General features: G+C 37.6%; 3 protein-coding genes, 1 non-coding gene and 1 pseudogene across 5 annotated transcripts; 3 read left to right on the forward strand and 2 right to left on the reverse strand.

Moving 5' to 3' along the window:
• The first annotated feature begins 52,068 nt into the window (after positions 1-52,068).
• On the forward strand, positions 52,069-52,527 carry LOC148791720 (uncharacterized). Its single transcript, XM_088888303.1, has one exon. The coding sequence runs from the start codon at positions 52,069-52,071 to the stop codon at positions 52,525-52,527; it is 459 nt and encodes a 152-aa protein (XP_088744429.1).
• Positions 52,528-53,236: 709 nt separating this feature from the next.
• Positions 53,237-54,052, reverse strand: LOC104586494 (uncharacterized). The gene has a single exon (XM_010243754.1). The coding sequence runs from the start codon at positions 54,050-54,052 to the stop codon at positions 53,237-53,239; it is 816 nt and encodes a 271-aa protein (XP_010242056.1).
• Positions 54,053-58,016: 3,964 nt separating this feature from the next.
• LOC104586476 (JmjC domain protein JMJ24) lies at positions 58,017-84,152 on the forward strand. Its single transcript, XM_010243725.3, has 14 exons — positions 58,017-58,373; positions 58,619-59,198; positions 59,990-60,132; positions 60,229-60,328; positions 60,517-60,649; positions 60,745-60,799; positions 61,498-62,185; positions 62,350-62,679; positions 70,355-70,801; positions 70,897-70,969; positions 79,704-79,789; positions 83,434-83,553; positions 83,636-83,706; positions 83,912-84,152. The coding sequence occupies exons 2-14, from the start codon at positions 58,686-58,688 to the stop codon at positions 84,009-84,011; spliced, it is 2,859 nt and encodes a 952-aa protein (XP_010242027.1). The 5' UTR covers positions 58,017-58,373; positions 58,619-58,685; the 3' UTR covers positions 84,012-84,152.
• A 17,152-nt stretch (positions 84,153-101,304) lies between these two features.
• LOC148791721 (small nucleolar RNA R71) lies at positions 101,305-101,411 on the forward strand. Its single transcript, XR_016076863.1, has one exon. It is a non-coding gene; the product is annotated as a small nucleolar RNA R71 (small nucleolar RNA).
• Positions 101,412-111,126: 9,715 nt separating this feature from the next.
• LOC104586475 (putative carboxylesterase 18 pseudogene) lies at positions 111,127-112,399 on the reverse strand (annotated as a pseudogene). The gene has a single exon (XR_016076410.1). The product of XR_016076410.1 is annotated as a putative carboxylesterase 18 pseudogene (transcript).
• Between the last annotated feature and the right edge of the window lie 31,780 nt (positions 112,400-144,179).

The following is a 144,179-nucleotide window of genomic DNA, read 5'->3' on the forward strand; positions in this document are numbered from 1 at the left end:
TTCCGGGATCCATGTGAGTGGAGAGTGCAGCACTGCACCTTGCAGCCGAGGGAGAGGTCCTCTCTTGTTGGGCAGTGTTTGATCATTATGGGCTGAGAGCTTAAGTGTAAGACCATTGAGGGTAATACCAGATGGGCTAATCTTGCATTTTCCCACAATTCTTGTGTTTTTATAAGGTGGCTGGATCCAAGAACCATTTAATGTAAATGTTGGGCCCATTGAGAGCCCATGGAGATGTACTCAGGGGTTCACTGTGTCACACAGTGAATTCGGCCAGGCCTTGTAACAAAGGCTGGGCTGAACCCATGTGGCTGATGTGTAGATCAATGTTAGGGTTCCAAACCATACAAAGAGAGCCAAGTTGGCAGCAAATTAAAGAGTAAGTGAGCACATAAGCTTAATGGGCCTAAGGCCCAATTCGAACTGGGCTTAAATTAGTTAATTATAAGGGGGTGAATTCAATTTTTAAACTGATTAGGATTAGTTGAAGGATATGATAAGGCTTATCCATTTACAAGTCCAGATCCAAATATAAGATTTGGATTAGGAAACTCTCTCCTAATTAGATTAGGAGGCTGATCCAAAGAAGGCTATAAATTAGGGGTGAATTCTTCATATTTAACACACAACAGCAAACTACAGAATTCCTCCCTAGTTCTTGTCGCCCCTACCTAGTTCGATCTCCAATTGGGGATCTGATCAAGAAGAGTTCTTGATATTGTTTCTTGGTAGAAGAAGCAATCTGAAGTGGTGCTCACCAGCCCTTGCTCGATTCTTGTTGAAGAATTCAAGTTCTTGTTGAAGAAACATCTTGCTGATCCTGCTTCACTACACACTGTGTCATATTCAGTGGAAGTAGGTTTTGGTCTTCTCTTTGGGCGTGAACACCTGCGTTGGGAGTTTTTGTTACTTCGCATCAAGTATATCCCTCACTCTCTTTTGGTTTCAGATCGGGTCCGGTTTTGGATTCAAGAACGAACCTTGAAAATGCAATTTTCTAAATCTGGGAATTGGATTCTCGAGAAGGGAGAGAGAAAATTTTTGAAATTTCACCCATCCTTCCTGCATGGTTCATCCATCCATTTGATGGATCTCCCTTCCCTTCAGTGGTATTAGAGCCCGGTTCAATTCTTGAACTAAAAATAAACCAGATCGGATCTGCGCAAATCGGCAGAAATCGTTCTACCTGATTTGCGTAGTTTGCAGTTTCGCTAGGAAATAGGTCCCCAGTTTTGGTTGAATGATCTGAAAATTAAATCTTTATTAATATGCAATATATTTAGAATTGTTCTATTTATATTTCTTGGATTTTGGGTTGTTTGTATGGTGGAGATCAAAATTTTTTATTGGCGCAATGAATCTGCGCAACTGTTGTATTTTATTCATTCTTGGTCTGTAAATAATTTTTTTTTTAGATGGAATGTATAGGATTTGATTCTAATGTAAATTAATAGAAAAATTAGGCTTTTTTCTATTTTATTTCGTTGGAAGAAGAACCTGGTTTGCGTGGAGGAGAAGACCCTTGCGTAGATGAGAAATCTGCAATCTGTGATTTGTAGAAATCAAATCTGCAAGCTGTGACTAATCTTTTTCTTGCAGGTTTGGATCCACACGAAAAGCCCACTGATATGTTTATTTATTGATTATTGATTGTCATTTATCAGCCATGATTAATTTTCAGATCGTCTTCTTGAATTGAATCTTGAATTAAACACCAAACCCTATACCCATTCGACCCAGATGGGAACAAACTGTGGTTCAATATGGGTTGTTCAAGGCCCTAAAATTTCATATATGGGCTGAGGGTTTGATGGCTAATTACAAGATGCAATTCGCCCCACCTCTGTAAAGCCCTGTTTTAATTTGTTAAAACTACTTTAGCCCAATTCAGCATAAATGCTATATGGGCCGACTGCTCTTTACAGTTCAGCCCATATACCTAGATAGTATTATTTGATAATATTATGGACTTTAAATGGGCTAAAAAAGTTTTAAATTTTAATTATGGGTTTTACAGTTATTTAATTGATTGGATTAATTGTGGTTGTTCATACATATGATGTATGTGATATGATGTGCTACGTACATGGGCCATAAGCACTTAGCCCATGTCAACTCGATAGGGGCTCTTTTGAACACCATGGCTGAATGCACATCATTGCCATGCTGCCCTTAAAGATCATTGGATGATCTCCCTCCTCAATGGGTCCTACTTCAGTTTCTCCCTAAGAAGAACACTCTGGAACCCTAGCCGTTTTGGGCCACTTTTGAATCTGACTTTAAGAAAGTCAGTGGGAGCCACTTTGGTTTGACCTAAATCAGATCTAGGAAGTTATCCTTTTCATTCCCTCCAGTAAATATAAGTGCATGTGATAGGATTTATATATAATGAATTCTCTAAAGGCCTTCCATCATTAGTATGAAGGTTGGTTGTATTGGTGGGTGGAGATGCACCATAAAATTGGGCTATCCATCTACTGATGCAGTTGGCTAGATTGTTTCATAAGATGATAGGGGCATCATAGACTGATGTGGGAGGGGCATATCCTAAAATGGAAGACTCTCTCACGATATCATGGCATTCACGAACATGATGGGTGAGCACCTACTGGATAGAAAGGTTTAACCTAAAATGGCTATGAACCTTGTCTGACAAAGGCCAAAGGGAAAGCTCATATGATGAGTGGATGAGATCCTTCATAGAAGGTGGTGGGATTTTGTAGCCGAAACAGTTGGCTCCATGCACCCTATCTGGTTTCCAACATTTACAGAGACACAACTGTCTCCATCATTGAGATTGGAGGGTATCTCAGAGATGCCCAAAATGGAAATCGAACATAGATTAAAAGGTTTTGGATCTAGCATAAGGTTTGAAGATTGGATAGTTTGAAGATTGTATGAAGAGCAGAATCGTTCTACTTGACAAAAGGTCTTAAAATTGTTTATGACCGCACAAATGACCGAGAACCAACAGGTTCATGACCATTGTCTAAAGATGATGGGCTATATCAATAATCTGGAGGCTCTCGGGTCAGGGCTAGATCATGACACCAAAATTGATGTTGTTCTCAATTCCTTACCTCCATCCTTCAATCAGTTTATCATGAACAACAACATGAATAAGCTAAATGTTAGCCTTCAGGAACTCAACAATATGTTGTAGAGGGCTGAAGAACTGATTAAGAAGGATAAATCGATAGCTATGCTTGTTGAAGGTGGCAATTCCGGTAAGAAGAAGAGGAGGGTAAAGAAAAAGCTTTAGAAGAAGACTAGCAAGCCGAAAAAGCAAAAGAAGGAAAAGGCATAAGATCCATGTCACTTTTGCAAACAAACTGGCCACTGGAAAAGGAACTGTCCTCAATATCTAGATACTAAGAAGCAAAGTAATTTCGAATCTTTTATCATAGAGACCAATTTGTTGATCACTTCTGCTTCTTGGTGTATTGACTCTGGGGATTTAACTCAAGCATGTAACACATTGCAAGGGTTCAAGACAAGCAGAAGACTGAGTGACGAAGAAGTAACGCTCTACTTGGGGAGTTCTGCAACAGTTGCAGCAACAGCTATAGGAACTATAGAACTAGTTTTCAAAGAAGGAACAATTGTACTTAAAGATTATCTTTTTGTACCTAATTTAAGAAGAAATTTGATTTCTGTCTCAAAATTGTGTTTGGATGATTATTTTATCTTATTTCGTAATGTGATTACTATTAAATGGAATAACAAATTCCTCACATACGGAGAACTTGAGAACAGTCTCTATGTTCTCCATCCTTCTCTGGAAACCAACATTACCGAAACTATGTCAAAAATAATCCCCAAGAAGAGAACTCGTGATACAATTAATCCCACATGTTTGTGGCATTACCGACTTGGTCACATTAATATAGATCATATCACAAGGTTGGTAAAGGATGGTCCTTTGGATTTTCTAAATGTAGAAGATCTTCCAACCTGTGAACCTTGCCTTTAAGGTAAGATGACAAAGCGGCCATTTATAGGAAAGCCTGAAAGATCTGCAGGCACACTTGACTTTATACATACTGATGTATGTGGTCCCATGAATGTTAAGACACGTAACCAACACATTTATTTTATAACATTTACCAATGATTTTTTACGGTATGGTTACGTGTACCTAATGAGGCACAAGTCTGAATCCTTTGAAAAGTTCAAAGAGTTCAAACAAGAAGTCGAGAAACAATTAGGGAGAGAAATTAAAGCCCTTTGATCAGATCGAGGTGGTGAGTATCTCCCTAATGAATTCAATGACTACTTAAAGGACAATGGGATAGTATCACAATTAGCCCCTCCCGCTACACCATAGTTAAACGATGTGTCAGAGAGGAGGAACCAGACCCTATTGGATATGGTTCGGTAACTTCTCATCCACTCATAATTACCTACATCCTTTTGGGAATACGCATTGGAGACTGCGATTTACGTGCTGAACCAAGTTCCAACTAAATCTGTTTCGAAGACTCCCTATGAGCTTTGGACCGGTAAGAACCAAGTGTGAGACACTTGCAGATTTGGGGTTGTCCTGCACACGTTAAAAGAACAAGTGCAAACAAATTGGAATCTAAGACCAGTCGTTGCCTATTTGTAGGTTACCCAAAAAGCTCTACAGGTTACCTATTCTATGATCCAAAAGAACAAAAAGTGTTTTGCAGTCGAAATGCCTATTTCTTAGAAGAAGATTACATCCTGGAGAATTTTCAGCAAGAAGTTGTTCTTGATGAGGAGAGCCCAGGAGTAGTGGGAGATGTCCCACAAGCTCCAGATACTCAACCTAAAAGGTCTACCCGGGTATCCAGATCTCCAGTTCGTTATGGCTATGACCAAGAAAGTTAATTGGAGGAAGCCATGACAAGTGAGGAGGATCCCACGACTTATGCGGAAGCTATGTTGGACATAGATTCCCTGAAGTTGGTAGATGCCATGAAAGCTGAGATGGACTCAATGGAGACCAAAAAGGTATGGACTCTTGTAAACCCACCCCCTGGGGTGAAAGCAATTGGTTGCAAGTGGAATTACAAGAGGAAGAAGGGCCTAGATGATAACATTGAGACCTATAAAGCTCGTCTTGTGGCAAAAGGTTACACTCAGAGAAAGGGAATCGACTATGAGAAGACCTTTTCGCCGGTGGCTATGCTAAAGTCTATTAGGATCTTGCTATCTATAACAACATACCATAACTACAAGATTTGGAAAATGGATGTCAAAACCACATTCCTGAATGGAGATCTTACTAAAGATATCTATATGTAGCAACTGCAAGGATTCATTGTTGTAGGTCAGGAACACATGGTATGCAAACTTAACTGATCCATATATGGACTGAAGCAAGCTTATAGGAGCTGGAATATCCGGTTTGACTCTACCGTCAAACAGTTTGACTTTGAGCAGAATCCGGATGAAACCTGTGTTTATAGGAAGACAGTGGGAGATAAGGTTACGTTCCTGGTTCTGTATGTAGATGAGATCCTACTCATTGGGAATGATGTAGGGATGTTAGCTATGGTGAAAGTGTGGTTTTTATAGCAACTTTTCATGAAAGATCTTGGAGAAGCCTCCTACATATTAGGACTTCGACTTAATAGAGATAGATCGAAGAGGATAATAGGATTATCCCAATTTGCATACATTGACAAGATTGTCAAAAGATACAGTATGGAGAACTCTAAGAAAGGAAATGTTCCTTTCAGGCACGGAGTCACTCTCTCTAAGGGTATGTCTCCTAAGACTCCCGAAGAAATTGAAGGCAGGAAAAAGATTCCCTATGCCTCAGTCGTAGGGGGCATCATGTATGCCATGCTGTGTACTCGTCCTGACATTGCTCAGGTAGTGAGTGTGGTAAGTAGATACCAATTTATCCTAGGGCGGGAACATTAGATAGTTGTGTGACACATACTAAAATGCCATTGAAGGACAAAAGGAGTTTTGTCTGGTATTCGGTGGTAGTACACTACAGTTAGTCGGGTGTTCTAATAGTGACTTCCAGTTAAACCTAGATGATAGAATGTCTACATCTGGTTACATCTTTACGATGGGGTCTTGTGTAGTAAGAATAGCAGATTCCACAACCCAAGCCGAGCACATTACCGTAAGTGAGGCTCCCTAATGAATGAAGGTGTTCATTTTAGAATTTGGAATTCAGCACATCACCCATTCCACTACTGTATGACAACACTAGATCTACGAGAGATTGATGTTATCAGGTAGCATCAGTGGAGAATGTTGCAAACCCATTGACTAAGACACTAACATAGAAAGTGTTTCAGAAACACGTGGAAAGTATGGGACTCCGACTTGTACCCGATTGGACCTAAGTGCAAGCGGGAGTTGTTAGACAGTGTATACCCTTAGCTCCAATCAAATTGATGTATCTTTTGACATTTATTGTAAATGAATAAAGTACATAATTGATTCATGTCATTGTGGTGTGTTTCTGTGTTTTTACCCATAAACTGGACACTTATGAGACCCGTGTTAGTTTAGAATCTTCACAGCTATTGGATAAATATGGGGAGGTCTATCCTGCAAAGGTTGACATTGATGTGCCACCAAGTTTGTTAGGGTAGCTTGTCTCAGCTGCCACGGTGAGACCTAAGGTACATGCAGTGTAGGTTTTCTTGAAACCCTGAACCGGACCAATTTCCAGTATTGCCCTGGATCTTGGAGACATATGGGAAAAATTGAAAAGTTACACCCGACCCCTAGACTCGATTATGGTACTGCACTAGGTATCAGATTGGGCTGTCTTTGATATGCCAATCAGTGAGATCCTTAGAGGGGGTCAAAACCTTGGTATGTTGGGGCAGTCTGAGAATTCACCTGAGTGGGTGATCATAGTGACAGAATCAGTCCCTTTGTCGAACAAAGTGAATGATTGGGTAATGCACTCTCTCTAATTGAAACCTAAACTACTGGTAGTTGATTTCAAACGTTAAGATTTGTTTTTTCAAAATATATATATTTATATATATATATATATATATATATATATTATGGTTTCAAAATGTTTGAAAAAGGTTTTAATTCCTGGGATACATGTGAGTGGAGAGTGCAGCACTACACCTTGTAGCCGAGGGAGAGGTCCTCTCTTGTCGAGTAGTGTTTGATCATTATAAGCTGAGAGGTTATTGTAAGACCATTGAGGGTAATACCTGATGGGCTAATCTTGCATCTGCCCACAGTTCTTGGTTTTTCATAAGGTGGCTAGATCCAAGAACCATTTAATGTAAATGTTGGGCCCATTGAGAGCCCATGGAGATGGACTCAGGGGTTCACTATGTCATATACTGAATTCGACCAAGCCTTGTAACAAAGGCTGGGCTGAACCCATGTGGCTAATGTGTAGATCAATGTTAGGTCCCACGCCATACAAAGAGAGCCAAGTTGACAACAGATTAAAGAGTAAGTGAGCACATAAGCTTAATGAGCCTAAGGCCCAATTTGAACTGGGCTTAAGTTAGTTAATTAAAAGGGGGTGAATTCAGTTTTTAAACTAATTAGGATTAGCTGAAGGATAAGATAAGTCTTATCCATTGAAGAGTCCAGATCCAAATATAAGATTTGGATTAGGAAACTCTCTCCTAATTAGATTAGGAGGCTGATCCAAAGAAGGCTATAAATAGGGGGCGAATTTTTCAGATTTAACACACAACAACAAATTGCAGAATTCTTCCCCAGTTCTTGCCGCCTCTACCCAGTTCAATCTCCACTTGTGGATCTGATCAAGAAGAGTTCTTGATATTGTTTCTTGGTAGAAGAAGCAATCTGAAGTGGTGCTCACCAACCCTTGCTCGATTCTTGTTGAAGAATTCAGGTTCTTGTTGAAGAACCATCCTACTAATCCTGCTTCACTACACATTGTGTCATCTTCAGTGGAAGCGGATTTTGGTCTTCTCTTTGGGCATGAACACCTGCGTTGAGAGTTACTATTACTTCGTATCAGGTATATCCCTCACTCTCTTTTGGTTTCAGATTTGGTCCGGTTTTGGATTCAAGAATGAACTTTGAAAATGTAGTTTTCTAATCTGGGAATTGGATTCTAGGGAAGGGAGAGAGAAAATTTTTGAAATTTCGCCTAACCTTCCTACATGGTTCGGCCATCCATTCGATGGATCTCCCTTCCCTTCACTAAGGAATTCTTGTTGCATTTCTGCCCAAGTTCTAATAGGTCTCCCTAAAGTTCCCAAGTAGTGTTTGGCCTTGTCTTTCAAGGAGAAGGGGAAAAGAGTTAATCTAAGGGCTTCATCATTGAAGTTTTGGATCCTTATAGTGGAACAAATTTCTAAAATCTCATCTATTTGTTTGTATGGCTCCTCACTCGGGTTCCCATAGAAAGAGGGGAGCATCTGGTTTATGCTTGACTTAATCTCATACTACAAGGCTTGGGTATCTGGCAATTGTATGCAGGATGAAGGGCTATAATGGGTTGGAGTGAAATACTCCTTTAGCTTTCTGGGTTGTGCATCATTGATTCCAGCCATTTGGTTACGTTGCTGGTGATTATCTCTCTATCTCGGGTATGGGTTCTACTGTTTCTCTCCTTAGAGATCTCCTTCCCAACATACAACTCAAAAGTCCCTTTTTCTTCTTGTTGAAATTTGAAATTTAAATTTTGAATTTTAATTTCAAATGTAGATTTTGAAATTTAAACTCAAATTTGATATTTTTCTCTTTTTTTATTTTTTTTTATTTTTTCTTTTTTTTTGAAATTTGAAATTTAAATTCAAATTCAGATTTTGAAATTTAAATTCAAATTTGAATTTTTTAAATTAAAAAAAATGCAAGTAATTCACACACCCGACCTATGGGCTGACCTAGGGTTTCCTAAACTAGTGGTTCAACCAATGTGAATCCTTTTAGGTTCACTTGGAATTACACCACTTCCTTTGTTTAGCCAGGTAAGAGGTGGGGATGTGGGAGGCTCCCATTGCTCTTGCAAGGACCTAATTAAGTAACCACAAAACCCGCTTAGGCATAGCCGTTTAACCTCTTTCCTTAGACACCAACCGCCAGTTGTGGAAAGTAATTACAAGCTTCCCTAAATTCAACACACTTTTGAACCAAATGTGAGGCTCCCTAAAGGATCTTTCTATCCAAATTTTAAATTAGGGTTTAGGGTGAACCACATGTGAAGGATGGTGATTTTTGGGCCAAGGAAGGGTGATGAAATTCCCACCTTATCTTATTTAAGTTGGATTGCCCTTAAATGGATTAACAGAAAGAAACACAATAAACAAAAAAATGCAACTAATAACAATGCATGAACAATTATTTCTACTATGCAATTCAGCAATTTAACATAAAATAATAAAATAAACTAAGCAAAAGAAGCAATTAAAATAATAATTAAAAGAAAACCTAACACATTCACAACTAACAAGATAATTTCAACAATTAAATAATCCTATATGATGGATGCTCTAGCATATCAAACCTTAAATGTTTAAATGCAAATGCAAAAATTTTAAAATATTAATTTTTTTTGAATTATTTTTATTTAATTTATTTAATTTTTCATTTTTTTTTGAAATTCAAAATTTGAAATTTAAATTCAAATTCAAATTCAAATTCAGATTCGAATTAAGATTAAAATTTAAATTCAAATTTTGAAATTTAAACTCAAATTCAAAAATTTGAATAAATTCTTATTAGCAATTAATTATTCAATTAAATAACTAATTAAAGGGTAATTAAATAAAGCAACAAATAATTACAGCAAACAAAAAATAAAAGGATTAATTATGCTAAAAAAATTAACAACTACAAAAATAAATTCTAACAATAAAAATCACTACTCAATGGATTAAACAGAAAATAAAAAAAAAAGAAGATTATGCTGCAAAAAAAATAAAATAAAATAAACGAAGTGAAATTTAAAAAAAAAAATGAACCTACTAAAACAGAAATTCACTCAAGAAATTAAAATAAAGAAAAAATAAAAAAATAAATGAAAGAAAAGTAATACTATAAAAATAATAAAATAAATCAGATCTATATAAAAAAATTAAATAAAAATTCAAAAATCACTATTTTACCAAAAGAAATCGAAAATAAAAACAAAAATAAACAAAAATAAAATGGGACGACTACACCTGAAATGCAATCCAATTTCTCTTCTCTTCTCTTTTTCTTCCGCAGTCCGGTAATGCTTTGGTACCCCACCTTTCGCTATTACGTCTTGCAAAATCAAAGAGAAACAAGAATTAAAATGAGATTACATGTCAAGTAATCAAATGAGAATAAAAAAATAATGAAATAGATCCAGACAAAGCAAATAAAAATTTTTCTCCGTTACTTCCCCAGCAACGGTGCCAAAAAATTGGTGTGTCCGAAAGCGTGTCGTTAACCACTTTGGAATACCAGTTTTAATATTTATAATTTTTTTTTCGATTCTCAAACAATTACAAACGCAGTAAATAGTGAGAACGGGTCGTATCCATAGGGAAGCGAGGGAAAAATCATTATTTACTTAAATCCGGGAAAGAGAACACATTTAAGAGTTGCAGAAACACATAATTTAATTAATTAAACTGAAATTCATTAAAATAAAATTTGAACAGTGCTGGAAGTGAAAAGTACACAAAAATAAATAAATAACAGAAATAAATAAATAAAAGGAACAAAATAAAAAGTTTGTAATCCAATCAGAGGTAGCAGTCTCTGGATCTCTCCTTTGACCCTTGAACTTCTAGAGCTAGGCCTTCCGTTTTACCTGGATGAATTCCAGATCTGCAAAAAAGAAAACAAAAATCAAACTGAATGAAAGTAAATTGCAGAAAGAAAAAACGGAATTGGAAATGAAAGAAAAGAAATTAAATCTAAGACCAATGGTTGGGATCCGAATCCAAAGGTGGCAATAGTGGCATAGGCGAACTGCAAGCAGTAACCCCTCCTCTTGCCTGAGCGTCCTCCTCTTCCTCTACCCTTGAACTTCTCAAGATTAGCCTTTCATCTTACCTGGAGACAAAATCCAACCCTTTCTCAGGAGCCCTTGGGTCCTTTTTATAGAAAAGGGTGGATACAACTAGGATTAGAGAGAAAGAGGGGGCGGCAATTGGGTTTTAGCAAAGATATGGGTGCCCTAGGGTTTCTAATGAAGGGTTAGGATGGTTCTGGGTTGATCCTAAGGCTAAGGCTGAGAATAGAAGGAGAGGGCTGAGATCTAATGACTAGGGGCTGAATGGTGAGGATTAGAAGTTAGGTGGCGCCCTAGGGTTAAAAATCTAAAAAGATAGTGCCCTAAAATGAATGGTGGAGATTGGAAGAGATGGAAGGTGGAGATTGAGCAGCTAGGGGCGGCTAGGGTTTGCTAAGGATGAAAAAAATGAGCTAGAATGCGCCCTAGGGTTTGCTAATGAAAGGGGAGCATGCTAATACAGTGGGAGGGGCGCCATTATGGGTTTAGCAGATAGGAGGCGCCCTCCTGTTCTCAAATATTCACAAAAACACCCCCTCTCTCAGCTAGACTTCACACCAGCTTCCCAAAAACTGAAATTCAGCCATGAAACTTCCCCAATTTTCCACAAAATTTGCACAGAGACCCTCAGAGGTCACAACATTGAATTTAACTGGGAAAATGGCACAATTTGACTATTCTAAGGCCGAAAATACCCTTGAAATGATGCCATTAAGGCATCAAAATAAGGAGTTATCACAACCTCTAAGCCATTATCCACTTCCATGGCACCTACATCTAGATTGTCAAAATTCCAAGGTGAGCCTCTGTCTGATCCAACTCAATATTGCAGTATTGTCGGTGCCTTGCAATATATCACCCTAACCCGACCAATGTGATATTTGTCGTGATGATCATTAGATAACTGTAAAACATATTTTACATTACCTCAAAGGAACCATCAACTTTGGGATTTTCTTTGTTGCTAATCATCCTAAGTCTTTAGTGGTGTACTTGGATGCTAACTAGGCCAATTGTCTTGATGACCACCACTCTACTAGTGGTCATGGTATTTTCCTTGGTTTTCATTTGATTTGTTGGAGTGCTAAGAAACCACACAACATTGCCCGTTCCAACACTAAAGCTAAGTTTCATTCCTTAGCTAATGCTACAACTGAATTGTTATGGCTTCAACCTCTCTTACATGATTTGGAGGTCCACCAGTCCTCTCTGCCTGTCCTCTATTGTGACAACATTAGAGCTACGTATCTTGCTGCACATCCAGTATTTCATGCCGGTACCAAGCACATTGAAGTAGATTTTCATTTTTTGCAAAATCACATTCTTCGCAAAAATATGGTGGTCCAATATATCTCTATTGATGATCAATTTGCTGATGCGTTTACAAAACCTCTCTCCCCCATCTGATTTGACTTCCTAGGGTCCAAGCTTCATATGCTTGCCCAGTTTCGCTTGAGGGAGCGTATTAAGGAAAGCTATGGGCTGGCTAGTTTGAAAGAGGAAATGTCTAAAGGTGGTAACTCTACAAGAGTGGAAGTTTCCAATGGAGATTCTCTCCCAAGTTTGGAGATAGCTCAAATAGGAAATAGATTATTTAAGAAACGATGTATACAGGCAACTACCTATTCTGCTCTTTCTTTCCTTTATTATTTTTATTCTTTTGTATATATATTTTACCCAAGTATCTCTAGTCGATACATACAAAAGTAATACAAATCCTTTGCATTATTTTCTTGCTTTCACAAGAAAGCTATTAGCCTTTTTTTCAACTCTAGTATGTAAATCAATCAGTCATCCTAAGAAGTTAGTACTTATTGTTTTATGGGTTTTATACACTTTCATGCAATGGATATTGTTCTTGTTTATGATGATGAAAATAAATATTAGATTATCTGATATTATTTAAATATTTATAAATTATGATATATGATATTCAAGATATCATTGATTCATGAAATTATGTTTTTTTATACAACTGATAATTTCTCATGAAGGAATGTCTATCAAAAAAACAATACAATGCTTCTTAAGGCTAATAAGACCTAAAAGAAAATAAAACCTTGATTACTTACATCATCATTCTTAAATTCTTCCAATTCTTCTTGAAGTCTTTCAAGTAAGCCTGTAAACGGATCGAATTCAAATCGAATTAGGCTAGATTCGAATTTGAAATCGATTATAAAAAATATTCGAATTTGATTCGATATCCGACGGATATTGAATGTTTCAAATCGAATTCGAATTCGACCGGCATGAGGCCTAGAATCTTAAATGATTGAGTTTGCAAAGAAAAGCAAGTGATTAGCTTGAGAAAAGAGGTAGGGGATTGACGGCGGCAGTCATGGGTTCCCGGCGGTGGGCCAAGTGTGAGTGTGTGACAGAGGCAGTCATGGGTTCCCAACGGTGCAAATGCAATGGTAGTGACTAGTGAGCAGTGTTGGCCGGTGATGTTAGACTATTGCAGCACAATGGCCGGTGATGCTAAACAGTTGAGGACCTTGAGGTGTTGAGTTTGAGCTTGAGCAATGGCGAAGGAGATGGTAGTGGACGGTGACCAGTTCTCAACTGCTATCACTAATGCTGTCGTCGATGCTCACAGCTTGCAAAGAGAGGGAGAGAGAGGAAGAGAAGAGGAGTGCAAATAGAAAAGATGGAGGGAGAGAGAGGAGGAAGAAGAATGAAATTAAAACTTAAAAGAGGGAGAGGAAAGGACAATAGAGAGAGAGAGAGGAGGGGAGGGGAAGGGTTATCGAGAGTGACCACTCGAGTAGGTCAGTAGGTGTAGGTGACATCATTGCAGCTAAGATGTAAGCTTTTTTTATGATGGACATGACCCCTCTTTAAGACTTTAAGTTTAAATTGATATAACTCTTATATTTTATTATATTTATTATTAATATATATTAAATGTATATACTTAATCGAATTTGAATTTTAATCGAATTGGATCAACATGAATTTGAATTCAAATTCGATAAACTAATCGGTAAAATGTATAAATTTGAATTCGACCGATAAATTTATCGAACCATTTGAATTCAATTCAATTACCTCGGATATTGAATTCGAAATCGGAAAACTGGATAAAAACTAAATCTTTTTTATGTATCAATTTTCTTCCATTCACAAAGAAATACTAAATCCTTTTGATAAGTAACTTAAATTTAGTTATAACAAACAAATAACTAAAAAACAATGGGATGCAAATATAAGAATAAGAGAACTCTAGGTTTCGCTGGTAATGCTTGACCGAACCTAGATGGGTTTGTTTAGATGTATTCAACACTTTGAGTTGGAGTACAAGTCTGGAAAGATTACATGATAAACATAAAAAGAAGATAGATACATGATAAACATAAAAAGAAGATAGATACATGATAAACTCAAAGACTTTCCAAGAAAAGTTGAATAGACTAAGAATTCTTTAAAAGTTATCTTGGTCTATCTCGAGTAGTGTTAACTTGTCCCCTCAAGCTGAACGGGGCGACGTGAAGCTTGGACTGAAGAAGTTCAAACCGGGTGGATGACAATGGCTTGGTGAATTAACACATTTTCTATTTTATTGCTAGAGGGAATGCAGCGAATCTGAAGCTTCTTTCTCGTGGACAAATCCTAAAGAAAATGGTAGTTGGCCTTAACATGTTTGGTGTGGGCATGGAAGATGGGATTGGCAACCAAATAAGTGGCACCAATGTTCTTGCACCAAGCAACAAGAGTAGAGATAGAATAGCTCAACTTAGTAAGAAGTGACTAAGTGTAGAGTACCTCAGTTATAAAATTGGCCAAGGCATAGAATTCTCATTCCATACTCGATTGAGAAATGGTTGCTTGTTTCTTCAAACTCCAGGTGACAAGATTAGATCCAAGATAAATAGAATACCCTCCAGTAGGTGAATTCAGCTTGTGCTAACAAGAAATCCTAGTGTCATTCTTGTCTAGCTACAAGGGTTCTTAGGAAGTTTCCTAAACTCTTTGACCACTTATGTTTGACCATTAAGGATGGTATGAGCTATTGAATTGTGATTAGGTACTCATCACCCTCCATAGGCATTTCCAAAAGTGAGATATGAACTTGTATTGTCCCCTTAGATATTTGGCATATGTGATAGTGTTCTATAAACCTTTTGATGTCTCTACATCTTGGGCCAAAAGTAACTTGTTGAGACAAGATGGATCATTTTGTCTCGCCCAAAGTGTCTTTCATTATATATCTCTTGGATAACTTTTGGTTATCTGAGCAATCAGGTACACAAAGGTGAGTTCCCTTGAAGAGAAAGCCATCATGTACTATGAAATCTGTCTTGGTACTAGCTTGTACTAGAGGTGACAATTGGGTCGCTTTGGGTGGGTTGAAGCTCATCCCAAACCATCCAACCCACTAACCCATTAATGACACATTAACATTAAATTAAATGGATTGGGTTCAACCCAAACCCACTTTGATCCAACATAACCCACCCAACTTGTTAATCTTATTACTCATTAAATGTAACATATATAACTTGTAGAAAAACACATAAATTGTACATAGAAAATTCAAAAAATAATATAAATTATAGGAAAACATACAAATTACAAAAAATAATAGAAATTGCACAAAATTATAAAAAAATTTATATAACTAAAAAAATTACAAAAACAAGGAAAACAAAAAAATTACAAAAAAAAAATTGATAAACAATATAACACAAATTACCGAAAAAACATAAAAATGAAAAATATAACAAAAAATGCAAAAAGAAAGAAAAATACAAAAAAAAAAGAAAGTATAGAAGTGCCCTTGTTTAGTGATGCTCTTAACAAAAAAAAAATTAAAACACTATTGGGCCTAATAACAACACTAAACAATAATAAGAGTCATGTGACAATTCCATAGGACCACACTAGTAAAGATCATGTAATATATGAATGAAGTCATGTGATAGTCCCATAGGACTACACATGTAGACATTATTAATGAAGTCATGTGATAATCCCATAGGACCACACATGTAGATCAACCATTATAACACTCCCTCTTAAGCTGAGCATAGATATCAGTCATGCCTAGATTGCCAAGTAGATCGTGAAACTTCACAGATGCAAGTCCTTTGGTGAGAACATCTGCTATTTGCAACTTTGAAGGTGTGAAGGGAATGTACAGTTTTCCTAACACAATTCTCTTCCACGCAAAGTATCTGTCAACCTCTATATGTTTAGTCCTGTCATGTTGCAGTAGTCTGAGAGGACCACCAATCTTTATCCCCATCTTAGTAATAAGAATATTGAGCCACAACAATGCAGAGACACCATGAGCCATAGCTATATACTGAGCCTCCACTCTTGATCTTGCAACTACACCTTGCTTCTTACTCCTCCATGTGACAAGGTTGCCTCCAACAAATGTATAGTACCTTGAAGTTGACTTCCTATCCCCCATGATGCCTACTCAATCGGCATCAATAAAGGTTCCAAGTTCAAGTTTTCCATGCTTGTTGAATAATAAACCCTTTCTAGGACAAGTCTTCAAGTATCTAAAAATCCATTCAGCCCTTACATAGTCTTTCAAACCAGGCACTAGGAGATTCTTTCAATCCATATATACCTTTCTTCATCTTACATACTCTTCCTCTCATGAATACTACTTCCTATAAATCTCCATTTAGTAATGCATTCTTTACATCCAATTGATCTAATCCCCAAGAATAATTCACTGCTAAGGACAATAGCACACAAATAGTACTCAGTTTAGCTACCATAGAAAAAGTTTCCTTGTAAACAATCCCCTCCTTTTGTGTAAACCCTTTTGCCACCAATCTTGCCTTGTACCTCTCCACTAACCCATCAACTTTATATGAATAAACACCCATTTGCACCCACAGTACTCTTTCCCTTAGGTAGATCTACTAACTCCCCAAGCCTTGGCCTTTAAGAAGGCACTCATCTCTTCATTCATTACTTTTCTCCACTTTGGATCAGTTATAGCTTCGGAACATCTAGTAGGAACATGCATAGAGGAAAGATTAGAAGTAAAGGAATAGTAACTAGGTGATAGAGCTGAATAAGAGACATATTTAGTAATAGGATGGTGTGTTGTACAAGAATGGACATGTTTACAAAGAGCAATAGGCAAATCCAAATAAGAAGTAGGAGGAGAAACAAGGTTAAGGTTACCTTGATTAGGTTGCTCAGAGTCTGATTGGTTGCAGTCATCAATTTGAGTCATTTTCCTCTTCCCTTGAAAGATAATCAACTCTCTTTGCCTCTAAGGTTGGTAGGGCCATCATCACCAACACTAAGGTCATCAATGGAGGATGCAGGAGCCTCACTAGAAGTATCTAGACAAGTAGTGCTAAAGCTAGGTGGATCAATAGGAGTAGGTGGAAAATTAAGAGGATGCAAGGGAACAAATGGAGAAGGAAAAGAATTCTCCTCCATCTGACAAGTTTCCCCCTAAAGAGGATCCTTGGGCAACACAAAAAGGATTGAGACTCAAGGAAAACCACATCTTTGGTAAAAAAATTTCTTTTGGACATAGGATCATAACACTTATAGCTTTTTTGAGTAGGAGAGTACCCATGAAAGACGCCACAAAGAGCTTTTGGATCCGACTTCGTTCTTTTTGGATCCTTCACATGAACGAAGTAAATACAACCAAAGACCCTAGGGGGTAAAAGAAACTCTTCTTCATTTGGACATAGTATGGAAAAAGGAGTTTTTGTACCCAACACCCTAGATGACATCCTATTTTATCAAATAGGAAATTGTAAGAACTACTTGTGATCAATAGCTTTTTGGTACCTTATGTTGAAACAAAAGAGCTTGATTTGTCTCAATTAAGTGTATGTTCTTCCTCTTGCAACTCAATTTTGTTGAGGGGTGTGTGCACAAGAGGACTGATGTAGAGCACCCTCATCTTCAAGAAATATATTCAAGGATTTATCAAAGTATTCTGTTGATAGAAAACCATTTTTATAGAAAACCATTGTAATCCGTGGCACCTCATCTCGATTTTTCAATAAGTAAATCCATGTACATCTTGAAAAATGATCAATAAAGCTCATAAAATAGCAATAACAATCTATGAAAACTAGGGGTGAAGGACCCCAAATATCAGAATGAACCAAATCAAAAGGTGCAAAAACTTCTTTATTATAAACTAGATAAATGTTTCTACATTGTTTTGACATTTGGCAAGCCTCACAAAAAGACTCTAAGTAGAAATGGACTGAAATAACTCTGGAAACAACTTCTTCATTAATTGAATAGATAAATGATGTAACCTAGCATGCCATAAATACACCCTAGATACTGACTCCTTTTTATCATTCACACTAAGGTGGCGTTTAATAAATCTGAAATTTGAAGTCTGGAAGTTTAAAAATATGTTAAAAGTGTTTGAAATCTGAAAAGAGGCATAAATGCTTTTCTACTTTTTAGAGGCTCTGAATAGATAAGGTTGCTTGTGTTGGATCAAACCTTTAACATCTCAAATTCCTTGATTTTACTATTTTACCCCTAGAATAGATTATTTGGAAATTTTAAGTTCAATTTGTACTATTTCATATAAAATATTTTATCAAATTCAAAATAATATTTAATAATTAATATAAAACAATCATTAATAATAAATAAATAATTTAATAATTAAAAAATTAAGAATTAATAAATAACACAAATAAGAATTAATAACTAATAAAAAATATTGAACTACTTAACACTAATAAAGATTAAAATAACTAATAACAAAGTAATGAAATTAATAATTAATAAGAAATAATTCATAATTAAAATAATAAAAAATAATAATAATAATATTTAAAAACTAATAAAAATTTAAAATAAATAACATTTATTAATGATTACTAATTAAAAATTAATAATGTCAATCATTAATAATTCAAAACTAATAAACTAATAAACAATAATAAAATAAATAACACTAAACAAAGATTAAAATAATTAATAAAATCAATAATTAATAATTAAAAAATAATATTTAAAAAATAATCAGAAACTAATAGACAAGGTAAAATTAATAGCACTTATTAATAATTACTAATTTAATAATTAATAATGTGAATCATTAATTATTAATAATTAATAACTAATAAATAATATTAAAATAATTAACACTAAATAAAGATTAAAATAATTAATAAAAATTAAAACCAATAATTGATTAATAATTTATAAATTAAAACAAATAAAAATTACTAATACGTAATTAATATCTAATAAAAAACATTAACATAATCATAGTAATAAAAATTAAAATAATAAATACAAAAAATCATAAAAAAATAAAAAAAATAATTTATTAAATTCACAATATTAATTTATTCAATTCAAATAGTTGATTAAAATAAGAATAAAATCGAAAATATGTATGCTTTCTAAGAATTCCACTTGAAAATTTTACAAATTGAAAATAAATTATTAAAAAGTAAAATAATGTTGAACATACAAATAAATTCCAAAAATCCATGATAATAATTAGCAAAATAATATCTTAAAAAGTTTTAGAAAATTATATCGATCCTAAAACAAAGTACTTACACATCCAAGGAATATAATATGGTTGTCCATAACTGTACACATATTATAGCGATTGTCATATTCTACATGTTTATATGTTGTACACATTTATCCTAATTATTTCATAACTACCCTATGCAACAGCCACAACAATAATAAACAAAAAATTAAAACGAAAATAATAACAAACTGGATGATATTGCATATAAAAGATGTATGCAACATCCAAGTGCCATCTTTGGGGTTTCTGCAAGCCATGAAGTGGGTTGATTGAACTCCCTGAGCTCTTTCACTAGGTTGGCAATCAATCCAACAGCCCAATAAAAAAGTGTGTATGCTTTTCTAACAGTGAGCAATGCAAGAAAACTCTTCCCCAATTTTCATTTGTCCCAGCCTTGTAAAGTTCTATATAGCCAGCCTCGCATGCACACATGATTGGAGAATTCCTAACAACCATTTTTCCCTACTTAAAAAAAGTGTGTTAACATACATAACCGTAACAGTACACTACAAACAAACAAGCAGTTCTAGTAATGGTTCAAGTACACAACTAGGGTAAAAAATAAATAGTTCAATGCATGTTCCTATCTCATAATTCTTGTGCAATTTCCTCTCGCAATGAGGCCATAAATTGTGCATCAGCTTGCCCATGAGGTATCTCTCCATTGTCATGCTCTTCTGTCTCTACTTCCTCTACATTTTTATTAGGCACTTGCATATCAGGTTCACCATAGTCATTGAAAAGGGAATCAACTATAAATTCCCTTGTTAGATAGTTGTGGATAGCGAAGCATGCAATGACTATGTCCCGTTACACATGGAGATTGAAAGGTGTCATCCATTTAAGAATTGGAAACTGAGCTTTCACGACACCAAACGATCCCTCAATTACATTTCTCAACTCCGCATGTTCTTGGTTGAATCGTTCTTCTTTAGTCCTAGCACACACACGTCAAAAGTTTGTTGTCCAATATTGTACATTTCAATATGGTGTCATAAAGTGTCTTGTATTAGCATATGGAACATCGCATAGGTAGTACTTGTATGTTTCAATTAAATTTATCTATCAAACAAATGAATTTACCAAAAAAAATAATGAACACCCCTAAAACACCACTCTTACCAGGAGGTGGAAATGGAAAGTTGTTGTTAGGGTTGTGTGCAACCTCATGTAAAACCCTGGTGTCATGTGTTGTTTCTTCCCAACTAGCATAAACATATGTAAACACCATGTTAAAATCACAAACAACTAGCACATTTTGGAAACATTCTTTCCCTCTTCTTCCTCGATATGCTAGTTGTTTCTCCGGTGGTACCACAACATGAACAAGTGTTCCATCTAAAGCACCAACAACACCCTTCGAAAACAAATGAAAGCAAATAAATAAAACCCGTTCTGAACTCAACCCCTATCCTAATTAAAACCTATGTGACATTGTCAATTATTTACCTTGAATACTTGTTGGAGTCGTTTGTGGTGCCCTGGGATGTTTGGGTTTGCGTCAAATGTAGTTGGGCAGATCATCTATCATACAAATTCCATCATAGAAGCTAACACTTGATGAAAGTATCTATACACTATTTGAGTGGAGTGTTGGACCCTCTCTTCAGGATAGAGAACCTTTCATTATGGCTCAAACACAAAAGAAACATAGTCATCTTCCCCTCCACTGATATGCATTAGCTATCATGCAACAATCCGCAATTTCAAAAATAACCACATATGCTTCAACAGGCATCCTCATAACCTCGATAGTTTGTTTATCATTTCCATTTAATAGCTCTTGTATATAGATATAATCGGGTAGTGCAGATTCACAATCCAGCACCCTTGGAATATGGCTCCTTAAAATTCTTTTTTATATACCAATATAGGATGACAATCATACCCAACCTCTTCATCCTAGGTGTCAACATATTTATTGGGTACCTAGTGGTTTACATTCTACATTGAGATTAAACTAAAAGCAAATCTTCAAGCACGTCGAAGAGAAAAATCAAAAGATCAACTATATCCGCACCAATGGATCCACTCCTTCCTAGCTTTCAAGTTTTCCACGAAGATAATTAAAGCCTCAAAGCATAAAGGAGTTCTGGTTGTCCATCCAATTTCATGGAGTTTCTACATGTAGTCTTCTGCACTTGGACCTCAATCCTCAGTAATTAGAATGTCAAGAAACTTCTCCATCTTAATATCAATCTCACTAGTGCCCTTCTTTTGTCTCTTAGAGACTCATCAAGATCATAGGACCACCCTCTAGGGTCTCACCCTCAAACTCAATAGATGGTGAAGCAAATGGTACACTGATAGAGGCTAATGGTCTTGACCTATTTACCAACGGAGTCCAGCCAACTTCTCCAATTGAACAGGCCTCATCAAACAATGCTTTGCACTCATCAGCAAACTGCAACCCTGCATAGCTTGTTACCATATAAAAAAAAACCCATCCCCTTAGATCCTACACACAATGATATTACCTATCAACAACAAAATTTTAGACTATATATATAACAGTTGCTACCTTTGCCGCTTGTTCACCGTTGATAGGCATCTAGAGTGAGGATGCTACTTTCACCCCTAAAAATGAAGAATATGGAAAGTAGCAACGTGAAAGATCAGATGTGTGACAATGAAGAAGCAAAATTGAAAGAAAAGAAAGAGTTACAACCATGAACATGCTTGGAGCAATCTTTAGCCGTAGACGGCGATCAACTTTCTTGTTCAAGAAAGAATACACAAATGAGCTTAGGTTTTTACGTTTGGGGTTAAACAGGGGTAAATCACATCATTTCAAAATTATTAGGGGGTATTTTTTATTTTGTTCTATCTTTGAAAAGCATTTGAGCGAGAGCTAGGCCACAAGCTTATGTTTCAGATCAACACCAAACAAGTCTGACATCTAAAAAGCAAGTTTTTCAACTAGCAAACATCTGAAAAGTGTTATCAAACGCCACCTAAGACTAGACAAGGGCATGGAATTGATATCTTCATTGAAGTAGTGAAACCCCCTCTTTCTAGAAATGGTAGTAAGGGAATATGGAGAACAAATTTGAGGGAGAGATCCTTGTTGAGGTTCACCTCCCCCTTTCTAAAACTGCTAGTAAGGGAACCATTAGCTACTCTCACCCAATATTGTCTAGATAAAAGTTGTTAAGTAGTGAACAATGAGGATTGATGTTTCATGTGATTAGTAGCACCAAAAGCGATGGTCCAGGAGTGAGACTAAAGAGCACTAGAGACACTATGAATATAAGTTGTACTTGACTTGGCAAAAGAAGAGGAAGCAAGAGAGGTGTGGGCTTCTAAACTCCCTCATCAACAATTAAATCTAGGAAATTCACTATACTAGCAGTAGTAGCGGTCTATCCCGTTGGAAAAGTAGTAGCCATAAGTGTGGGCTTCTAAGCTCCCTTGACAATATTGGAAGTAGAAACATTGCCTCCTAAGAGTTGTCCCTTTTGAAGCCTACCCTTTCTCAGTGCAGCTAGTTTTAGATGAAGATAAAGTAACCAACAAGTATCATTAGTGTGCTTCTTTCCCCCATAGTGAGAGCACTTCAAGTGCTTCTTGTCACTATTCTTTCCTCCTTTAGGTGTTGAGGAAACCAAAGCTGAATGCTCAAGGTGCTGAGATTGACTCTTGAACTGCATCTCCCTTCTCCTCATCTCTTCATTAAACCTGTTGCAAATCAGGTAGCTCATCTCATTCCAATATCTTTAATCGAATGTTCTCATATGCATAGGGTCTAAACCTGCCAAGAACTTGAAGGTCCTTCCCTCCTCAACCTGCTTATCATACTTTTCTTTGTCACTAATGTTGTCCCAATTGATAGTAAGGTGATGATCAAGTTCCTCCCATAACCCTTCTAGACTAGTAGAATAAGTTGCAATAGTCATCTCCCTTTGCTTTGATGTTGTAATTTCCTGAGTCAATCTATAGATCCAAGCATTGTTTTTGCATTATCCATAGGTTTTTGAAAATTTTTCCCAAATCTTAAATGCAGTGGGGAAATGTTGGGAAGTCCTAGCTACCCTTATAGTTATAGAGGCAAGTAATCAGGAAATACTATTGCATTTTCTTCACTCCATGTAGAATATTCAGCATCTTCTTCCTTGGGTTGCTTCACTTTTCCATCAATATACCCCATTAAACACTTGGAAAAAATAAATAACTTTGTTGAAATTGACCATTCCCTAAATTTGTATTCATCTAACAACACCTTGGTAACTTGTACACTATGTAGGTTGGGATTCCCAAGGTTGGAACGCTTTCCAGTTGGTCTAGTGTCCTTAGAAGACACTTCTCTTAAAACTGAAGACATCTTTTAATTTCTACCAACAAACAGCTACTGCTAATTCTTTAAAAAATAATGAAATGTTAAGGATGGAAGCACAACATCAAATCCGAACCTAGGGGTGAGCAAGAAAAACTGAAAACTGATGAAACCAAACCAAAAATTTTAGTTAACCGAACCAATTGAATTGGTTCCGATTAACCAATATAAAAAAAACACTTGGAAAAAATAAATAACTTGGTTGAAATTGACCATTCCCTAAATTTGTATTCATCTAACAACACCTTGGTAACTTGTAAGCTATGTAGGTTGGGATTCCCAAGGATGGAACGCTTTCCAGTTGGTCTAGTGTCCTTAGAAGACACTTCTCTTAAAACTGAAGACATCTTTTAATTTCTACCAACAAACAGCTACTGCTAATTCTTTAAAAAATAATGAAATGTTAAGGATGGAAGCACAACATCAAATCTGAACCTAGGGGTGAGCAAGAAAAACTGAAAACTGATGAAACCAAACCAAAAATTTTAGTTAACCGAACCAATTGAATTGGTTCCGATTAACCAATATAAAAAATCGGTAGTTAATCGAACCGACTTGTATACATATATTTATATATATTATTTATATTTTTCATATATATTTTATATTGTCTATATATTATAAATGAATATATATGTATTATATATTACAAATATATATTTATAATATATAATATATTATTTATTTTTTATTATCTAATATTTTATATTTATTGTATATTGTTTATTATATATAATATTATGAAAATCGAAAAAAATGATGAACCGAACCACTAGTTAATGAAACCGATCGACTTCAGTTTGGTTTTGGTTACCGGTTTTCTAAAAATTGGTACCACTTGTTGGTTTGAAATAAAGGCCCATGGTTCAGTTAACTGATACTTGAGTACCCTTATCTGAACCTAAACCTCATCTGGATTGTTCTGCAATTGTCATCACTATCCACACTATCAAATAATCTACTGTTAAACCCTAATACAGCATTCGACTGCTGGCCTGGGAAGAATGTCAACACGAATTGATGATTTTGATGATAAAAATAGTGGAAATTGGTTTTAAATACGATTCTCAACAAATATGTATTCAAATATGAGTGAAAAATGTACCTTCCATATCTCCAATAGGAAACTTGATCTGGACGGAATCCAATTCGCAGACGAGTCTCCACTCGACTCCAAGCTTCCAATATGATGGGAAACATATTGGAAAATGAACACTTGGCTGAGTGGTGACCATCTCTATTTATACATGTTCTTGAGCTAATAAAAAAGTCCTCCTATCAATGACCTTGATGCCTCTAAAAGTTTTATTTTTGTAACAACCCAAAGAATGCAACAATGTGACCAACCTATGTGAGAACGTGGTTAGTCTAACAATCTCCCACTTGGTCCATTGTTACTTTATGAAAAAATTTTCATAGGGACAAAGCAAGGAAGTCAACAATCTTGGTTCTAGTGACTTCAATAAATACTTGAGCATGAAGGGTTCCTTGCTAATTTCATGCAATCAAACCCATTTTAATGTTAAAATATTTACAAAGTCACCATCCCCAAGTTACAAAGTACAAACTAAGTATAATAGAATGAGCTCACAACCCCATAAACGGTCAACAAATCATAATGGTATATGTCATCTAGATATCAGAATGACGAGGGACAACTAGTAGTTATCAGCTACCTAAATCAAATGTGCACATAATAACAAAGAAATTACAATTTGACAAAATAAACTCCCACTAATTAATAAATTTATTTACATCATGGACTCCCATTTCACTAACATGTTTGAATATGCTAATTGAAAGTCCCTTAGCCATAGGATCTGCTAGATTTCTTTTTTGAGGCAATATAAGATATAATTGTTGACCCATCATGGTGATAAGTTCTGATTGGTTATATGAAGTTGGGATGATGGATAGTAAGCTCTAATTAATGAGATTTGTTGGAATTGGATCTAGGCTTGATGGGGATCAAGCAGGGGAATTTTATGCTACAATTTGGTAGGCAGGCATGGATAAGGGTGAGGAATTAAGTGAATGGTTCTGATCTAAGAAAGATATGGTTGATCTTGGTAATCATTCAGGGCCATCAAAATGTAATCTTGATGTTTTTGCGGTTAATCACTATAGATTTGTAGTGGCATTCGATAGTTGATTGCTTCCTAGTGATCTTGTGGAGTTGGAGTTTGAATATCGTATAGATCAGGGCCGTTAGAAAGGAAGTTGGGGTGATGAACGGTGGATCTTTGGAGTTTAGTCAAAAAAATTGATGTGTAACTAAGTTATAGTTTTCCAAGTTTGGGGGTGGTGTTTGATTGGACGTTGATGTTGATCTCAAGGTTCTTATTTGTCCTATGGATTGCGTTAAAGGGGGGCATTTCGAGTTTTAAAGTGTCAAGTCAACCTGGTTGTGTTTCTATGTTTTGGGGTCTAAGAGGAGGGTACAAAAAGGTAGGGTGAAGGGACCGAGCAAAAATTTGGTGCTAACATCTACCCCTCTTTATTAGAGGTAGCAGTCTACTGAACAACAAAGAAAAAGAAGCACACAAAGATTTTTGTGAGGGCCAAGAGTTTGGAGGAGGGGATTTCGCTATTGGAACTTCAGTCAAGGTCGAAATTGATGTAGTGCAAAACCTTTGCTTGGAAGGTGTTGTACCATCCAAAGCCTTGGAAGCCACAACTATCAAATAAACATGAGAAAAACATAGTGGTGTCATATGTTTTGAAGGATTTGATATTTTTTAGTACGGGATGAAGCTTGTTAAGTTTTTTTTTATTATTATTTTTATGGATTTCAAATTTGTTATTTGTTGGATGCCTATAGGTTGAGTTTGTGTGGGTTTGACCTTTTTCTTTTGTGGCATTTGAATTGATGATTGTATGAAAGCCTATAAATTTTTATTTTATTTTTTTTTTTACGAATTGAATTTTCTATTTGATTCAAATATTTGATGGAATTTTACTAAGTTAAATTGGATTTTGGTTTTTGATTTGATTTATTTACAGGTCTTAATTTTCATTTAAATATTTGATGGATTTTGAATTTTAATACATGTTTTGATTTTTGAAATTAGTTATTTGGTTTAATTTTTTGTGGGTTTTAGTTATTTGATTTAAATGGACTTTGGCTTTTGATTTAAATTCTATGCATTTGATTTTCGAAAGTGGTTATATGATTTACATATTTGATGGATTCTGACCTTTGATTTGGATTTTTATGGGTTTTGATTTTTGAAATTTATTTGATTTGAATATTTGATGGACTCTTGATTTGACGTTTTATGGGCGTTGATTAGTCGTTTGATTTATGGATTTTGATTTTTTATGTTTGAGTTTTTACAGGTTTTGACTTTTGAAAATATTTGATGGATTTTGATTTTTGTTTTGTGTTTTTATAGGTTTTGATTTTTAGAAATAGTTATTTGATTTTAATATTTAATGGAATTTTATGGATTTTTATTTTTTTACTGGAGTTTTTACAGGTTTTGATTTTTGGAATTAAATATTTGATTCTGATATTTGATGGAAGTTTATGGATTTTGATTTTTTTTACTGGAGTTTTCATGGGTTTTGATTTTTGGAATTAATTATTTGATTTTAATATTTGATGAAAGTTTACTAACTTAATATGGATTTTGATCAATTATTTAATTTAAATATTTGATGGAAGCTTACTATGGATTTTGATTTTTTTAGTTTAAGTTATTTTTTATGGGTTTTGATCTTTGATGTTTAATGTTGAAATAATTTTAGGAAACCAATTTGAAAACTTGACAGGGGTCCTGTGATTACTATAGCGTGTGTTGTCATTCTGATAGGTAATAAGAGTCCTTCAGATAGGAGCTACTTGCGCATTAAAACTTCGATAACTTAGGCGATGAAAATTGTGTGGTGCAAAGAGTTATAGTAAGTCTAATGCCCCTAGAAATGGTTTGGATTTTGTTAGGGCGGTTTGTGGATAAGGTGGTCTACTCACAACTCATTAAGCTTTCTGTGCTTCTGGACATACTGTCATGCGTTAGGGGCAAAAGATTTTTGAACTCTACAATTGACTTTAGGAGTGATCGAACTGAAAGTTTTTTTTACAAGTGATTTGCCTGAAGGTATCTCACATGGGTGAGGACCCTTTTCTTCTTTTCCTGTGATGATTGGCCATTGTGAGACATTTGGGCTAGAGCAGATGATAATGCCTATGACGCCAACTAGAAAGATGAGGCATAGATCAGAATTATCTAAAGGTGTGGTCGGAATGACAAGAGGTTGATAAGGATTAGGTGGGTGGTCATATCTAACTTCCGACAAAACAATGACACTCAAAAGAGCTTGGCTTACCCTTAATGTGGTGTGAGATTTGATGGTAGCAGCACTATTGGTTTTAGAGATATACGTTTTAGAAAAATCATAGATGCCAATTGGAAATTCACTTCGGGAAAATGTTCGAGCAAGAGGTAGTTGCCCCTTCACATAGAAATTGAATCTTCACCACTTTGTTGAATCAAACTTCTTGTGCTTTGATATGCTTGCCCTGAGTTTAGAATGTATCATTCTCTATTTCTTTTTCTTTTTTTTTTGTTTTTTTCTCACCCTTTTGCCCCTGGTTTAGTATTTCTAGGTCCGACTTCTTTTCTCTTATTCTTCTTTTTTTTCTCATATGAGGTGCCTACACTTGATTCTATCATTGCCAATGAAAAAAGGTGTGCCCAAGGTTAGCTTGCTAACCTCTCAAAGATCGAGGAAGCCTTATTAGATGGGACAAAACGTGGCTTAGGACATGGTTTAGAATCGAAAGATAGAAGGCTCAAATATTCTTTTGACATAGGTTTCAGATGCTTGAATTGACAAATGGGGCCTTTAGCACTTTTTTTGGCTTTTCTTCTTTTCCTTTTATTCTTTTTTTTATTCCCTTTGGATGTGAGATGTTTTTCATGTCTTTCAATGCCATGAGACATACATCTTTCTTGATCCAGGAGGACTTCTCGTCGAAGTGAAGAATGACGTGGGGTTAGGATGACATCGGAAGCAGATGTTTAGCTTAGTTACCCTAGTTTTTTGTTTCTCTCTTTTTCTTTTCCAAATTGCACTTTGCTGACTTAGTTTTTCCCTTTGACTTTATTCCATTTTTTTACTTATTGTAAGGGCACCCGAACATTTGACATTTGTCTCTTAAAACAGGGGGTTTAGTTAAAGAAGAGGTTTAAAGGATTGGTGAGTGGATCAAAGACATGGTGAAATGATTGATAGATGGCCTCCCTTTTTCTCTTGATTGTTGTATGACTTATGAAATGAAACACCTGTTAAGGTCTTCCCCAATTGATCCTTCAAAAGAGAAGTATTACTCTTTAACAATGTAGGGCCCTTTAGTGAACTTGCCCCTTATTTTTTCATGTTTTTTCTTTCCTTTTTTTCCTCTTTTTTTTCTGCCTTTTGATTCAAGCATCTTTGGAAACTTATGGGTTTTGTCAAAGAAAGGTTTAGATGAAAGACTCAAATGGGCTGACTATCGTCTGAATGAATGATAAGGACCGAGGGAAATGACCAACCAAAAATGGCCTCAAGTCCTTTCTTTGATTGATGAGCAATTGACACGATTTTGATGCCTTTATGCTGACTTAGGAGTAGCCATTGCGAAGTTGATTTAATGCCCTATTGCCTTCAGTGCCTGTACTACCCAGGGTTGTCTCCTTCTCTAGACATTTCCTTTTTTGAATTTCCACTCAGCAACCAACTTTTCTCAAGAACATATTGATGAGTCTTGTTGCAAGTTTTTTATCATCAAATCTGGATACAATGGAAGGATAAATTGGGCCCAATTAAAATCGTTATTTTGTTGGGAGTAAGCATTGGGACACAAACATAGACTGATAAAAGACATAACAATATTTCATTAAGTAAAAATTGAATACACTGAGCTTTAAGGTGCAAAGAAAATAAAGTTTAATACAAATGTTCTTTATGTGGCATTATGTCCATAAGTTTGAGCCCCAGGGTTGTATTGGCCATCATCAATGAGGCGTTGGATAGCATACTTCAATTGCCAACATTCATTAGTCTCATGTCCTGGTCCTTGATGGTAAGCACACTAAACCTTCTTGTTGAAATTCTTTGGATCCGTAGGAGGCTTCTAAGGCAATAAATGAAGGTATCCTTTTTCGACCAAGATGGGCAAAAGTTGAAAAGGTTGGCAAAGTAACAGGTTGAACTTCCTCACTTCTTTCTTGGACAGTTGAGGCGGTGGTGTAGGATTCAAAACAAAAACCGGTGGTGTTGCCCCTATGTGAGAGATTAGCCAATCAACTTTGAAGGTTAACAGGTTCACTGTTTTTCAAAGTTCTTCAATCTATTGTTGGATTTTGACTTGATCTTTGGTAGGTGAGGTCATCTTTCTTGCTAAGAGCATTAGACTCTAGATGGAATACAAACATGCATGGAATGAATGCAAAGATGATGCAAGCAATGCCTAGACTATCTGGATTAGTACCTGAGGGTGTCTAGATGGATAACCTAGGGTTTTAGGTGATGATATTAAAAGGTGTTTATTTAAGGTTTTATTTTTATCTAATTATCCAAATCGCACCCAAGCTACCTATGTACCCCTTGTGAGGAATCAGACCAATCATAGTTCTTGAAAAAGTTACAAATTTGATTACATATTTTAGTTATGTTTTAAGGGATATTGTCTGAAGTTGATTAGATCTTAGATGTTGACTTTGAGAACTATGCAATTGTTCGTTGAGTGCCCTGGTACTTGGTGATAAGGGAAATACTTGCCCAACTTCAAGCTCTTTGGTAGGGATTGGGAATTCGTTTAGGTAACCAAGGTGTTAGATATCCACTCTTGATCAGCAACGGAGGTACGGAAGAGAATCATCTCTTGACTTTACTTTTGAAATGATCAATTAAAGTTCAATGTTTTTGTGTTGAATAGGAAGGTTGATGTATGGTGGCAACTACAGTAGGTTTTATGATCTCAACTAGTGAATTTGAGAATGCTAGGTGGATTTTCTCATCCTTAACTCCTCATTCGATGTGTGTACCAACCATTTGCAATTGATGGAAGTTTTGGAAAGTTTGTCCTATGTCTTCCTAAGGTGTTCTAGATCATCAAAACTCTTGATAAAATGTTTACCAATTTGCTCCATGTTATCTGGGTGCCTACGTTGACTTGGGTATATCAATCCAAAAAGCTCCTTCTAGGCTCTTAGAAAATAGTTGGGCTAACAATTTTTCATTAGATCCAAGTTGAAACATGTCCGCTCAATAAAGAGGGATGTGAGCTGTTAGACAACTAGATCCATCATACTTGTGGAATTTTGGGATTTTAACAATTTTAGGAATGTCAAGGTTGGGGTGAGGGGATAAAGCATTGAATTCAATTATTTCTTCTGGTTAGGATGCTCGTACGTCCTTCATGTCTTCCTTCATCTTGGCCAACTTTTCATGGAAGAGTACAATCGACGATTCTTGCTCGGTGGGAGGTTGATGAGAGGCTTGCTCCACGATGATCCTGAAAGGGTTCCTTTTAGTTTCAAAGGGATTTGAACTTTTGTTTGATTTGTGTTGTCTTTTTGTTTTACTCTATTGGAGCTAGGCTAGGTAAATGTTTTAAAGTTGGTTGTTTCAAGGGCCTATGTTGTTGGTTCTATAAAGGTATCAATCTAGGTTGTAGGCATCTAATAGGTGGGAACAGACTAGTGTGGGCTAAGGACTAGTTCTAGCGATGTAACATGTGATGACATGCGATATGCTCATGCAAATGATGAAATGCAGGCAAAACAATGAAAAACCACGACAAAACCAACATGCCCCTAGTATGCACCTAGAGCTATTGAGGTTGCTATGACTTAGCTAAATAGATCTTGGATCCTAAGCAAGAATGGGTCAAGGTTAAACCTGACTTGCCAGGGTATAGGATGCTATGGATGAAATAGACTTGGTGTGAAGTGCTAGGGTTGTTGGTTCTATAGTGGGTGCGACTACTGATTGGAAGAGTCCTAAGAAGGCTAAATGTGTAGGTGATTAGATAGGATAGCTTCCTTGGAGTGGGTCAAGGGAACCTAGCAGGGATGTGCAAGAATCTAGGGTCGACTAGACTAGGTCATGCAAGGGGAATGTCTTAAATTAGTGGACATCCGTTGAAAATTAAAATAGAAAGTAAAAACTAAGATTAAGCTTGAAGTTGGAAGACAAATACAATGTTTAAAGAAACTTTGAAAAAATCTTTTGGAGTTTAAGGAATTCGATTAAGATTTAAAAGAACATTCATGGACTTTGGTGTTTTCTTAAGTTTGTGGAATGTTGATTTTTGCAATTGACTTTAAATTATGTGAGTTATGATTTAATAAAGAGACTTTATTTGATAATCCTTATGATAGAACCTGATGGTTTGACAATTTTATTTCACCCCAATTTATGAATCTTTCCTTTATTGTGTTTTTGTTGACTTGATAGATTTATATATTGCATGATTCTGGAAATTAATTTTTATTATGAATTAGATATTGGAATTTGATGCTATTTGGTACATTTGCTCTTTTCCCTCATTTTATTTTTAATTTTTGGACTTGGGCAACTAGTGTTGTAATTAGAATCAAGTTCTAATTTAGAAAATACTCTTGGGTTTTGGAAAAGGTTAAGATTTGAAGGAAATGCCGAGAGTAATTAGTTCATGTGCCATGTTTATGAAATGACAACCCTTTTGATGTTGCTTCCTAAGAGCAAACTCATTGGGTCAGACATTTATTCAGTTTGGAGAAGAGCAAGAAAGAGATTTGAGATTGAAAGTTTATGAAAGATCATGAGAATGTCTTTTGAAGGTGTAAAGGTCCAAGTGACCATTTGATGTTATTTCTCAAGAGTAACTCATAAAGCCAAACATATACTTGGCATAAGTTCGTTTGAGGGAATGAAGCATCCTTTGATACTGGTCAAGGGAGGGTTATACCCTTTACCATATATATCTACTAGATCCTCCAGGAGTTTAAATACTTAGAATGGGTCAATGTGGCATTTTGATAGAGTTAGATACCTACTTAGCCAAGATATGGTCATAGGATAGAAGAGGCCCTAAAAAAATGGCCTTTTGATGCTACTTCTTAGGAGCTGAGCTCATAGGGTCATGCATCTACTTAGCCAAGAGATGGACATAGGACAAATGATTAAAGGGGTCAAAAATGGCCTTTTGATGCTACTTCTCAAGAGCTAAGCTCATAGAGTCATGCATCTACTTAACCAAGAGGTGGACACACGACAAATAATGAAAGGGGTCAAAATGACGTTTGTTGCTACCTCTCAAGAGTTGAGCTCATAGAGTTATGCATCTACTTAGCCAAGATAGGGAACAGAAACCTAGAGTCGGAAGATGGTCATTTGAGGGTTTCATATGCTGATAATTGTAGTTTTGATTTTGATCTTGACTCATAGGTTCCTTATCCTTAAATTTTTTATTGTTGTAGTTTGAATCATAAATGAAATTTGTATATTTGATTTTGATTTGTTTAAATGGTTTCGATTTTTTATCTTACATTATTATTGTTATTTGGCTTTGATTCAAGGTTTTGATATATTGAAGCTTATTTGGAATCTAGCTTAGATTTGGATAACATTTGGTAATTTGGATTTGGATATTGCCTTCAGTGACTTTTAGGGTGTTTTAGTGCCTTTTACTGAAAATCAAATCTTCTTTTTGTTTGTTTGCATTTTGTTGTTTGTTTTTTTTTTTTTTAGTTTGAATCTTAAATGAAATTTGCATATTTGATTTTGATTTGTTTAATTGGTTTGGATTTTTTTATCTTACATTATTATTATTATTATTTTGTTGTTTGTTTTTTTAACGGGTTGAAAGAGTTCAAGCTTCATTTTTTTTATCCTACTTCTAAGGATGGCAACCACATAGTGCAACACTCATAGCGTCCTAGTCATAATTATGCAAAGGTCCTTCTATCCTACTTCCATCCAAGGCTCCTATGTATGGGTACTCTAAGTAAAATGCATGAAGTTGTTGGGGGAGTTATAGACTCTAAGGTTTCAACAAGGTTGCTAGCCTTTAAACCTCCACCCATGGACAAATGGGCTTCTTTGGTTGATGGCTAGTTTGAAGGTTTTTGGTGGAGCTTTTAAGGACCAAAATCCAGGGCGTACACCTACTATCATTCCTCTAATAAGTGAAATAAGATTCTAATTTTATTTACATGAGAGTGTGTGTGATTGTAAGTGTTCAAGCATGCAAGAAAAATAAATAGCAAAGCAACAAAGAACAAGGGGAGAATGTAGCCACATGTTCAAGTTTACAAGCAATCCTACAAGTCTCTAGGTAGTCACATTTGGGGATCTAATAAAAACTAAGTTCTCTTGATAATTTTTTTAACTAAAACAAAGGAGAGAAAAGAGCAGAACAAGAAACAACTAGCAATTATTCCTACCCAAAAACAAGGCTAATCACATCCAGTTATAGAGAAAGAGAAAACCACAAATTTTGAGAGATTATTAAAGGAAAAAAATGAGAGGGAGAGAAAAAAAACCCAAAAATAAACAAAAAAGGAAAAAACCAATCGGGGCCTACCAAATAGGAACTATAAGTTTTTTTTGCTATACAGAAGGATAGTCACGATAGACATTCAGTGTGCTACGGCAGAGGTTGTGATGTGATAACAGGACACGGGGAGCTCCTCCACGATAGACATTCGCGGCCTTGGTGGGTTTTATCCACTAAAGCTCCTCCACTAGCAACATCAATCATGCTCCTATCAGTGGGTTGAAGACCCTCGTAGAAATACTGAATAAGTAGCTACTCACTGATATGATGACGGGGGCAGCTTGCACATAATTTTTTAAAGCGTTCCCAGTACTCATGTAGGGACTCCCTGTTGTACTGCCTTACATTGCATATTTCTTTTTTTATGTTGGCCGCCCTTGAAGCTGGGAAGTACTTCTCTAAGAATAGCCTCTTCATCTCATTCCATGTGGCAACACTCTCGGAGGGTAGATAATAGAGCCAATCCTTAGCCGAATCCTTCAGAGAAAATGGGAAGACTCTCAATTTGATTTGTTCTTCAGTCACACCCATGGGTTTCATACTCGTACATACCACATGTAGCTCCTTCAGATGCTTGTGAGGATCCTCACCTACAAGACCGTGAAAAGTGGATAAGAGATGTATTAGTCCAGATTTCAATTCAAAATTAGCATCAACATCTAAAGCAGGAAAATTTATGCATAAGGGTTGCTGATTCAAATCAGGTGCGGCAAGCTCTTTCAAGGTTCGGTTTCTAGCCATGATGTCCTCTTCTCTCAAATCAGAACCGTTAACAGATAGGGAATCAAGAGCTGGATTGTTCTCTTCAGAATGACTCCGAGCTTCCCTCCTTAACCTGCGCAAAGTCCCCTCTATTTCTGGATCATACTGCAAATCACCTTTCTTAGAGAATAGAGTTATAGGCATAAATCAAGGAAACCCTAATAAACCATGAACGACATACCATAAAAAAATAAAAATAAAAAAAAAATCTAGAATGATGAAAATAAATAAATAAAACAAAAAATAATCTACGCTAAAACATAAACAATCAAGGTGATCTATAAAAAAAACAGAAAAAATATTTTTTTTTCGAAAATTCAAAAACAAAAGAATGGTCACAAGAAGCACAAAAACATATTAGAAAAACTCCCCGGCAACGGCGCCAAAATTTTCCATGCTGTCGTAGGCACCCAAAAATAAAACCTGTACTCGTAAAAATAAACTGCAGTAGTACGAGTAAGGATCGTTCCCACAGAGAGTATCTAACCTAAATTATGTGCCACGTGAATCAAAGATGGAGGGGGTGTATGTAACGAAAACCAGAATTAAAAGAAAGAAAATCAGAATTAAAAAGAACAAAATTTAAATGGGAAGCAAGGCAATTTAGAGTGCTAAAACTAACCAAAAGAATGAATCTTGGTCTAAGATAACATCCACCATCAGAATTTCACTACTGCTCATCGATGCAAAAATGAATCAATTCAGACTTCGAATATTCATCATAGGAATTACTTTCCTGCATCTCCCTATCATAGTTAATTAGAAAACAAGTGATCCTCTTAACCCTTACTACTAAACAACCCCTAAACAAGCATTAAAGATTTAATCCAGCAATAGCCTTAAGTATTAGAGATCAATGAAGCTAAACAACACAAGCACAAGAGGTTGCATTTAATTTAGTCGAGTGTTCTTCCTAGGATCTAACGATTTCTGACACAGCAAATCATTAAATTCTAATTGCTTCACAGATTAGAGGGATCAAACAATTATGGATTTGATATCTAATCTAGCAATAGATTGTAACGAATAATAAACTAGTAAGCCTCCTAACAATCAAACGAAACAATCCCAGACATAAACATAGAGGAATATTCGATATTCAAAGCATGAATCAAACAATAAAAATCAAATTAGATCTCACAGTTTGGTGGATTCTTAGGCTTTTGCTTCCTTTGACCAAGTATGAGAGTTTAGCCACGCATGGTCATGGTGAAAACTCAAGAAAATCAGAGAATATAGAAGAGAGGAGAAGAGAAGAGAAGAGAGGTTTGGCTGTCCTTTTTCTGTATGCTTTCTTGATTTTCTTTTTTCTCTTCTTTTCTTTCTCTCTACTTCCCCCAAAAAAAGCCTACAAAATCTCCTAAAATTTATCTAGGTAACAATCTCCAAGTCTGACTTATCAAGAAAAGACTAAAAAATAAGATAAAACAAAGTTCTTGTGTGAGTGGGAGAGTGGTGAATTCGCAAATGAAAGCTTCAAGGCTAAGGAATGTCTTCAACACGTCACTAGTGCAGTTACAGAGAATTTGGGCCCGATTTTGATCTTCATGCAGTCCGAATCTATCAAAATTCAAAATATAAAAGTTGTAGAGCATTTCTTTATCTTTCCAACGCATCTTGAATCATCTCAATCGGAGTCCGAATGAGATAGTTATGGTCAATCTACCACATGGCGCCAAAACTGTGTAAAATTATCTGATTAGCCTTATTTTTCACTTAACACCTCCTTCCGTACCCTAAACTAAAATATAAGAATACTGAGTGCATTTGGGCATAAAATAAATATAAAAGACTAAATATTAAGAGAAAAAAATATGATATTTTTCGTTCTCATCATGAATCAAATCTCATAACCCATCCAAAGGGGTTTCCATGCATGTGTTCTCAAACCATCATGAAAAATTGCAATGTTAATGGGCAAGGAGGTGCTAAAATGCATTTTGGAGACTCTATTTCTGTAGGGCATTCTTGGATTTCTTTATTTAATGCTTCTTGGGGGCTATCAAAAGGTAAGTTTCTTCCTCACACTTCATTGTCTTTGAATGCTACAAATTGATAACATGTTGAGACTCTTCAAATTTTGATTTGGTATGAGTTTATGTGAGATTTTGGGTGGGTTTACATTCTTGAAAGCCTTGAAATGATAGGGAATGGTAGGGTACTGTTTGCATGTTTAAATTTCAGATTACTTATTGTTCTTGACTTTAGTATGGAAAGGTTTTGGATAGTCATAATAACATGCTGAAATGCCATTTCATTTCATGAGGATTACCAACTCAACACAGAATGGATTTTTTTATAAGCATGTCATTGTTGAGGATTTGGGTCTAGGGTTGTTTTTAGTCTTCATATGGTGGGTTTGATGATTGTTTTCATGAGCATGTCATTGCTAAAATTTTGCGTCTTAGGTTGTCTTTCTTCTTAGCATGTGGTTTTGATGGTTTTGAATTTTTTTTTCTTTTCATTGCTGAAATTTCTGAGTTGTGGGTTCTCTTTGATCTCATAATGCAAAAAAAAATGCATACTTTCAAAACCATTTCCATTGCTGAAATTTCTGTGTTTTTGGTTTATTTAGATTCAAATATTTGAAAATTTCTGGGTTTGAAAATGTGTTCATGATTGAAATTTCTGGGTTGAGAGTTCCCTTTGATCCCATAATGCAAAAAACGCATGCTTTCAAAACCATTTCCATTGCTGAAATTTCTGTGTTTTAGGTTCATTTGAATTCAAATATTTGAAAATTTCTAGGTTTGGAAATGTGCTCATTGCTGAAATTTCTGTGTTTTAGGTTCATTTGAATTCAAATATTTGAAAAATTCTGCGTTTGGAAATGTGCTCATTGCTGAAATTTCTGGGTTTAGAGTTCTCTTTGATTCTATAATGCAAAAAATGCATTCTTTCAAAACCATTTCCATTGCTGAAATTTCTGTGTTTTAGGTTCATTTGGATTCAAATATTTGGAAAATTCTGGGCCAGGAAATGTGCTCATTGCTGAAACTTCTGGGTTGTGAGTTCTCTTTGATCCCATAATGTAAAAAATGCATATTTTCAAAACCATTTCCATTGCTGAAATTTTTGTGCTTTTGGTTCATTTGGATTCAAATATTTGAAAAATTCTAGGTTTGGAAGTGTGTTCATGACGGAAATTTCTGGGTTGTTGGTTCTTTTTTATTTCAAAATGTGAAAAATATTTCAAAACCATTACATGGTTGAGATTTCTAGATTTTGGGTATTCTTTGGCCCTAATATTTGAATAAAGAGTGATTCTAGAAGCATCCCCATGCTGGAATATTGGGAAGTTCTATGTGGACTTTGAATTCATTTAAGATGGATGTGTTGATATAAAGATTTGTTTTGATTGCTGAAATGACATGCTTCTTGATGAATATTAAAAGATTGATGTTTATGACAAGCATGATAATTCCTTGATTAAATGAAAATGTTGAGAAGCTAATATTCATGAGAATCTTGTCTTGAAAATTATTTATGCTGAAATGAGAACCCTCACCTAAATGATGGAATTAATGCCTTAAGGAAATAAACTTTTGAGGATGGCGTTCTATGATGAGATAAGTTACAAGTGTTAAATTCAAGATATTGAATATGCATGCAAATTGGGATTTAGGATGAGAGTTGTGGGATTTTTTAGCTTTATGTTGGTAGGTAGAGGTTTAACAGGATGCTCCTAGATTAATCATTATTAGAATGAGATTCATTGAGTTTTGTATGTTGTAAGGTAAAATAAATCAGCTTTAGGGTAGAGGTTTAACTAATAAAAGAGAAACATGGGATAATTCAGTTTTGGTTAATGACTTCTTTGAAGTACTTGATCTTGAACTTGTTTATTTTGTGAGACATTAGAAGAGGTTTTCAGCATTACTCCTTTGAGGTTTATTGACTTGCCAAGCTGAAATAAGAATGGGTTTCTAGTCTTTTGGGTAGAATTGACTTTCTTAAACTTGATTAACTTTTTCATTGTGGATATGATTGGGAGATGTTTCAGCCTTGTTTCCTTGAGGATATAAAGATGATCAAATGCTGAAATGGAAAGAGAAGTAAAACCATGATCCTTTAAGTCATAAAGAGACCATGAAAACCCACTTCGATTAAATAACTTAAGCTTTGTAAGAAGAATTTCTTAGGTTGAAATGTGTTCAAGATTCAAGACAACAAAAAATACAAGAGAAAAAACAAAAAAGAAAATCAAGTAAAAAAAGAGCAAAAGAGCGAATATTAATGTTTAAGGCAAGGAAACAAAAGGGAAGGTTTGCATCCAATAATTTCACATTTTAAATAAGTATACTCCCCTAGATTGAAAGTTCAATGTATGTAAATATCTCTTTGGTGTGACTAGTTGTTAATAAGTGTGCTCTTTTCTTAATATTTACTTTCTTTTATTGATCTTGTTATTTACATTTATATGTGATGATGTATTCAACTATGTTTTTCTTACTTCACTTTTTGCATGCTTGATCTCACTCACTCTTTGCACACACCATTTGCATTAAATTCTAGTGTCATATTTCCTATTAGGAGGGGGGCCAATAGGTGTTAGGCCATTTGGACTGCACTGACAACCCACAAACCAACCACCAACTTGAGAAACCCGCTCATCCAATGGGTGGAGGCTTGAAGGCTGGCTACCTTATTAGAGCCTTGTGTCTAGAAATAAGCTGAGTCAACCCATGCATCCTCACTTAGAACCCAATTTTGAGTCTAGAACGAAAGTACAGAAGCTACCCTAGCTTTCAAGATAGGACACGTGTGATGAGCATTTTAGAATAAGAGTAAAGAAAAAGAAACAAATAGAATAATTTAAAAAAATAATAATAATAAATGAAAAAAAATAAAAAACAAACACAATAAGGATAGATAAAATTAATAATAAAAAATGAATGAATAAATAAAATAAGAATATAAAAATATAATAACAAACTATATATATAAAACATAAGAAGTAAAAAAAAGAGAGGGAATAAAAGAAAAGAAAATAAGCAATAAGTAGCAAATACAAAATAATAAAATTTTGCTCTTACATACAATAATAAACTGTCCTATTTAATCAGGAATGGAGTCGAAGCATTTTGAGTACTCGGGTTTCGATCCCAGGCTGCTAAGGAAAATCAAAAGTGAGGAGCTAGATGTGACTGATTTGCTCAGCTCTCTCATGTGAATCATCTGGCCCACGTTAATCTAGATTGGCCATTGCTCAAAGCGACTTTCAAGTGTTGGGACACTAGGAAGATGGTGTTTTGCTTCAGCAACAATCAATTATGCCCAACCCTTGAAGAAGTGGTTTATTTACTTTGCATGTGGTTGGAGGATGAGGCATTGGTACCTCTGTATAAGCAAGGGTACAAGGATGATGTAGCACAGTATATTTGTTGCAAGAAGAGTCAAGTAAAAACGATAAATGATTGCACTCTCTCCATTGATTACCTGCTCCAAAGAAACTGAATACAAGCTACATAATGCAAAATGTGAAAGAGTAGGACATTTATTATTCCCTCTGTATCGTGACAAAATTCATGCATGCCTTGTCACTATGTTACAAAAGTTGGATTTGTTCGGAATTTCATCTAGTTGTGCAAAGGAAACCCTTGTCCCTATGGTGTTATCAGAAATCTTGAGAGGTTTATCCCTATTACAGACAGAAAGATATGGCCTTTCCAAGGATCCCTTCAGATATTACAACTGTGTTTTACACATCATCTTCCTTTTCTGATTATCCCTGTAAGGTAGAATGTGCAGTAGAAACCTCGCTTTCGGGTCATTGAAATATTGTACATTCGACCGCAGCCAGCGCATATGACATGGCAGGATTATTATGAAGTGCTGCAAAGAGTGACGGAAGACTCCATTGATTGGAGATTGGACCAGAGATTGCAAGAGGGGTGCAGCCAACCACGTGAGCACAGGCAAAGCATTATTTTAGCAGGAGCATATGGTTCAGTCCCATATGCTCCTATGAAAGAGATAAGAAGTAAAAGAGAGAAAAGTAAAAAATAAAAGAATTCTTTGTATTGCTTGAATGACCTATAGACTAGGCTAAGATGGGTACAGTATATATATACAATGAACAAAAATAATAAAAGAAACTAAGAATAGAATAAGTAGTTGTCTATGTACAAAGATTGCTAATTAATTCTCTTTCTAATTTAGTGGTTGCCAAATCTGTATGAGAGCTTTCATTAGTAACTGCTATTCTTGGAGGAGATCTTTCATTGGTAGCTACTAAAGATCCTTTATTGATAGTTGCTAAGCTGGACTAAGAGTCTCCATTAGTAACTGCCAAACTTGTGGAGTTACCTTCTAGAGTGCTTTCCTTAATACGCCCCCTCAAGCGAAAATAGGCTAGAAGCACATGAAGATTGGACCGAAGAAAATCAAATCGAGCTGGAGCAAGAGGTTTGTTAAAGATGTCAGCTAACTGATCATCAGTAGAAATATATCGGATGTCCAAATTTTTACAAAGAATATGATCACACAAAAAATGAAAGTCCACTTCGATGTACTTGGTATGAGCATGAAACACCAGATGTGTTGCCAGATATGTGGCGCCAATATTATCACAATAAAGAATAGGCAAAACAGACCGACGAATACCCAAATCCCGTAGTATAGACTGAAGACACAGTAATTCGATGGTGGTGTTAGCTAATGAGCGAAATTCGACTTTAGTGCTAGAACGGGCAATGGTGAGTTCTTTCTTCGCACTCTAGGAGATTAAATGAAACCCAAGAAAAATACCATAACCGCCAGTAGACCGGCAATCATCAGGGCAACCGTTCCAATCAGCATCTAAAAAAGCAACTATATAAATACCTAGGAAAATTAGAAGCAAAAAATAGCCCATACTCAATTGTGCCTTTGAGAGAATGCAGAATGCATTTCATTGTCGTCCAATGATCATTGGTCAGGTTCTAAAGGAATTGGCAAGCCTTGTTTGTCGCAAATGCCACATCTGGTCATGTAAGTGTAACATACTACAAGGCCCCAACAGTGTTGCGATACTGAGTAGGATCAGGAAGCGGGTCTCCCTGAAATTTAGACAATCTGGACATGGGAGCCATAGGCATGGTTAAGGGTTTAGAGGCTACCAGATTAGTTTTCTGTAGGAGGTCCAAAATGTAACGCCTCTAAGAAAGAAATAGCCTAGTCTTATCTCGATGAGCTTCTACTCTAAGAAAATAGTGTAGAGATCCGAGGTCCTTAAGAGAGAAACTCCGAGACAAATCCAAAATGAGTTGAGAAACATGAGCAACAAAAGAACCAGTAACAATAATATTATCAACATAAACCAAAATATATAGAGAAATACTATTTTTGGTGTAAATGAAGAGAGAGGAATCACATTGAGAACTTCTGAAGCCAAGATCATGAAGTCTACTACTGAGTTGAGAAAACCAAGCCCAAGGGGCTTGACGAAGACCATAGAGAGCCTTTTTAAGCTTGCAGATATAATCTGGACGTGTCTGATCCTCGAAACCCTAGGGCTATTTCATATATATATTTTCTTGAATAAATCCATTCAAGAAGGCATTGTGAACATCTAGCTGCTTAATGTTCCATCATTGTGAGGTGGCCAAAGATAAAATCATACGAATAGTGGTTGGCTTAACAACAGGGCTGAAAGTGTCAATGAAGTCAACACTAGGAACTTGAGAGAAACCCTGAGCTACTAGTATGGCTTTGTATCATTTCGTAGAACCATAAGGTTTTCTCTTAAGTTTGTAAACCCACTTAAGCCAATAATATTCATAGACGGATCATAAGGAATAAGTTTCCATGTACCATTCTGTATGAGAGAATGAAATTCAGATGCCATAGCAATGCGCCAGTGAACAGACTTGGACGCCTGAGAGTAGGAAGTTGGTTCTACATCACTCTGACTACCATCTGCAAGTAGTCCTTTAGGTAAATGATACCTTATGGTAGTCCGCACATAGTAGTCATAGAATGTGTCCATATAGCCGGAGCAGGAACAATAGGTGTGGCATACAGAATCTCTTGAATCAGCCATGTTTTCTGACATGGCTGATCTATCTGATTATCAACATGAGATAAAGATTCATTAGTATCAGTTGAAGATGAGCTTGCAATTATACCTTGTTCAAGAGACGAACAGTCATGAGAAGAGATATCATTCTCTTACACACTAGTGACTGAGAGAACAGGTAGAAGGGCGACTAGTGCCGAATTCAGAAGTTCAAAAGGATTCCTCTCTTGAGAGATTCCCAGAAATTGTTTCTCATCAAAAACCACATGTCTTGCAATAATTTCTTGTGGAGTGACTGGATTATACCACTTATACCCTTTATGAGAAGAACTATATCCAATAAAAATGCATCTAATAGATCTATAGTCCATCTTGTGCTTGTTATATGGATGAATAAAAGGATAGCAAAGACAACCAAAACTTTGTAATATAGAATAATCAGGTTTTCAACCAAACAACTTTTCATAAGGAGAGAGATTACCAAGTGTTGGAGTAGGCAACTGGTTAATGAGAAACATTGCAGTTTCTGTTACTTCAACCTAGAAGGATTTGGGGAAATAAGAGGATGCTAGTAGAGAGAGAGTGGACTCAATAATATGTTAGTGTTTCCATTCAGCATTTCCATTCTGCTCATTAGTATGAGGATAGCTCACCTTGCATGAAATTCCTTCACTATCCAAGAAGGGGGATAATTTTTGAAACTCTCCTTCCTAATCACTTTGGAATAGTCATGGGCTAGGTGGCCCGATGGGCCGGCCCGACCCCCGGACGGGCTTGAACATGGTTATAGGCCTGCGAGCTTAAATTCGGGCCAAAAAGCCCAGCTCGCAATAAATTCGAGTCGGACTCGGGTTATGTCAAAATAGCCCGCCCCAGCCCGACCTAATATTAGACTTAAAGTGAGTAATGTGATTATGTCCATTTGAATAAATTTTTTTATTTAAGAATGTAAAACTGTGTTTTAAAATATAAAAGAAAGGAGAAAAAAAACATCTTGTAGGCCCATTGTTCATTTAAATAGGAAAAAAATTATCTGAATTTTTAATTCTAATTTGAATAGGGAAAGTTGTTTTTTTTATTAGGTCGAGCTTCGAGCTTCGGGCTCGGGCTCGGGCCCAAGTTATAGGCCCGTTGGTCGGGCCGAGCTCGGGCCCAAGTTATAGGCCCGTTGGTCGGGCCGAGCTCGGGCTCGGGCCTAGCATATTTCCCTTAATGACAAGTGAAAGCTCGGCCCGAGCCCGGCCCAGCCCGACCTATGAACAGGTCTACTTTGGAACTTCTTAATTTTAGTGAAAAAGAGATTTTCAGCATGTCTCTTAAATTTAACAAAAGCATCAAAAACATCTAATTTCCTTTCAAGAGGACAAATCCAAGAAAACTCTGAATATGCGCCCATAAACACAACATAGTACTCATAGCCTTTTGTAGACAAAACTGGGGTGGGTCCCCATACATCTGAATAAATTAACTCTAGAGGCTAAGAGACATTACTAGAAGAAATTGGCAAATTTAAACAGTGTGCTTTGCCTAATTAGTAAGCCTCACAAACAAAATGATCATTCACATGTCCTGAATAAGGTAAACCAAATTTAGAAATTACTAGTTTAACTACTTTCAAAAATGCTTGTCTTAAACGATGATGCCAATCCTGAAAGAGGCTCTTTCTCCAACAAGTGCTTTGGCTGAATTTTCTTTGTCATCATTGGCTCCCAAGAACTGATAAAGCCCATCTCTATTGAATCCTCTTAGTAAAATTCTCCCCATACGATCCTTCAATAAAAAGAAATCCGGGCGAAATTCAAATACTAAATTATTATCTCTTGTAAATTTGCTAACAAAGATCAAATTCTTTGTCAGGATAGGAACATGATAAATATTTTTCAGATTAAACTGATAATGATTATGATTTAATGAAGAAGAACCAATACTCTTAATTGTTAAGCCTTCACCATTACCAACTTTCACTTGGTCCGTACCCAAAAATTCTGACCTGTTCTGTAAGGTATCAGCATCTGGAGTCATGTGATGAGTTTCTCCACTATCAGGGTACCAAGCAGGGTCGAAAACCACTATGAAACGCAGTCGCGGGATCTGGAGAATTATTGTTATATTCTCCTTGGTACAAGAGGTCATACCGTTTGTAACACTTGAGTGCACCATCACCGGGTTTGTTACATACTTGATAGATAATTGTATTACCTCTACCTCAACCTTGTCCTTGTCCAAACTGATTGTCACGCCGCTGCCACTGTCGCGACCATAGTTCCCTTTGTTATTCTGAAACTGAGAATTATTATTGTTATTCTTGCCATTATTATTGTTATTTGCAACTATATTGACATTGGGAGCTTTACTGGAAACATTGTGCTGAATAAGCCAAGATTCATGGCTAAGCAATAGACCAAGAACATCATTGATGCCTAATTGATCAGCATCAGTTCTATTAGTAATAGCAGTGATAAGAGATTCATATTTGCTTCCTAGTCCAGATAAAACATAAAGAACAAGGTCTTCCTTAGCTACCGATTTAGAAACAGCAAATAGATTGTCTGCAATAGTTTTTGCTTTCTAAACATATTCACTTATGGACAAATTTCCTTTCTTAAGATTCTGTAACTATCGCCTTGTAGCACCCTAGATCATGAGTGAGAAGAGAATGATCTCTTTAGGGCACTCCAAACTTCAGCTGCAATAGACAGTCCAACAACTTGGGCTAATACACCCTCTGTCAGAGATGCAACAAGCAACTTAAAACAAGTTGGTCCAACTGTACCCATGAAGAATAGTTTGGGTTAAGAATTTTCTTACTACCATCATTGGGATCTGGAATTTCCTCTAGTGGTGCCTTGGCTGAACCATCAATCAGGCCCATCAGTTTGTAGGCTCTGAGAACTGGCAGAAGTTGAGCCCTCCATAGAAGAAAATTTTCTCCATTCAGCTTGATGGTGATATATGGAGAAATATTGGGAATGGAGTTCATGGCTACTGTAGTAGTCATGTTCTGAAGATCAGAGGAGTTGGAGCTCATGGCTTCAAACGAATTAGCATTGTGAGATGCCATAGGCTCTAATACCAAGATAAGAATGTAAAAGAGAGAAAAGTAAAAAATAAAAGAATTCTTTGTATTGCTTGAATGGCCTATAGACCAAGCTGAGATGGGTACAATATATATATACAAAGAACAAAAATAATAAAAGAAACTAAGAAAATAGGCAATTGCCTATGTACAAAGATTGCTAATTAATTCTCTTTCTAATTTAGTGGTTGCCAAATATGTATGAGAGCCTTCATTAGTAAGTACTATTCTTGGAGGAGATCTTTCATTGGCAGCTGCTAAAGATCCTCTATTGGTAGCTGCTATGTTGGACTGAGAGCCTCCATTAGTAACTGCCAGACTTGTGGAGTTACCTTCTGGAGAGCTCTCCTTAATAGATAGTGCTTAGGCAGTTTGGTATTAAACAGATATTACCTTCCATTGGCTGTATGGAATCAGATTTCATTCAATTCTCGAAGCTGGACGCAAATCTGCAACAGTGTTTGAAATTACATTGGTCTGCAAATAAGAGAGATTTGTGCTTTATAGAATACACTAAGCAACCTACATGCATTCCTGCTTATTACCAATGGCTGCAACAATCAGAGAGTCACCCATGTGAGCTCAATATGGAGCTGCCCTTAACAGCATCTGGATCCCTTTCGTCCCAAGTCCCACACAAACATGGCTTATGGAGTGCATCTGAATCACGAAGGAACAAGATTTACAAGTCAAACGAATGACTTGTTGAGTTCATTGATCTAGTGCTACTAATGTATAGCGATAAGCTTCACAAAGCAATTTTAGGATGTTTCAGATGTTGGATTCCTTTTGAGAAAAGATATTTCTAGATTTGTTTTGTTCTTTCGTTAATGATGTTTTGTGGTATACAAAGTGGACTTCAGTTGGAAATCTCACGACAGCTTTGAGTTTTTCATTCAATTTGTGCTTTAGTGGTGTTGATGGTAGATCTATGCTTTCAGCATCATTATTGTATGAAGATCAAATAAAAAATATATAATATAAAATAATATAAAAATAATAATAAAAGAATAGTAATATAAAAAAAATAATAAAAGAATAGTAATATAAAAAAAATAAAAAAAGAGGGAAAAAGGACAAAAGGGATGACTGAGGAAAGGAAGCATATACAATGAGGAAACAAGAAGAAAGATAATGTAAATACAATAAAAATATATCTAAATAATTAAGTAAAATAATATAAAATAATAATAATAATAAATAATTAAAAAACATATATATATATATATATATCAAAAACAAAAGTGGAACGAGAGAAGAAATAATTACTAATTGAGCTTTGATGGTCAACAGAGCACCACTGGGAATCCTAGGCCTGCAACTCGACATATATCACCAGATCAATCGCACGAGCAATGACACAAGAATCGCATCAGAATGAGAGCACTATTCCCCCGTCTTCCATGGGTTCATCTACTTCATCGGACTCAATGATACCAGCCTCAGTTCCATACACTAAATACCTCCAGCTTCAAGAACAACTAGAGGATGTGATAGCCTAGTTTGCGGCTTTCTACGAGGAGAATAATCGATCAATACCTACCCCTCCCTCTTCCACAAACCCAAGTACCCAACCACTAGTGTCAGGAACCTCCCCTACCTTCACACCTCCCAACACCTCAACCACCTTCCCACCTTTCAATTCCACTTCATTTCCCACATATACCACCCCTAACACTACACTCCCCCTTTTACATTCGCCACTTTGTCACAGCAGCCCCCGCTTTAACTAGTCTTCAGCTCTATGGAACAATCCCACCACTAGCCTCCACCTTAACCAACCTTCACCTTTGGTGAAAAATCCTACTATCAACCCCCGCATCAGCCAACCTTCAATTTCCCGGGGCAATCCTATACTCGACCCTCTCCAACCTTCTTCGGAGAAGATGATCCCAAATTTTCTACACCACCTCCCCTGTTCCAGACCCCCCTCAAGGATGATGTGGAAAATTTGAAGGAAGAAATGAGGCAAGTAAAAGGGGTGCATAATTTTGGGGTTATAGATTTTAAAGAGTTATGCCTTTACCAAATGTTTTCTATGGAGACATGTTTCAATACGGGTCTGATGAAAAACTTCTGATCCAAATGTTTCAGAAGAGTCTGACAGGTAGCGCGAGAACATGGTTCGCCAACCTGGGGGAGGAGAAGAAGTCATGGAAAAAAGTTTCAGAAGCATTCCTAGACCATTTCTCTTACAATATGGAATTGGTACCAGATCGGGACGATCTTGAATTAATGAGTCAAAAGTCAAGGGAATCATTTCTGGATTATGCTTAGCGTTGGCACAAAGTAATAGCCAAGCTCCGCAATCCCTTACCTAAAGAGGAAATGGTTTGGGCTTTTATAAAAACATTGAAGGATCCCTATCACACATTGTTGGTGGCCCAACCATTGAGAGACTTTAGCGATGTCGCTAGAGGCACTCTAAGGATAGAAGAATCTGTGTGTCATGGGCGCATGAACCCAGTAATAGCTAAGGCAAGAAGCCCAACCAGTTTTACTCCTAGACCAAGGAAACCTTCGCCCAGACCTAAAATTGAAGTTGAGATACATGCAATCCCCACCTATGCCCTTCCACAAACTGGCTTCGTAGCCACTGTTCATTCCAATCCCTTGCTTGCCAGACCACCTCTGGAAATGAACTCCCCCCCCCCACCACCTCGCCCAATGGTACCTTATTGACCTGAACCTCCAGTAAACCCTCAATATCCTCCATCCAAATACAACAATGTGCCCCCTGTTGCCTATCCCCCCCACTTTTTCTCCTCGCCCTCGCAAGGAATTGAGAGACCTTACTCAAATTCCATGCCCACACTCTTAGTTATTGCCCACCTTGGTCCAAGAAGGATATTTGAAACTGTTGAAATGGAAGCCGCCTCCAAAACATAAGCCTAAGAATTATGATGAGAATGTGTATTGTGCATTTCACTAGGGACCCAGTCACACTACAGACTATTACATAACACAAAATTTGTTACCTGATCACAGAGTCGGCCCCAGTTCATCCATTAATCTTATAGAATCTAGAGAGGAAACTTTTATTGATCCCAAGATGGTTATAGTCCCATTGGAAAACCCTATAATCCTGAATTATCCAATAACCCACCTTAACTCGTTTATCCTCACCATTGAGCCCAGAAGCCCCCACCCCCTTGTTTTTTCCTACCCATTGCCTAGTAATCAACATTGCTCAGTATCCCCCCACCGTCCACCTCTCAGGCCCATTAACTTTCCACCACAAGATGGTTATAGTCCACCACAAGTACCTTTCGTCATCTCTTACCCATAAGAATTGACCTACCAGGTTACTGACCGGATCCCTAAAAATTATTTGGTGGAACCTGTGGTAGCTCATATGCAAGACCCCTCCAAAGAAGAATGTGGGGCTTTACTACGGTTAGGGAAGATTATCCCCTCAAGAGCTGATTAAGTAAAAACAAAGGTGGGGGAAAATTTGAAGTTAGGTCAAAGGAAGAAGAAGCAAGAGAGGAAGACAAGTTTCAAAGAGCTATTGAGAGGTCCCGATACAATGTGGTGGACAATTGGCGAAAGTACCCGCTTAGATATCTATTTTAGGACTTCTAATCACATCTGAGGACCATCATTTATAGATCATGGAAGCGTTTCAAAAGGCTCATGTCCTTCCTAGTATTCAACCTGAGAAGTTGGCACAAATGGTTAGCATGATTCTGGCCCCTAGAACCATAACCTTCTCTAATGATGAGATCCCCACAGATGGCACTTCTCATAATTTACCATTGTACATCATTGTTGTATGTAAAGGAATGAGGATTCCCTCAGTATTGATTGACAATGGGTCGAGTTTGAATGCATGCACCCTCGGTGCCCTACACACCTTAGGTCTTGGAGAAAGGGATATAATGAAGTGACCGATGACCATCAGAGAATTTGATAATTCTGTGCAGTTGGGTATCAAGGCTTCTTTCACTTTATTGCTAGGATGACCTTGGCTACATATGGCTGGGGCAGTCCCTTCATCTTTGCATCAAAGGTTGAAATTCGTGTATGAGAATAATCTAATCACGGTTTTAGGGGATAATCAAATCACCCCTATAGGTGAATCCTTAGTCCAACATATGGAAGAAGGTAGTGGGTACTATTCATATCAATTTGAAGAAGTGAATTCAATAGAGAAGGTAAAGAGAGAGCAAGAAGCAAATAAGGAGTTGCCCTTGCATCTGAGGATGATGGCTAAGACGAAATTTAACCCAACTGGAGGTTTAGGGAAGAAACAACAAGGGCGAAGGAGTCCACTTAAAGCTAGGGAGTCGGCATGCAGGTTTGGTCTTAGGTACAGGCCTGATGAACATGATTTATTTGGTAAGAGGAAGAAAAAAGCATCATCCTTTAGCACCCCGATCCTTTTTGTTAAGACTGGAACCTTACCTGAAAACCAACCTCCCCAAGTCCAAGTCCCTTCATCCCAACCTAAGCCTACCGAAATCCCTAACCTTTCTACTCTCTTCATTAAAGATGAGGTTAGTCAGTGTATGGGAAAGAATCTAGTATCTCACCCAATTATCAGAGACAACGACAGAAGTGACAATGGGAATCGGGGCCTGGTTTTCACAATCGACTGGTCTACAGTCAAGGTTCCTGAAACAGTCCAATCGGAAAAAGATGAAGAATCCCATCCCTAGCTTTTCTCAGAGCTTTCTGATAGTAATGTTTGTGCAATTAACCAAGATGATCATATCGATCCAACACATCTTATCTACCCGTGTCCAGAAGAGGTTACTAATTGGAGTGCTTGTCCCATAGTGTTGGGAGTTGGCACCGAGATTGAATCATCTTCTCAAGTTTGAGTGTAATGCTAGAGTGGGGAGTCGATGCTCTCTACCCCACTTCTTTTCATATCGAAAGTTTTTATGTAAATAGTCAAAGTTCAGTCATGTTTTATGTCATTCCATGACACTAGCAGAACTACGTCGGGCCTGATCCCTTTCACGATGGTACGTAGCGCAACCCATATCATGGACCCAGCCCTAATCATAACTATTTTTTTTTATTTCCCCCATTACTTATTCCTCTACCTTTCACTTCGCTCTCATGGACAGGAGCTTCTTGATCAAGTGGAGCTACTTGAAGAGAATAAGCCGAAAGTGAATCTGAGCCTATAAATTTGGGTACTGAGGGTGAGCTGAAGGAAATATTGATTGGAGCTGACTTACCCCAGGAACAGAAAACAGATTTGATAAAACTATTTAATGAATACAACAACATTTTTGTATGGTTTTACAGAGATATGCCTGGTTTGGACATTGTCCTAGTGGTTCACAAGATCCCCACTTTTTCTGATGCAAAGCCAGTCAAGCAAAAGCTTCGCAAGCTTAACCCGAAATGGTCACTTCAGATTCAAGAAGTCAAAAAGTAGTTTGAGGCCAAATTCATAGCAGTAGCTACATACCCAAAATGGTCGGCTAACATCATTCTAGTACCAAAGAAAAATGGCAAAGTTCGGATGTGTGTTGATTTTCGTGATCTCAACCGAGCAAGTCCAAAGGATGATTTTCTTTTATTGAATATTGATATCCTCGTAGATGACACAGTTGGTCATGAAATGTTTTCATTCATGGATGGCTTCAATTTATTCTATCTCAGGGGATCTTGTACAAGAAGTCCCCAAGATTATCTTGGTTGAGATGCCTAGATGAATTGGAGGTACAAGAGAAATTATAAGAGGTGCATGGTGGAATTTGTGGGCCTCATATGAATGGACACATGTTAGCTAAGAAACTCCTTTGAATGGGATTCTTTTGGATAACAATGGACGAAGATTGTTGCAAACATGTCAGAAGGTGTCATGCCTGTCAAGTGTTCAGTAATAAGATTAATGCACCACCGTCAGAATTGTATTGTTTCACATCTCCTTGGCCTTTTTCTATTTGGGGTATGGACATGGTAGTCCCCCTTCAGCATGTTTCCAATGGGCACAAGTTTGTATTGGTGGCTATTGACTATTTTACCAAATGGGTAGAGGCAATGACCATCACTCATCCCACAATGAAGAAAATGGTACAATTCATCTGCAATCATATCACCGCCAAATACGGGGTCCGACATGAGACCATATCTAATAATGGAAAGAATTTTGTTGGTAGAGAAGTTAAAGAGTTGTGTGCACAATTCAAGATCAAGCAACTTCATTCTTCTCCATACCAACCTCAAATGAATAGTGCAATAGAAGCAGCAAATAAGAACATAGAAAAGATTCTGAAGAAAATGTCCCTCACTCATAAGTCTTGGCAGGATATGCTCCCATTTGCATTACTTGCATATAGAACTTCCATCTGTACCTCAACTGGGGCAACCCCTTACTCACTAGTGTATGGCATGGAAGCAGTACTCCCCGCATAAATTGAGGTACCTTCTTTAAGAATCTTGCTAGAAGTAGAAATCCCAAAAGATGAATGGGAAAGAGCGCGATATGAACATTCGACACTCTTGGATGAAGCTCGATTGACAAACTTGACACATGTACAAGACTACTAGAGGTGAATGGCACACGCTTTTAACAAGAAGCTTTGTCCACGCGATAATCAGTCTAGTAATCTGGTCCTTCGTAGAGCAATTCCAAATCAACAGGACAATAGGGGCAAGTTTGCCCCAACATACGAAGGCCTATACATTATAAAGATGTGTTTGTCGGGAGGAGCCCTCATATTAATCTGGATGGATGATTAAGATCTCCCTGAGCCAGTTAACCTTGATCAAGTGAGAAAATATTATGCTTAACCTCTTCTTTAGCCAAACTGGCCTACAGCTCGGGTTCATGCTTAGCCTATGAGTAATGACCGATGGGTCAAGTCCTGGCATGTGGTAGATCAAGCACAGACGTCGACATTAGTTTTGAGGAAGCTTACTAGTTCGAAAAGTGTGTCTAAAAGAGGTGGGACATGACATGCACCATCTTCTCGAGTTCACCCTTGTCTAGGGGAACCGAGACAAGGTCCTCAGCTGGTTGGCCTCGGCTCACTAGTTCATCCCTGAGGTCGATCCCCTCCAACGACAAGGCTTCTATGTTTTTGACTTTTAGTGCTGCCACACAACACTGTCTAATTGCTTGCTAATTCCCCCTGATGACTCCAATGCCATGCTCGGTGGGGAACTTCATGGTGAGGTGATAAGATGATATGGTCGCCTTGAGTGTATGAAGGGTCAGCCTCCCAATGATGGCATTGTACGAGGAGCCTATCTTCACAACCAAAAGTTCAATCATCCTAGTGACTTGCCAAGGCTCTGCCCTTACCATGACTGGTAGGATGATCTTCCCTTCTGCCTTGACAATGACCCTAGAGAAGCCGACCAATGGCACATCAATCGGTTGCAGTCGATCCAACGTTAGCTTCATCTTCTCAAAGGTGTTGTTGAACAGGATGTCTGCTGAGGCACTGCTGTCTACAAGGATCCTCTTCACCATGTAGTTGGTGATGGTCATGGACACCATCAAAGTGTCATTGTAGGGCACCAAAACCCCTTGTAGGTCATCATTAGAGAAAGAGATGACGTCATCTGGCTTTGACTTCTTGGGTGTTGGGCCTTGGATGTTGAATTGCCTGGCATACGCCTTTAGGGCTAAGGTCGATGCTCCGCCCGAGGGCATGCCCCCAGCGAGGACATCGATGACTCCTGCCAGGGTGTGATGGGCTTGGGCCTCATCTTGTTGTTGTTGTTGCTGTGAGGACGAGGCGCCGGTGTCACCCCCAACATATTCTTTCAAGTGTCCACGGCGGATGAGGGACTTGATCTCATTCTTGAGCTCGTAGCAGTCCTCTATGTTGGGGCAAGTGTTGCGGTGGTACTTGCAATACTTTTTAGGGTTACCCCTCTTGGGGTTCCTCTTCATCTTACCTGGCCACTTCATGTATTCCTCCTTCCCCATTTGCATGACGATATGCGTTCGGGTGGAGTTGAGTGGCATGTACTTGCTGAAGGAAGGGGCTTTCGGCTTCTTGTCATTATCTTTATTGGTGTGGTTGTGGTCGTGGCCGTCTCTTTCTTTCCTCTTCTTCTTAGAGGCCCCTCGGTTGGGGTCAACCTCAGGTTTATGGAGGCACTCAAGGCCTCTTTGGCGGCAATGTATTTTTGCGCCTTTTTCAAAAATTCTGCCTTGTTCTTGGGCGGTGTCTTGGAGATGGACCATTTGAAGGGTCCGGGTCAGAGGCTATTGATGGCAGCATGCATGGAAACCAAGGGGTCGAGGTCTCTGACATCAAGCTCTTCCTTCTTGAATCGGTCGATGTATGCTTGGAGGCTCTCTCTGCGTTTCTGCTTAATCGACATGAGTGACACGATGGTCTTCTAGCACCGTCAGCTGCTGATGAAGTGTGACAGGAAGATATCGGAAAATTGGTCCCAAGAGTTGATGGATCGAGGAGGGAGCGTGGTGAACCATCTTTCCATTGCTCCCTTGAAGGTGGCTTGGAAAGCTCAGCACATTAGGGCATCGGAATACCCGTAGAAGAGCATAAGTGCCTGAAAGCTCTCCAAGTGATCATCCGGATTGGTGGTTCCATCATAGGTCTCCAGAGTGGGAGCGGCTCCGAGGTGATGGAGTCAGTGAAGGCATCCATTCGGGTGGACGAGGGGTTCTAACTAGTGCATCACCTCAGCCCTCCTTCACCTGTCAAATTTGGTCTTGAATGGTGCCAATTTGCGTCTGTAAATTGCCAAGATGTTAGTCGATGAGGGCATGTGCCTCATCCTAGTTCTCTTTGACATGGAACAGGTCAGCCCTATTTCCTGAATTCTTGGACACCGACACATCTTGGGCTTTTCGAGCTCGATGATTGTGGAGGCCTGATATTGGTGGGGGAGAGGCTGGTGTCGACCTCTAGCCCTCGGAGGAGGATTGTAATGGCCAAAGCGCCCACCTTTGTCCCGGTTGCTCTCTACACAATAGTGGCAGTCGCGGTCCCAGCGATTGTCACGGGACCCAACTAGATCATCACCCCTTCAGCTGGGGAGCCAAGAGGTCTTCGACGAAGGCTTACTCGCACGTCGGTTGCTGCTATTGGATGTTGAGGGGTCAGCCTTGTTGGGGCCGATTGGGCGCTGGACCAGTGGCACATGAGTGGAGCGCCCATTGTATTGCCCTTGGCTCCCAATGGGGTGACCACCATGTGGGCGGCCTCCTATTGGGTGCCCCACCTCGTACAGTCTTTGTGCTAGGTTGTCTAGCCTATCGAGGACTAGCTTAACTTGGTCCATGGTGACTAGGTTTTGAGCATTTTGATCACTGTCCTGTTTATCAGCCATTTTGGAAGCTTAGCTGATTGAGTTAAATGTTTTCTTAGGGGTATGTCTTAAGAAATGTTCCCACAAATGGCGCCAATTGTTGTTGGCAAGGATGGGGCGAGGGCAGCAAGGTAACTTCACTTCTATCCCAGGTTGATGAATCTAACCTGAGAGTAGGAGAAGAGCACACGCCAAAGGCCCCGAGTGTTATCCCAGGGGCGGAGAATCCAATGGTCAAGTTAGTTAAGCACTTAAAATAAGGGTTGAACTAGGCTTGAGACGAGTGCTCACACGAGGTCTCTCGACAGTAGGAATGCAAGAGAGCAAGAGTGAGCAAGATGATCTTACCTTCAACTGGGCATCCCCTTTATGCTTGACTTTACCATGGAATGGTTGGAGGTAGTTAGAGATGGATGGCTAGGATCTCATCTGGCTGATGCCACATTGCGCAATCTGGGGCCTTGCCATGTACGCCTACATCAGGTTCTTTTTTCTTAGTTTTAATCACCATTTAAGTAGTGATAACTGTTTGAATAACTTTCAGCTTTCTATTTATAATTTTATTGTTTTGTATTTAGCATTATTATCAGTTCCTTTTGTCATAGTATTGAATTGTTCTTAGCGTTTTCATTTAATTTCTTTGTTAGTTAACTTTGGTTCGTTACAGATCAACTCACTCAACAGTTGTTTTCTTAGGTACATTTTTCAAGTTCTTTTATTCAATCATAAGATAAGTCCATTAGTCTCATTAACATTTGGTTGGTAGTGTTATATTCTTATTCTTAGATAATTTATGTTTCTCAAACTAATTTATTTACTCTAAAATAGTTTTTGGCATGGTTTGTTTAGTTCACTAGGCTTATTTCTTTAAATTTTATTTCCTTGTTTTCATAATCTATTTTAATCATTCATCATGGTTTAATTCACAATTTTCATACTTTTAGCTAATTTCATGTCTCTTTCCACATATATGTTGCTTAGTATATGTTGTTTAGCCCATGAGTTATTAAATTTTCCTTGGAAATTCAATGAAGTAAAGGCTGGTTTAACTAGGCATGTGTGGGGTACCTACCACCTTCACGCACCGTACCTTGATCCCTAAACCAACAAAAAATGGGTCAAAGAGTCATAAAAAAAGTTCATTTTCTTGAAAACCCAAGTTTTCCTAAATTTCCAATTCTAAAATTTTGATAGCCACTCTATTTTTTTAAAAGTGAATTGAGTCGATTTAACCCCCCTGTGGGAGGCAACCCCAAGGGTGGGTTTTTTGGGCTCTTTTATCATTAATGCAATATGGCGTCTGATCAATGGGGTGCTTCACATAAAAAAGGGTAGCCAATATTTTCTCTTGTGATGATGTAAGTAATTTGTTAGAGTTTGGATCTATTGACCACAACACATTGCTGGCCATATTCATCCAGCCGCATGTTGAGAATATGGATGACCACAACACACTCGGTGTTCCATAATGTGTAGTTGGGTGAAGGTGGCTAGCAATGTGTTGTGGTCAGCGGATGAGACTCAACTTGTCATTGTTTGAATGCCTTTATCCTCTTCTTACTTGCCCTGTTATCCATTTATATTTTTTTCTAAGAAATGTGGTTCATTTTTTGTATTGATCAAACTAGTCGTGTTTATAAGTTTTAACCGTTGGGGCCTTGGGCTTGTCTAGCCTAATATTAGGTGGGGTTAGGTCTGGGCTTGAGGTTTGTAACTTGGTTGTGTTTGGTTGCGATGCAAATACAAATATGTGCTATGCATAATTACCTTCTTTTAGATTTATAAATACAAACTAAGGTTCAAAAAATCGTTACGTATTGGCCCATATCAGCTAATACGTATCGTATCGGGCCCTTACTGATATGCCCTTACATGGGTTGTATCAGGTCAGACCCTGGTTCAGAGGGTAGTCAGGACTCAAATCGGCCCCTCTTAACCAAAATCGAAAAAAAGTAAAAGTTGAAAAAAAGGACTGATACAGGGCGATATGCCCCTATCGACGTATTAGCCAGTATCGATACTTTGAACCTTGATACAAACACGATTCACATTTTTAAATCGTTTTTGTACTCGTCTTGTTTGTTTGAAATCAATGCAAAGTGTGAGCCCTATCATTAATGCTCTAATTCCTTGGGCTATGTTTGGTTGTAGTGCAAATTTATTTACACTAGTACAAATACATGAGAATGCAAATGAAAACAAAATGCAAAATCTTATTTAATTTTGTTTTGGGTTTTACTTTATTCTGCTCCATGTCTTAATTTATTCATTTGTACTGCAAACAAACAAAATAAATTAAAATTTGAAACAAAAATAGGTCATAATGTACACTTAAATCATTTGCACTCTTATAGTTTTGCAGCAGTGCAAATTTTATTTGCATTGCAACCAAATACAGGCTTAAACTTTGGTCAAAAAGCAAAATCATAAAGAACACAAAATTGTATTAAAAAATAGATACTGTAATGCTCTCATAAAAAAAAGACAGGAAATAGTAGATAAACCAAACACAGCCTAAGACAGTAAGACCTTCAATCCGACCCAACTCGCCCGAGTTCCACCCCTAAACGATTCACAGAGTCCTGAACACGGGGCCATGCCATCTCAGCTGGTGAAACAATCAGAACAAAAACACGAACTCGCATGCCTCTCTCTCTAAAGGGTTCGTTTCCTGCTCAATTTCGGGGTGCAATCCCATTCTCGGGTTTCTGCTTGTCTGCATGCTTCTGCGTGTTAGGAGATAACCCTAGAAATCTCAATTTCAAGGGTTTCTCCTCCGTGTTCTCTTGCTTTTTGTTTTCGAGGATTTTGGTCTAGGAGTTCGGTTTCTCGTTTTTCTTTTTCTTCTGGATTTCTGGAGAGTTTTAGTACACCTATAGCAGTGATGGATGGATTCAATGATGAGGGTTTTGTTGAAGAGATCCTCAGTCCGAAGGATTTCAAGGGATTGGCAACGAGTTCGGCAGGTCAGCTTCGAATTTTAGTTTGATCATTGCTTTTGAAGCTTGAATTTCTGCTTGGTGTTTATTTTATTTTCTGGGTTCTGATAAGCTTTCCCGGTCTGGGTTTCAGTTCCTGCTGGTTTTATTTCTTCCAATTCTTTACGGTTCTTTTGAAATTCGATTAGTGGAAGGTTTTGTGCGTTTTCTTGGTGCTAATAGACTTTTTTCCCCGTATGATCTGTTTATTGTCACAAATTGGTAATCTGCAGGTCTGTAGAAGAGAGAGCTTGTAACTTTGTGTGGAATTACGGTTTACCTTGATACTAAGTGGGTACAATGGATCATCCGCGAACTGGTGCGAACGCAGACGATAATGTGGGAATTCCGGAGGACTTGCGTTGTAAGAGATCTGATGGGAAACAATGGAGGTGCAGTGCAATGTCCATGCCTGACAAGACAGTATGTGAAAAGCACTACATCCAGGCAAAGAAGAGGGCCGCGAATTCTGCACTGAGGGCGAGCCTGAAAAAGGCAAAGAGAAAATCGTTAGGGGAATCTGATATTTACTTGGAGAGTAGGAACGATGATCTGGATATGCCTCTTGTGAGCTCAAAGGGTGGAGAATACCATGCTCCTACAATCTCTGGAAAGAAGTATAAGGAGAAAGTTTCCAAAGCCCAGGTTTTGTATTCGCCTGAGACACCTCCAGTTAGGGTTTTGCCTACCCGCAGCCCTCTGAAATCGACTGAAGATCCACAAAGAGATCTTATGCTGTTTGATGACAACCGGAAATCTTCTTATAAGATTCCAGCATCTTCCAAGAGAAACTTTGATGCCAATGCCCTTGCGGTGAGTGGTAATGAACTTCCTTTGATTTTCATTGGTGGTAACTATCTTAGTGATGCTTCCTCAGTTGAGAACTGGTAAGCTTTGCTACCGTGTATGGTACTGGAAGACCTGATATCCCAGTCATCCATTTGATTTGAACATTTAGAGAACCCATATGAAAAATCTCTCCCATTGGAAGATTATAACCACTTCATCTATTGGTTTTTGTAGGCTTCAGACCCTAATTTTCACGTCTTCCAAGAGGATGACATAGATTCTACAACTCCTATTGGAAGATAATAACCATTAATCCATTGATTTTTGTAGACTTCCAGACCCTAATTTTCATGTCTTCCAAGAGGATGGCATAGATTCTACATCTTCGATCGGAAGATTATAACCATTTATCCATTGATTTTTGTAGACTTCAGATCCTTATTTTCATGTCTTTCAAGAGGATGGCATAGGTTTTACATTGATAAAAAAATGTCATAGACTGGATGGTCGTCAACTTAAAATTTTCATTTTTTGTAATAATTAACAAAATCTACAGGACCATGTATTTGCCTAGAAATTCTGGGGTTAAAGAAAATGAAGGAAAAAGTAAAAAAATTATGTTGTTAATATTGGGTTGGTTTTTGGATATGGAAGCCTTTTGGGCTGAATGCATTTGATGTTGGCTCTGTGGGTAGCTCTACAGCTAGTTGATGGGTACTTTCAGTTAGGCTCTCTTGATCTACTAGAGGGGGCACCTCTAATTTCTTCTTCCTTTTTTCATAGTTCATTTAATTGAATGTGTTCTGGTATCTCAGGACCTTTCAGATAGAAGTACAGATACATCTGAAGAAGCTGGTGGGCAAACTTGCCATCAGTGTCGGCGAAATGACAGAGGTAGAGTTATCTGGTGTCTGAAATGTGATAGGAGGGGATACTGTGATAGCTGCATTGCTAAGTGGTAAGGGTGCATAGAAGTTACTCAGTTGCAGTGTAAGAAACTTAGTATCCTACCTGGTTAACTGTATGTTTTATGATTTCTGTGGTTACATTATAGGTATCCTGACATATCATATGAGGAGATCCAGAGGGTATGCCCTGCATGCCGTGGGTCTTGTAATTGTAAAGCATGCTTACGTGGAGACAATTTGATAAAGGTATGACATTCAATGGTTTAGCCCTTTGAATAAGTTGTTCTAGGGTTGAACATATTAATTAATAGTTTGGAGGGTTTCTTGTTGCTGAAATTCCTTTCATCTTGGCTTCATGAAATGTTTATCTCTAGCGTCAATTGAGATGACATAGCCCTTGGTCAAATATTTATGATATTTGCATCTGATTGTAGGTAAGGATACGGGACATAGCTGTGCAAGATAAGTTGCAATATCTCCACTGTCTATTGTCCTCAGTTCTTCCTGTAATCAAGCAGATCCACTCAGAGCAGAGCTCTGAAATGGAGATTGAAACCAAGCTACATGGTAAGGTGTAGCCTATGTTCTGTTTGTATCTTAGTCCAAGGAGTTTTGCCTTGACAGTAAGTTGTTACATAAGCTTTGTTGTCTCTCTCCTCCAGGAACCAAAACAGATATTCCCAGGGCAAAAGTGCAAGCAGATGAGCAGATGTGCTGGTAATATCTGATACTCTGTCCCTTTTCTTCTTTTTGACTGTAAATACAATTGGTAAATCTATGCCCAGAATTAGACATTTAGAGTACCTGGACATATGCAATATCCAGGAGCCACTGCCCAGTGATCTGACTTTATAGGTCAAAATTACTTGCTTTATAGGCATTTTTTTGTTAAGGAGCTGGTGTTCTTTGTACATTTGTTCTCTGTATAGAGGGACTAGTTTTTCTTTTTTTTTTTTGTTTTTTCGATACAAATATATTACCATTTTTCAAGAAAGAAAAGAAAAATATTCATCGGCATTTCTTTTTACTTGTGAGATTTTGGCACACTGTTCAACCAAAAAATCCATTGATTAGGGGCTAATTGATAACAGTTGAAGTGGCTGAACTGAATGGCTTATTACTTTTCCTTTTGGTGAATAAATTGTTAAGAAGGTTGTGAGTTCCTTAATGGACGAAACTTAAATTGGGTTGATCACTATACACTTGAATAATTTATTTTTTAATTATCTGATCCACTAAAAAAAGAATTAATTCATTTAGTTCAGTCATTTCAGCCATTATCAAATGATCCCTTAGATAGCAGATGGCTTCTCTCTTAGGTAGGACCTGTTGAATGAACTGGTCAGAATCCTCTCATGTTTATAGTCTCCTTATATATATCAGATGGCACTAATCTATCATTTGTTCCTGTGCAGCAATTGCTGTAGGACACCTATTGTTGATTATCACCGACACTGTGCAAATTGCATGTATGATTTATGTCTCAGTTGTTGTCGTGATCTCCGGGAAGCTTCTCATGGTGTTGTTGGAGAACAGCAAGAAAATCAGTTGTCTGAGAGAAGCCAAGATGGAGTGACCATGATAGAGAAGCAGAAAACATCCAAGTTAAGAATGGTTTTATCAGAGCAGTTTCCTGATTGGAAAGCCAATAGTAATGGCAGTATACCGTGCCCACCAAAAGAGTATGGTGGTTGTAGTTGTTCATCTCTATCCTTAAGACGCATTTTCAAGATAAATTGGGTTGCAAAGCTGGTGAAAAATGTGGAGGAAATGGTGAATGGATGTAAGGTATATAATGTGGACAGTCCACGCTCTCTTGGGTTGAATGATCCAAAGTTCTGCCAAGCGGCCCACAGAGAAGGAAGTGATGATAATTTCCTGTATTGTCCAACATGTCAAGATATTAAAGTTGAAGGAATTGGTCATTTTCGCAAGCATTGGATTAGGGGTGAACCCATTATTGTTAGGCAGGTTTTTGATGGTACTTCAAGTTCGAGCTGGGATCCCATGGTTATATGGAGAGGAATACGGGAGACTACAGATGAGAAAACAAAAGATGACAACAGAACTGTTAAGGCTATTGATTGCTTAGACTGGTCAGAGGTATGTCTGCACAAACATGCTTGTACTGATAAATGAAAGGAACAAAGGCACACCCTTGGTTGGAAAACAGATAGGGATAGTACTACCTACTTGTCTGAATTGCATTTTAGTTGTTGAAAAATGCTCTGAAAGTTTCTGCTAATGATAGTTTGGCATGTGGACAGGTTGACATTGAACTTGGTCAGTTCATCAAAGGATATTCAGAGGGAAGAATCCATGAAAATGGATGGCCAGAAATGTTAAGGTTGAAAGATTGGCCATCTCCCAGTGCATCAGAAGAATTTTTATTGTACCAGAGACCTGATTTTATCAGTAAACTACCATTGCTTGAGTACATCCATTCCAAGTGGGGTCTTCTAAATGTTGCTGCAAATCTGCCCCATTATTCCTTGCAGAATGATGTAGGGCCCAAGATTCTTATTTCTTATGGGATATATGAGGAACTTGGTAGAGGTGATTCTGTGGATAATCTCCATATCAGCATGCGTGACATGGTATGTGTCTAGTGGTCCTCTCACATACTGTATTTCCACCTTGATATATAGGAACTAAAATTCTTTATCATTGAATTTGATGTAGAAATGTTTTTGACAGCTAGGCAGTAGAGTGGTAGTTAAAATCTTGAATCTGTTTTCTAATTCTTCTTGAAAATGTCTCATAGTTGCAATTTCACAATTCATTAGAAGCTTATTTCTATAATTATTTTTGAGCTTTAAATATAACCAAAATTATCATGTTTTTTCCTTAAGAAGATTTTCAAATGCATGGAAGATTATTATCAACATTTGATCATGATTGCAGGTCTTTTATTGATCTTTTTTTTTTTTTTTGTTTTCTTCCTGTTCTTTTTGTATGCTTTTGTCTCTTTTTTCTGTGTGCCAGTTCTTTACTGCTTTTTGGACAGCCTGTAGCTACAGCTCTTGATTTCTTATTCACAATGATTTCTATTTTTTTTTTTTGATGGATACATGAAAATTTTATTGATATAAAGAAAAAGAATTAGTTATAAACTTATAATGCACAAGTGGAAATGTGCTATCTATCAAAAAAAAAAAAAGTGGAAATGTGCCAAAGCACGCCTTACAGAGGAACAATGGCTCCCATTAAACTGATGCTAAAATTACATCATTGTCCAGCACTCCACTTGTGGTACTCTTTGTCTTGCTAAGGCATCCGCCAAAGCATTTGCTATCCTGCTTACCCAATTTTTTTTTGAGAGGAAAGGTTACTTTCATTAACAAAAAGAGGGAAGGATATACAAAAGATGCAAGGGGATTCCATCAATCCAAAAAAAAAAAACCTCCCCAGCATTACATGGGTAAACTTGAATTACTGTACAAAGAATCTCTTCCTGCCCCCGGTTTAGCCTACGCATCTGCCACATTGTTCAATTCTCTAGGAATCCATCTATAAAAGAGCAGTGCCAGACAAGATTTCTTTAATCTCATTAAAGATGTAGAAAAATCTCCAAGGTCCCTCCTTCAAATTTCCCATCCAGTTGATGATGATTCTAGAGTCACCTTCCACCACAACTGCAGAGGCATTCAGAGTTAACACCTTCCTAAGACCCACTAGTAAGGCTCAGATCTTTGCTTCTACATCTTCCGCCACACCATTGGGGCTGCTGAAAGCCCAGAGCAGATTGCCAGATGAATTTAGAATTCTACCCCCAATACCTGCCTGACCTCTGTTGATTTGAAAGACTACTACAGCTACCATCAAACTGAAGAGTGTACTCAGTTGGAGGTCTTGGGAGAAGAATAGGTCTTGTGGAAACTGACAAAGGTAATGAATTCAAGATCTGCTCAAGGTGTCTTTCTAAGTCACCTACAGAGATACCTCCGAACAGCTTAGAGACTCTCAACCACGAGATAACTACAACATTGATCTTACCTTTTAAATCTTCTAGAGAAGTGCTTTTTGTTTTCAAAGACACTTTTATTTCGTTCTTCTTAGAGACCACATTACAACAGGAGCAGAGCCAGGAATTTTTTATGAGGGGGGCCAAGTGGATTTGGGGGTGGGGATAATTATGGATGGGTCATTGGGGGCCAACCATTGGGGTGGGGAGTGGGGGGAGGGGGAAAATATACATTGGAATAATGGAATGTAAGTGATGGGGATTTCTGGGCCATAGGGGGGGGAGGGGCATGGCTCTCCTGGGTCCCCCCCCCCCCCCCCCCCCCGGCTCAATCCCTGCATTGCAACATCCTCTTTTACTGAACTTATAACCTGGCCATTGTAATAGGAAATCAATCACCATATTAGGGGAAGGAAGTTGCTGTTAAAAAGGAAACCAAGGAAATGTTGCCAAAAGCTACGAGCTACCACACAGTTGATGAGCAAGTGTCCACAGGATTCACCATCATTCATACACATCACACACATGTGAAGAGCAATGTGGAGGAACCTATTCTTTTTCCTCAGAAGCCTATCACAGGTATTATACTACCATGGAAAGCCTCCCAGACAAAAAAAAAAAAAATTTAGGAGGAATTGCTGACAACGAAATCTTCTTATGGTGGAAGGGGGAGTTAGCTAAGCCTTGCATGAGTTTTATGGAAAAATGAATTCACAGTAAACTGGCCGGAAGAAGGCCACCAAATTCTCTTATCATTGGACAAAGTGGTGAAGAAAACAGGAGAGAGAAGATAGAAGATAGAAGAGAGGAAATATCATGAGTTTCTTCATCAGATAAAGCTCTACCCAAAGTTGCACATTGGGTAAAAACTTTGGAAATCTTCCATGATTTCTCCTTCAATGATATTCTGAGATCATGGAAGGAAGTGACAAGCTTGGGTCAAGAGAAAGAAAGGGTTATTATGGAGTTGAGGCTGCCAGCACCTAACTCTGTAAAATTAAATTTCAATGGAAGTTTTTTAGGAAATGAAAGGTTGGTTTAGGGGGTGTATTCCGACGTTCAGAAGGTGAGGTACTAGCACTCTACTCAGGTCCTGTGGAGCAAGGGGACTCACTGACAGCAGAATTAATGGCCTGCTTCAACGGCTGAAAATTGCATAACAGCTTTGCTTCCAAAGGTTAGAACTTAGAAGTGGAAGGGGACTCTCAGGTGGTGATTTCCTGGACAAATTTTCATTGCCAAACCCCTTGGATATACAGGCAAAGGATTAGAGAAATTGAAATGGTAACAAGGGAACTGAGTGTTACATTTAAATGGGTGAGAAGAACTGCAAATGGCATGGCAGATACATTAGCTGAACAGGGGGCAAACAGGCAACACTTATTTTGGGCTATATTGTAAGGCTGAATTTGGGGGATTGCATCTCTAGTTCTATCTATTTACATTATGGGTGTGGGTAAACTACCCCCAAATTTGTAAGTTCATCTTTCTCATTATGATTGATAAAAGTTACCTTTGCTGATAAAAAAAAAAGTTGAAAGTTGCGCCATGTTCCCCTCTAGAAATAACCTAGGAGATAGTGGCCTCTTCAGAAAGAGACCAATTCTAGAAGGGAGAGGGTAAGTAGTGCAGAGTGGCTGTTGACCTAGCCACAGGTCAGTCCAAAATTTAATTCTACAACCATTACTTGGACAATAATGCAAAAAAGGAGAGAATAGCTCAAAGTAAGACATTATACCTTTCTAGGGACTGAAGGAGGAGGCTTTGGAAGGAGATAGGTTGCTATCCCAACCATTCCTGTTAGTTTCATATTTGCTCCGAATGACTGAGGTCCATAAGGATTCCTGTTCCAAGGAGAATTTCCACAACCACTTACCTAACAAAGCAATGTTCCTCTCCAAGATATGTCCGAAACCAACCCTCCTTATGACTTAGGCTTACAGACTACCTTCCAATTAACTAGATGTTCTCTTCTTTCATCACCACCATTCCAAAGGAAGTCTCTTTGCAACTTTTCAATCTGGTTCCTAATGCTGGTAGGAATCTTGAAAACTGATAAGAAATAGGTTGGTTGGTTGGAAAGAGTTGCTTTAATGAGGGTGGCTCTGTCTCCTTTAGAAAGGTGGTTTTTCTTCCAGGATTCAAGCCTCCTTTCACAGCTTTCTATAGCAGGATCCAGAAATGCAGAGGGTCTAGGATTCCCCCCTAAGGGAAACCCCAAATACTTTGCCTGTAATACTACTCTTTGAAAGGTTGCATTTAAGTCCTGTAACAGCCTTAAAACAAAGTGAAATCCTTCTTAAATTTTCCAGGTACTCTTTTTTAGCCTCAAGAAAAATAACTGTCGTCTGCATAAATGTGATCCTCACCTCTCTTGCTATTCTGTTCAATTCAATTCTTGGTTTCGAAAAAAAAAAAAATCTGTTCACTTCTCTTATAGTATGGCTGTAACACCAAGGACCTGCTCTTTTATTCTTCATCCACCTGTTTACCATGCTAGAGTTGCTTTAAGCAGAATGTTGTTGTAATTGAGATCCTGCCCAATTTTCAGCCCTTGCAGCAGAGCCATTAGTTCTGCCTTAACATAGCATGCCCTATGGGACTTAACATTTTTGAATGCACTCCCTATCCCTGGCAATCTGGGATTACCTAAGCTGCACCTGTCAAAATTCCGCTTTTTAGTATTTGGCGGTGGAGGGATCCAAACATAAGTCACTAGAGGCCTTGGTATAAATGAATTAGCAATCTTCTGCCAGCCTCTTATATGTCATCAACCATGCAGTTGGCAAAGAGATTCGTAGGTTTGACCCTGGAAGCATTCTTAGCTGCTATATCTTTGAACCATTGCTTCAGTAGTTTGGCTTCAATCCTAAAAAATTCTGGCATTTTTTTTTTCTTCCCAAATCGCGTAAAGAATTGGTTGCTCTGAGTGATTTTTGTTTTTGATAAGAAACAGGGTAAAACTATTTATTCAACACCAAGTTGCACACAAAGTATACGGCCAAAGGAAGAAGACGATGGAATCTGAAGGGTCAGGCAGGCGGATAGTCAGGAGGGGGCTATAGGGGAGAATCTGGAAAAAGGAGGGGGTGAAGTTGTAATTTTCCAGGATGGAGTTGAGAAGTATTCAGTGGAGAAGGGACACACGGAGAGAGCGTTTAAGAGGGGGAGCATTCCCAATAAAGCTAGTTGCTCTTCCTCAAGACCGAATTCAGTTCAGTTTAAGAGTGTGTCCTACAAGTTTAGGAGATTGGTATGTAACTTTAAGAAGGGTGGGTCCCGCATTTGGGTAAAGGCAAGTTTGGATTTTGGTTAGGGAGAATTGAGGGAAGAACTAGCGAAAGGCTTGGGGTGTCTTTCAGAATCCATCAGAAGAAGGTTTCAGCAGCCATTTCATTGAAGGTGGATGTTTCTTGCGCCCGATTTATTGGGCATGGCTCAAGGACAGGTGAGACTTTTTTGAGTTTGAGTGAGGCACTTCGAGAGTCACAGGGCGAGGTGTTCCTGCCTCTTGATGAAGCTAAAGGTAAGCAAGATCCGCTTTCTTCATCTCCATTTTTGGGTCTGAGTCAGGAGAATGGGGGTACTGTTGCTTGTCACCAGAAGGATGGCTCGGAAAGGGAGGCGGTAGTGAAGGAAGTAAGGGTGGGGTGGAGAAGGCAGAAGAAGGGTCAACCATTGAAATCAAGCAAGGGGAGGAAGGAGCCATCATTGAGGTAGGAAGTGGCTCTTCAGAAACTGAGGGAGAGAAGGGGATTGCTTCTAACCTCCAAGATAAGTTAATTAGGAATGGTGTCGATTATGAGGTTTCCGAAGTGGTGGTTGGAAAATTGGGATTGGATTTGGGTTGTAGGATCAGGAGAAGAGGTTGGCCGGAAGTGGTGAGGTCTTGGAGATTCCTAAGAAGACCAGAGGTTTAAACAAGCTTAACATGATTCATGTTATGAAGGTATTTTCAAGATTTTCCAATCTAAGAGCCGGTCCTGGGCATCCCCAATCTAAACAAGATTTCCCAACCCCAGCCTTTGCCACAGAATCAGCCAAAATGTTGGCACTCCTAGGCGCCCATTTGAATGAGGCGTTCAAATCAGCACCTAGAGCTTGAGTCATTCTGACTAGAGGTCTGATTTTCCAAGGAATTTGGCCTTTGCCTTGTCATCCAGCAAAAAACCACTTGACAGTCACCCTCTACTTACACGTTCCTTAAATCTTGCCTAGCCAACAACTTCAAACCCTGAAGTTGCTCTGATGCATCTCCAAAGCATCTTTCCCCTTATGGTCATTGGAGAGATAGGAGACTACTCAAATCTGTTGGAGGAGACCACCTGCATCCAAAATGGTTAAGAAAATGCTCCCAAATTCCAGAATGGGGTGTAACCACTGTTTTAAACCAGGAAATAGAGAACAAAACCAGGAAGCTGATTAACTCACTTGGCTTAGAGGACTGTATGGGAATGATGGAGGGCTATTGTTCTCTCCTCTTCCTCGGTTCAATTCTTTTGTCAAAGTGAAACCCTCGAAGATTATTTTGTTTTTACTTTCCTCACAACAAAACCATGATAACATGCATCAGGTTCTATTATAAAAACTAAAACCAACCAATAAAATATTATATATTTTATATCTATTTTTATTTAATAAATATTATATATTATATATGTGTTTCAGTCCCCTAAGCATGCGCCTAGCATATATTTTCTTGGTGTTTGGGCGAGGCACTCTTTGAAAAGTGCCTAGTCACCTAGGCGACTTGACTACTATGATCCAAAAGTCCAAGCAAACGTTTTTGAGAGATTGGATAAGTCCATTGCCTCAAAGATTTCACTTTCCCTCAGGTCCCTTCTCAAACCTAAATCCCAAAGAGGCTCCAGCACCAAGCTAGTCACACAATAAGAAAAAAAATGTTTTTATTTAAAGAGCACAAATACGAGGGAATAAATCTTTTAGTGGTGAATTACCTCATCATAGGTCCTGCTAAATCTGGTTTTCTTTCCATCCAAAGCATCATAACGAACTTGAGAGATGAAAATCGAAAGTAACTTTCATTCCCACCTATTAGGGTCTACGCCGTAAATACTCTTGATTACAGCATTCCCAAGGGCTTTCTAGTATTGCTACCCTTCTTCCTTATTGATAGATACTTTGATCTTGCTACCAATAGAAACAGAGTTTCGGCCATTCTTGGAGCATCCTTAAACAGTTTCAAACTATCTATTTTAAATGGTAAAACAACTTCTTTGGTGATACAATAAATAGGTCAATTTATTGGTTATTTTGATAATGGAATTGGGATGGTTTCTTCCTTGTGAGGTCTTCTTCTAGAACTATCAGATAAGATTTATTGTCCACATCCCCTGCTTTATGCTAAGATGACCTTTGATTATTATTGTCTTAGGCTTTCTTTTTATTAATGTGGCTAAGACTTCTTGACATCTTAATATTGTTTAAAGGGCATCCTAGGTGCTTAGACTCAAAGGTGAATTTCATTTTGTGGGGTGCATCTCACCTGGCTTGTTTATATGCTTTTATGGATTAACTTTGGATTTGATATTTCAGTAGGCAATTTACTATTTTTTAGATGGTACTATGCTCTTTTTTAGAGTTTTAAACAGTTTGTGCTATGTAAACTTGAACCTACTAGAAGGCTACAACCTTTGTGTGCATGCTAACCGGTTCAACAGATAAAGGTTATTTTCTTTAAATATATATATAGGGTCAGGAATACCAGTTAACTTTATTAAGATATCTTCACAGTCTCGAAAGAAATGCATGTTGGAACCATTACAAATGCACAACCAAAGGCTGACAAATACTAGAAAAAGTTCACTCTGAATCTACTGTTGCAAATATAATCCCGGACCCAGAGACTACTGTTGACATGTCTTCCTTCAATTATTTGTTTGGCCCTCTTCAATTAAAGGAGAAAGTTTTAAGCCCTGGGGGAGAGAAAGCATCTTGGTCTTCAATGAGTTGCCATCTCAAGCAGAACCTAAAAAGCTCATCATGATGACTCTATTCTGCTCTCTAACCCTACCCCATATCCACTGACTATCCTGGTTTCCCAAGAAGCATCAGTTGAACAAAGTAGCACATACAAGGATTTATTAGATATATCCTTCTTTATTCTGATTAATAATATGTTTCATCTCTCTTCTGATTAATAAAATGTTCATGGATCTATTTAGTACATTATCTAATTTATCCTGATCTCTATGTAGGTATGCCTACTGATGCATACATCTGATTATAAAATGTTCACGAATCTATTAGTGATGATATATGTCTAATATATACTGAGCTCTATGTAGGTATACCTACTGATGCATACGTCTGAAGTGAAACTAAAAGGTTGGCAACGGTCGAAGATTGAGAAGATACAGAGAACTTTTAAGGAATCTGATGCAAGAGAATCAAGTGGGGATGTACAAACAAGCTCACATGAAGGAGGAAAGTCACCTGATTTAGCACTTGAGGAACATGGAATGCAGAATGAAAATATTACAGGGCTGGACATCAATAAAGATGAGATCATGGAGGAACAATCATTTAGTGGGATGGAAACTGCTTCTGGTGGTGAAAGGAAAGACCTTAGTTCTGGCCATCCAAACAAAGATAATGGAGATTTGAATGCTGAAAAGTCTCGCATAGGAGCTGTTTGGGATGTCTTCCGTCGCCCGGATGTTCCAAATCTGATTGAATATTTGAAGGTTTATTGGGAAGAAATTCGGAAATCTTCCAGTCTTCCAAATGATTCAGTAAATACTTTTTCTCCTATACTATAGATATGCATTTATGTTAACATTATCAACTTGTCATTTAGTCTGTGATGCTATTGTCATTTGGATATCAGGTAACTCGTCCACTTTATGATCAAGCTGTTTTCCTCAATAAAGAGCATCTGAGAAAGTTGAAGGAGGAACTTGGTAAGGGCTAAAGCTTATAATCTCTTCATGTTGAGTAGCTCTGATTCTTTACACTGCTTGTGCAGTACATATGCTGTTATGCACATATTTATTTAGAGCGAGTGTTTTTTCTGAACCAGTCAGAATTTGAACTGCTGGATGTGGAGGTTCATGATCCAGGGTTTGAACATGCCGAGCAATTATTTGATCATCATATGATTAACATGTAAACCCAATATTGAAGAATCGTTGCATTTAAAATCCTGGTCCTCCTAGCTTTAAATGTTTTTTTTTTTTTGACTCTTCCTTCAAATAAAAGCATGTGAAATTACTGATGAAATTTCTCTTCTATCATTCATACTCTTAATGTAAACTATTACTTGGCAGCTCATCTAAGGGTCTGTTTGTAGATAGAATTGGTATTGGATTTTAAGATGAAAGAATTAGGATTCACATAACTGGAATTGTGATGTTTGAATGAGCTTTAGATATCATTCTAAAGGTTATAATTTAACAATGTATGTCATTGAACATAATGGAATGGCAAAACAGGATTCATGTTAGCCGATATTGGTATTGGATTTTAAGATGAAAGAATTAGGATTCACATAACTGGAATTGTGATGTTTGAGTGAGCTTTAGATATCATTCTAAAGGTTATAATTTAACAATGGATATGTCATTGAACATAATGGAATGGCAAAACAGGATTCATGTTAGCCGATCTCATGTAGTTGGGACAAGGCTTAGAAGATGATGATGCTGAGTGAGCTTTAGAATATCATTCTAATACCATACCTTTAGGGGCGATCATTCTTGGCCCAGCCTGGGCCTGCATCAGGCCCACAAATTTCTAGGCAAGGCTTGGGCCCAACACTTCAGGCCTGGCCCGACCTGCAATATATATAATATTATATATTTAATATATAATATATACATAATATATTTGTATAATAAAATATTATATTATATATAACATATAATAAATAATATATTTAATATTATATATGTTATATATGCGGATATATGTTATTTTATTTTATATAAAAGTTTTAATGTATAATATACATATTCATTGAGTTGACACATGTATCAACTCATTAGTCAACTCACATAGAAGAGAACAACTTGTTTGGAGGCCTTGCCTTAATCTATGCAAGGAGACAAGCATGTGTTGAAGCCTATACCCTATTTTGTGCCTTAGGCCCAAAGCTAAACCAAGCCTAGTCCAACTGGCCTATGCAATACTTTTTTTCACGTAATTTTAAATTTCATAATATAATTAAATTTTTATTATTAAATGCTTTGTGCCCAAAGTCTGGCTTGGCCTGTAGGGTGGCCACAAGCCGAGCTGTTCATGAGTTGTTCGAGCTCGACTCGACTCGGTCTAAACCGAGCTTCGAGCCGAACTCGAGCCTAATATATGGGCTTGTTTGCTAATTGAGTCATCCTCGAGCTTAATATAGCTCGGCTCGTGAGGCTCGCGAGCCCAGTTGAGTATATGTACATAGGGTGTCACCTCGGCTCGACTACTGAAGGGGACCTTGTCTTGGCACCTCGGCTACTGAGGGAGACCTTGGTTTGGCACCTAGGCAACTAAGGGAGACCTTGGCTTGGCACCTCGACAGTTGAAGGAGACCTCGGCTCGGCACCTCGGCAATTGAGGGAGACCTCGGCTGCTAGGGAGACCTGCAATCAAAGGCAGCCGAGCTCGAGCTGAGTCGAGCTTTTGACTTGAGCCAAGCTTAAGCTCAAGTCTCAGGTTCGAATTGAACTTGAGCTTGATAATTTATGAGTGAGCTGAACTCGAATAGCCAGATATTCGGCTCGGCTCGGCTCGAATCCATCCCTACTGGCCTGGTCCATGATCACCCCTACTCATATTATTGAAATAGTTGGCTGTAAAGGTTAGCTTATTTCATACAATCTATACGTGCTCATCATCTAATGTTGTAATATTTAGCTGAAAATGCCCTCTGTAGGTTTGTTGGAAGACCCTAAAGATGAACTTGCTTAATGTGTCCAAGGAATTCCACAAGAGGGGAAGAATCAACCTAGATGCAAATGCCATGTTTCTAGCTTGAGTACCCAAAAAGGCCGAGGCTTACCAATTCAGTGAGTTTAGACCCATAAGTTTGGTGGGTCAGCCTCTATAGAATTATTGCCAAAGTCTTATCTTTGAGGTTTAAGGATGTCCTTCTTGGTTTAGGTTTGGGGAGGTTGAGCCTAAGAAATTTGGGTTGTCTGGGTAGGGTAACTGGTTATGGAGATACTCCAAGGAATCAAATATTGTTTTGCATTTGGTGGTTAGGAGAGTAGTTGATCAAGACTACAATCAGTCTTGAATTCGAAAGAAAAAGGAGAAATTTCAGAAGAAAAGATGAAGAGAGGGTGAAAAGAAGAAGCACACGAAGGGATTTAGAAAAGAGAGAGAGGGTTGATCAATCGATCTGCTGATCCACTCTTAATATTTATATATGTTGACTAATTGTAAAAGGGCTGAATTGCCCTTATTGCTTACATGGAAAATAAACTAATAATAAAGCTGAAATAACAAGCTGTAACAACAAACTGAAATAACTACCAATAACTACCAACTAACACTGACATAACTAACAAAAGATATGCTATGCTGCCATATGAACACAGTGGGGATCACAGCAGTGGGGTCCACATCAGTGTTCTCTACACTCCCCCTCAAGTTGGGAATAGATATTTGTCATTCCCAACTTGCATAGGTCTGCCTCTAATTTCTTCCTTGGAACAGCCTTGGTGAGAAGATCTGCGAGCTGCATGCTGGAGGTGATATACGGGAGATATACTTCTTGAGACGAAACCCTTTCTCTGACAAAATGTCGGTTGACTTCGATATGCTTAGTTCTGTCATGCTGTACCGGATTATGAGCTATATTAATAGCAGCCTGATTATCACAATACAACATTAAGGGATTCTCATAAGCAATACCCAACTCCTCAAGTAATGACTTCAGCCACACCATTAGCCATAGATCTATAATCAGCTTCAACACTAGAACGAGAAACAACACTTTGTTTCTTACTCCTCCAGGAGACAAGGTTACCTCCTACAAAGGCATAATATCCAGAGGTAGACCTTCTGTCATCAACACTCCCAGCCCAATCAACATCTGTATAGACCTCTATTTTCATGTGATCATTATTCTTGAATAATATACCTCTACCTGGACATCTCTTCAAGTATGCTAATATTCTTTCAACTGCAAGGAGGTGAGTAGTTCTAGGAGAGTGCATATATTGACTGACAACGCTGACTGCATAACTGATGTCCGGTCGTGTGAGACAAAGATAGAGGAGTTTTCCAACCAATCGTTGGAACATAGTTTTGTCTTCAAGAGTCTCTCCACCCTCTGCACTGATCTTGTGATTCTGTTCAATAGGTGTATCTGCAGGCTTAACACCCAACTTTCCAATTTCTTCCAATAGATCTAGAACATACTTCCTTTGAGAAATAAAAATCCCATGTTTAGATCTAGCAACCTCAATACCCAAGAAGTATCGTAGCTCTCTTAGATCTTTCACCTCAAACTCTTGATGAAAGAGTTGTTTAAGAGACTCAATCTCACTGTCATCACTGTTATCTCAGATCTAGCAACCTTCCAACATGTGTCTTTAGTATGCTTAGGTTTCTTGCAATGTTCACACACTAGATCCCGCTTATCTTCCTTCTTTATATCCCTCTCCGTATCACCCCCAGGCTTGGGTTTAACTGCTGCCAAGGCTGGTGGGAAGGGCTGATGCTGCATCATAACCTTTCTCCTAGTCTCTTCACTATGCACCAAGGAGTAGGCTTGAGATAAGGTCACACTGTCCCTTGTTAGTATTTGTTGTCTCACAATATCATAGTCAGGATTCAGACCAGATAGGAATTCAAAAACCCTATTAGTTTCAACTTGCTTTCTATGAGTCTGTGCATCCTTCTGACTTTCCCATTCAAGTGTTTCTAGGCGGTCAATTTCATGCTACAAAGATTTCAAAGTAGAGAAGTAAACCGAGATTGGTTTCTCTCCTTGCTTAAGGTTATTAACCTCACACTTCAATTCATAGGCCCTAGCAACATTAAGGGGTTGGGAGTAAGTCTCTTTCATGACATCCCAGATTTCCTTGGCTGTTTTTGCCCACAAATAGTTCCGGATGATATGTGGCTGCATAGAGTTGCACAACCATGTCATAACCAAATAGTTCTCCTGAACCCATTTGGTATACGTTTGGTCCTCCTTAGTTGGCTCTTTCACATCTCCCAACAAGTAGCTGAGTTTTCCTCTACCCCCAATGGCCATCATGGCCGATTGAGCCCATTCTAAGTAGTTGGATCCATCAAACTTCATAGTTGTAATCTGAAAGACATTCTCAGACATGTTACCAGAATTGCTAGTCCCAAAAACACCTTCCCCCTGATTCTCGAACTCCATTCTTGATCAAGAATTAACAATAAAAAACTTTTGAAGCTACTGTAATAGAAAACAACACCTAAACAACTGATAGTAGCCGGCCTAGGTCTTCCAAAGAATAAAGAAAACAGAATTCTGTATGAAATCAGTTCAAAATCTGATCTGAAACCAACAACAGTTCTGAATTTTAGGGTTTTCTCTCAAAACCCTAGAAGGAAAAAAAGATTTTTCAGCCGCACCTCTCAGAATAGACCAAGATGATTCTTTCAAGGTTATTCTCAAGCAAAAAAAAAACTTACTTTATGAAAGAAAATCTTTGGCCGCCACCTTCTGTTTGATGCAGAACCCTAATCTTGGGGATCCGAAGCCTTTTCTAATTCTTCCTGACTATTGGAACTCTCCCAGCCTTCAACAATCTTCTTAGTAGTAGCCGCACACTACCAGTAGCCTCCAAGAATCAGCCGATCCTCCTTCTTTGTTGAAAAACTTCTAAACCTAGGAAATTCTCATGTAGTCAATCTAATTAGACTAACATAAGACCTCCTTCTCTGCAACCAGTTTTAGGTTTTGAACAGAAATTCTAATCGCCACCTTCAGTCTTGATAAAGAAACTGATCTTGGACTCTTAATCTTCCTCTGATTCTTCCTGATTATCAAGAACACAATCCACTCTTTGGACAGCTGCTACAGTCTCTGATAACCTCCAAGAATCAGCCGAAAAAGGATCCTCTTAATCTTCCAGGCCTAGGCAACTCTCATGTGGTTGGCTGGATCAGACTCACATGAGAAGCCCTAATCCTTGCTCTGATACCATGTAGTCGATCAAGACTACAATCAGTCTTGAATTCGAAAGAAAAAGGAGAAATTTCAGAAGAAAAGAAGAAGAGAGGGAGAAAAGAAGAAGCACACGAAGGGATTTAGAAAAGAGAGAGAGGGTTGATCAATCGATCTGCCGACCCACTCTTAATATTTATATATGTTGACTAATTGTAAAAGGGCTGAATTGCCCTTATTGCTTACATGGCAAATAAACTAATAATAAAGCTGAAATAACAAACTGTAACAACAAACTGAAATAACTACCAATAACTACCAACTAACACTGACATAACTAACAAAAGATATGTTATGCTGCCATATGAACACAGTGGGGACCACAGCAGTGGGTTCCACATCAGTGTTCTCTACAAGGAGCAGTCATGACACTCGTCCCAATGGATATAGGTTTTGGACTATCCTCAAGAGCAATGTAAAACTCCCTGTGGAAATTGTTGGTGTCTTTTGCTCTTCTTTGAATTACACAAGGTATAACCATTGTTTTGGGAATAAAGTCAAAATTTGTAAGACCTTTGGTTGGCATGGTTTGTATATTTTCTAATATTTCTATTTCAATGGGCACTTGGCATGAAGTATTATTGGAATTGACAAATTCCCTAGTGAAAAGTGAAAACTACCGTCGCTTTGTGCAATACACAAGATGGTATTATAACATAAGTTAGTGCACAATATTATAGATATGTGTAGTAGCCACCTAATGGACATGATTATCACTTTGAACCAGCTTGAAATTATTTTCAAATGTGAAGTTGAATTTTAGTTTTTATTTCTATAACAGATTATTTATTTATTTATTGATTTAAAATCACTTGCACCTTCTTTGAGTTTACATTTTGCTTGAACTCACTCTATTATGTAGTTTTCACTCTTAAAGTTTACAAGACAATGTTGTCTTGTAAACTTTAATAAACAAAATAATACACTACAATGGGCACAAGACAGGCCATTTAAAGATTGTTCTCTTTATTTATACTCCCTGTCATCCATTAAAACTTTGCCTATCTCTTAATTTGTATCATTCTCTTCAATTGGGCTAAATTGGGGCTTTGAGTTTTCAAGAGGATTGAGGTACTTTGAAGTTCTGTTTGCTTTAGAACTCAATCTTTTGGAGGGTGTTTTTCTTGATTCGTCAATGGTTGATGGTAGAATTTGGACCCTAACTTCGTCCAGTACTTTCACTTGTACCTCCTTTTTTGCTGCCTTACACACTAATGTTGCCATTCCCCAAACCTTCCCTGTTAAGTAAATTTGAAGTGGAAAAACTTGCCACTTGCTAATCTTCTATCCTTCTGCAACTGGAATATGGGAGTGTGTTTTTGCTTTATTAGGTTGTAGGTGGGCTTCTCCATTTGATGTAGTGGGTTTCTGTCAACCCAATTTCTTTAGCCTTGAAAGAAGGGCAAAAGTTATTGGAGATGCACAAGAGCAGCAATCCTATGGGCAATTTGGGAAGAGAGAAAATAACAGATTATTTAATGATAGAGTAAGATCCAAAAATGCTATTATTGATTGTATCTCAGTTAGGGTGTGTGGCACATTGGGTTAAAACTTTGAGACATTTTGATTCCTTTTCTACTGAGATCATTAGTGGATGGACTTGGGTGGCAAATTCTTCTACAGTAAGACATGTCATATCAGCCACATGGTCTCCTTCTGCAGAGAGTAGGATTAAGATGAACTTTGATGGTTATGGCAGAGGCAATCCAGGTCCAGCCATAGGAGGAGAATTCAAGGATTCTTATGGGAATATGGCCATCTACTCAGGACTAATTAGTCTAAGGCAATTCTATACGAGCAGAAATCACAGCAGCTGCACAAGTGTTTTTTTTTGGATGCATAAGCAGCAGAACAAGGGCTTATGGTGGCCAAAGGCTGCAATCTAAGAAATTTGATAATAAAAGGGTATTCAAAGGTGTGGATGATTCAATGGTGCAAGAATCTGGCCCTGTGGACATACAGGAACATAATGAATTTAATAATAGGGCTAATGAGGGAAGAATTGGTAGAGTTACAAGTGTTTTGATCATTCAATTGCTTCACAGATGCACTGGAAAAACAATGGGTAGACGGAAGAGAGGTGTTTTGGGGTCTTTTAGGGAATCAATGATGTAAAATGTTATATTAATTGGTGGAATTATGGTGGGGAGGGAGCAAAGCTGGCTCCTTGGGCATGTGTAAGCATCTATGTATATGCTGATTCTTTTTACAATCTAACAAAGTGTAGCTATCCATCAAAAAGCAAAAAGGTGGTGATGGGTGGTGGGAGGTTGAAGTGGTTAAATTCTTGTTTTCAAGTCTGTTATACTTGTTGGAGAGAGGTTTTGGGGTCTATTAGTAATGCCAAATATGCATCCATTGTGTATCTATAAACTATAATTGATTGTGCGAACGTGTTGTTTAACACCTTTCTACAAGTATGGGGGATATATCTCATACATGATATCATAGGCTAGTCATATAGAACAAGTCCTTAGAAGGTGATCTCATTTTCTGTATTTTTGGGTTGGAGAAAGAGTGTTCAACTAGAGTAGCTATTCTAAGGTTCATTATCCTCACACTATTGTTCTGAAATCACTATTAGTGAGAGAAGCATTAAGGGAATTGAAATATTTAGTTCTCAATGTAAATAGTATATTTACTTCATTTCTTTTAGACTAACTACAGTGCAAGAGTTTTAATATACTGAATATTCTTGATAAGCAAGTAACCTTGTTGATACTTCCACGATCATATCTCTTTCTAAAAGAAATCCATTTCATCTACTGGACTCTGGACTGGTTTGCCGGACAGTCCAAATGCTTTTAACATTTCAAATAGCGTCCTTTTTGTTTTCCACCTTTCCCCTTGAGAGGTGTCTGAACATGTCAAAGTTTCTGGCCTTCACCATGGGTCCACAATTGGAGCTGTTCAGCTGTCCGGTTTCTTCAGGATTTTAATACGCTCTCTTGGTAGGTACAACCAAGGAGATGTTCTAGGCAAAAGTTTGTTCTCATCAGATCATCATAACCACACATGTTGTATTTCTTACGAGGAAATTTATGGCAGATGGTCCTTATATTTCAATGGATTGGATTAGTGTTTTTGCTCTTCCATGAAAATGTTTTTCTTAGGCATTAGAAGGTTTAGAAAGGTCTCTGAGTTTTTTTAACATGCTCACATGCAATCATTTTTTAATCATCACACATGGGCAATAGGCAATGAATTATACAATGATTCACTTAGATCTGATGCATAGTATTATATTTGACCAAGTTGGATGAAAAAGCTTTTGCATCTGTTTTTATCTTGTTATAAATGATCAAGCAAAACAAGCAATAGATTATTTTTTTTATTGGTAAGCAACATACTGATCCTTCTGCAGTAGTTGTCATCCTAACCTGATTTTTCAAATTGGTATCCTTTTAGATGATCAATAAAAGTCATGCTTTTTCATATATTTATAATATGTCATGTTATTTAAAAACAGTGCCATTCATTTTTTTTTTCTTCAGGAATAGAGCCATGGACATTCAAACAGTATGTGGGTGAGGCTGTATTCATCCCTGCTGGATGCCCTTTCCAAGTAAGGAATCTTCAGGTAAGATCAATGTTACTAATCTTCAGAGTTTATTAACAGTCTAATAACCACTATAGGGAGCAGACCTTGTGTGTTCAAGGGCTTTTTCTTGACTGAAATACTCAAATACCCCTATTCTCAATCCTATTCTCAATCATTACTGTTTATATTTAAGGTATATTTATTTCTCACCATTAAATTCCATGAGTTAACTCTTTTTTTTGGTTATCCCACGAATTAACTCTATACCCCATAATAATAGTGTAAAAAACAATGTTTTTTAAAAGACTTGGAAATGAAACCGTTTTTCTGTCCAGGTGGTCTGTTGGTGATTCAACTATCTAGATAAAATGAGTGAACCTTTGATGTCATAATCAAATAATAAAAAAATTAAAAACAGTTAAAATACAAAATACAAAAATATCTAAAAGAATTGGGAAAATCTCCATTATTATATATTCATATTAGAAAAGCTATTTCAAAAGAAGTGTGATAAATAAGAATTATTTTTATTAATGATAGAAATGAAATACATAAAAGGAAAAAAGAATTAATATCTAAGCCATAGTCCTGCTAACTGGGTCAAATGGTTCAATGGTTAATTGATTGGGTGACCAGTTGAATGGTCCACTAGACAATTCAACTACTGGTTGAGAATACTAATAAAAAACTGATTGGAACCCACATTTCCTGAGTGGTAAGTAACTGCCCAAGTCAAAAAGACAACTTATGATATCATAAATTAAACAGCAAAATTAGAAAACATAGAAAAATTCCATAAAATTTGTAGAAAATTTCAAATTCGGTGTGTCTCTAATACAAGTTTTAATTTGTGATCCATTGATTATTGGGTCAAACAAATTAGCGGTTTTAACTGGTTAGGTCATCAGGTTGTTGATCGAATCAATGGTTTGGAGTGCAACAGACCCAAAAATATGGCTAGTGACAAGTCAGTTGATTTGACCGTCCAGTTCAACCATGTGTGAAAACATTGATATAACCTACAAGTAAAAAGATTTAAAGCTATAGGTTGAAAGGCAACACACTCCCTACTACACCATGTGGTCCATGCCTCTATTACTCATCTTTGTTGCATAGTTTCTGATAAGGACAATGAAATTATTATTATTATTATTATCATTGTTACTATCATCATCTTCACCTGAAATTGCCATCTGCAATGCACATGCACATTTACTAGTATGTCCAAAAGCACTACTTTCAACTTTTGAGTCATGACCTTAGCACCCCAACCCAAGCATAGAGAGTGGCATTTGTGCTCAGAGTACATGGATTCATGCTTTCCTAGAAAAGGCGAGTAAAACTGCTTTTTGAAAATATTAAAGCATGGATTTTAGGAGAATTTGAAGATTTACATTGCCACAAGGGGCCCTGCCTGTATAAATGCATTTAGTCTTTCTTCCTGCCCAGATTTTGTTCTCTATCATGTAAGGGTCATGAAAGAAACAATAAATGCACGTTCATACCAATACTATTATTAATTCATCTCTCCCTCTTTGAAGATCCTATCTGTTGAAGTAGTTTTCCATTCATAGTTAAAATTGATGTATAGTTTAATATGCACTTATTTATGGACTTAAAATCTATAGTTCATTTTTATTTTTTTTAAATCTGTACACAAGGGCATGCATAAATATGCATGGATACATACACAGCATACTTACCTTTGTATGTGTATTATACTAGCATATATATATATATACGATCCAGTGGAGCTCAACTTTGGCATATTAACTTGTCCCTGCTTCTGTTCTCACACTTTGGTTACATAGATCACTGAGTCCTGAATATATTTTGTATTCTCTTCTTTTTTGTTTCTTTTGGTAATTTGGTGCTACACACCACTAATAACCCCCCCCCCCCCAAATTGGTGGTTGTGGGAACTGATTCCGCGTCAATGCCGGAGTGAACCAGCTAACATACCAACGAACCACCCCTTGGTAAATATATTTGGTATTCCAGGATGACAATTTCTGGAAATCACTTACAGTATGTTTGGTTTGAAGGAAAAAGCAGGGAAAGGAAAGGAAAGGTAGGGAAAGTTTTATAGATCTTGTATGGGTTTTCCTACCTTTCCATCCTTCCCCTACGTTTTCTTTCAAACCAAACAATGAAAATCCAGAATTTTCATCGAAATCCTTGATCCTCTTTGATGGACTTTTATGAAATGCTGGCCCTGGATAAAATGGTTTCTTACAAGTGCATGGTTTTGCTTTTGAGGGGATTGTTATCTGGTGGCCAACAATGAAAATCCAGTCCCAGAGCAACATATGCTGCCATAGATGATCTTTAGTGTGTTTTTCTTATGCGTACAATAGATTATTAGCTGTTATTTCTACTTTTAAACATGATTGTCAATGTTTAGCAGTTTTTTTTTCAAGGCTTGACCATCTGTGTCCTTTTTTCTGTTCATCATTTGAGTAATTTTAAGGTTACCGTTACTTGAACATCAATCCTCAAATATAGTCTATGGTAGTTTGATAAAGCTTAAATATGTTGCTGGCCAATAAAATTGTTTGGAGTGTTGGTACTGATAGAAAAGGGCCATTGTAATATTGGTCCGAAGTCCCAACTTTCTGGGGTCTTGGATGGCTGGACTGGATATGGACTTTATTCTCATTTCTTCCACAAAGTAGCCACCCTTTGACCCTAAGGCTGCATTTGGTTGTGATACAAACACAAATATGTACTCTGCATAAATACCCTCTTTTCGGTTCAAGACTGCAAAGTGGGTTCACAGTATAATCCATTCTTGTTTGTTTGAAATCGGTGCAAAGCGTGGGAGCTAACATTAAATGCTCCAACTACCGATGCTCCACTGCTTTGAACTTTTGGTCAAACACACCAATCTATAAGCCTGTTTCGATTATCAGAAGAGCACAAATCTGTATCCAAAAAATGGGTACAGCAATGCCCTCTCCTCAGGATACAAAGATGTCAGAAAAAAACATTTTTGACCTCTTAATCATTGCATTTTTGTATGTCAAACAAACGCTCACAAATCCTAACTGGGGTATATAAATATCCTGGTTTGGCGTTTGTATCACAAACACAGCCTTAAAATTGCATTCCCTTGCTTGGTAGCCCAAGACTTTTACCAAGTCACCAATCAATGGTCCCCAAGTTAATATAGTAATAATAGAAATGTTTAAGTTGACCAACTCTATGCTGTATATAATTACATACGGACTTATTTTCTACTGAATGTATCCGTATGCTTTACATGTTTGTACCTCCCACGATATCGTTAAAATTCTTCTATCCCTTTATGCGTGCATGGGCTTCCATTACTGGTTTTTGGGTCTTTTCACATCCTTTTTTATATACAAGGGGTCTGAAAAAATGACAACTGCGTTGTTGGGAGGTTTTACCTTGACATCATTATTTACATAGCTGTACTTTGTTATCCACCTGTTTAGAAGTTACCTCACTGAGATGTTATCAGCTTTTAAATATGGCCATGAGTGGTCTTAAATTAGGATCTTAGTACCTATGGTTAGGTATGGGATGAATTGATGAAAACTCAAACCTAGTAGAAAGTTGTATATATTTGTTTTCATGACTCTGAATATGCCTATTAAAGAGATGGTATGTGGGACATGTACCAACTAATGGTTTGTTTATTCTCTTGGTAATGCATGCAGTCTTCAGTTCAGTTGGGCCTTGACTTTTTATCTCCTGAAAGCTTGAGTGAATCTTTAAGGTTAGCTGAAGAGATCCGCAGTCTTCCGAACGACCATGAAATGAAGCTTCAGATGTTGGAGGTCAGACAAAGAACTCTCATAACCAATTAGTGCGGTGTTTCCTGCATAAATTTCTGGATTTTCTAATGTGTTTCCAATGCAGGTTGGAAAAATGTCACTCTATGCAGCCAGTTCAGCCATCAAAGAAGTCCAAAAGCTGGTGCTTGATCCCAAGTATGCAAAATGAGCTTTGGTTTCTGCATTTGTTTTCCTAGTTTTCCATTTGAGAAACAAGCTCCTCAATGAAAAGAGAAATACTGGAGTTCCTAGTTTGGATTTCTTTGGGTATAAAAGGAATATCAGATAGTTGTTCACTACTAAAGTTTACACTAACTTTTTTTTTTTTTTTTTTATTTTTTTTATCATCACGTTTCTGCAGATCTGGGGCAGAGCTCGGGTTTGATGATCCAAACTTAACAGCGATGGTTGCCGATAACCTTGAAAAGATGATTAAAAGAAGGCAAATAACTTGTGTTTGATTATATGTTGTACAGTATTTTTCATTTGATTAGAAAATTATTTTCATGAACATCCAAAATATAGAAAACAATTTCAATGTATTTAATGTAACCATACGTCAGTTTTCTATAATTGTATTTAGTATCATCTATTGCCATTTATTTACCAATGTTTCTATATTAACTCAACCATACGGGCATATTCAAAGTATTGATAGTTTGATACTTTCAACCTTAGTTGAATTGTTGAGCTAGCATCCGAATGGAAAACCAGTTTTGTTTTCGGGTTGTTTTAAAAATATTGGTTTTTACCATTAAAATTAGGGCAAATTTCGTAAAGTACCCATAAGGTTTAGGAAATTGATTAACTTTACTCTTACTATTTATATATTGTCTTTAAATATCTAAAGTTTTCTGAATTGTCATCCTCATTAAATATTGACGGAAAGAAGTAAAATGTCAAATATATCTTCTATTATTTTTCAAATTTTCAAAATAAAACAATCATGATGTTTCAATATAAAACAACTTACCTAATACAAATCCCATCAATCATGGCATAAGAACAGGTCCCTCTGATGTTTGGAAGGAGTATAAATACAAATATGTACAGTGCAAATATATACAAAATAATATAAAATACAAGGTTTTGCGCTCTACATATTTGTATTTGTACTCTTTCCAAAACCAACTATGGACTTCAAACTTCTTCTCCAGCACCAGACAATTGACTCCAATGGTCAGACGAGTGAAATAGATGTTTCCAGCTTCTCCAAAGTAGTCAAGCTACACCAAATTCAATTCTTGACCATAGACATAATTTTTAGACCTTGAAAAGAAAAGGATTGAAAAACACTCTCTCCCTCTCAAATCTCAATTTTGTTTAAATAAATTAAGAACCTATAAGCTATAGAGAAGAGACATAGATTTTTGGTCTTGTTTAAATTAATTAAGAATCTACAAGCTACAGAGAAGAGACGTAGATTTTTTGACCAACTTACATCTCTCAGTTCTTTGGACATTTCCCACAATGCCCTAACTAGAAGCCTCCCCCAAACCACCTTTCAATAAGCTCACTAGTTTTCTACTTAAACTACCTTCCAATCTAGTGGAGAAGGTTATAAAAACCATCTCGTTATCTAGGCCTCTTGCAACTTTTGTTTCAAGGCCCACCCTAGTTAGCGGTGGTTGAGCTAAGTGGTAACATGTTCATTGGACTGCTTAAGGGTTGGCTTTTCCAACTCTGGTGTTTGCAATAGATCGTCCTGGTTATGCTTGCCTTTGCAGAAACCTAACTCATATTGTCGTCAAGCATACGGTGGCAAACCAAGGTTTGGTAATTTTGGCTTTAGAGTTAATATTTGGTTTTGCTTTTTCTTATTCCCGGATGGTGTAATAGTTGGAATTGGTGGTCCAACGCCGGAGAAGAAGCTTGGTGTCAAGTTTGGTCATGGATTTCTGGAATGAGACAAGAGATATAAAGAACAAAGTTAAGAGAGAGAGAGAGAGAGAGAGATTTTTAGTCTTTTGGGGGCTAACAGGACTGCTGCTATCAAGTTCTCTCACAATCATTTGAACAGGTTAGGGTTTGTTGGAACCCAAAAATCATTGCAAAAGATGATAAGGGGTATTTTAGGAATTTTTAAAAATATATCAGTCAACTGATGTCACATGTGATAGAGTGTAACAGAAAGTTAACGGCAGAGGAGAGGTTTTAGACAATTGTCAGAAAAATAAAAGGTACTTTAAGACAATATTTAAACAGTAAGGGTAGAGTTAATCAATTTCCTAAACCTTAGGGGTACTTTAAGAAATTAGCCCTTAAAATTATGGGTTGTAAGAGTTTATTAGTAGAATTTAATTGTGAGAAAGATGCTTTAAATATGAGTAAAGGTTCAAAGTATATAGACATTTCATGGGGAGATGTTTCCAATGCAGGGTAGGGTTCCTATGCTTTCAGTGTGTGCAGAGTTTTTTGTTTGCAGTGCCCCCAACCTTCAACCTTTACAATTAAAAAGAACTAAAGTAGTACTACAAATTATGTTTCCTACCCTGAATTTTTTTTTTTTGATAAATCCCGGTAAAGTATACAGGAAGGGCCTAGGAATGAAGGAACCATTTACAGATTTTGAGTGCGCATAGTTAGCTAACTAGAACGCTTCTATGTTGCCTTCTTGATAGGTATGACGATACTCCACCTCATTAACCAACCTCACGAGCAGACGTTTAATCCTCAATGATCGATTTTATTCTCAAAGGTTAATTACCAATTTAGAATCACCCTCAATAGTAATATTTTTGTTGAAATTGAGAGCTACATTGTGGGCTTTCCAAGCAGTCCATGCTTCAGTCAAATTGATGGTAATAGAGCCAATGTTATATGTCTTAAAATCAAGGATTTGGCCCAAGTGATTTCTAGCCACACAAGCAATTGTACAGGATCCATTGATGCAAGAGGCATCAAAATTTATCTTAATTGCATCTAAATCCGGGCTTATCCATCTAAGATACAAGATTTCATTTTGCAAAAATCTGGATTAATATCCATGTTAGACCAAATTTTTAGAAAATAATTTCGGGCTTTGTCAATAATATTGGGGGGGGGGGGCATATTTTTATGGTTCTTCCATAACTGCCAGAGAAAGATTGAGAATTTCTCTCTACTGAAAGGGTTATTTAGCATTCCAACTCTGTTACTAATTAGGAATTTTCACCATTCCAAAATCAAGACATTAGAATTAATGGGCAAGTTCAAAGAATCTTGAGTGGTCACTTGCCTGGCCAAGGGGCAGTTTATAAAAATGTGATCAATGTCCTCAACCTTATCACACACACTACATGACCCATCAATATTAAAACCTCTAGAAATCAGCATTTTTTATGGAAGATTTTTATTAAGAAGCAACTACATAAAATTTTTATACTTTGGGATATTTCAGTCAAGTATGATCTTGGAAACACTTATGGTCCATTTCCACTTTTTAGAAGCATATATATGTGAAATAATGTCTATTCTTTATTTCAGCTGAATTAAGATTGGAATACGTCTTAGGGTCCACTTGGTTCATAGATAGGATCAGAATTGGAATCAAAGTCGCCTATTCCTAATGCTTGTTTGGTTCGGTCGGGAGTCGAAATTGGATTTCAATTGTTGTTGTTTGGTTCATTTGGAGTTGGAATTAGAATCAACTGAAATTTTTCAATTTTGTATTAGTCTATTTATTATTTTATTAGTATTTAATAATTAATGCCTTAGTATTTATCATTAATTTATGAATATTTTATAAATATACTATTATTTTATTATTAATAATAATATTTTTATTAATATATTTTATAAATAAGTTATTATTATTATTTAATGATTAATGTATTAGTAATATTTAATAAATAATATCTTTGCTTTTTATTTTTAATTTATTATTATTAACATTTTATTATTGTTATTATTAATTTAGTTCTTTAATTATATTGTATTAATAATTTATTATTATATTGTATTAATATTTTATTTATGCTCTGTTATTATTATTATCTTTGTTTTTTATTATTAATTTATTAATATTTTTTATAATGCTATTATTTTATTACTATTGTACAATGTTTTTGTTAATGTTTTATTACTTTATTAATATTAAGGTTTTGAGGGTTTTTGCTTCTTGACAGGAATGGGAATCCCATTCGGGGGAGGGGGATGCTGGAATAGCCATTCCCCCAAGAATGGGAATTGGAATCCCATTCCTACCAAACAACTACAAGCACCTATTCTGAGAAACCAAATGGACCCTCAAGTCTCTTCTAACTGAATTTTAAGGGCATATTCAGTCTATAAATAGAGGGGGAACTCTCCTCTATTGATAATTTCAAGTTGATAAGATCAATTGATCAAAACTAGGAGAGAATTTGAGATATTAAAGCTATATTTGGTTTGAACTAAAAGATAGGGAAAGGTGTAGAAACCTATACCAAGCAAACACAACCTAAGTGTATAAATTTTTTAATAAAAGAAATTGTTGATGCTTAGATTGGCCAAGGTCAACACTATCAATTCGCTCCTAAGCTAAGGTGTCCAGCCGAGGTGTGGGCTGCCCGAAGCCGAGGTGTTTGGGGGCGAGTAAATCGATCATGTGAAGTGAGAGAGCATGTCAGAGGCCCCGGGTTGGCACCCAAGGCGGAGACTCCGACGGTTAAGTTAGTAACAGGAGGCAGAAGGTGGACGAGGTCTTGGGTGCGAGCACCTAAGACGAGGCCATTAAAGAGCAGGAGATCTTAGAAAGCAATAGAAAGGCTTGGGAGTTCTCGAGTTCTCGATCCTTTACCTTGTGGGGGTCATCTCCTATTTATACTTGAAGACACCTGGAGATGCGTAACCTTGGACGGTCTAGATGCAGTCTGTACCGAGGTGCGCAATCATCAGAGGGCACCATGTGACGCCACACGATTGGCTCTGTGAGGCCTACCAGGTGCCGAGGTCTAATTGGTTCCGTGCGAGGTGCCGAGGTCGGCTCTGTGTGCGCCCTGATTGGCTCTACTCTGAGCTTTGCCTCCTAGTACATGTAGGCCCATTATTGGCCTAGTGGAATGCGCCTACATCATTTCCCCCCAATCCCGAGGCTAAGGTGAAGGTTTGGGCTAAGGGCTTCAGCTTCGTATAAAAAGGGAGTGTTGATTGTGCCAAGAGGCGTCGTTGGGTCTCTTGAGGAGGTGAGTCCTGTGGTGGCGTCATCTCGATCTTGCGTTAGTAGCCGGCCGGGGTCGCACCAATGGACGGCCAAAGGGATGCCTTGCCCCCTGCCCCAGTTCTACATCGTCGCGATGGTGGGGCCATGGAGGCCTCAACCTTGGCTTCGGAAACCTAGGGGAGAGGTTGAGGTGGGAGCAGGTCGGAGCTATGCATAGAACAGGTTCTCAAATTGGCAGGTCGGGACCATGCTCGCGACAGGTCATGGAGTTGTGCTCATAGGGGAGATGGAATCCTGGGTGAACCAGGTCATGCGTTTGCTAGGCCCGCGCGACCGGGCAGGCAGGCGGGCTACGACGAATGGACCCATTGGTTCACTCGGCATCATTTCGTCTTCCCGAGGCAAGCGACGCATGTTGTCGGTAGATGGGGTTATGAGGGTGGTCGTTGCACAAACCAACTACTCCTGATACATATTGGCCCATTATTGCCCTAGTGGAATGCACCTACATCATTTGCCTCCCACTCCCGAGGCTGAGGTGAAGGTCTGGGTTGAGGGCTTCGGCTTCGGCTGAAGGGAGTGTTGATTGTGCCAGGAGGTGCCGTTGGGTCTCTTGACGAGGTGAGTCATGTGGTGGCATCGTCTCGATCTTGCATTAGTAGCTGGTTGGGGTCGCACCAATGGGCGGCCGAAGGGATGCCTTGCCCCTACCTCAGTTCTACATCATCGCAATGGCGGGGCCGTGGAGGCCTCGACCTCGGCTGCGGAAACCTAGGGGAGAGGTTGAGGTGGCCGAGCTAATGACTTGGTTGTTGTGGGAGCAGGTCGGAGCTATGCATAGAACGGGTTCTCGAATTGGCAGGTCAGGATCATGCTCGCGACAGGTCGTGGAGTTGTGCTCATAGGGGAGATGGAATCCTGGGTGAACCAAGTCATGCGTTTGCTAGGCCCGCGCGACCGGGCAGGCAGGCGGGCTGTGACGAATGGACCCATTGGTTCGTTCGGCATCGTTTCATCTTCCCGAGGCAAGCGACGCATGTTGGTTGGTAGATGGGGTCGTGAGGGTGGTCGTTGCACAAACCAACTACTCCTGATACATGTAGGCCAATTATTTGCCTAGTGGAATGCGCCTACATCATTTGCCTCCCACTTCTGAGGCTGAGGTGAAGGTCTGGGTTGAGGGCTTCAGCTTCGGCTGAAGGGAGTGTTGATTGTGCCAAGAGGCATCATTGGGTCTCTTGAGGAGGTGAGTCCTGTGGTGGCGTCATCTCGATCTTGCATTAGTAGCCGGCCGGGGTCGCACCAATGGACGGCTGAAGGGATGCCTTGCCCCCTGCCCCAGTTCTACATCGTCACGATGGTGGGGCCATGGAGGCCTCAACCTTGGCTTCAGAAACCTAGGGGAGAGGTTGAGGTGGCCGAGCTAATGACTTGGTTGCTGTGGGAGCAGGTCGGAGCTATGCATAGAACGGGTTCTCGAATTGGCAGGTCGGGACCATGCTCGCGACAGGTCGTGGAGTTGTGCTCATAGGGGAGATGGAATCCTGGGTGAATCAGGCCATGCGTTTGCTAGGCTCGCGCGACCGGGCAGGCAAGCGGGCTGCGACGAATGGACCCATTGGTTCGCTCGGCATCGTTTTGTCTTCCCGAGGCAAGCGATGCATGTTGGTCGGTAGATGGGGTCATGAGGGTGGTCGTTGCACAAACCAACTACTCCTGATACATGTAGGCCCATTATTGGCCTAGTGGAATGTGCCTACATCATTTGCCTCCCACTCTCGAGGCTGAGGTGAAGGTCTAGGTTGAGGGCTTCGGCTTCGGCTGAAGGGAGTTTTGATTGTGCCAGGAGGCGCCGTTGGGTCTCTTGACGAGGTGAGTCATGTGGTGGTGTCGTCTTGATCTTGCATTAGTAGCTGGTTGGGGTCACATCAATGGGCGGCCGAAGGGATGCCTTGCCCCCTACCCCAGTTCTACATCGTCGCGATGGCGGGGCCATGGAGGCCTCGACCTCGGCTGCGGAAACCTAGGGGAGAGGTTGAGGTAGCCGAGCTAATGACTTGGTTGTTGTGGGAGCAGGTTGGAGCTATGCGCAGAATGGGTTCTCAAATTGGCAGGTTGGGATCATGCTCGTGATGGGTCGTGGAGTTATGCTCGTAGGGGAGATGGAATCTTGGGTGAAACAGGTCATGCGTTCGGTTGGCCCGCGCGACCGGGCGGGCAGGCGGGCTGTGACGAATGGACCCATTGGTTCGCTCGGCATCGTTTTGTCTTCCCGAGGCAAGTGATGCATGTTGGTCGGTAGACGGGACCGTGAGGGTGGTCGTTGCACATCCCTTGGTCACAATTTTTTCTCGCCATTTGGTTCCAGACACCCTTGCTATCGAGTGACCTTTGCCTCTAGAGCCTTCGGCTAAATCGCCTTCCTTATTCTTTTACCCTCCACCCTCGTCTTAGGTAAACAACTCGTCTCCAAGTCTTGCTCTGATTCTGGTCCCAAGTGCTATGAGATTCCCGACCTCTCGGGAGTGAGCTCCTATCGGACTCCCACGCTTGCTAGCTCCGGCTGAGGCTCTTCGGTAGCCGAGGTCCTTGCCCCAAGGCGCAAGATTGAAGTGCTGAGGGAGAGGGCTGCCTTTGGGGTGCCAAGGGATGCCAACGAGGTGGTGGTTCTCCCTGTTAAAGTGATGCATCTGCGACGCCGAGGGATCCACCCAGGTGGTAGTGGGGGAAGAGGCTCCTGAGCCTAGCTCGAGGACAGTGGTTGAGTACGCTGCCCGAGGGGTGACAATAGGCTGCCTACCACGTTTAGAGTACGACAGTATTCTGGACGTCGACCAGGTGAAGTCCCTGGCCACCGCTATCATATTCCCCGGTCCTATCGTCTTAGGGTTCCCGACGTCGGTAACCGGCCATGGACTCCGAAGGAGGGGGAGATTTGTGTGCACCAGCACTTCCTAGATTTCGGCCTCAGATTTCCTCTCCATCCATTGATATCATATTTGCTGAAGTGGTATGGGATCACCATCAACCAATTATCCCCTAACGCCCTTAGGACCGTAGTAACCATGCTAGTAGTGTCTCGGCTTCGGGATGTAGAGCTGATGATGAAGCTATTCTGTGCTCTCTTCATGCCAAGGAAGCACTCCATCAAGGCTGGCGTGTACTATCTTCAGCCTCGGAGGGGTAAACTTGTAGATAACCCCTCGTTCGTCCACAACTGGAAGAGCAAGTTCTTCTTTGTCTCTTGTCCCAAGGGCTGGTCATTCAGGTCGAGATGGGGGGAGGTGTGCACGGTGTTTGAGAGGTGCCCCCCAACTCCAGGACGAGGAGGACCACTGTGGTATCCCACCTACTCGTGCTAGGGAGGATCCAGGCCAAGCCCTTAGTGGAGGCGGTGCTCCCTTCGGTGTTCGTGGGGCTCAGCTCCGCTCCCCTCGGTAGGAGAAGTCCTGCTGCTTCCATTTAACACACTCAGTTATTTCTTCTTTTTTGGTGCACTGACCTTTTGCTTCTTTTTTTCGCAACGATTCCAATGGATGCCAAGCGAATGTTATTGGAGAGCACCCTGGCACGGAAGAGGGGCCAGCTGGGAGGCATGTTAGGAGGGAAAACGCCGAGGCAGTTCCTGTGAGAGAGGAGAGGGGGCTTGCACCTACCGGGGGAAGTTCTCGACCACAGGCCCCATTGGAGTAGGGGCTCCTGAGGAAAGAAGCCGGTCAAGGGAAAGCGGAAAGAAGAGGCCTCCTGGGGTGCTGCTTGCACATTTGGCAAAGAGGTCGACACAAAAAGGTCATCCTGCTGAGGGCGGTGATCAAAGGGGTCCTCCTGCTACTCCAAGGGGGACTTATGCGAAGGGGCCTACCACCGGGTCTTCATTTGCTCCCCCTTCTTCCTCAGATCCGGTTGAGGAGGGGGAGTGACTCAACCGGTTGTTCCGCCCCAAGTGGAATGTCTGTGAAGGGAACTCCATCGATGTTGAGGGGATCAGTAGGGCGTTGCTGAAGGGAGAGGTCCTACCGAGGGACCGTTATGGGATGATGCAGACGGACCCCCTTGTCATCCGGGACAAAGGGCTCGATTACTTGGTCGAGATGAGTTTCCTTCAGCTTTGATTTGTTATTTGTTGGATTCCATTTGTTTTATTGATAATGCATTTAGTGCAGGTCATTCGTCACTACGTTGGTCTAGGGGATTGAGTTAACCTTCTTCTCGATCACAAGGACCGGCTCGCGAAGAAGGATGAACAGCTTCAACTGCGGGTGGCCTCTGCTGAGTGCAGTTAAGACGAGGTCATCTTGGCATTGAAAGAGGAGAAGCAGCTCCAGCAGACGCTGGAGGATGATCTGAAGGCTGGGTAGGTTCGGATCGTCTAGCTCCAGGAGGCGTTGAAGAAGTCTGAGGAGGAGAGGGTCCGTCTCGACGGGATTGCACTAGAGGCTTAGAAGCGGGCAGTGGATGTCGAGGCCCAAGTGTCCGAGGCTGAGGCCAACAGTCGGAATGCTGTTCAGGCCTAGCAACAGACTCCAGAGTACTAGAAGTGCTTGGCCAATTATGCATCCGAGGCCTATTTGGAAGGCATCAAAGATACCAAGAAGGTGCTTCTAAAGATGGTGTCAGACTTCCGGGTGGACGATCTAGAAGTGCTCCCCGACGTCCTTCCTCCCAAAGTTATCGCTGAGGTCCCCATTGATGTTGCTGATGTCGCCGAGGACTCCTTTGCTCCTCAGCCGAGGGTGATGCGTAGCCGATCTTCTTTGCTTTTTCTCCTTTTTTTTATTCTTTTTTGTAAACGGGCTTGACCTCCCCTTCTGAGGCCGATATTTTTGTAGATGTTGAACGATAGTGAATCATTAAAAGAAGCCCCCTTTATTGCATATCTTGTGCTGTCATGCATGCATCGTTGTTTACTCTTCTTCTTCTTTTCTTCTTCTTTTTTTTTACCGAGGGATCTATGCCCCTCCCCTTTGAAAGGTCACAAGTAGGCAAAAGACGGCCTAAGGCGGCTGGTTATTTAGACGCTCACTTTAGGAAGTTATAAGGTTGTGGTCGAGGTTGAGCTATGCCACCAAGTTGTAGCTTCACTTTATTTCGTCAAGTGCTGGCTTAGGCAAGGCTGAAGTGAAGCACCAAGGCAATCGGGGTTATGTTCCCCTTAGTCGGGGCCAGGGTGAACCACCGAAGTAGTTGGGGTTACCCCCCGAGGTGAACCACCGAGGTAATCAGGGTTGCACTCTGATGCGTATTGCTTACACTAGCAAGTGCACTAGCCGCTCAAGTAATAAAGTGTTGAATAGAGTATCGTTCCCATGAGGACTTATACAACAACTACTAGTAATATATCAACCATCTGTTATCTGATTAACCGAAATGTTAACCTAATCAAAACTGGATTCCTAACTAACAAACTATCTCTAGCAATTTGGATCAAACACTTTTCATGCAGTTGAGAAGACAAGCTATATGTGAACAGATTTGGTTCAACAATTAATTCTCTAGGTCATTCGATTGGATTGGGATTCAGCCTTGGTTTGGTGAAACCCTAATGTTATGGACAGCCTCTCTCGAGTGCATGCTCAATCTATGCATGAGTGATGATTCTTATATCTCTATCAAGAATTTAATCCTCATGCATGCATTAAGATCAAGAGTTCTAGGGCATCATTGCAGAATTGAATGAAGACCAACCGAATTGTACAAGTTATCTCTAACCTTGTATTCAATTTGGTTCTTGATTAGCATATATGAATTTCTAAACTCTTTCTCAAGCAATCTAGAAACTCCAAGAATTATGAACAGTTCGGCCAAACAGAAATCAGATTGTCTAAATTCTTCATCAAGCAATTCGGACAGTCCAACATACAAATTCAATTTGGCTAGCTATTCTAACAATTAAAATCCTAATCAAGAAACATCAAGATTGAATCTAATCCATTCAAATAACCCTAGAGAACTAATTACAGATCTGAAATTACATAAAACATGACTCAATTACAGCAAGAAAGAAGAATCAAGTGAGAAAATATCATGAAACCCTAGCTGAGATCATTTACCACTTGCACGAATTCAAGGAAGAAGATAACCTAAATTGATCTCCTCCAATGGCTTCTTCTCCAAATTCGGATTCAGCACCTCTTCTTCTCTTGAAGCTTCTTGAATCTCCCCCTTTCTTCTCTCTTGCGCGCCTCTCTCTCAATTCTCCCAAAAGGATCTCGAACTAAAGGAGTTTGAACCCTTTTTAACTCTTTCTCTTCTCCTTTTATAGCTTTCTCTTCAGCCCCTTTCTCTCTTCTAGAAAGTTTGCCTCCTTTAGGCTCCTTGGGCTGCATTTTGGGCTGCTCATGAGCTGTACATGGGCCTCCCTCTTGCTGGGCCGAATGGGCTCCCTTGGAGAGCTTCGGCTAGGCTCTCTCCTTGGGTTCTCCCATGGAGTGTTGCCTAGGCTTCATTGGCCGAATAGCCCTCCTTAGGCTTCTCGGCTGGGCCTTTCTCCCAGTTGGGCTGAATTGCCTCCACTTGGCCTCTTTTTCATGGTTTTGTGTTATCTTCCCCCTAAGCTGGTCTCCCTTGATAATTTCCTGAAATCAAGCTAAATTGAGGTAAGAATTTACACAAATCAGCATCAAAACCATGCATAAACATCAGAACTTATGTGTAATTTGCACACACATCACACTCCTCATCGCGCTAAGTGCTGAGGAGCCGAGGTGGCCACCAACTCCCAAAAATGGGGGCGAGGTGTGTAACACCTTGGTCGACCTGGATTGCTGCTTCTTGGCGAGGTGCTTGGATTAGTGTTTGTTCATTATAGGCCAAGTGTGTTGGCCGAGGTTAGTAGTCGAGGCCCCTGCCTGTCCTTGCCTCGGTTGCGGAGGTTGGATGGACGTTTGGTTCATCGCGAACCGTATGTCTTGACCATAGTCTAGTCCGAGTATGTGGGCCTTGGAAGAGGTTGGGCACGTCAGCTGGCCGTGTGGCCATGGGTCCTGGCCACTTAGCATAAGAACTTGCACTTATTAAAAAATTGAGCCAAGGAGAAACTTTGCACTATTATTCACTGTTCAGCCGATAGGTATTACAATCATTGGTAGTACATCCGGAGGTTTTCCGAATTCCATGTCTGAGGACAGGTCTTCTGCTGAGGTGTTCGAGCTGAAAGGTACTGGGGGCGAGGACTTTCTTGATCTTGTAGGGACCCTCCCAATTGGGGCCGAGCTTGCCTATGCCGGGCTCGGGCACTATGACTTTTCTGAGGATGAGGTCTCTTTCTCGGTAGTGTCTTTCTTTGACCCTTGAGTTATAGTAGCGGGCTACCCTCTTCTGGTAGGCTGCCACCCTGATTTGTGCCTATTCTTTGACTTCTTCTAGCAGGTCCAAGTTTGTTTTGAGTTCTTCATTGTTCTTGGCCTCATTGTATTCCTCGGTTTGAAGCATTGGCTGGCCGATCTCCGCCGGGATGACGGCTTCGGTGCCATAAATTGGGTTGAATGGGTCTTTCCCATGGCTGTTCGAGGCGTCGTCCGTTATGCCCATAGGACACTACAGAGTTCGTCAGCCCATAGGCCTTTGGCCCTGTCAAGCCTGGTCTTCAGTCCATCCAGTATAGTTCGGTTGGTGACCTTAGCTAGGCCGTTCGTCTAGGGGTAGCCTATTGAGGTGTACTGTTGCTTGATGCCGAGGGAGGCACACCACTCTCGGAAGCTCACGTCGTCGAACTGCTTTCCGTTATCTGTGACCATCATGTGGAGGAAGACGAAGCGACAAATGATATTTTTCCAAAAGAAGCTTTGAATCACCCGGGCTGTGATGGTGGCCAGGGTTTCAGCTTCCACCCACTTGGTGAAGTAGTCGATGGCGAAGATGAGGTACTTCCTACCTTTTTTAGCCTGAGGAAAAGGGCCGAGGAGGACCATGCCCCACTTAGCGAAAGGCCAGGGGTTGCTAAGGGCTGATAGTGTTGTAGCCTGTTGATGGGAAATGTTGGAGTGCCTTTGGCATTTGTCACATTTTAGCACCTGTTCGGTCGTGTCTTTCTGAATTGTCAGCCAGAAGTATCCCTGCCTTAGTGCTTTTTGGGTTAGGGCTCTGCCCTAGAACTGGTTTTTGCAGATGCCTTTGTGAATTCCTCAGAGCACATAGTCTCTCTCCTCCTGGCGGAAGCATCAGATGTAGGGCAGTGTAAAGGATCTTCAGTATAGTTTTCCCTCTAGCAAGGCATAGTGTGCAGCTTGACATCGGAGTCGCTTGGCCTAGTTCCTGTCGTCGGGCAGCTGTTCGGTCAAAAGGAAGTTGATGATGGGGTCCATCCATGATGGTTCATCTTGAACTGCGAGGACATGTGCTTCTTCAGTGGATGGCCGAGGTAATTTCTCCACATGAACTGTGCAGCTGAGGGCTGCACTCGAGGTACTCGCCAACTTGGATAGGGCGTCAACTCTAATGTCCTCGGTTTGTGGGACTTGCTGTAGAGAGAAATGTTGGAAGTGGCAAGCTAACTCTTGAACTTCGTCGAGGTACTTGGCCATGCTTTGCTCTCTAGCTTCGTACTCAGCGTTGACTTGGTTCACCACTAGTTGGGATTTGCTAAAGGCCTCGATTTGTTGTGAGCCAAGGTCCTTAGCGAGCTGTAATCTAACGATGAGGGCTTCGTACTCGGCTTTGTTGTTGGATGCTAGGAAGTCAAACCTCAATGCGTACTCTACTTCGGCATTATCTGGGGTGAGAAGGATGAGGTCTGCTCCACTTCCTTTAGAGTTGGATGATCCGTCAACAAAATGCTTCCAGGTGGGCCGAGCTTCCTTGACTAGCCAAGGTCCTTCTTCTGGTTTGTCTTCAGGATCTCGGCGGAGGGCTCGGCTGAAGTTGTATTCTGCTACAAAATCTGCCAAGGCTTAGGCTTTGATTGCTGGCCTCAACTAGTACTAGAGGTCAAACTTAGAGAGTTCGATGGCCCACTTTGTTAGACGTCCCAAGGTCTCGGGCTTGGTGAGGATGGCTTTGAGTGATTGATTGCTCAGGACCATTATGGTGTAGGATTGAAAGTACGACCTAAGCTTCTTGGCCGAGACCACCAGGGCGAAGGCTAAATTCTCCACCTCGGGATATCTGGTCTTGGCATCGCAGAGGACCTTGCTAACGTAGTATATTGGCATCTGCACTTCGTCTTCTCTAATAAGAACCGAGCTGATGGCCTCGTCCCTGGCTAATAGGTACAAGTACAAGATGTCTCTAGGGAGGGGACGAGTAAAGAGGGGGTGTGGCGAGGTATGTCTTCAGTTCGTCGAAGGCGCGCTGACACTCCTCCGTCCACTCAAAGTTGTTTAGCTTTTTGATGGATCGGAAGAAGGGTAGGAATCTGTTGGCTAACTTCGACATGAAGCGGTTGAGGGCGGCCACTTGGCTTGTCAGTCTCTATGTCTCCTTCACCAACCGAGGTGGTGCCATATCCAGTATGGCATGGATCTTTTTAGGGTTAGCCTCTATGCCTCGTTGAGTGACGACAATGCTCAAGAACTTGCCCAAGGTGATGCCGAAGGCACACTTGCTGGGGTTTAGCTTCATGTTATACCTTTGCAAAGTGTTGAAGGTTTCGACCAGGTCTGAGGTGTATGCTTCAACCTTCAGGCTCTTCACCACCATGTCATCTACATAGGCTTTGATGTTCCTCCCCATCTGATGCTTGAAAACTTTGTTGACGAGGCGCTGATAGGTTGCCCTAGTGTTCTTGAGGCCAAAGGGCATAACCTTGTAACAGTAGGTGTCATGCTTAGTGATGAACGAGGTCTTCTCCTCGTCTTCGGGATGCATCTTGATTTGGTTGTATCCAAAGAAGGTGTCCATGAAGCTGAGTAGCTCGTACCCTATAGTGGCGTTGATGAGGTGGTCTATCATTGGCAAAGGAAAACTATCTTTTGGGCAGGCTCGATTGAGGTCTGTAAAATTAGTACAGATCCGTCACTTCCCATTAGTTTTATTTACCATAACCACATTTTACAACTAGTTAGGGCAGTGTACCTCTCGGATGAAGCCGACTTCGAGTAGCTTGTCAACTTCCTCTCCTATGGCCTTCCATCGCTCTGTTGCAAAGTTCCACTTTCTTTGCCAAACTGGCCTAGAGCTCGGGTCCACACTCAGCCTGTGAGTAATGACCGAAGGGTCAATTCTAGGCATGTCAGCGGCAGACCAAGCAAAGGCGTTGGCATTAGTTTTTGAGGAATCTTACCAGTTCGGATAGGCTTTGTGGGGGAAGGTTGGACCCGATGTGGATTACCTTATCGGGCTCGGCCTCGTCTAAAGGGACCAAGATGAGGTCCTCAGCCAGCTGGCCTCGACTCGCTGGTTCCTTCCTGAGGTCGAGAACCTCGAGTGGCAGTGCTTTTTTATTCTTGCTCTTTAGTGTTGCAACATAGCATTGGCGAGTTGCTTGCTGATCCCCTCGAATGACTCTGACGTCGTGCCCGATGGGGAATTTGAGGGCAAGGTGGTAGGAGGAGATGGCTGCCTTCAACACGTGAAGGGTCGGCCTCCCGATAATGGCATTGTAGGGGTACTCGATCTTTATGACCAGGAACTCTGTCATCCTCGTTACCTGCCGAGGTTCTGTCCCTACTGTGACTAGTAGGGTGATTCTTCCTTGTAGTTGAACTACATTGCTGGAGAAGCCGACGAGGGAGACGTCAGTAGGCTAGAGGCACTCGGGCGCCAACTTCATCTTCTCAAATACTTCATAAAAGAGGATGTCTGCGGAGGAGCTGCCATCTACCAAGATCCTCTTCAACAAAAAAATCGCGATGACGACTGAAACCACTGGTGCATCATCCTGGGGGACCGTGACCCCCTTCAGGTCCTTGTTTGTGAAGGTGAGGGCTACATTCTGTTTCAGCTTCTTAGGGGTTGGCCCTTGGATGTTCAGCTGCTTGGCGTAGGTTTTGCAGGCCGAGGCCGAGCCTTCGACTATCTTCTTGAAGTGGTCGATTTAGGATCGAAGACTCTCTCCCCGCTTCTGCTTGACAGACATTTAGTGAGATGACACTCTTCTGGCATCACCTGTTGCTGATGAAGTGGGTGAGGAACAAGTTGGCGAATTGCTCCCATGAACTAATTGAGCGAGGTGGGAGGCCAGAGAACCATCGCCGAGCTGCCCCCTTGAAGGTCGCCTAGAAAGTTTGGCACGTCAGTGCGTCAGAGTACCCATATGGGAGCATGAGCACCTTGAAACTTTCTAGGTGATCGTTGGGGTCCGTCATCCCTTTGTACATTTTCAATACGGGAGCCTTGAAATGTGGGGGAAGGGGCTCGGAGATGATGTCTGAGGTGAATGTGTCCATCCTTCCTGTCGGATGGCTCTAGCTGGCCGAAGCATCGGCTCTGCTCTCTGTAACTTGGTGGAGCTCATCCTTGACGGCCCTGAGCTGGGCTTCTAGGTCCACAATCCGAGGGTCGAGGGGGACCTAGGCCCGGTCTCAATCCTCACAGACTCGGTGGGGGTCAGCTCGGATCCCTGAGTACTCGGATGCAGGGCCGAGCCATTCCTTATGGGATGACGGTCATTCAAGAGGTCACGGAGGTCCGGGACCTACATCAGAGAGACGTTGCGTCAGGTGATAGCTATGATTATAACCCTAGCAAGTGCACTAGTTATCAAGTAGTATAAAGATATCGTTCCCACGAGGATTTAACAAAATAAGTATTAGAACTACATCCTTCCTTAATTATTTGGACAACCGAAATTCAGATCCAACAATAAGAACTACTGAAAATTAAAAATAGAAAAAGAAAATAAAAGCAAGGATGATCAATAGCTGAATATGCAACGATTAACTGAAATCACTAGGACCATTGGTCCGCCTAACCATTCCAGCTCTCTAGTCATCATTCTGGGTCTCGCCAACAGTTTTCCCACTTCTTAAAGCAATGGCATTCACTTGCTCCCTTGGATTCTTCTCTGTATTGTTGGGCAATCGTCCCTCTTTTCTTTCCGACAATATATTCACAATCTGCCCCACTTGGACTTCTAAGTTCTTAATTGGTGCTTCTTGACATAAGAATCTTTTTTCATGTTCTTGAAATTTTGTTTCAGCAACATTAATGAACTTATAAATCTTTTCTTCTAAATTACCCTTCTTCTCTTGTGGGGGCGGCTGTTGAAATCCCATGGGCGCTTTTTGTTGGTTGTTATTCCATGAAAAATTCGGATGACTCCTCCACCCTGGGTTGTATGTGTTCGAATAGGGGTTGAAATTCGGCCTGCCACCATGAGAAATAAAGTTAGCACTTTCATGTGGAGCAAAAGGATTACCTAACGGACAGTCAGAATTAATATGTCCTAATTGACCACAGAGATCACATGGATTGCTAGACGATGCATTTTTTGCTGCAAATTAAGATTATCTAATTCTTTATTCAGACTAGCAAGTTGAGCAGATAAAGCTGCAAAAGAATCGATATGGTATACTCCCCTTCGATCAGTTCGATCATTATTCCATTAGTAGCTATTTGACACCATTTCTTCCACTAGATCATAAGCTTCCTCTAGCGTTTTCCTCGTGATAGTACCTCCTGCAGCTGCATCAATAATGGAATGATTAGAGGGGGTAATACCATTATAAAAAGTTTGGATTTGATGCCAAATTGGTATCCCATGGTGAGGACACTTCCTAAGCATCTCTTTAAATCGTTCCCATGCCTCATACAAGGATTCCCTCTCTAATTAAGCAAAAGTAGTGATATCATTAATTAATTTTGCTATTTTAGAGGGTGGAAAATACTTAGCAAAAAATTTTTGGGTCAAGTCATTCCAATTGGTGATGCTTCCTGCAGGGAGTGAGTTAAGCCAATCTTTACCTCTATCACGTAATGAGAATGGAAAAAGTCTAAGCTTAATAGCATCATCGCTAACTCCATTATGTTTAAATGTATCACATATTTCTAGGAAATTAACAATATGTGCATTAGGATCATCACTTGGCAACCCACTAAATTGAATACTCGTCTGAATCATTTGGATAATTGCAGGCTTGATCTCGAAATTATTGGCTTGCAAATGCTAGAAGTAGCCCCATCCATTGTTGGACAAGCATAGTCCAAAAGGGTGCGATTTGCTTCGTCTGCCATTTCTTCCTCAATTTCTTATGTTGGTTCACCTCTTTCAACCTTCTCTTTCGTTTTACATTTGTTGGCTCTTTGCAATATGCGAAGGGTTCTCTCTATTTCAGGATCGAATTCTGCTAGTTCTTCTCTTCTAGTGCGTGTCATACACTAATAAATCTGAACACAACAAGAGTTCGAATAAATAAAAACAAAAATAAAAATCCAAATTAACCATGGTTAACAAGTTCTAATATTATTTTAGGATTAAATCCCCGGCAATGGCGCCAAAAACTTGATAGCTATGATTATAACCCTAGCAAGTGCACTAGTTATCAAGTAGTATAAAGATATCGTTCCCACGAGGACTTAACAAAATAAGTATTAGAACTACATCATTCCTTAATTATTTGGACAACCAAAATTCAGATCCAACAATAAGAACTACTGAAAATTAAAAATAGAAAAAGAAAATAAAAGCAATGATGATCAATAGCCGAATATGCAATGATTAATTGAAATCACTAGGACAATTGATCCGCCTAACCATTCCAATAAATATTAATGGATGAGATTAACCAAGATAATTTATCATTTTCATAAGCTGAAGTTTTTCCAAATTTATTTAATATTCTTTTCGAAGATATATCAAATCTATTTCTATCAAGTAACCTTTCGATCTCTCAACTAGAGTTCTCAAGATAGAAATGCATTAAGTTCAAAAAAAAACTTATACATTCAGATGAATCATGTATATATATCCCTATATACCATTCAATTCACACCATGAATTATTCAGTCCATTATATGAATTCCTCTCCCGATTCATTCACATAAACCTAATCAATTAAGAAGTGGCCAAACTCCTAATCGCATTATGCATAATAACTCATAGACTAAATGAAAATAACAATCTTGGATAAATTAGAATAGGAATCAATTCATTGTCATGGTTAGGTTTTGCACAGCCCTAGCTACAAATAGATTAATTCATGATAGAGGAAATAAGACAAACAAGAGGAAAGAAAGAACTCATGATGTTGCCCTTGGAGCTGAGATCTTGTCTTCTCCTTGCCGCCACCTCCTTCTTGAAGCCTTCTTGATTGTCTTCTTGATTACTTTAGAGAGAGCTTCCATGCTGGAGCTGGTCCGCCCAACCCTTTATATAGTTTTAGGGGGAGGGGCTGTTACAACTACTTGGAGTTATCTCAAGAATGGATAATCCAGGTTAGTTCTAAATTAATCATATCCTATCTTATCTCTTATTTAGTGATCTCAATCTTCTTTAACTTTCTAGGATTACATTTGAAATTCAAATCTGAGAAGACTCTAGATTTTTGAATTCGAGTTGGGCTGCTACAAGGTTTTTCTGCGAATTGGGCTTCAGTTGTGAGTTGGGCTTCACTATGGATTTTCTTCGACTTTGGTCCTGATTTTGTCCTCGATTCAGGCCGAATCTGTCAAAACCCAAAACATGAATGGTGCCAAAACTGTGAAAAATCATCCGATTAGCCTTGTCTTTCTTCTGACGGCTTCTTTCCTTGCCTTGAATCAAAATACAAGAGTAATGAGTCCAATTAAGTGTTAACTAAGTGTAAAAAGACTGAATATCAGAGATAAAAATATGATAATTTTTATTCACATCATCGGGCCTCTGCCCTCGAGTGGGGGCTGTGGTGGCCAAACTGCCTGTCTTCATCCCAAGAGTTCTCTCTTCGTCTGTGGCGATGGTGTTGTTCGGAGTCCGGGTGGGACAGTGTTGATTCTTTCCCCCTTCAACTAGGGGGTTTCGCTGCTCGCGGGGCTGGCTAGTGTGCCAGTTGCTACCGGATTTTGAAGGATCGGCCTGGTGATAGTCGGTGGGGCCGAGGGGTAGCGGGTCCAAGGGCTCACGCTTTCCCTAGTGGGTCGAGGTCTTGGTGGGGCAGCCATTTTGAGGGCGGCCTCCTTTCTGGGGGTATGCCTCGTCCACTTGCTGGGCGAGGTGGTCTAGCCGATCGAGGACCGCTTGAAGCTGCTCCGCTATGACTAGGTTCTAGGTGTTCCTGGTGTTTCTCACCATATTGGCTGAGACTTAGGAATTGATCCTTTTAGTTGTAAGTTGGATTGAGGGAAGTCTTAGTGACATTCCCACAGGCGACGCCAATTGTTGATGCTCGGATTAGCCAAGGTCAACACTGTCAATTCGCTCTCGTGTTCTGGATCCTTTACCTTGTGGCAGTCACCTCCTATTTATACTTGAGGCCGCCTGGAGGCAGGTGACCTCGGATGGTCTGGATGCAGTCTGTACCAAGGTGTGCAATCATCGAATGGCGCCATGTGACACCGTGTGATTGGCTCTGCGAGGCCTGCCAGGCCCAGTCCCGCATCCGCCCTAATTGGTCCGCGTCCACCCTAATTGGTCATGCGCGAGGTGCTGAGGTCGGCTCTTTCTCGGTTCACCTCCCTTATTGGCTCCGCTTTGAGCTTCACCTCCTGACACGTGTAGGCCCGTTATTGGTCTAGCCGAATGCACCTACATCAGAAATTATCATGAAAAAAAGGGAGAAATCACTCTTTCTTGGTTATGGTTGCTTTTGAAGCCTATGGAATTTGAGAGGGTCAATTAGGGAGATGATAGGAATGGGTTGTGCCACCTACCACCGACTTCAAGGGGGTGTTCGTATCTTGGATTTTGAGATAAAAATCGCTCTTTCTTGCTTATACCAAGAAACTCATATTCTTTTTTCAGACTTATGAGGAGTGACTAGGGCCTAGGGAAAGTTTATTTTCCTAGGTATTACTCATGTGTAACTAATACCTATCTCTTAGGTGGGAAAATACCTTTCTCACCCGTGAAAAAAATTGCCAACACTTTGATAGGACAAAAATGCCCCTTTTAATAATGGATTTTTATTGCTAAAATGGTCATTAGCTTATTTATTTGGGAAATAAAAGAACATGGATAAATGCACTTACACAGGTAAATAATTTATTGAAAAGCGAACAGAGCCCAAATACATCATATCAAAATTTGATTCGGATGTGATTCGTGTAAACACCCATTGGAGGTTTCTGCATTCTCGGTATTTGTAAAAACTTGATTTATGGGTGTTAGCCAATTAATTGAATTCATTGAATACATTATAAAGGAGAAAACAATTGTGAATTGTTCATGCGCATGGAGCATCCTCTTATAAAGAGCTAATCAACTATACTGTGTTTGCTTTGAAGGGAAGGGATTCCTACCTTTCTCTTCCTTTCCCTACTTTTTCCTTCAAACTAATCACAGCTTTAGAGAATAAAAAATTTTAAGAAAATTTATGATTCCCTTTTTCTTATCCAATCTCCCTTTAAACAAAAAAAAAATAAAAAAAAATATTGCAAGTCTAAAATTTTTAGTATCATGTCTTTTGTAGAATCCATTAATATAAGAAACAAGAAAACTTGTCCCACATAATTCAAAGTTCGTCCGAAAAACCAACCTGTGATTCTTGTCTAAAATGAAAACATCTTCAAAATCAATAGATCTTAACAACGGGGAGCAATCTAGATAATGCTATAATGGCCTTATACAGAATTTCGAATTCAAATCAGCCTGGTTTCCCACAACATCGCAGAGCACATCCCCCACCGTGTATTGGGAACATCTCCCGATGATAGTATCAGAAATGATGAAACATCGTTGGGAGATGTTCCCAATACACAACGGAGATGTGCTGTGATTGAAGCAACATTTGTTATTACAATTTGTGGTGCTTGAGTCGCTCATGTTTCATCTTTGTGGTTCCAATAGGGCCACGTCATTGCACGATTGCCACATCCTAACTTGACACAACTTAGTTGTACCCATTGATTGTCATCTTTCTTACCAATCAATGAAAAAGATAAATGGACTCAAAAAATTGACATTTGTTGAATTTTCTAACCAATGAGCCCTTTCGAAAGACCTGCTCCCCACAAATCGTTCAATCGCATGCTCAACGGTAAGGATCTGCTACCAGCACAATGCTCCCAACAGGTGACTGCAGCCACACATGGAGAATATCTCACTCCTAGGACCACAATGACTTGTGACAGTTTCGGTAATAGATCTGAACTCGGATCCCAGTCTCATAATCAGATATGCAGTGTCAGACCATGTTGGAAGTGTGGTCTCTGGAGAAGCACTTCAGATTCCGAACATTCACCCTCCATATTAATTGGGACACTTTTGATTGAAATGGGTTCGACTATGATATCCAAAAAAGCAGCTGACCAATAAATTGGAACCATAAATCTAATAGCCAATGAGGTGTTATTTATCCAAATTCATGGGTGGGTTTTGATTGGATGGGCAACATGTGACCAACTCAGTCACAACAGCTAAAAAGCATGGGAACAGGTTGAAAGTATGGCATACAGAACCAAACTTGTCAGAGTGGTAGGTAATACTCTCTGGCTGAATCATTTCCAAAATTGCAAGGTGAAAATCCTAGTCGCAGTAGGTTCAGACCACCTTCCTATTTTTTTGGGTACGGATTTCAAGGTAAAATATTAGAGAAGATTTTTTTGATTTGAGAAAATGTGGACTGATCGCGAAGATTTCAAAAGCTCATGCAGGGAACTTGGAGTAATAATAGAAGAGGGTCCAGTGAGGTGAAGTTAGTGGGTAAGTGTAGAGATTTGAAGGATAAATTGAATAGGTGGAAGAGAGTAACTTTTGGAAATGTAAAGAAAAAAATTCAAGACCTCAAGGATCAGTTTAGTGAGGAAGCAGAGATAGTAGGGGAAGAGTTTAACCAAAGTAAAGTAAACTCTTTAGAAAAGACTTGAATACCTGGTTGAAGGGGGAAGAAATTATGAGGTTGCAAAAATCCAGAGTTAATTGGTTGCAAGCGGGGGATAGAAACGCCAAGTATTTTCACTCAGTAGCAAAAGGGAGAAGTAGCAGGAACAAAATAACTTCTCTCAAGAATTCAAATGAGGAATGGTTACTATTAGAGGAGGAGATTACAAAAGAACTGGAAAATCACTTCAAGGGTATTTTTAGCTCTTCGGAAACTAAGCAGCAAGAGGAGTTCTTAAGTTGTGTCACTAATAGGTTGAGTGAGCAGGAGAGGGACCTTCTTGAAAGAGAAGTCACAAATGAAGAAATTAGGGAAGCTCTTTTTTAGATGGCCCCCAGGAAGGCTTCTGGTCCTGATGGATTCCCAAATTTATTTTTCCAAAAGTTTTGGGGAACTATGGGAGGAGATGTGATCCAGGCTGTAAAAAGCTTTTTTTGAGACCAGAACCTTACTCGGGGAATTCAATGAAACTTTCATAGCCCTGATCCCAAAAATCAAAATCCCAAAGGAGGCTGCTCATTTTAGACCTATCAGCCTTTGTAACTCCATCTACAAAATCATAACTAAAGTCTTAGCAAATAGGATTAAGCCACTGTTAGGAAGGTTAATCAATGTAAATCAAAGTGTTTTTACCCCGGGTAGATATATAGAGGACAATATCCTCATAGCTCATGAGATCATTCATTTTATGAAAGATGCTAGAGGAAAAATTCCTTGGATGGCTATGAAGTTGGACATGAGCAAAGCCTATGAAAGGGTGGAATGAAACATTTTTGGAGAAAACTATGGTAAAGATGGGATTTTGTGACAAATGGGTTAACTGGGTCATGAAATGTGTGTCCTTTGTCTCCTTCAGGATTTTAGTTAATGGAAATCCAGGTTAAAAGTTAATCCCAGAAAGAGGGTTGAGACAAGGAGACCCTCTGTCTCCCTACTTATTTACTTTGCTTGGAAACTCTGTCTACAAAGCTCACAGAGCTAGCTTCCCAAAAGAAAATAAATGGCATTTCAATTTCCAAGAATTGTCCAACTGTCTCTCACTTGTTTTTTGCAGATGACAATTAGATATTTTCTAAAGAAGAAATGGAGGAGGGGCAAAGTATTCTGGATGCTCTCAAATCTTATGGGAAAGCCTCAGGTCAACAGGTAAATTTCTCTAAGTCCAAGATTTTTTTCAGTAAGAATCTGCATCATAGGTTGCAAAAGCTTTTGGCAATTTTTTTTAAAAATGAAGAGGGTAGATACCCCATCTATATATCTAGGTCTTCCCACTAAAATTGGTAAATCTAAGGGGGCGTTCTTTTTTCGGATTTTGAGAGGGGGAAAGTTGGTCAATGGGATTGTAATTCCCATTGACCAAGAATCCCATGTTCTTTTTTCAGATTTATGTGGGGAATACCGGAATAGGGAAAGTATATTTTCCTGGGTACCACTTACTCGGGTAAGTGATACCCATTTCCTAGGTGGGTAAATAATTTTCCCACCTAAGGGGAAAGTTGCCAACACTTGTATAGAATAAAAATGCCCATTTTAATAATGGATTTTTATAGCTAAAATGGTCATTGTCTTATTTACATGAGAAATAAAAGAACATGGGTAAATGCATTTATCCAGGTAACTACATTTACTCAGGTAAGTAACTTACCAAAAAGCGAACATGGCCTAAGAGAAGTCTTTTCAATTTCCTAATTGAGCGAGTGGAGAAGTTGCTCTCAAAATGGAATGAATCCCTGCTATCCAATGCAATTTCTAACTATACAATGTCATGTTTTCTACTACCCAAAAACATTTGTAGTGACCTAAAGAGAATCCAATCGAGATTTAGGTGGGGGGGGGGGGGGGTCAAAGGAACAAAAGAAAACTCATTGGGTAAGCTAGGAGGTAATAAGCAAAAATAAATGTGCAGGAGGGTTGGGTTTTAGGGATCCCTATAAATTTAACCTAGCCTTTCTGGCTAAGTAGGCTTGGAGGTTATGTGTGGAAGAAGATAACCTGTGGGTTAAGATCATGAAAGCCAAATTCTTAAAAAATAGAATTTTTTGACTGATAGTCTGCCTAAGAGAGGTTCTTGGGGGTGGCAAAGTTTGGTAGCCACGAGAGAGGTTGTACAGAAAGGAGCTTGTTGGGCAGTAAATGTTGAAACAAAAGTAAGGATTTGGGATGATCCTTGTTTAACAAATGTAGAATCCACTAAAATTATGGGGCCCAGAACATATAACCCTGATTTGATATGGGTAAAGGACCTCATGAGGGAAGTGGGTAAAGGGTGGAACACATGAGTGGTTGAAGACAACTTTGAGGAGGAAATCACAAAAAAAAAATATCTTGAGTATAAATCTAGTTAGGGGAGAGTGGGAGGATAAGTTAAAATGGACTTTAAACCCAAAAGGTGTTTATAAGTTAAGACTGGGTACTATGCCCTAGCATCTCTCAACAGGGTCCCAGCCACTAAAGCTGTGGCTAAACTGGGGAAAAAATAGTGGACTGAAATTTGGAAAACAAAAATTGACCCAAAAATCAAGAACTTCATATAGAAATGCTCTCCAAATGCCCTGGTTGTGAAGGAAAATCTCTATAATAGGAAACTCTCAAATGACAGCCTTTTCCCTATTTGTAACCAACATCCTGAAACTATAATGCACTGCCTTTTTGAATGTGATCACGCAAGAGCTGCCTAGTTTGGATCTCACCTAAATTTCATGGTGGGGAGAGTTGGAACAAATTCAATTTTTAATACTTGGTTTCAAAATTGGGTTGAGTTTTGTTTAATAGGCAGAGATAGAAAAGAGAACCTAATGGTTTTTTCTTTTCTGCTTTTATGGAATATTTGGAAATCTAGAAACAGGAAAATTTTTGAGAACGTTGACCCATCCCCTAGAGTCACTCTTGCATCTTCTTACAGGATGTGGAGGGAGAGAGTGATGATTTCTGATGGTGCGCAATCCGGTCACTCCTAACTGGCACTTGCGTGGCTCCTGAAAGGTACCTGAGATGGAGAAGATGAAGAATCCCCGGGGGGTTTGCCCAGCGGGAACATTTCGACGCTTAAGTTAGAATTCTGTGGAAGATGCAAAGAGATGATGAAGGCTAAGAGTGCAGATAGCGCGAGTAATAGGAGTTACCTCTATTCTTTGAGATTGGGCTTCTTATAACAGAATTCAGTTGCATCAAGCCCACTAGCCTCTGACAGGGTAGGTATAATCACCACTATCATCATGCTGTAGCCGTTACAGGCAGGGCTGAGGTGGCACGCGTGGGGCCGTCATTGCAGGGTACGTGCCTGTTAGGTGTAAGGCACCCTCTAAAGGTAGCAGGCACGACACTGTCTGACGAGGGACGTGGTTGCTGTCCCCAGATTTGTCGGGTATGGTGGTCGGGCAGGAGATCTTCCTGCGATATGCCGAATTGCTCTTTCGCGAGTTACCCTGTGTTGAGCTATCCTGCAAGTGGCGAGCTGTCCGTGGCAAGCTACACCGAGCTGTCCGACCCGAGGTATCTTTACCTTGGGGTATCTAGAGGTGGATCGGGGTGTTCCTGTTTGGGAGTGGCCTGAAATCCACTGGGAGGAGCTTGGGTATCAGGAAAGGTCAAGGGGCCCCGAGCTCGGAGGTAGTTCGGGGTGTCTTAGCCTCGGGGAGGAGGTGCAGGCCAGGCGGCTCTCGACGAGTAGCCTATCCCGCCGAGTTGCTAGGCTGAACTCGGTGGGCCCTTCCCTCCGAGTTGCGGCTGCGCTTGTTGTGCTATCACGCTGAGTCATCGCTTGAGCAAGGTCACGCCCACGTGTACCCGTGCTACGAGGTCGGGCCAAATCACCCTCCATCAATTTCCTAAGTAGGATCGCCAAATTCTTTATTTCAACATCCAAACTCGAATGAGGGAAGATCATCTTTTTAAAAAGCTCTAGATGCAGGGGAGCTTAAATTAAACGTGAATGGAAGTTTTGAGAGTCCTGGAAGATCCAGTTTTGGAGCAGTTCTAAGGAATGAAAATGGTATTATCATAGCTGCAGTTTTTGGCAAATCTATAGCAACTTTCCCCATACAAGTAAAAGCAATGACGATTCTCAAGCCTGGAGATTTTGAATATGTAAAAGAAGAAGTAATCGAAGTGGAATCTGACTGTCAAATTTTGGTGATCAATGACCGATGATCTTGCAATTTCTTTTGGTTATGTAAATATGTCTTATAATGCTGCAGCACACTTGCTTGCAAAAAAGGGTATACAAGAGTCTGGGTTATTTATGCTTGATATGCCAGAATGGATAAAAAATCTGGCCAACCAATACTTAGTTAGACTTTAATCTCTGTTGGTTTTTATATATTGTGACTTTTATTTAATGAATTATCTTGCTAGCTTTCTATCAAAAAAAACCAAACTGACTGAGTGTACTTATTATATGATTTTGGCTACGTGGCTTTGTCCCAAGTTCTTGCTATTCCAAACTGATTATATACTTTTTTGATAAGATTAATAATATATAAAAAGATCTAACTATTTTATTTATTCTTATATTCTATGTTAAAAGGTAATTTTATAAACAATATGTAACATAATTATGACATATTCTATCAACATACAAATAGTCAAATTTATTAAAATATAATTGAAAGGAGACTACCACACACACATATACACCGCCTATCTCTTGTACCAGTTAATAAATTGGGCATAGTCCCCATTAATAATCGGCTACAAGATTGTTAAAGATAAAATTAACAATTAATATTATTCGTTTTATTTATATCTCAATTTGGCATTTTTCTAGATTGATTGGCAACGAAATTCTTGATCTCCGTAAATATGAGAGAAGATTCGGGCAATTCGGGAAATGCATAGGCCGCATGGATCGCGTTGGGGTACTCGATCAACTCAACTTCTTTGCCCGACCTCTTCAACCACTCGTAGTATCTCCTCTGCCAGTCTTGTAAGGGATCGAAACCTCCGATCAACAACAACGTCGTGGGATATTTCAGACCCGATATATCGGCCGCATTTGGCCCCGATACGTTCACCACCTCGTGGTCCCGGTTCGAACCCTCCGGCAAGAACGCCTTCCACATCCAGTCCGTGACCTCCACCGGCACTAGCGGCGCTCCCCTGAGCCGGATCTCCGATTCGGTCCGCTCTTCTCCGCCGAAGAACGGCTGGATTGAGATCAACCCGATCACCCTCAGATTCCGAAACTCCGCTTTCGCCGCCCTGCACACAGTTTGGTGAGCTAAGTTGGCTCCGGCGCTGTCGCCGGCGATGAAGCACCGCGAGAGATCGGCATTCGCCGGAAACCCCTTGCAACTTCTTCCGTCGAGGAACAAGAGAGTGTCGAACCCGTCGTCGTACTGTGCCGGGAACCGGTGTTCCGGCGAGAAGCGGTAGTTGACGGAGACGACGACGGCGGAGGCCTTAAGCGCCATCCGGCGGCCGATGAAATCGTATCCCTTGTTGTCGACGCTTTGTAGGGCGAATCCACCGCCGTGGAAGAAGACGATCACCGGAAGGCTGACGTCATCGGCAGGCTCAGTGGGGGTGAAGACGCGAAACCAGAGGTTTCGGGTAGGGTCGACGGTTATATCGGCGGTTTTAACGCCTCTGACAGGTATTTCGCTGGGCGGAACCTTGGAATCTAAGAAGCTGAGGAGACGGCGGTTGACGGTGCCGTCAGATCGACAAGCGAGATTTGTAATAGCCGAAATCATACGAAGGAGGAGCCTCAACTTCCATGGAAGCACCAGAGAGTTTAACGTTTGTGGATTCTCGCTCATCTCTCCTCTCTCACTCTCTCACACAATTTCTATCTCTAGTTTCTCTCCCTCTCTCTCTTTGTGTTCACTAATTCAGTAATGGGTGGGTGGTTTTTTTATATGGGCAACCATCACCATCAGAGAGGACCAATGATGATAGTAGATGGTTGACAACCAATAAGTGAGTGTGGGACCCGAAGAGCAACGAAGATATCTAGAAGCAATCAAGTCACGGCGTTTTTTAGTGGGCCATATCATTACATCAACGGTTGTGATTCACGGTTTTAGTCCTGTACCACTCCGAATGCAGTAGCTGATTTTGAACTTTCCTACTAACCATAAATCGGGCCCCACAACCACCTACTACTTTGAATTATCATGGGCTTGAAACGCTATAAAGATAACAAGCATCCAATAATATTAATAGCGATTGTCGTGCTGATATGATATTATTAGAAAAATCACTTTTCATATTAAAAAAAAATGTCTCTAAAATAATAAAAGATTGGTGATTGTCTCAATAAACACACATGACTAATAATTCTTTTTTGCTGGCAAAGTTCACACTTGAGTAAATATTAATTGCTCTTATTTAAAGGCATTTATTATGCCACCAAATATTATTTCTAGGGGTATTTTAATTAAAATTAAGGTAAATAAATTTATAATACTTACAATTGCCACTAAAAGTATTAATTGCTCTTATTTAAAGGCATTTGGTATTTAAAAAAAATATTTTATCATATGTAAAGTTTATGTATTTATATAACAATACTTAATTTGTTTTTTTATGTATCTATGCATCATTAGTAACGATAGTTGCAGGGTTTGATTCCCCATTAATGCTGGAACAAACCAACTAACACACCAATGAGCCAGACCTTGGTTGGTATAACAATGTTTAATTTAGTATTTAAAACAATACATTGACATATCTATTAAAACATAGCCATTGTTTTCTGAATATTGTTTCATATTAATTGATACAAATTCAAAAATAAAAAAAAATAATCCATTTACAAAAAGCATATGAAATGAAAAATACAAAAGACAATTCACTTCCTAATCTAAGAAAAAAGAAAAATGTAGTTCATCTGCATTCTTTTTTTTCTACAACCTATAAGAAAAAAATAATACAACAAAAAAGCAAACAAAAAAAAGACAACAAAAAAGTAAAAGAAGGCATTGTTGGAAGTGTTAGACATGATTTGTAAATGAATAGGATGAAAATTCAAAATTCACATGATATAATCAAATGTGCAAAGAAAAAGGACAACAAAAACGGTTAATGGTAGACCGATGACCACGATATAAACTCGTCCATGTTAAAGTCTAAAAGTCTAACATTTCAAAGTTGGTAATGTCAATAGGTTTGGAGGGATAGGAATATAGGATTACCCTAGTAGGTAGTTCTTAGCAATGTGGTATATCATTCTAAAACTTGCATTAGATATTACATGATCACAACATTTGTTGATTCATGTTTTTAATATCACTCTTTCAAAACAAGGGCCATTACCTAATGTTGGTCCTAGCCATCTAGGGTTGAATTTCTGTTCTCTCTTGTCAGCCCAAGATCTTACCATGGCCCCTTGAATATTAGTCTTTTGGATCAAGAATATCTTTATTGTCTTCTTGTTTTTAACATATAGGTCATAAAACGGAACTACAATAAAGCATATGATACCTTCTTTGATATATAATACCCCATCTTTTACCATTGCACCAAACTATGGTATCTTGAATATCCACTACGAAAAAAAGTCTTTTGACAACATTTTAGTCATGACAAACGACATATGGAATTTGTGACATCCTGTCACCCTCCCATTTCCATGCCAAAAACTTTTTAGTGACATTTGTTCTAAATGTTGTTGAAATCATTTTTTGTTGACGTTGAATTTAGTTTTTAAGACATTTATTGAAACATCATCATAAATTTCTCTCGCCAGTACACATTATGGCGTGGCCAAAATTGGAATTTGGATTAGTTTTGTTTTAGCCATTTGTAAATCGACCAAAATTGAACAACCTAAACACCATAGATATATATTAATATTTTATATTTTCATATAATTTTTTTAATACGGGAATGTAGAAAAATTCCCTTATTTCTTAGTTTAAAATGTTTTATATCATAAGTTTAATTTTTAAAATTATTTTTTAATAATGCCACTATAATTTTTCAGTTTAAATTAAATATTTTAAGTTAAGTCTTTTGAACTGGCCAACCAAACCGAAAATTGACCAAAACTGATACAACTCGAGTTGGTCGATTTTCACTAATGGTCAATTGATTTTGGGTGACCAACTCCCCAACTTGACCAGGTCAATTTGGTTGGCCAAATAGCCTATAATTGAGCTAAACCAACCTGTGAATAATCCTAATTTCAGCTAAATGATACATTCTTTGATATATAATACCCCATCTTTTACCATTGCACCAAACTATGGTATCTTGAATATCCACTACGAAAAAGAAAGTCTTTTGACAACATTTATTCATGACAAATGTCATATGGAATTTGTGACATCCCGTCACCCTCCCATTTCCACGCCAAAAACTTTTTAGTGACATTTGTTCTAAATGTTGTTGAAATCATATTTTGCTGACATTGACTTTAGTTTTTAAGACATTTATTGAAATATCGTCATAAATTTCTCTCGCCAATACACATTATGGCATGGCCAAAATTGAAATTTGGATTAGTTTCACTTTAGCCATTTGTAAATCGACCGAAATTGAACAGCCTAAACACCATAGATATATATATTAATATTTTATATTTTTATATAAATTTTTTAATACGGGAATGTAGAAAAATTCCCATATTTCTTGGTTTAAAATATTTTATATCATAAGTTTAATTTTTAAATTTATTTTTTTAATAATGCCATTATAATTTTTCAATTTAAATTAAGTTTTTAAGTTTAAATCTTTTGAACCGACCAACCAAACCGAAAATCGACCAAAACTGATACAACCCGAGTTCGTCGATATTCACTAATGGTCAATTGATTTTGGGTGACCAACTCCCCAACTTGACCAGGTCTATTTGGTTTGCCAAATAGCCTACAATTGAGCTGAACCAACCCGTGAATAATCCTAATTTCAGTAAATGAATAGTTTAATATCTAATAAGTAACAATAGTTTAATCTCCAATAATTATTCAAAATTTATAGCAAAAATACACACTTATTGAAAATATATTGATAATGAAAATAAAATAAATAACTAATAAAATATAATAAATACAATAATTACAAAAATATAATAAATGCAAAAAATATATTAAATTAGTCAATAAATAGTTTAATCTCTAATAAAATATTAATCAATAAATAATAACAAAAATACAATAAATAAAATATATTAAATTTAAAAAGTTAAATAACAGAAGTTTAATATTCAAGAATTCTTGAAAATTTTCTATTAAATAACAAAACAAAAAAAATTATACGTAAATTTTGAAAATATTTTTATCACGAAAAAAACAATAAACAATTACTGAAAATACAATAAATATATTAATTTTAGTATATATAAACATATAATAACTATAGATTAAGATTTTAAAATTATTATGAATAAATATTAATGTTTTGAAAGTTGTTTTCTAAAATTATTAATTGATATAAGTGAAATTAGTTATTTACAATATTATTTAGTTAATTTAATAATATTATTATTTAAATTTTAAAATATTAACTATCAATTAAAGTTAGTAATCCATAAAATTATATATATATATATATATTAAAATTGGTTTGTCCATGTCAGCATCCTCTCCTTTGGGAGATGCTATTTATCTATTTTCTCCACTTTTTGCATTTTTCTTATTTGCTTTTGAATTTTTTATTTTTTTAATTCTATGTCATTTTTGAAAGAACCAATGTGATGCACTTTCCCAATAACCCAAATAATCTCTTCTCCTAAACTACCTCCCCCACTATCCCCCGCTTTCTCCAAAATTATCTCTAATTCCTATTTATCTTCTAAATTATCTCTAATTCCTTTTTTTCTCCAAAATTATCTCTAATTTAGTAGAGAGCTTCTCTCCTAAATTATCTCCAATTCCTATTTATCCTCTCCCCAACTTTTTATCTATATCTATCTAAAGAAAGTTTGGATTAAAAAATTTAAGAATTATTTAAATATTCTAATAAAATTATATAATATCTTTAAAATATTTATTAAAAACCCAAAATATAAATTTAAATTTTTACAAAATACATCACGAAATTATGTACTAACAATTTAAATTTTGTTTTTATAGATTATCAATTTAAATGTTTTTCAAATATTTAATAATATGTAATAGCTTTAAAATATATAATTCAAATAACAAAAATTTTAAATTATTTTATAAATTATTTAAAATTTTAAATAGCTAAATATTTATCATAACTAGATTTTAAATAGTTAAAACAACGAAATTATGTAATAAATTTTAAAAAATTCTTTAAAGTAGAAAAATATTTATAACATAATATTGAAATTAATAATAATTTAATATATTACAAAATTGATATGAAATTATGTAATAATAGTATAAATTATGATTTTATGGATAATTAAATTCAATAAATAATTAATAATTAAAAAATTAAATATTTTACATATTATTTAAGTAGTTAAATATCTAAATGTTTTAAATAACAAAATATTTGACATAACTAGATTTTAAATAGTTAAAATAAAGAAATTATGTAATAAATTTACAAAACCTCTAAAAAGTAGAAAATTTATTATAACATAATATTGAAGTTAATAATAATATAAAGTTTTACATAACATTGTACATAATTAATTTCACTTATATCAAGTAATAATTCGAGAAAATAAATCAAAAAAAATTAATGTTTATTAATAATAATTTTAAACTCTTAATATGTATTTATTATATAATTGTATATACTAAAATTAATATTTACTGTAATTCAGTAATTATTTATTGTTTTTGGTGACAAATGTATTTTCAATCATTATGTATAAATTTATTTTGTTTTGTTATTTAACAAAAAAATTTCAATAATTATTGGAGATTAAATTACTATTATTGAAATTTTTAAATTTAATTTATCGTAGTTATTGTATTTTTTATAAGTTATTAATTAATATTTATTAGAGATTAAACTATTATTTGAAAGTATACTATTTATTGACTAAGTTAATATATTTTTAGTACTTATTGTATTTTTGTAATTTCTATAATCATTGTATTTTTTATTATAAATATATTTTCAATAATTGTGTGTTTTCACTATAAATTTTTAATAATTATTAGAGATTAAACTATTGTTATTTATTAGAGATGAGACTATTAATTTAGTGGAAATTATGAGCGTTCATGAGTTGGTTCAGTTCGGTCATAGGCTATTTGTGCAACCAAATTGACTTGGTGAGGTTAGGGAGTTGGTCAGTTGAAACCGACTAACCTTTTGTGAAAACCGACCCACTCAAGTTGTATCTGTTTGGGTTGATTTTTTGGTTTGGTCAATTAGTTCAAAAGATTTAAACTTAAAAATTAAGTTAAATTTTAAAAATTATAATGCAATTATTAAAAAATAAATTTAAAATTTAGATTTATGATATAAAACATTTTAGACTAAGAAATATGAGAAATTTCCCACTTTTCCATATTAAAAATTATATTTAAAATATAAAATATTAATATATATCCATGGTTAGGTCGTCCGATTTTGGTCGGTTTACAAATAACCAAAGTGAAACTGATCCAACTTGGTCGAATTGGGAAATTTTTTAACCAAAGCCAACCTAAAGTACTAGAAAACCGATCAACTCGGGTTGAGTTAATCGGGTTGGTCGGTTTCATCAGTTTGATGAATAAACCTAACTGAAATTATTTATTGTTATTTTTGTATTATAATTTTTTTTAAAAGTAGTCTATAAAATATGAATAATTATTAATTATTGAAAAAATTGAAAATATAAAAACAATTGTATACTCTTATGTGTTTCTATTAGGGGCATTTACCAGAACACTTTTAGGGATGGAAATTTTCCCCATCCCCAATGGGGACCTGACTTCCCCTACCTGATGGGGCTGGAAATGGGGATTGTTTTGGTGGGGCGGGGGTGGGGGCAGGGATTAATAGGAATCCTCGATTAGGGTCAGGGGTGGGGATTGAGATCCCCGCCCTACCCCAACCCTAATTATATATATATATATACATATATATATATATATATATTAAGTGTTATTTATATTAAATATACTATTATATCATTTATATTATATATATATATATCTAAACATATTTAAAACATTATTTATAATTTAAATTTTTTATTTTTTTTAAATAAATTTATTTAAAAAACTATTATTTGAAAACATTTTGGGGATTCGAGTTCCCACAGGGAACCCACCTCCGTCGGGAATCGGGGATGGGGGTTAATTTTAGAATCGGGGTTGGGGACGGGGAATATGATCCCTGCCCCGTTGCCATTCCTACACACCTTATAGTTTTACATATTTACTTAAATCAACCTTATAGTTTTCATTTTACTAAAACATCCCATATATTTTACAACTTATTTACTTAGTCAACCTTTCATTAAGGAGTGTTTGTTTTGCCATTAGTCCCATGATTTTTTATTTCAAAAATACCCTTCACACTTTTTTTTTTGTATAGAAAACAAAATTTACCAAATATAGCCAATAGAGTGGTTGTTCATGTCTTATTAAGGGAAAAAATGTACTTTTATTTTTATTTTCTTTTGATTAAATGTATTTAAATGAACATTAGGGTCAACATTGTCATTTTCCACTATCATCTAATTGAATATTGATTAAATCCATTGCAAATTATAAGTGGTGTTTTAGTAAAATGCTAACTATAGGATAGATTTTAGTAAATCCATGAAACTATAAGGGGTGTTTTAGTAAATGACCATTTTCTATTATTTAGCTTTCACTTAATAAATCCCATGCATCGCATGGGTCCCGCTAGTATCTATATTAATTGATTAATTGTGTCTTTAGTATTGATATCTACTATTTGAATCCCATGTGGGCCCCACCTATTTGGACCCGGGAGAGGGGTGCCTAGCCCCTTCTCTCTCCCATCCGGATCTTACCCAGATTGGTTGGACCGGTGCCTTGGACTTTGGAGTCATTATTAAAACAAAGCATTTTGAAAATCACTCTTGGAGGTCCCATCACCTCCATTTCATAAACTGATGGGTGGCGACTCCATTTCCAGCCCTAGTGGCAAAGTGACCCATTTCCCGACTCTCATAGACTAGCAACTCTACTAGGGACTTCTTGGACCATAGGTGGGGACCACATGGCGCTCGTTTGGCTTTATTGCCATTTTTGTATATATTGCATGCTTATATGTTAGAATAATGATTGCTTATCTCTTTGTGTTTGTTAGATAGTTCTTTATTGCTTTATATGTACTATTTCTCTATCTGCTTATGCACATTTTGCACACCATTTGCATTAGATTATAGAATCCCATGTTGTCCCATTAGGAGAGACTAGTAGTTTATGCCTCAGGATCAAAATACCCGTATGCTATGCTGAAAGTTCTCAAACCAGCCACCAACCTGAGAAGTCCATTTCTCGGATGGGTAGAGGTTTGAAGGCTAACAACCTTGTTGGAACCATGCATTGAGTCTAGGTGTCAAACCCTCCCTTCATGCATCACACTCCACGTGTCAGCCTAGTCATTTAGGATGTTAGCCACCTAGCTTTGTTTGCTTGCATACCCCTTGTGGGGCCCACATCAAAATATTAACATAAAATCAATAAAAAAATATAAAAGTAAAATAAAAAAATAGATAAAATGTCAAGAGTCCAATGAAACTAAAATAGAAATAGAACAATAGGATAAGATATATAGAGATAAAAAAAGTAAAAAAATTAAAAATCAAAAAAAGAAAGAAAATTTTCAAAAAAAAGGGGGTTAGGAAGGTTAGGCACAAGTACACATACAAGAAAATAAAAAATTTAAAAAATTAAAAACCCAAAAAATTGAAAAAGAGGAAAATAGAAAAATAGAAGAAGGAAAAAGAAAAAAAAGTAAAACAAAAAAAGATAAAAAATTCAAATAAAAAAATGGGTAATAAGGTTTAGTTAAGCACAAATGCACATAAAAAATTAAGAAAAAAACAAAGAAACATACAAATTAAAAAAATTGGAAGAAAAAAAGAAAAATGGGTAATAAAGAAAAAAAGAAAAAATGAAAAATAATAAAAAAAAATAGAAACATTAAAATAATCAAAATCCCTATCAAAAAATCAAAATCAAATAAAGAGTGAAAACATATATAATAATAAATCAAAAAAGAGAAAAAGAGAAAAGTTAAAGGGTAAGTTTTTAAAAGAAAATAAAAGTAGAAAAAGAGAAAATATATAAAAAATAAAAAAATTAAAAGGAGTAAAATAACAAATTTCTTGAAATCCATAAATAAAGTGCTAAAAAACAAAAAAAGCAAAAAATATTGAAAATACAAATATATGAAAAAATCAAGACAATAAGTAATGAAATAAGGAATTCAAAAAAATCAGCAAAAACAGAAATGCACTTAAAATAGAAAAGGGGGAAATTATGAAAAAAATAATAACAACAAAATCATTTAAGTAAGAAAAATTCTACATATTTGTTTTGGATAATTAAGAAAGGTTAATCATAGCACAAATATATAAAATAAAATAATCAAAAATAAAAAATAAAAAATCCAAACAAAAGAAAACTTTAGTACAAATTCATAACAAATAACAAATAAAAGTATAAAATATAATAAAAATCCAAAAAGAAATTTATGAAAAAAAAAGAAGATAGGTGAGGAAAGAGAAACCAAATCATTTAAGTGAAAAGAGATTAACTATATTTCTTTTGGATAATTAGTTAAAAAAACAAAAATAAAAAATAAAAAATTAAAGAAATAAAAAATAAAAAGAATAAAACAAGAAAACATAAATACAAAACTCAAAAAATTAGTTCAAGTTAATCAAGAGTTAAAAATCCAAAAAAACAAAAAATGATAATTAATAATTAATAATTAAATAGTGAAAAATCATAAATAAAGAAAATGAAAAATTAATAAAAGTAATAAAAAATAATGAGAAATGAATAAAGGAAAAGAAAGAGAAACAAAAGGAAGAGAAAGTTGAAACATATAAACATTAAAAGGAGAATTAAAAAAAGGACGAAAAGGAAAAAAAGAGAAAAAAGAGAAAAACCCAAAGAAAATGAAGAAGATAAGGGAAGTATCAAGGAAATAATAACAAAATGAAATAAGATGAATGATAAAAAATAAAATTAAAGAACAAAAAAAAGGAATTAAGGCTAAAGGGGGTAAAAGTGTAAGGAATAAATAAAAATGAAAAAATAAAAAATTCAGAAAATTTCCAAAAAACTGTAAAAATCAAAAGAGAGAATGAATGAGTGAGAGCAAAATAAATAAAGAAGCAATTGCTAAACTGGGTTAGCAATTGAGTTGTGGTACAAAATCCTTTCCAAAATCTTGCAATCACTTCTCAGCTAGTAAATTTGATTGCTTCCTCCTTAAGAAAGCCAAGGGTGTCAGTCTTAGTTCCATTTGAACTACATCCGGCCTGATCCCTTTCAAAGGGGTACGTAAAGCAGCCCATCTCATGGGTCCAACCATTTTCATAAATAAAATATTATTCCCCCTATTTCTCCCTCCCTTGCCTGAGATGCTTACTTATAAGTGAGTGATTAGTCCATTCAGGGCTGTTACCCATAGAAGAAGGTAGTGTTTTTTTCCCTCTCAGAGTCCCAAAATCATGCCTGAGGAAAGTTAGTTGTTGATCAAGAGCTTTATAGTTGAATTTCTTTTTGACCGCCTAACCCGTAATAAAGCCATCATCTTTGTCTAAACTGTGGTATAATTGTGGCTGCCAAAGCATGGTACATTCCTTGTGAATAATGCTTGAGCTGGAATAGAACAAAGGCACCATCCTAACCTAGTGCTCTGTCGATTAATCAAAGAAAGGACTGGAGGGCATCCTCGGTTGTTCATCTTTCCTCAATGATCCCTTGAATTCGCAAAAGTCACTAGTTAAACAGTTGAGCTTATGCATTAGACCTTTTTTTGGAAAACTAGCCGAACCCACAAGATGCACCTCAGGGATCATCAAAGGGATAAAAAAATAAAAAAAAGAGAAAGAAAAAGAAAGAAAAAGAAAAAGAGAGAGAAGAATGAGAGTGTACAAGTGAAATTGCTCCACCAAAGGAATTTTAATCGTACCTAGAGTGAGGATGTAATAAACCAGGCATGGGCTATGTTCAACATGTGCTTCTTCAATATGCAACATGTAATCAATGATAAAATAAAGGGAGGCCTTCCATGGCCGTTTGTTTGACCTTGGGCATTCAGTCCGGATAATATGAAGCAAAGTCCCCTAGTTAAAATGTAGTTAGGGTAATTGAGTAAGAGAATTGGCAAAGTAAAGTCCCCTAGAAAAATGAAAATGAAAGGAAGATAAGTGAGGAAAAGAGAAAAAAAAGAAAGAAGAAAGGAAAAATCAATGAATTATTGGCAGTTTTTCTAAGAATGAAATACTCAAGTAAAGTGGGGTAGTTATCAAGGCAGATCAATGTAAAAGAGAATTGACAAACGGAGAATCAAGAAACAATTAGAAGAAACTGGGGCAGTTAAGATGCTTTTATCATTATGGGAGCTTTTATGGTGACACCCACATGCTAGTTTTGATTTTCCCAACCCATTTACATTTCGTCCCAAAATAAAGTCCTCCTTGATCAATAAGAAGGCACAATTCATGATAATGAAGAATATGAAGAGCAATTTCCATCCATATGGCTATGAATAGAGCCACGATAAAAAATAAAAAAAGGAAGAAAAAAAAGAGAGAGAGGAGATGAAAATATAATGATGAGAATAGACCCTGAATTAAATCCCTGAGGTGGTAATCCGAGCATCCGATGCCTATATTAATTGTTATTTGGGCCTTTTCACCTATCATTTGTAATCTCCATCCCATATCATGTTTCGTCCTAATGAGCAAGACCTCCTCGATTTTTGAAAAATCGGCAAATCAGCACTGGACGGACCTATTTGGCCGACGATGAAGGATCATAGTTGTCACTTTCTCCATTAAAGTCTTAACTTCATAGCCTACCATTTTTGTTAACCAAAAAAAGAAGAGAAGAAGAAAACAAAAAAAAAGTAGAAAAAAACTAGGGCAGACCTCCTATGATAAAGGCTTTTCTTACAGTGGAGTCCTCGTTCAACAATCTATAATTCCATCATGCAAGCTTTTGAACTCAATGAGTTTTAAGTGAACTATCCTGAAGAGAGGGTACACACTCTCATATGATGTGAACTAGAAGTAGCCCATTTGGGCATAATCACTTTCATATGAGTTGAGATCGAAGGCCCTTTTGCCTTTGAGTTTTCAAGTTTTTCCTTCTTACCATTCCAATATTTCATGACCCTTGCTCGAATATTTGAATACATCTTGCACCATAGATTGAGGAGATGTTTTGACCTTTTCACTGCATACCCAGTTTCTATCTTGGCATTACCATCACATCATATCCTTTTGCTTACTTATCTATTCCATTGGTCATGTCAATCTCTTTGCTTTGACCCACGTCAGAAAATCCCGTTGGTCATATCAACCTCTATTCTTTGACCCATGCCAAAAATCCCGTTTGTAAGTCTCATTTCTTTGATCAGTACTAGTATTGAGAGATGATATAAACGATAATAAAAAATTATAGGAAAGAGAAAGAAAAGCGAAAAAAAAGAGCAAAATAGAAAAAAAAAGAAAAGAAATAATGAAATGAGGGATAAATGATGTCTGAAACTCTATAACAATTATTTCACATTGTGGTATATCAATTTCTTATTCATATTTTGTGATTATGCTTTGCAAAAGTTTTGAACCTTTTTGTCTTGCTTAGTCTTGATGATTGATTTGTTTGTCTCTAAGATGGCTTTCTTAGTGATAAATGTACTCTGATTCGGCAAGATTTTCATCTAGGAGGGGCCATCTTTCAAACTCGGCAAGGTTTTCATCTAGGAGGGGCCATCTTTCAAAAATATCCAGTTTTTTCGCAGATTTACCCTAACTCTACAAGGTTTTCACCAAGGAGTTGTTTATCAAAAATATCCAGTTTTCACCATGCCTAATAGAGAGGTGGTGGACAACAACCTTTGGGGTTTAACCTGGGCATTTCCTTGTATGTCCAAGAGAAGACATCCTTGTGCTCTTGAAGTAGTTTGAAGTATTTGGCTTCTTTTTTCAGACTAAGGAGTGCACTGATGTAGATTGGTCTAGTTTTCTCTTTAGTGCCAAGGTTTAGCTCCTTCAAGTCATCCACTGTTGCTTGGCCTTCTTCTTCAAAGGTAGTTGGGGCAGGCTTAAGTTCATCTGAATAAGTGTTTGACAGATCTTCATTCTCCTCCTCAATGGTGATGTGATTAACCAGGACAATGTCTTCACCCTAACATATCCCTTCACTTTGTTCTTTCATGCCTTGTCTTAGTTGAAGGTTGACCTAAGAGCCAATAACATCACCTCAAAATTGGTCTTATGAGAAGTTGAAAGCATGTTCCTCCAAATTTAAGAAATTCTTGCAACCATTTATGTTTATTTTTTTCGAATGAAATTGAGCCCGAATAACTTCCGTAGTGGGCTGCTACAACAACTTGGAGAGAGGGGTGTCTAATACCTTCCCTCTCCTAATCCTTGAGTCTTGAAATCTCTTGGTCGTGTGCTTTTTCCATGGAGAATGGAGTCACTATCAAAGACTTAAATCAAAATTTTCAAATCTGAAAATGAGGGCCCATTTCCTCTAAAAATTGGTGGCAACTCCATCTTTTTGAGCCGGCCATGAGCTTCTCGGAGCTCACAGTTGGCGACTCTGCTAGGGATAACTAGAACCTTTATTGGGTGTTGTTTAGACTCAGTTTCCTTCTATTTGTTTTGCGTTGGTAAGTTTAAAAGTTGCTTGATTGTGATTCAAATTCACACCTCAAGAAGGCTGGGCATGATAGGCATTCCCAATGCGATTCAAAACCACATTTTAGCATTCCTTGGCATGGGAGTCGTCTTCCTCATACACTGTAATCGCACCCAAAACCATTCTTGTGCCCAAATTGCACATGAAACTTCACCTAGAACCATACCTTTGTCAAAATCTCAACTAGAGTCCTACCCAAAACCACATCTTCACTGAAATCGAAACCAAGGTCTCACCCAAAACACTTCCCCTTCAAAATCACACCTCATTTCATCTCTGTCATAGCCTAAAATTCCAAAATCATACATTTCCTCAATCTCATCCCACTTCAAATATCCAAGTCGTAACTTCTTAAAGCGTCATCGCAATCCAAAAGTTCAAAATTGCAGCTTATGCCAATCCCTTCGCAGCCCAGAAAATCACAATCGCAATTCCTTTCAATCCCATCGCAGCACAGGAAATCAAAATTAAATCGCAATTCCTTTCAACCTCATTGCAATAAAAAAATCCAAATTTCACCTCCATAGAGCCTCATCTTAACCCAAAAGTCCAAAGTTGCACCTCTTAAGAGCCTCATCGCAACCCAGAAGTCCAAAATCACACATTCTCTTAATCCCATCGCAACCTAGAACATCAAAACCGCACCTTCTTGCTCATCACACCTCAGAACTTGTTCATTGCACCTAAGAACTTGCTCATCGCACCTCAAAAGTTGTTCATCACACTTGAAAATTTGTTCATCGCACCTGAAATCTTGCTTATAATACCTTAAAACTTGTTTATCGCACCTCAGAACATGTTCATCGCACCTAAAAACTTGTTCGTCGCACCTCAGAACTTGTTCATTACACATGAAAACTTGCTCATCACACTTGAAAACTTGTTCATCTTACTTGAAAAAACTTACTCATCACACCTCAGAACTTATTCATTGCACATGAAAACTTGCACATCGCACCAGAACATGTTCATCACATCAAAATTCTTGTTCATCGCACACTAGAACGTCAACAACTCACCTCACAATGCCTTTATCACACCTAAAATCACTCTGTCTACCTTTCCTACACCTTGCTATTGCACCATATGCTCTATTGCAGTGCATTTTTTTTTCTTTTTTTTTCTTCCCCCTCTTTTCCTTGGGTAATATCTTAAAATTTGTAGTTTTTTCTTTTTTTATAACTGAGTGTGATTAGCCTTATTTTTGGGTAGGAGTAAATTGTATTTGTTTCTTGTTTTGCTTTTTCCTCTCCTTTGTTTTAGTTAAAAAAAAGCATCAAGAGAACTTAACTTCTATTAGATCCCCAAATGTGGCCACCTAGAGACTTGTAGAATTCCTTGTAAACTTGAACATGTGATTGCATTTTCCCCTTGTTCTTTGTTGCTTTCCTATTCATCTTTCCTGCATACTTGAACACTCACAATTCACACACTCTCATGAAATTGAATTAGAATCCCATTTTACCTAGTAGGGGAAGGATAATAGGTGTGTGCCTCTGGACTTTAGTCCTCAAAGGCTCCACCAAAACCTTCAAACTAGACACCAACCAGAGAAGCCCATTTTTCCATGAGTAAAATTTTGAAGGATAGCAACTTTATTGGAGCCTCTGAGGTTTCGGGTAGGGTTGATGGTTATATCGGCAGTTTTAACGCCTTTGACTGGTATTTCGCTGGGCGGAACCTTGGAATCTAAGGAGTTGAGGAGATGGCGGTTGACGGTGCCGTCAGATCGACAAGCGAGATTTGTAATAGCCAAAAGCACATGAAGGAGGAGCCTCAACTTCCATGGAAGCACTAGAGAGTTTAATGTTTGTGGATTCTCGCTCATCTCTCTTCTCTCTCTCTCTCTCTCACAGTTTCTAGCTCTTTGTCTCTCTCCCTCTCTCTTTGTGTTTAGTACTTCAGTAATGGGTGGTTGGTTTTTTTATATGGGGCCTATGGGCAACCATCATAGAGGACCAATGATGATAGTAGATGGTTGGTGGATATCTCGACAACTAATAAGGGTATGTTTGGTTTGAAGGAAAAAGTAGGAAAAAGTAGGGAAACTTTTACAAGCCTTGTATAGGTTTCCTTGTCTTTCCCTTCCTTTCCCTATTTTTCCTTCAAACCAAACACAGCCTAAGTGAGTGTGGGACCCGAAGAGCAATTAAGATATCTAGAAGCAACCAAATCACGGCGTTTTTTAGTGGGGCCATATCATTACATCAACGGTTGTGATTCACGGTTTTAGTCCTGTACCACTCCGAATGCAGTAGCTGATTTTGAACTTTCCTACTAACCATAAATCGGGCCCCACAACCACCTACTACTTTGAATTATCATGTGCTTGAAACGCCATAAAGATAACAAGCCTCCAATAATATTAATAGCGATTGTCGTGCTGATATGATATTATTAGAAAAATCACTTTCAGATGCAAAAAAAAAAAGTCTAAAATAATAAAAGATTGGTGATTGTCTCAATAAACACACTTGACTAATAATTTTCTTTTTGCTGGCAAAGTTCACACTTGACTAGTAATTAAAGGAATATGTAATAAATATCTTAAAAAAATTAAGGCTTGTATTTATGCCACCGAATATTATTTGTAGGGGTATTTTTCAATTAAAAATAAGGCAAATAAATTTATCTCCAAAAGTAATTTTAAGAATCTTATTTAGATTTTATAGTTACACTTTTAATTGCCACTAAAATTATTAGTTGCTCTTATTTAGAAGCACTTTCAATTGTCTCTAAAGATCATTTATTTGTATTTAAAATAATTTTTTATTATATGTAAAGTTTATGTAACTTATATAACAATATTTAATTTGTTTTTTTTTTTTTTTGTATAAGGTGCTATGCATTAGTAACTTCCCCTGACCCCTTTTCCCTAAAGTGCTAGTTGCGGGATTTGATTCTACGTCATTGCTGGAACTAACCCAACTAACACACCAACGAGCCAGACCTCGGTTGGCATAACAATGTTTAATTTAGTATTTAAAACAATACATTGACATATCTATTAAAACATAGCCACTGTTTTCTGAATATCTTTTCATATTAATTGATACAAATTCAAAGAAAAAGAATAATTCATCTACAAAAAGCATATGAAATAAAAAAAATACAAAAATCAATTCACTTCCTACTCTAAGAAAAGAAGAAAAATGTAGTTCATCAAGACACCATCTGTATTCTTTTCTTTTCTACAACCTATAGAAAAAAAATAATACAACAAAAAAATAGAAATATTAGTCAAATTAGTAACTATATTTTTTCTAAAACAAAAGATCTTTTACCATCTAATTACATGTTGCATGACTCTTACCTTAACAACAGCCTTGGGAGGGTTATTTAGTTTAAGAAGAAGGCATGAGGCGCCTAAGGACGCAAGTTACCTTGTGCATTATTGGTCGATCGGAGGGCTGTTTCTTGGTGCAGAGGAAAGCAAGCTAAAAATACCTTCTTTACTGCTCCAAGATTTGTACATGTGGCAATGATGTTTGGATCAACAGTCTCTATAACAACATTGTTGGAAGTCTTAGACATGATCTGTAAATGAATATGATGGAAATTCAAAATTCACACGATATAATCAAATGTGTAAAGAAAAAGGACAACAAAAATAGTTAATGGCAAACTGGTGACCACTAACTAATCAACCAGATCAATAGCATGGTAGCATTGGGATGGGCTAATTCCGTAAACTCATCCATGTTGAAGTCTTGAAATCTAAAATTGATATGGGTAATAAGTACTAACATTTCAAAGTTGGTAATGTCAATAGGTTTGAAGGAATAGGATTACCCTAGTAGGTAGTTCTTAGCAATGTGGTATATCATTCTAAGACTTGCATTAGATATTACATGATCACAACATTTGTTGATTCATGTTTTTAATATCACTCTTTCAAAACAAGGGCCATTACCTAATGTTGGTCCTAGCCATCTAGGGTTGAATTTCTGTTCTCTCTTGTCAGCCCAAGATCTTACCATGGCCCATTGAATATTTGTCTTTTTGGATCGAGAATATTTTTATTGTCTTCTTGTTTTTAACATATAGGTCATAAAAAGGAACAACAATAAACAATATGATACCTTCTTTGATATATAATACCCCATCTTTTACCATTGCACCAAACCATGGTATCTTGAATATGCACTACGAAAAAAACGGACTACGGACTGGTCAATTGCAGATTTCTGAATCCCACTACAGATCTATAAACATTCAAAATGTCAAATACCCCCACTCTATATGCAGCAATGCCCGCCCGTGAATTAGCATCAATTCCGAGCTGGCACCTACGCCAACTGTATTTTGGGCCTAAAAATTCTGACACTGGGCTGAACCGTCATTCTCCAAAATAATGTCTTTTGACAACATTTTATTCACAACGTTTAATGCAAACGTCATTAAAAGGCAACCTTTATACGTTGTTGCGGATAAAGGAAAATAAACTTTGGGAAATGGTTATACATAACTGTTGTGGAATATGGACTTTGTGACATCCTGCCACCCTCCCATTTTCACGCCAAAAACTTTTTAGTGACATTTGTTCTAAACGTTGTTGAAATAAATTTTTGCTCACGTTAACTTTTGTTTTTAATGGCGTTTATTGAAACATCGTCATAAATTCCTCCCACCAATACACATTATGGCATGACCAAAATTGACCAAATATGGAATTTGGATCAATTTCACTTTAGCCATTTGTAAATCGACCAAAATTGAACAACCTAATCACCATAGATATATATTAATATTTTATATTTTTAAAGGAAAAGTCCAGATTAGTACCATGTACGTTGGGTCTAGTGCCACTTTGGTCCCTGAACTTTAAAACGCGACAATTTAGTATCTAAACTTAATTTTAAAACGTGCCAATCTAGCTAATACCTGCCATTAACCAGCTCATTAACCAACCGTTAAGTGACATTTGAAAAGACACAAATACCCTTCAAGAGTCATCTAATTCTTTCTATCAACCATCCAAATGTTGACAAAAAATGAACAGTCCCAAATCCTTGCCTCTTCTATTCAAGAAAATTGGGGTCACCTGAATGCCTACTGAGACGTAACCCCAACTTTCTTGAATAGAAGATGCAAGGATTTGAGATTATTCATTTTTTATCAACATATGGATGGTTGATAAAGAAAATTAGATGACACTCAAAGGGCATTTGTGTCTTTTCAAATGTCACTTAACAATTGGTTAACGAATTGGTTTATAATGACAGGTACTGGATTGACACATTTTGAAAGTTTGGGTGTTGAATTGTCGTGTTTTAAAGTTCGGGGGACCAAAGTGGCACCAGTCCCAAAGTACAGAGTACTAATCGAGAATTTTCCCTTTTTTAATACGAGAATGTGGGAAAATTGCCATATTTCTTAGTTTAAAATATTTTATATCATAAGTTTAATTTTTAAATTTATTTTTTTAATAATGCCACTATAATTTTTACAATTTAAATTAAATTTTTTAAATTTAAATCTTTTAAACCGACCAATCAAACCAAAAATCAATTCACTAATGGTTAATTGATTTCGGGCGACCAACTCCCCAACATGACCAGGTCGATTTGGTTGACCAAATAGCCTACAATTGAGCCGAACCGACCTATGAATAATCCTAATTTCAGCTAAACTAATTGTCTATTCTCTAATAAGTAGCAATAGTTTAAACTCCAATAAATTGAAAATTTATAGAAAAAATACACAATTATCAAAAATATATTGATAATTAAAATTCAATAAATAACTAATAAAAATATAATAAATGCAATAATTACAAAAATACAATAAATACTAAAAAATATATTAAATTAGTCAATAAATATTAATCAATAAATTATAACAAAAATACAATAAATTAAATTTAGAAAGTTAAATAATTGAAGTTTAATCTCCAATAATTCTTGGAAATTTTCTATTAAATAACAAAATAATATATATATATATATATTAAAACAAGGCAGTCAAGAAATTTTCTCCTTTTTTTGAATTTTTTATTTTTTTATTCCATGTCATTTTTTAAGGGTAAAATACAAAAACCTCCCCTAAAGTTTATGGCAATCATAAGAACCTCCCCTATAGTTTCATTTTAGCAAAAACCTCCCCTCTATTTTTGAAAAATTTAATAAATACCTCCCTTCCGTGACGGAAAACATTAAAGAGATGATATTTTTTTCAAAATACCTATTTTGCCCTTTTACAAATTTTGTTTTTTCTCATATACCCTTTTACAAATTTAGGATGGTGGAGCATCTTCCAGAAATTTTCCAACTTTCTAGTGTATGTGAAGCTCCTTGTCTGGTTACCCCATCGGGACTCCATGCATTTACTCTAGTGGCATCGCATGATGGCAAACGAATCGCTATTGCGACTTGGTGGTGAGAGAATAACTTAGGCACATCAAGATCTTTGATCTAGAGCTAGAGTTGTTTTGTAGGGTAATGGAGACTGTAAACCCAAAATTTCACCACTACAGTCCTTTTTTCTCTCTGAGACCAGGTTTTCTTGGATACCACCGATTCCGAGGTGATTCGGCTTTAGGGGACTCAATCGTTCTACATCTCGAACCTATAACTTCTCCGGTGATGGAGCTGAGAATGCTCCAACTTAACAGATCATTCCATTCGTGTTCTCCTGACGGTGATCTGATCGCATTCAACCACGACTCAATCGTTGTGCATCTCGAACTTGTAACAATGTATTTCCATCATGTTCACCTGACGGCAAGTTCGTAGTGTTCAGCTCTAGAGATCCGTCCAACTGGTCGACGGATGGGAAACTAATAGCCTTCTTGTCCAACCAACACAATACCAACAACATGGAGGCCTTCAGCATATACCTTATCCATCCAGATGGAATGAAACTCCGACAAGTCTACGTGGCAGGGGCAGAGGGATCAACAGAGGAAGACAAGGAGAGGATCAATCTCATCCAATAACATCTTCATCAACAACATGTGAATAGCTCCATCTCAACTATTGATGCATCTTAGCTGAAGAGCCTCCTACCCGTTCTAATATTCTTTCACCAATATTTCTAATTCCATAATTTTCTCGACTACTAGAGATGTTAACCATCTTCCGTTGGATTTTTTCAACTTTCTTTCCAAAGTTGTGGAGATCTACACCTTCCTTGACAATGCAAAGACACCTTTTCACAAAGCTCTTCTACTGTGCTACTTTTACTGCTTGGATATAGTCGAGGACAGTTGTCTCCACCTTGAGAGCAGCCTTTCGAATTTTTGAAATCCAATTATGGACCCATTGGTCTTCTACTTGATTTGTATCTGCACCTTTTAAGAAGCATTGCATCCTCCTCAGTTCACTTTGAAGCCCTTTAACTTGGTCTTTCACTTCGGACAACAAAACTGCTTATTGAATGAGTAAATCGCCCAACTTAGTTACAATGCATGAAATTACAGAGTTGGCCATCTGATATTCCATTTCCTTTTTCCCATCCCTTCTCATTGTCTCAGAACAAGACAATTAGGTCTATTTATAGTGCAAATTAATTCTTTCTTTCTACTCGGCAATGTGAATGCTGAATCATGTGAGCTCTCTCTCTCTCTCTCTCTCTCTCTCTCTCTCTCCCTCTCTCTTTCCTTCTTCAAAGTAATTGGTATCGACGAAGATTGTCTTACAAGTTCTCACCAGTTTGGGCAGCATATCGGTAGAGCTGGTGTCCATGCCAATTTCAGCCATATGGTGATCTATACGTGGTGAGATTGGATGGAAGTTGGTTGAAGAGGCTGACGTGGAACGGGTATGAGGATGGAACCCCAACTTGGAATTCAACGACGGGGGAGATGAATGTGGGTCGGCTGTTGCTGGAGACCATGGTGGGAGATAGGTTCATGGGTCAATTTGATGAACCGCTTTGGATTTCTTGTGATATGTGAGAGATAATAGATTCTATAAAGCTCAAGGCTTCGTTTATGGCATCATTCCGGAGAAGGGGAAGCCTGTAAGCGGAGCCTCCGATGATCTTCATGCCTTGGCTTGTAGGACAAGATGACAGCGAAGGAGATTGCGACTTTGCTTGTCGTCATTAACTAGGAAGAGGCATTTTCCAAGAAGCTCCACCTTGAGAGCTGCCCTCCTATGTCATCAACAGCGAGGAGTGGATCTTTCGCCATTAGCAACAACAATGAATATGATGTTGAAGTGGTTGTGAATGATCTGAATGTTGAAGTACAGGAGTGCAAGCCTCACAATGTCAATCTGTTCAATCTGGGGATGGGGTCAACCAAGGATAGACTTATGGTTCCTCTACTGTTGTGCGTCGTGAGGAAGAAGTGTTCGAGGGATTATAGTGTTGTTGAGACAAGGCTATTTTAGTAAAAACAGATGCACATTAATTGTAAAAGGGTAAAATAGGTATTTTGAAAAAAATGACCATCTTTTTAACATTTTCCGTCTTGGTTATTGATAGAAGGGAGGTATTTGTTGATTTTTTTCAAAAATAGAGAGGAGGTTTTTGCTAAAGTGAAACTATAGGGGAGGTTTTTATGATTGTCAGAAACTTCAGGGGAGGTTTTTGTATTGTACCTTTTTTTTAAAAAACCAATAAGATGCTCTCCTTCCCTATAAAAAATTATCTAAAGTCTCTCTCTCACCCACATGTTTCCAACAATCTCCTCTCCTAAAATTTATCCTAAACTACCACCCCCACTTTCTCCTAAATCATCTCCACTTCCTATTTATCTCCTAATCTCCTAACTTATCTCTAATTTACTACTTACTAGAGAATTTCTCTCCAAATTATCTCTAATTCCTATTTATCCTCTTTGCAACTTTTTATCTATATCTATCTAAAGAAAGTTTAAATTAAAAAAATTAAGAATTATTTAAATATTTTAGTAAATTATATAATAATTTTAAAATATTATTAAAAAACAAAAAGTAATTGAAATAGATTTAATAGTATTCATATTATTAATAGTTTTATATTTCAACAAAATTCGTCATGAAATTATGTACTAACAATATAAATTATGGTTTTTCAGATTATTCAAATTAAATGTTATTTAAATAATAAAAATTTAACATTAAAACAATAAAATATTATTTCAATATTTCAATAACTAAATATCTTAAATTCAAATAATGAGTATTTTTAAATATTTTATATATTATTAAAATATTTAAATAACTAAATACAAAACTTCCCCTAAAGTTTCTGACAATCATAAAAACCTCCCTTATAGTTTAACTTTAACAAAAACCTCCCTTCTATTTTCAAAAAATCGACAAAAACCTTCCTTTCGTGAATGACTAAGACGAAAAACATTAAACTTCTGATTTTTTTAAAATACCTATTTTACCCCTATATGAGTTATTGCATACCTATTTTTACTAAAATACCCTAAGCCCTCTCGAATTAGAAAAAACCCCTTGGACCCATCCCTGCCTATCCGCCGAGATCCAGGGCATCCGGTGGTTTTGTCAGCGGTCCAAGACCCCTTTCCGGTGGCTCCTATGCTTCCCCATGGGAATCAGACCCAACAACCGAGTCTTCTTCTGGTCTTATGTTTTCTACCTCTCTCGCTTCCTCCACTTGCTCCGAACCTTCTTCACAATCCTCCGCCGTCGGAAGTTGGCATTCTTTCAACTATTCAACCAGTCAATTATGATATGCATGCCATTCCTATGGATCGAGTTCTCACCATCGTTCCAGGTGATAGGCATCCTGTTGACGACTCTGGTCTACTCGATGGTCTATGGGTATCGATTCTGGATGGCAATTGTGTGGCTGAGTTGCAACTCGGTGTGCCACATAGGGGTGCTCTTGCTGCACTTTGATGTAGCATGATCTGGCTGCTCCCTATTGGAGGTGACCTGACCTTTGTGTGGTCGGGAACTGTTCTGGCGCAGAGTGGCTCTGGATGTTGAGGCTGACTACCATGGACGGAAGGGCCTCGCCTTGAGTTCACGGCCAGAACCCCAAACCGGTTTCCTGTGAGCAATCCTTCCTGATGCGAAGGCCGAGGTAAGATAGCCCTGGTGGGCGGAGTGTCTCCTGATCTGCTTCCACCGTTGCCCTGTGAAGCAGGCGAAGTGACCTGTCCATCCCTCCTGCTGCGGGGTGAGACTTGGCTCCCAAGAGGAAGTGGAACTTGGGGAGTCTCGCCTCAGCGGGGAGAGCAAGTGTTTTGCAGACAAGGCTTATTCGGCTGTATTGCTAGGTGCTGGGGTGGAACCGGCTCCTGATTATGTTGCAGTGGAGGAAATTGTTGTTGATACTGTTGCTGGTAGAATTGGTGGAGGACTTGCTATTGATAGTGTTGGAACTGTTGGACCTGTTACATTTGGACCTGAATGGCCCGCACGTAGTGTACCAGGTCATCGAACTAGGACTGACTGACTCCAGGGGGAACCACAGACGATTCAGCGAAGGTCGTGCCAATTGCAGAAGGGAGTGGTGCGTTTACCTGTGTAATCGCTTGGGAAATGGTCATCATTGGGACCCCAGCTGCACTAAGCGGTATGGTGAACTGACCGATGCAGATAGACGGGAACTGAGGCTACCCCCCAGAGATGTTCACTTCATTGTTTTGTCTGGCGTTGCTGGAAGATGCCATGCATTTGAGTTTGTTATTGATGGTGGAAAAGGCTTTCTGTAGCGTTTCCCACAAACGACGCCAAATGATGTAGCGCGATCTGGTTGCTCCCTACTGGAGGTGGCCTGGCTTCCAGTCAGACGACGGACTAGGTTGATCTACAAGGGGAGGATCAGAGAACCCGGGGTCGCTAGCTCGGTGAGGTCACTCTAATGCTTAAGTTAGTAGACTATTGCGAGCTAAAAGCTTAAGAGTGTAGAGAGCTAGAGAGTAGAGTAATTACGCATACCTTGTGCCCTCGGGGTTGGAGCCTTTATATAGTTGAGTCCTCGCGGGTTTCGTGGAGCGGTTTCGGGATCTTCACCGTGATGGGATCCGTTTCCACATTAATTGAGGGATAACATTGCCAACTAATAAGACATCAATTCTGCCCGAACCGGGCGGGGGGAAGTTAAGGCTTACCGTTGCGAGGCGTGATCCCGTGAGGCTCGGAATCTAATGGAGAGATTTTTTGGTCACCATGTAGTGGTCTAAGTCAGTATCCCCGAACTGATGCTCTTTAGTTCCAAACTAGAGTGAACGCCGAAGTGCCTTGGGACCGAGGTGGTCCTGATGCGACCTTGTACCACCTCGTCCTGGGGTGACCGGTGCCGAGGTGGTTTGATTATCCGAGCTCGATCTGTTGCGGACTTGGTACATCGGGCTGAGTTGTCATCTATTAGTCTGGTCGTGTCCATGTGTTCCCCTATTACTAGGTCGGGCCAAATCACCCTTCATCAATTGCCCCCCACTCCCTGAGCTAGGGGTCCCGACCCGGTGCAGGGAGTTCATGACGAGTCCAGGTGGATTTGGCACGAGGTCTAGGTGGTCTGTTGAGCGGATCAGTTGGTTGGACCAGTTTGAACTTCCGGTTTAACCAGCAATAGCCCAAGTCGCGTCAGGTGTACGCGCGGACGTCACGCTATTTATGGACTTCATAGACGTCAAGAACACGCTCAACCAATTTCATCCTCAAGCGTCGTGCAATCGGTTTTCATAGAGCCGTTGGATCAAGCATATCTCAACCGTTGATCGCCTCGCGGTTGAACTATAAATAGGGGGCCGAGGGACCCCTCTTCCTCGCCAAAAATTCTGTGAGTGAGCTCTCCCGTGGTCGCGTTGGAGTCTTTTAACTCGTTACTTCCTTCTTTGTATTCCGAGGTCGTTCTTCTTTTGGTGAGTTTGCCTTTTCTTAGTTTGTTCTCCTTTGTTGTTCTTGTTTTAATCATGTCCAGTGCTAGCATAGATAGGCTCTTAGGTGATTCTAGTGAGTTTGAGGGTGCCGAGGTGCAGTCCTCGACTCCCATTGGCAAGGTCAGCTCCTCGCTGGATAACTCCCCTCTTCGCTCTTTAGAGGAGACTTCCTTACCTGAAGTTAGGCCATCTCGGCTTGGGGAGCCCGAAGCTCGAGAGGAGGGACCGAGCTCCAGAGAGGAGGTCCCACCTTCTTCTCAGGGTCGGGATCCGGATGACTTCGGTCCTTCTACCCTGACCTCGGATAGGTTATTGTCTTTGGTAGCTCGCTACCGTCTCCCTGACAGCTTAGTTTTTAGTGTTCCTTTAGGTCAATATCCTTGGGCTCACGATCACCATGAGCTTGCGGTTTTTGAAGAGCAGCTCGTCGTCGGGCTACGCTTCCCGCTCCTTCCATTTATTATAGAAATAGTAAAGTTTTTTAACATCACTATCGACCAACTACATCCAAATTCTATCCAGACCATAGTAGGTACTATCTCCCTATTCTAGGAATACAACCAACCTCTGTCTTTAAACATCTTTAGCTCAATATGCTCAATCAAAAAGAATTCCGCTTGTCTGCGCGGGGATGTCCGACAAAGTTACTACATCTCTCCTCGGCCCGGGTTTAAAACCCTTTTCGGTAGCCCGAATAAAGTACCGGCATGGAAGAGAAGATACTTTTTTGTTCGAAATCTTGAGGGATGGCCTTTCCTGACTCACTGGAGGGTGGTTATCAAAGATCCCGGGGTGTCTATCAAAGAGAAGATACTTTTTTGGTCTCTAGGAATATAATTCCTTTATTTGGATAGTTCTTGGCCACGTCAATGGCCTTCCAAGAGTCATGTTTAATCACGATTCTAAGAGGTTTATTACTACCAAACCTCTCATAGAACGTATCCAACTGAAAGACTTTTAGTTCTAAAGTTTCTCTGTTTTTTTTTTTTTTTAATTTTTTAATTCCATGTCATTTTTGAAACAACCAATGAGATGCACTTTCCCAATAACATAAATAATCTCTTCTCCTAAAATTTCTCCTAAACTACCTCCCCCATTATCCCCCACTTTTTCCAAAATTATCTCTAATTCCCATTTATCTCCAAAATTATCTCTAATTTAGTAGAGAGTTTCTCTCCTAAATTATCTCTAATTCCTTTTTATCCTCTCCCCTACTTTTTATCTATAACTATCTAAAGAAAGTTTGGGTTAAAAACTTTAAGACTTATTTAAATATTCTAACAAAATTATATAATAACACTAAAACATTTATAAAAAACACAAAAAAATAATTTTATATTTCTACAAAATATATCACAAAATTATGTACTAACAATTTAAATTATATTTTTTCCGGACTATCAGTTTAAATGATTTTCAAATATTGAATAATGTGTAATAGATTTAAATAAATAAAATTCAAATAACAAAAAAATTTGAATATTTTATAGATTATTTAAATATTTAAATAACTAAATATTTGTCATAACTAGATATTAAATAGTTAAAATAATGAAATTATGTAATAAATTAAAAAAAAAAACTTCTTCAAAGTAAAAAAATAATTATAACATAATATTGAAATTAATAATAATTTAATATATTAAAAAATTAATAAATAAATTGTGTAATAATTGTATAAATTATGATTTTAAGTATAATTAAGATCAATAAATAATTAATATTTAAAATTTTAATATTTTACATATTACTTGAGCAATTAAATAACTAAATATTTTAAATAACAAAATATTTAACATAACTAGATTTTAAATAGTTAAAATAAAGAAGTTATGTAATAAATTTAAAAAATTCTAAATGGTAGAAAAAATTATAACATAATATTGAAATTAATAATAATTTAATATTTTACATAATATTGTAAATAACTAATTTCCCTTATATCAAGTAATAATTCGAGAAAATAACTTTCAAAGAAATTAATATTTATTAGTAATAATTTTAAACTCTTAATCTGTATATTATATAATTATATATACTGATATTAATATTTATTGTATTTCAATAATTATTTATTATTTTTTTGTGATAAATGTATTTTCAATGTTTATGTATAAATTTACTTTGTTTTGTTATTTAACAAAAAACTTTCAATAATTATTGGAGATTAAATTACTATTATTGAAATGTTTAAATTTAATTTATTGTACTTATTGTATTTATTGTATTTTTGTTATAACTTATTGATTAATATTTATTAGAGATTATACTATTTATTGACTAAGTTAATATATATTTAGTACTTATTGTATTAATTTAGCTGAAATTATGTGTGTTCATGAGTTGGTTCGGTTCAGCCATAGGCTATTTAGCCAACCAAATTGACATGGTTAGGTTGGGGAGTTGGTCAGCTAAAACCAGCTGACCTTTTGTGAAAACCGACCCACTCAAGTTGTATTGGTTTGGGTCATTTTTTTGGTTTGCTCAGTGGGTTCAAAAGATTTAAACTTAAAAATTAAATTAAATTTTAAAAATTACAGTGCAATTGTTAAAAAATAAATTTAAATATTAGATTTATGATATAAAACATTTTAGACTAAGAAATATGGAAAATTTCCCACTTTTCCATATTAAAATTATATTTAAAATATAAAATATTAATATATACCCTTGGTTAGGTCATTCGGTTTTGGTCGGTTTACAAATAGCCAAAGTGAAATTGATCTAACTTGGTTGAATTGGGAAATTTTTGAACCAAAGCCGACCTAAAATACTAGAAAACCGACCAACTCGGGTCGAGTTGATCGGGTTGGTTGGTTTCATCCGTTTGTTGAATAAAGCTAACTGAAATTAATTATTGTTATTTTTGTATTATAAATTAAAATTAGTATATAAAATATGGATAATTATTAAATATTTAAAAAGTTGAAAATATAAAACACTGTGTTTCTATTATGGTCATTTACTAGAACACACCTTATACTTTTACATATTTACTTAAACCTACCTTATAGTTTTCATTTTACTAAAACATTCCATATATTTTACAACTTATTTACTTAATCAACCTTTTATTAAGGAGTGTTTGTTTTGCCATTAGGCCCAGGATTTTTTATTCCAAAAATACCCTTATCACTTTTTTTTTTGTATAGAAAACAAAATTGACCATATATAGCCAATAGAGTGGTTGCCTGTGTCTTATTAAGGGCAAAATTGGTATTTTATTTTTATTTTCTTTTGATTAAATTTATCTAAATGAACATTAGTGTCAACACTATCATTTTCCATTATCATCTAATGGAAGATTGGTTAAATCCATTGCAAATTATAAGTGGTGTTTTAGTAAAATGCTAACTATAGGGTAGATTTTAGTAAATCCATGAAACTATAAGGGCATTTTAGTAAATAACCCTTTCTATTATTTAGCTTTCACATAATAAATCCCATGCATTGCACGGGTCCCCGCTAGTAATTTTTGAAAATACATTTATCATGAAAAAGCAAAAAATAATTACTAAAAATACAATAAATATTAATTTTAGTATAGATAAATAGATAATAACTATAGATTAAGATTTTAAAATTATTATGGATAAATATTATTTTTTTTGAAAGTTATTTTCTATAATTATTAATTGATATAAGTGAAATTAGTTATTTACAATATTATTTAGTTATTTAAATAATATCATTATTTAAATTTTAAAATATTAATTATCAATTAAAGTTAGTAATCTATAAAATTATGCATACATATATATACTCCCCCACTTTTTATCTATATCTACCTACAGAAAGTTTAAATTAAAAAAATTTAAGAATTATTTAAATATTCTAAAAAAATTATATAATAACTTTAAAATATTTATTAAAACATAAAAATTAAATATTTATTAAAACACAAAAAAGTAATTCTAATTATTTGGTAATACTCATATTATTGATAATTTTATATTTTTACAAAATTCAACACAAAATTATGTACTAATAATATAAATTATGATTTTCTAGATTATTCAATTTAAATGTTATTCAAATAATAAAAACTTAACATTAAAAATAAAAAAAAATATTATTTAAATATTTCAATAAACAAAAAATTTTAAAAATAGCTAAATAATTATACAAGAAATTATTTAATATTATTTATTAACTTTAAAATAAATAAAATGAAAATAATAAAATTAATAAATATTTTAAAATTTAATTAAATGTTCAAATAACGAAATTTTTAACATAACTAGATTTTAAATAGTCAAAATAACGAAATTATGTAATAAATTTAAAAATATTAAAATATAAAAATAATTATAACATAATATTGAAATTAATAATAATTTAATATTTCACAAAATGGTAGGATGGAGCATAAAATGCACCTACCAACCAAGTAATTCAATGGTAGGATGGAGCATAAAATGCACCTACCAACCAAGCAATTCAATAATAGGATGGAGCATAAAATGCACCTACTATCCAGCAAATTCAACAATAGGACGGAGCATAAAATGCACCTACTGGCCGAATGATCCAAAAGTGAGATGGAGCATAAAATGCACTCACTCCAAAAAAAAAAAATAATAAAAAAATTAGAGAGATGTTTACCCTGATTTACTACCTGGTTTGCAGTAGCAAGAATTGGATTGGCTGATAGTTGAGTTGAGTATAACTTGGTTGTGTTGATTTAATGGTTTGCAATAATTAACATATAATATTTGTAGAGAAAGAGGAAGTCGAGTTGAGTTTAAAAATCAGTAGGAAAGTTAGTTTCTTTCTTGCTTTATTTCTTGCTGGAGTTTTGTCTTGCCCGAGGACGGGCAAGAGTTTAAGTGTGGGGGATTTGATGAGAGTAGAATTTATCATATTTTTATCCCCAATTACTCTATCTTTTATACTGAATTAGCATCTAATTGGACTCATATTTCTGTTCAGGGCATGAAAGAAGGCATCAAGAGCAAAGAAAGACAAATCGGATGATTTTTCACAATTTCGACATCATTCAGTGATCTGGGCCTCACTCGTGTCTCCGAACTCCAAATGGGCTGATTCAGGACCCACTGGAAAGATAAGAGAAAAATCCACAACTTTTGTATTTTGGGCTTTCGCTGATTCGGCCTACATCAAAGTCAAATCCGGGCTCAAAGTCGGGGAAATTTCGTAAGAAGGCCCAATCCGCAGCTGAAGCCCAACTCGCAAAAAAGCTTGGCTGAAGCCCAATTCGCAGAGGAGGTCTATTACGAATCCAAGAACAAGAAACTAAGAAGAATCCTTCAAGATCTAAATTTTTTATGTAATCTTTGAGAGATAAAGAGATTGAATTCATTAGATAAAGAGATAAGATTAGAATTAGGATAGGACTTTCCACTCTTGTAAGATTAACTTCAAGAGGAAGTAGGAGACCACCCCCCTCCCCTTCAATCTATATAAAGGAGGGGGTGGACCAGCTTTAGGCATCACTTGATCACTGAATTATTCAACTTCTGATTTGAATCAAGGAGCAAGGAGCAATCAGTCAAGAAGGGTTCAAGAATTCAAGAAACTTCAAGAAGAGGAGATCTCAGTACCATGGGCGAATTCAAGAGTTCTTTCTTCCCCTTTGTTTGTTTTAATTCTTCCATTATGAACTGATTTGTTTCTTGCTAGGGCTGAGGAAAGCCTAACCATGTTAATGAATATATTTTTATCTTCTTGATTTATCCAAGATTGTGATTTCCATATAGTCTATGATTTATTGTGCTTAATGCAATTAAGAGCTTGGCCACCTCTTAATTGATTTGGGTTATGTGAATGAATTGAGAGTGGAATTCACATAATTGACAGAATAATTCATAGTGTGAATTGAATGGTATATAGAGATATATATACATGATTCATCTGAATTTAATGTTTTTTTTGGACCTAATGCACTTCCATCTTGAGAGCTCTACTCGAGAGATCGAAGGGTTACCTAATGGGCGTAGGTTTAGTATATCTTGAGAGAGAATATTAAATAAATTTGTGAAAATCTCAGCTTATGAGAATAACAATTAGTCTTGGATAATTGGACCCATCAATATTCATTACATTGGTTAGGTGGACCTAAAGTCTTAGCGATTCCATCAATTGTAGATTTGGTTAGTGATCACCTTTGTTTCTATTATCTTTCTCTAGTTTTTATTTTCAGTAGATCTTGCTCAAATATGAAATTCGATTGTCCAGATAATTAGGGAAGACGGTGGTTCTAATACTTATTTTGTTAAATCCCGTGGGAATGATATTTTTATACTACTTGATAACTAGTGCACTTGCTAGGGTTATATATTTATAGCTATTAGTAATCCATAAAATTATAATTTATACTATTATTACATAATTTAAATTTATAACATAATTTCTTTACTTTTACTATTTAGTATCTAGTTATGTAAAGTATTTAGTTATTTAAATATTTAAATAATACATAAAATATATAAAATTTTTCGTTATTTGAATTTTATTTATTTTGAAGTCATTACATAAGATTAAATATGTTGTCATATAATTATTTAAATATTTTTATTATTTTGTAAATATATTATATTAGTAAATAAATAGTTTAATCTCAATCCATAAATTATAACAAAACTACAATAAATACAATATGTACAATAAATTAAATTTAAAAAGTGAAATAACAGTAGTTTAGACTCCAATAATTATTGAAATTTCTATTTTAAATAACAAAACAGAAATAAATTTATACAAAATTTTTGAAAATATATTTATCACAAAACATTATTGAGAATACTATAAATATTAATTTCGGTATAGATAGATATATATTCACTATAGATAAAGTTTTTAAAATTATTATTAATAAATATTAATTTTATTGACAGTTATTTTCTAGAATTATTATAATTTATACTATTATTACATAATTTCGTTATTTTAACTATTTAAAATGTACTTATGTTAAATATTTCGTTATTTAGATATTGAAATAATAGATAAAGTATTTAAATTTTTTATTTGAATTTTATTTATTGTAAAGTTATCACATAATATTAAATATTTTGTTATATAATTTTTTATCTATTTTAATATTTTGTTATTTAAGATACTTAGTTATTGAAATATTT

The sequence above is a fragment of the Nelumbo nucifera genome, chromosome 5, assembly GCF_055504915.1.
Source record: "Nelumbo nucifera cultivar China Antique chromosome 5, China Antique-T2T, whole genome shotgun sequence".
In the NCBI taxonomy this organism is placed as follows: Eukaryota; Viridiplantae; Streptophyta; class Magnoliopsida; order Proteales; family Nelumbonaceae; genus Nelumbo; species Nelumbo nucifera.

What these genes read in the sequence shown, in the direction of transcription:
- LOC104586494 (XM_010243754.1), bottom strand. Translation starts at nt 54,052, where the DNA reads ATGGGGAAGGAGGAATACATGAAGTGGCCAGGTAAGATGAAGAGGAAC.
- LOC104586476 (XM_010243725.3), top strand. Translation starts at nt 58,686, where the DNA reads ATGGATCATCCGCGAACTGGTGCGAACGCAGACGATAATGTGGGAATT. An exon ending in GATAGCTGCATTGCTAAGTG is followed by an intron (nt 60,133 to 60,228) that starts GTAAGGGTGCAT and finishes GTTACATTATAG; the next exon opens with GTATCCTGACATATCATATG. An exon ending in AAAGTTGAAGGAGGAACTTG is followed by an intron (nt 70,970 to 79,703) that starts GTAAGGGCTAAA and finishes TTTTTTCTTCAG; the next exon opens with GAATAGAGCCATGGACATTC.
- LOC148791720 (XM_088888303.1), top strand. Translation starts at nt 52,069, where the DNA reads ATGGTAGTCCCCCTTCAGCATGTTTCCAATGGGCACAAGTTTGTATTG.